The 144,179-nt window shown below is 41.8% G+C and overlaps 3 protein-coding genes and 2 long non-coding RNA genes across 21 annotated transcripts; 4 read left to right on the top strand and 1 right to left on the bottom strand.

Annotated features, from left to right (window-relative positions):
- Window positions 1–36,011: 36,011 nt before the first annotated feature.
- LOC117314516 (uncharacterized) lies at window positions 36,012–43,784 on the top strand. 4 transcript variants are annotated; one of them, XR_004529290.2, is made up of 4 exons: window positions 36,012–36,567; window positions 39,881–40,020; window positions 40,446–40,576; window positions 43,237–43,784. It is a non-coding gene; the product is annotated as an uncharacterized lncRNA (long non-coding RNA). The 4 variants fall into 4 exon arrangements; XR_004529289.2 differs by having other exon boundaries at window positions 36,013–36,567; window positions 40,481–40,576; XR_012324910.1 differs by having other exon boundaries at window positions 40,446–43,784.
- LOC101322791 (retinoic acid early transcript 1E) lies at window positions 36,962–39,229 on the top strand. Its single transcript, XM_019951875.3, is given in 2 exon segments — window positions 36,962–38,687; window positions 38,943–39,229. Coding segments are annotated over 2 exon segments (555 nt in total). The 5' UTR covers window positions 36,962–38,419.
- A 6,085-nt stretch (window positions 43,785–49,869) lies between the features above and the next one.
- On the top strand, window positions 49,870–113,424 carry LRP11 (LDL receptor related protein 11). Of its 11 annotated transcripts, none has more exons than XM_019951501.3 (8): window positions 49,878–50,813; window positions 56,468–56,625; window positions 68,473–68,614; window positions 73,064–73,189; window positions 74,044–74,250; window positions 87,720–87,815; window positions 101,274–101,368; window positions 112,972–113,424. In XM_019951501.3, exons 1-7 carry the CDS (start codon window positions 50,183–50,185, stop codon window positions 101,330–101,332), a joined length of 1,419 nt encoding a protein of 472 aa, XP_019807060.1. In that variant the 5' UTR covers window positions 49,878–50,182; the 3' UTR covers window positions 101,333–101,368; window positions 112,972–113,424. The 11 variants fall into 11 exon arrangements, with proteins under 11 accessions (XP_073645820.1, XP_073645822.1, XP_073645821.1 ...); XM_073789718.1 differs by lacking the exon at window positions 112,972–113,424 and adding an exon at window positions 110,254–110,272; XM_033867831.2 differs by lacking the exon at window positions 112,972–113,424 and adding an exon at window positions 102,037–104,936.
- On the top strand, window positions 56,633–66,838 carry LOC117314515 (uncharacterized). Its single transcript, XR_004529288.1, has 2 exons — window positions 56,633–57,217; window positions 65,640–66,838. It is a non-coding gene; the product is annotated as an uncharacterized lncRNA (long non-coding RNA).
- Window positions 96,448–142,914, bottom strand: PCMT1 (protein-L-isoaspartate (D-aspartate) O-methyltransferase). 4 transcript variants are annotated; one of them, XR_012324908.1, is made up of 10 exons: window positions 142,671–142,914; window positions 124,180–124,284; window positions 122,929–122,960; window positions 113,420–113,524; window positions 111,226–111,346; window positions 108,947–109,032; window positions 105,171–105,340; window positions 98,772–98,915; window positions 97,743–97,823; window positions 96,448–97,238 (listed from the first exon to the last, which is right to left on the bottom strand). XR_012324908.1 is itself a non-coding variant. In XM_073789722.1 (9 exons), exons 1-9 carry the CDS (start codon window positions 142,897–142,899, stop codon window positions 97,226–97,228), a joined length of 1,005 nt encoding a protein of 334 aa, XP_073645823.1. In that variant the 5' UTR covers window positions 142,900–142,914; the 3' UTR covers window positions 96,448–97,225. The 4 variants fall into 4 exon arrangements, 3 of the variants coding, with proteins under 3 accessions (XP_073645823.1, XP_004316029.1, XP_004316028.1); XM_073789722.1 differs by lacking the exon at window positions 97,743–97,823; XM_004315981.3 differs by lacking the exons at window positions 97,743–97,823; window positions 98,772–98,915 and having other exon boundaries at window positions 105,124–105,340.
- Between the last annotated feature and the right edge of the window lie 1,265 nt (window positions 142,915–144,179).

Below are 144,179 nucleotides of genomic sequence, written 5' to 3'. Positions count from 1 at the left end.
GACAGAAGGCAAAGAGCCTGTACTAGGTTGAATAGTGTCCCCACCCCCCAAATTCTCATCCTTCTTAAAACCTCGAATGTGACTTAATTTGGAAATAAGATCATTGCAGAGGTAATGGATGAAATCGTACTGAAGTAGTGTGGGCCCCTAGTCCAACATGATTGGTGTCCTTCTACGAGGAAAAGAGACACAGCAGCACAGACATACACAGAGGAAGACAGTGTGAAGAGAGCCAGAGAACGTCATGTGAGGACACAGGCAAAGATCTCAGGATTGCACCTATAAAACCAAGGAATGCCAGGAACCACCAGAAGCTAGAAGAGGCAAGGAAGCATCCTCACCCAGAGCCTTCAGAGAGAGCATGGCCCTGCCACACCTTGACGGTTGGACTTGGAGCCTCCAGAGCTGGGAGAGAATACATTTCTGTTGTTTAAGCCACCCAGTTTGTAGTACTGGGTTACCCCAATGCTAGGTACTAACACAGTGCCTTAAGTGTGTACCTGGCTGCTAAACACAGTCTCCTGCAGACTCGGGGTGAAAATAAGTTTCATCTCAAATGGAAGTTCATATTGCTTCTGGGGGGCCACTTAGTGCTCTGCTTGGATTTGGGCTGTGAGGCGGTGTCCAGGCTGTACAAGGGAGAACACCACCAGGCACTAGTGTTGTCCATACCCAGAAGAGGGAGTGACACCTCATGTCAGCCTACTGCCAGCCTTACTGGAGGGACCACCCAGGACCCAGAGCCTCGGCACCCACATTCTAGTTATCAGCTCCTACAATCCCCCACTCTCCTACCATGTTGAAACGTTATCTGTTTTTCACTTCATGGGGGAGAAAAGGGACATGAATACAAAATAACACATTTAGAACTTTTTTCAAATGTCTGTTTCAAATAAATCTGATCTTTTTCCAAAAATGGAATTATTCATTTTTATACAAATACACTGAATGTCAGTTGATTTCTTCATTAATGGAAGCTTTGTTAGTAAGCCAAAGAATGCTGAAAAAGGGTCCTGCAGGACAGGACCAGCTTATGTAAGTGTAAATATCTAAGATATAAAGTCAAAGTAGTTTCGGAAATTTTGTGAGACTGGGAAGAAATGGTTTTTAACCAACAGGATTTAGATCATAAAATCTCAGAAGAAAAACAAAGAATGATCTGGCTTACCATGCTAGCTTGGCTTCCCCAGTACCTGGCAGGGGATTAGCAAACAGTAAGTTGAATGAATAAGTACATGACTACATATGTTCATTTTTTTAAAAAAATAAAGATATTTACATACCGAATGCTATTTGGACATGAAAACATCATCTTGATATGCTGTAACGCTTCTATACTCTTCTACTGAGCTTATTAAGAGAGAAATGCTGAGAACCACTTCAACATTCTGAAAGTCAACGTTCAAGGAGAATATTCATACTTCTTCTGTAATAACAACAGCAACACTTATATAACCCTACTATGTGCCAGCTACTATCACAATCACTTCTTTTACATCTACTAACTGTTTAATCCTCACAACTCATCATTTGGCAGATGAGGCAATGGAAACAGAGAGGCTAAGTCACTTGCCGAAGTCACACAGCGAGTAAGGGGCAGAGCCAGCCAGTGTAGCCCCCTACACAGTGCAGCCTCTCATTAGGAGTCATTCCTCCAGCAAACGTTTATGAAGTAGCCACTGCATGCGGGTGCCACATCTGGCCATCACACTGAGATGAAGAAGCACCACTGAGCCGCTACCGGGAAAGCTCTTCTGGGTCACGGCCCACTCACGTTCTTCCAAACCTGTGATTCGGACACTGCACAGCCTCCTCCATAAAGCGCTGTTCAGGCTCTGGAAGCTCTCGCTTACTCAACTCTCTCTCCCCCAAGTCAGGCAGGTATAGAGAATCCTTTCAGATATAACACCCTATGACCAAGGTGTGAATCACGGTGTGTTCATTGGGTAGGACCTAGAGTTCTGGCTTGTCTTCCGAAGGAGGAACGCTAGTGTTTGTAAATAAATTCCTTTAGCTTATTTTAAAAGTTGAACTATTTGTTTGCTTAAATAGCTCTTTCTCCCGATGTCACAATTCCCCCTGGACATGGTTAGAAAAGCCAGAATTGAAATTAAATTTTCAACAGACGAGCAAGAGGACAGCAGCGATGATTCCGTCTGCAAGGTCAAGACTGATGACTTCCTTTTGCCAAACTCCTGGAGGCTTTAGTAAATTTTCTGAGTGCACGTGAGAAATTAGAATGGGAATGAGGGAGTTTTGCTGGTGAGGATCATTTACCTGATGTGGCCAAGGTGATACAGGGATCATGTTTATTTATAGACTCCTTAGACCACCCCCAGGACACGTCCCAGACTGTAGCTGGTTAGCCTGTCTTTACTAGCACTAAATGGTATCTTGAAGCGATTCAGAAAAACTTTAATCAGTGCATCACTTTCCTGGGAAATAAATACCATGCATGGATTTTGTGTGGCACTTACTTCCATCTGGCCTGTGAGCTGCACGCTCCGCTTGTGCACCTGCTTCTGTACCAGTAATGCAGAGTGTGTTCATTAGAGTAGCTCACTGCTATGGCAAAGGCCCAGAATGTGTATTGGCTCCACCACTACAGAAGTTCATTCTGTGCTCACATATTAATCCTGGATGGATGAACAGGAAGGAAGGAAGCTTTAGAGAAAGTTCAAGCTTTTATATTATACCAACCTGAGCATATTAATTACCAGGTTGGGACTGGTTAACTGAAAGTGACCAGGAAAACTGCAGATAAACAGAAAAGCTTCTAGTTCTTTCACCTTGAACAGAGACAGGACCAGGCCCACAGGGAAACTTAAGGACAAGGAGAGACAAAAATGCCGCTACCTGTGATTACATTCGAGGATTCCTGCAGATTCACTGTAATAGTTACACACTCATTCATGACAGCTACTTATTTTAATGTAATACTCATAGACTAGAATCACCTCTTAGTATTATAGTACTAAGCAGTACAGCACACACTAAAAATACCAAAGTTTACTTGTGAGGCCAACATTTGTGGAGCTTAAAATGAGATCCAGGGCTTCCCTGGTGGCGCAGTGGTTGAGAGTCTGCCTGCCAATGCAGCGGACACGGGTTCGTGCCCCGGTCTGGGAAGATCCCACATGCCACGGAGCAGCTAGGCCCGTGAGCCACAATTACTGAGCCTACGCGTCTGGAGCCTGTGCTCTGCAACAATAGAGGCCGCGATAGTGAGAGGCCCGCGCACTGTAATGAAGAGTGGACCCTGCTTGCCGCAACTAGAGAAAGCCCTGGCACAGAAAAGAAGAGCCAACACAGACATAAATATATTTTAAAAAGGCAAAATTCCTTTTAAAAAAATGAGATCCAGATATCAAAAAACATGGAGTGCCTCTTTTTTTAAAATTCTAAATCTAGATATCTAGGAAGAACTAGATTTACCCAAAAAGAAAAAATATATAATTGAAGAATACCTATATATTCTAGGTTAGTTTCCTAGGGCTGCTGTAAAAAAAATACCACAAACTGGGTGGCTTGAAACACAGAAATGTATTCTCTCACAGTTCCAGAGGAGAAGTCCAAAATCGAGAGCCACAGAGCCACAGGCCCCAGGCCATCTGCAGGGAAGCGGCGTTCCGGGCCTCTCCCCAGTGCTGGGACGGCCGCCAAGCCTTGACATTCGCCGTCCAGCAGCTGTAGCACTTCATCTCTGCCTTCCTCATTATCACACGGCTGCCTCACCTGGGTGTCTGTGTCCTCTCCTCTTCTTATAAGGACACCAGTCACATTAGATTAAGGGTCCAGCAACTCCAGTGTGACCTCATCTTAACTAATTACATCCAAAATGACCCTATTTCTAAATAAGATCACATTCGGAGGTACTGGGGGTTAGGACTTCAACAAATGCCTTGGAGAGGATACAATTCGACCCATAACAACTTAACAATTCACTTTTTTTTTTTTTTGGCCTCACCACATGGCTTGCAGGATCTTAGTTCCCCAACCAGGGATCAAACCCGGGCTGTGGAAGCACAGAGTCCCAACCACTGGACCTCCAGGGAATTCCCTCAGTTCACTTTTTAATTGCTATAAGGACCATGTATGAACTAGCATATTTAGCAAAAGACTCTAATATAATACACTTGCAGAATATTCCATTTGGGAGGTTTAAATTCTGAAATAGTTGGGTTGAGTTAATGCTGCGGTACCCTGATTTTATGTGCACTTTGTAGGAAGGAAAGTAGCAAGCCCGAGTGTGCTGCTTCAAGGACAAACGACAACCCTGCCTGAAAAAGGGTCAGCGTTACACCCCCTACCGGACTCTTACTTGCCCTCCCCACCAAGTTGCGAGGGTTATGAAATTCCTGAGCCCACCTGGGCGACGCCCTCCTGGGCGACGGGACCTGTCCCAAATAAGGAAAGGCGTCTGCCCTGTCCCACTCCCACCCTATAGAAGGAAGGTATATGTGCTTCAACCAATCAGTAAACGAAATTTTCACCTCGGACCATTCCTTTGTTTTCTGGTTATAAAAACTGATCAATAGCACATGTTTGGGCTCGACTCTCCCAGACTACTAGGAAGTTGGCCCTCTGTTCCGGCAGCAACCCTCCCCTCTAATAAATTCTGTCTCCTTTACATTCTGCCTTATATCTGGAAATTCTTTTCCAACCCGCGTTCGTACCACGACACCAAGTAGATTACTCTCCGGAGGTTTCCAAAGCATTTACTTGCACGTGAAGGCTGTGAGGCATTGCAGCTTCACACCACCATTACTCCATATGTGGTCCTAGCTGTCTTGGGTCCACCCATCCAACAGTCTGCAAAATTTCTTAAAGCAGAGAAGATGTTAACTTCACCCTCCTTGGAACAGCAGTAGTCTTCTGCTCGTTTAACAGTGTGTTAAGTTGTTCCCACGTTCTCCGGGAAGCCCTATCATCTATTGAGTAGATTCTCTATTTTCACTGATTAGCCCAGTATTACACGAAATCACTCTCTGCTCAGAACACCAGAGCTACGGGCATCCATCAACATTTCAAGTCTCTTTAAAACATCTCATCTGAAAACTATCCCCTTGGTGAAGTGGGGTTCCTGTTCCAGTAAGCTCTGCAGGGACTGGCTATGTAATTTGGGGAGATTGCTTAGTGAAAGTGAAACTGTGGGACCCTGGTTCAAATATTACCATTAATTCCAAGACAACATCCGCAGAGTATTAAACCAACCGTGCAGCCCTTCCCAGCATGGGCCCTGCGTGACTGCATAGGTCACAGTCCCTGAGGCCAGTCCTGAGCTCCAGCCCACCACCCATACCCACCCTCCACCTCCCCAGAGCTGATTTTCCCTGACCTCTGAGCATCTTCCTGAGGAATACAGCCTCTGAGTTGGTTAGAAGTGTTGACATCAGCATCATTGCGAAACCATGTTTATTCAGGTGCAAGTTTGTCACTTACCTTCTTTTGATTCCAGACACACAGGTTCTGAGCAGAGAATCCTGACGCTGAATTGCTGCAAATTCTCACCAGGCACTAATTACCCAGGACCTCGTCCCCACCAGCAAGACCTTCCCGGACCCGCAGCCCTCAGGGCCCTGGGAAGGGAGTACAGCAGCTCCATTTGCATATTAAATTCATGTACATTCTTCAGTCCCCCAAGATCTACTCAGGACCCATATGGCCACGTCTTCAATTTTTCAAAAGAATCTAGAAATACAATTTTTTAAATGTGAATTCTCCTAATTCTAAAATGTTGACAACTAAATAAAAATCTAAGAAAACTGTGCAAGCCACCTGCCCATGACCATGTCCCCTCCTTAAGGTTGCGCTTTCTCCCTGGACAGTCACCACCGCATTACAGAGGTGTGAGTGTTACACTCGTGCGCACAGGGCACCGTAGGAGGTATGTGTGCTCCCTCAAAAGCAGAGAAGGCTTTGGAAGGTGCCGTGGTCTCTGACCGGGGCATGAGAGGGCAGGACCTTATCAGGTTACAAGCCTGGAGGAGAAGGTGAGGAGGTGAAGCCTGGGGTGTCTTACAGGGCAGGGGAGGCTGGCCTGAGATGAAGCCAGCTGGCCTGGTAGTTGGGGGCCAGTGGTGAGAAGGGTGTGGCCAGCGGAACAGGGGCAATGAGAGGAGAGGACGAGGAAACTGGAGGGGATGTGGCAGAGGAGAGAGGCCCGTAGGAGGGAGACCACGACACAAGCCCAGCACCGCAGAGCTGGCCAGGCTGGTGCCCAGCCTCATCGAAGCACTGCTCACGATAATGGCCTTCTGCCCTGGTTGATGGATTGTCCTGGAGAACAGCATTCCCTTCCGGACATTTCCACACGAGACTCACGATTGTGATTTAGGGGCAGCTGGCTGGGCGGCCCCCAGCGTCTCTCCGAGGGCAAGAAGCACAAAGTGCTTTCCTGCCCTGGCAGCCCCGAAGGGAGCAAACACTTGTAGAATTTGCTCATACTTCTCTTTGTGGGTTTCTGTTTGATGAATTCCACGTTCCCAGGAAGTTTCGGTAATGCAACAGCTCTTGTTGGCTATGGGTGGGTGGGGGGAGAACCGTGTAAAGCACCTGATTGACATTGTGACTAGGAAAAGGCAATCGGACACTACTGCATCCCAGAATGTGCTGTGTTACCTGGATCCGGTCTGAGTGGGCCAGCCCTGGGCAAGGGGGCACGAGAGGGCAGGAGCTGGAGGGGCAAACAGCTGACCCTGCCCTCGTAGGCAGGCCCGGAGTTGACCGTGATGCTCAGGAAAGGCCTGAGCTTCCAAAGAGGCCTGAAAGGACCAGAAACATCTGTCGTCCCTTAGGCCCCGGGGGCTCCGCTAAATTGTCAGGATTGCCTCGGACCACCAAGCACACTGTCCATGAGCACTTAGCCAGGTTTGACCTGTTCAGAACATGAGTGTCAGTAGATTAAAACCCTAAGTGATTTGAGGTGGGCAGTGGCAGGTGTTGTGTATGTCCCTAAAGCAGGAATTTCTGAGAATATCTTTCCAAAAAATCTATCCATGAGCTATGGAGCCAATTGAAAATTTGCAGCTACAGTGTCTTGCAGATGTAATCAAAGTAGATGAAGTATATTTTCTTGCCTGAATTATCCGGTATGGTTTTGAACACTGAATACATTAACCATGTAGATTTTAACTTTCACTTCTCTCTAAATTGTGTGGATCCGCGGCAAATATTTGTTAGAGATGACTTGTGTTCTTAAACATTTTACAGGAAACATGTATACACTTAATATATATGTGCTTCAGTTTTGAGGATTCATCCTTACAGAATTTTACAAATGTCTTCCATACTCCTGGCCCGTAAAGCAATGCAGAATCTCCATTAAATAATGAAGTTCCTTAAACGCACTGTTTAGAACGGCAAAGATGGACTTTATCATTGTGCCTGTGTGGAAGAGGATAGAGAAGGAGGAGGGTAGAGGGAGGAATACGGGGAGGAGCGGGAAGTGTTCAGTGTCTCAGGCAGGCAGTGTAGATAGCCCCAGACAGCCGGAGGCCCCTTCTGAAACAGACGGGAGTGGGCAAGGCCACCTTTTTCAAGCCCATGACTGGACTCCAGTTGTGGCTGTCTCCAGGTGTCTTTGGCAAAGAGGTACGCTGTCATGTGGGTAGCTGAGGCTCCGTCTTGTGCAAGTTACCTTCGGTGGTTTTACTTGCTCATAAAGGTAAAGGGGTCACCTGTGTCTGGGGCTGGTTTGTTCTGTTGAAGTACTGAATGTCTCACGTTCTCTCCCCCAGTGAAATGCAGACTTCGCCGCCTTCAGCTCTTTCTTCCAGTTGCCAAAAGAAGATCTGGCCTCTTCTGTGATTATGCGCTTGCATCCTCATCTCAGCATGCCGTCTCTCCTTCTGGGGTTGACGGAGAAAATATTTCACAAAGTTCAAAGTCACGGCATCCCCATCAGAGCAGCGGGGATGCTGGCAGGTGGAAGCAGCGTGGAGGTCCAGGTTGCCCTGGGTGTCGGCGGATGCCTCTGAGCCCTGATGGCAGTGATAGTGCACTTGTGAGAAGGGTCAAGGGGAAAGGAGCGGGGAGCAGAGGAGCTTGGGGGGTGAAACAAGTAAGGGGAGCATGTCTCGGAGCCAATCCAGGGGTCCAGGCGCAACCGAAGCAGGAGACAGGCAATCTCCCTATGCTGAGCATTTGACCAAACCATGGTGGGTTTTCTTTATACCATTGACCTTCACTTCAACTGCAGAGTCATACTCTATATATCGCCAAAAATATTATTAGAACCGAAAACATGAGATAGTGGACTCTCAGAGAACCAGGAAAATGAAAGTCCATGTGCCACGTATGTTGTTTATTGCCGCATGACCAATTACCTCCAAGCTAGGTGGCTTAAAGCAAACATAAACCTTTATCATCTCACGTAGATTCTGTAGGTCAGGACCTGGGGAGCAGCTTGGCTGGGCTGACCCAGCTCCAGTCCCTCATGGGTTAAAGCTGGGGCTGCAAACATCGCAAGGCTTGGCTGAGGACAGAGCATCTCCTTCAAGATGATTCACTCACACGGCTGTCGTTGGCGCCGGCTGTTGGCACGAGGCCCCATTCACTGCCACACAGACCTCTCCATAGCCTCACGGCAGAAGCCACAATGTTTTTATAATTTAGTGTTGGAAGACACACCCCATCCCTTCTGCAATAGCCCACTGTTTACATAGGATTGCTCCCCTATTTAGTGTGGGAGGGGACAAGACAAAAGCATGGCTAGCAGGAGGTAAGGATCGCTGGAGGCCATCTTGGGGAATAGCCACCATACCAGGGAAGATTCATGCATCTATGTAAGAAGACGACAGACACAAATACATTCTTGGGGAAAATGAGAACTGAAATCCTCAGAAAATCCAATTGTGTTCAAGTTCCCAATCTGTCCTGCATTGGAACCAGAAATACTTGTGGCAGACGTGACTGAACTCCACTTTCCTTTCAACTTTCTGCCCATCCCTGAGAGAAGAGGACTAAGGGCTTCATGAAACGCTCAGAGGTGAAACCTGCGGGGAAGAGAAGCGGCAGGAGTACTATTCTTCTCTTTCCTTGCAGCTCACTGGAACGTATATTACCACATGCTTGAAAAGTACCACCAGGATAAAAGACCGCTCTTAATCAATAAATCAAAGCTAAGAAATAATTGAAACCCAGTGAAATTCACTTCTAATATAAAGACCAAAGGGACAATTTGCTAACATGACACAGATGAGAAGTGACAGCATCGAACTCAGAGAAAGGAGCACAGACAGGATGAAGCAAAACGTTTTGATGTTAACAAAGTCACTTCCACACAGTGTGATCGGGAATCCTAAGCCATGGTGGACAAAGTGACAAAGGGTAACATTATTATCTTTTGTTAGGTAGCAAAGCATTCAAGGAGACTTTCCTTTCTCTTAATTGCATTCAAGATTTATAACCCAGGGCTTCCCAGTGGTTAAGAATCCTCCTGCCAATGCAGGGGACATGGGTTTGAGCCCTGGTCTGAGAAGATCCCACATGCCACAGAGTAACTAAGCCTGTGAGCCACAGCTACTGAGCCTGTGCTCTAGAGCCCACGAGCCACAACTACTGAGCCCACGTGCCACAACTACTGAAGCCCATGCGCCTAGAGCCCATGCTCTGCATCAAGAGAAGCCACCGCAATGAGAAGCCCACACACCACAACAAAGAGTAGCCCCCGCTCGCCGTAACTAGAGAAAGTCCACACGCAGCAATGAAGACCCAACACAGCCAAACATAAATAAATAAAATAAATTAATTTTTAAAAAAAGTTTTATAACCCAAAGATTGTGTGTGTGTGTGTGTGTGTGTGTGTGTACTGTGCTCATTGCTTGCAGAGGAGATCTAAAGATGAAGAAAACACAGTCCCAGTGCTCAGGGAGCTTATACTTTAGAGAGAGAAATAGACACACATAAATAAGTGAAACATGAGTGCCTGCAGGGAAGTAGAGGCAAGGGATTATGGGAGTGCTGAATGAAGATGACTTAAGGAAGGCTCCCCAGAAGAGGTGGCAAACAAATGGGGCATTGCAGGATACACAAGATGTTGATAGGCAGGACAAAGGCGGAAAGAGAATGGACAATAGAGCAATTCGGATAGAAGAGCTTGAGCAATGAAACAGAGGTTGGCAAATGCAGGATTTGTTTAGAGAACAGAAATAATCTAGACTGTAACTGGAGTGAAGGGTTGGAAGTGGTCAGGAGTAGAGGGTTGTCCTTGATGGGAGAAGAGATGAAGAGGGTACGCTGGGACTAGAACTGGAAGGGTTGTTAATGCCATGACACTACTTGAAAGCAATGGAAACCATATTACCAAGCTCAAATCCCAGCTCTGCCAATGCTTACTAGCTGTGTGAACTTGAACAAGTTACTTAAACTCCTTGTATCTCAATTTCTTCCTTGGAAAAAGGGGATGACAATAGTACCTACTTCATAGGTTATGAGAATAAAGGACTTCATGTATGTAAGGCACCAGGACAGTGCCTGGAGCAGTGTTCCTCCATCATCATCATAATCATCACTGTCATCATTGTTATCGTTTGTTTAGGGAGATAACTATGGCAGCTCTGTGAATGGAAAGGAGGGGCAGGTCTGTGGAATATTGCAAGGGTAGAATGGAAAGGACTAATAATCAGTCAGATGTGAAACTATGAAATTATGAGTGCAAATATGTGGCTAAGTTTACACTTCCAGGTGAACTAAGAGATTGGGGATGGTACTGCTCACGATAAACAAAGTTAAGCTGAAGAAGCAAACTAAACCCTCCAAATCCCAGGCTTAATACAGTAATGAATTATTTCTCACCTAGGAGACATACCCTCCATTGGATGGGGGGAGGTTTTGCTCCGCTCAGTCTCCCAGGGATCTGATGGAAACCCCAGCATCTGGAACAATAGCCTCCTTGGTCACTGGGACAGGGGATAAGATTGTAGACGCCCACAGACCAGAGCTAGTGAACGGCCCCTCCTGACTGTGGGTGGGCAGGTCTTTGAGGTGGGATGACATGGATATTCAGTGAGCAGTAAATGTCTCTGCCGCAGAATGAATGGCTTTGAACAGGGAAATGATAAATTTGGCTTTGGGTGTTGCATTAGCTTGTATGAGTTTGCTAGGGCTGCCAGACCAAAGATTGGGTGGCTTACACAATAGGGATTCATTTTCTCACAGTTATAGAGGGTAGAAGTCCAAGATCAAGGTGTCAGTAGGTTTGATTTTTCCTGAGGCTTTTCTCCTTGGCTTACAGATGGCTGCCTTCTCACTGGTCCTCACATGGTCTTTCCTCTGTGCCCATCCCTGGTGTCTCTTTGTGTACCCAAATTTCCTCTTCCATCAAGGACACCAGTCAGGTTGGATAAAAGCTAAGCCTAATGGCCTCATTTTAACTTAATCACCTCTTTAAAGTCTATCTCTAGATTATCACATTTTGAACTACTGAGGATTAGGGCTTCAACATTTGAATTCGTGGGGACACAATTCAGCCCATAACAGATGTGTTGAGTTTGTCCCAACTGAAGGAATCATCTAAGGTGTGTCTTAAGAATAAATTACTTTTGTTAGTTGTTGGAAAGTTTTACCCTGAGTCAAATGAGTCCATTCAGCTTGAGAAGCAGCAATCGTAACTGTTATTTCTGTTCAGTTCAGAACAAACAAGTTAAATATCCTAAACATGAAACAAAAGGAAAAATTCCTCTTCCATAAAGAAAGAAAAAATCTGACCTCTGGAATATGCAAATATTAACAAAGAATGGAACCCATTCACAGCTGTGAAGTAAGTAATAGATTTAACCTGGCATTCATTAAAGAAATGGCGGCCACAGTGATGATCCTAATTAAAATAAAATTAATCTCCATGTCATACAGTAAACACTGACAGAAGGCAACACGTCCATGATTATTTCCTTACAGCTTTCATTAACCGTGATTAGAATCTCTTATCATTTGCCATGTTTCAGTCTACATGCTGCCAACATTTAAAAGAACAGTTTAAAATTCAATCCTACAAAGTAAGCAAAAAACAGATGATTGAATTTTTCTCTCTTTGTACTCATGTTTCATCATCACAGAAAAATAACCAGTAACTAGAATTAAAAGAAAAGGTGCCTTACAAACTTTCAGTGAAACCCCAGTCAAGTCAAATATGTTCTCACCATACTATTTTATGAAAACCAAACAAATACACCGGATATGTTGTGCGCTGCAGTTCTAAAACACAATATAAGGCCCAGGTGGTTCCATCATAGATTTTTTTCCATTCTTGACTCTTCAGGATGTTGTAAAATCTTCTCTAACAGCCTCCATCTCTGTCCCATACAATTCAGCACTTGGTTCTCTAACCTTGTACTAATGGTCCATGCATATAAGTTGCCTCCTACATTTTGAGAGGGATATATCTTACATGTTTTAAGTCTGTTACAATGCCTCTCATGAGACTGAACACAGCTGGCCCATGGGAAATCTTTATTACTACAACATTAGGGGATAGTTTATGTGTTATAAAGTACAGGGCTATTCTAGGTCAGCAGTTTTCAAACTTTCAAACAATGCTTTCCAATAGGCACTCAATTAAATTTTCCCTCTTCTCCCAGGGAGTCTGACAAAAATCATCTTTTTTTCTCCCTAACCAGCAAGTGAGACAGGAAACCAAGGCTGGGTTATGAGTCAGGAAGGCGCTGCTGGAAAGTGACTGTCTTCTTGACATGCACGTTCCTGTGGTATTTGTGTGACGATTCTGTGTTGTAGGTCCAAAGTCACCCCCAGACCTCCAACCACTGAATACATAAATGCAGCCACAGCTGCAGCATGTCATAAACACTTGCTTGTGGGAGGTTAAGAACAGTACTGAGCGTCTAAGAGCCCAGCTCCCGGAAGATTACAGGTGGGTAAACTATGGCAGGGAAGAGGAGCCACTTGCGGATGGACTTGGAGTCCAAAATGGGAAGAGCAATTTTGTTAATTGATAGAAAAGCCTCAGGTCCCACCTAGACAACTTCTTTATTCTGTAGGTTGAGAATCACCAGACCGTTGACTTCTCACGTCATCCCCTAGTCTCTGGGCAGTCAGTGAAGTCTTCTCCGAGGATTGGCAGAAGAGAAGACCAGAGGCAGAGAAACAAGTTAAGAGGTCTCTTGTGGCTGCAACCCAGGCAAGAGGAGATGAAGGCCTGAACTAAGCCACCCCAGTGAACAGGAAAGAGAGGACAGACTGGAAGATTAGAAGGAGGTAGAGTTGACAGGATTTCACAGCTGGTGGACCGTGAGGAAGAAAGGGAAGGTGAGAGGTGACTCCCGCCCAGTTTTCTGACCCTGTGGGTTACATTTGTAAGACTGAGAAGGCAAGAGGGAAAGATTTCAGTGTTGATTTCTGTCTTGGATAGGTTATATTGGAAATTCTTATTGGAAGAATTCTTAAAGGGAATAAAATAAATGGACCCTCCTCTCAGAAGAGAGGCTGAGATGGAAATATAGAGTTGGGAATCATACAGATATCCAGAGTATAGATAGGATCTCTTGGGGAGAATACATGCCTTGCAAAGCACTACTGGATGGTATTCAAAAGTGAGGCCTGCTGCTAAATCTTCATGCCACTGAAACTTTGCATTCTCTTTCCTAGCTTTGAACAGTTATATTGAGAAGACCATCCTCTACTAAGATCTCTGCTAGGAAAAATCCCAAACCAAGGCTGAGGCCAATGTCTAAATATTTTCATTCTCTATCACTCTATTGACCCCAAAAATAACCGGGTGTGGTGTCACTGCTTCATCATCTCTTATTTACCATTTTGGATCCCCTCCACCTCACTTATCTCTTATTTCAGCCTGCACAGTGGCACCAGCTCTGGGACAGCTTAGTTTGTTTCACCTACACCTCAAGGCTCTCACCACCCAAGCCAGAACCTCTTTGTTGACACTACAGAGTGGGATGCCTCAGGAACCCATGGTGCCTGCACATCTCCAATCTGGAAGATGGGAGAGTTAACAACTTACAGGACAAACCTATGATCTACAGGGAACAGAAGTTAATGGACAGTCCTTTCCCCTTTCTTCCCCTGATGAACAGTTCTGAGATGCATTTCATATGGCTCCTCAGGTGGTCCCACATGATCAAGGAGTCAATGACCACTGCTGCCAGCAACTCAATAATACAACCTTCCTCCTTTCCCTGGGATCACACTCCCCAATAAGATCCTCATACATAAATAAGACTTTTATTCAGCCTCTTCTTTCTGCAGAACCCAAGCTAAGACACAAAGGAAATGAGCAAGTAAAGAAATAAAACAATCAACCTGATTTTAAATATTCACCTAAGCGGGAAAAGCAAAGAAAATGACATACTTTGGGGAGTATGTAGTACCAGCCCATTCTGACAGTTTTTATAACCTAGGTCAAATTCCTTCCAGCAGAGTCAACAACATGGTTTGTTTTCAATTTTATATTCTAACACTCATGATTTCAGAATGTATTTATCAGGAAACCAATTCAATACATACTGCCTAATGACCCGCTTTATAGAATGTTAAGGTATCTCCAGTCATTTTCAGGAGTTCGTGCATCTAATGTTCCAATCACTATTCACTGATCCAGTAAATAGACTCCCCTTTTCCTTCACTTTGTCTTGTTCACAATAATCCTCTAAGCTTTATTTGTCTTTCTCTGTCAATTTCTTCTTTCCTCTCACTGGTCATACTAAGAGTCAGCAGCTGCCACAAAGTCTCTGGAAATGAGATCCAGGTAATCACATACTCTGGGGGCCCACCTGTGAGGCTCCAGCCACTGGCCCTTTGGGAAAGAAGCAGGTAAGGTAGGAACCCAGAAACAGGGGGACTGACCACCAACCAGCCCTGGGCTGGGCCCTGACCTGTCTGAGGATGCACAGAGAGGACTTCTGGGCAGGGGGAGACATGTCAGGACCCCTTGGTGACAGAAAGGTCACAGTCTTTCATTTGACAGATACTTCTGTGTACCCACCACGTTGCTTAGACAAAAATGACCAACATCTCCCTGTCCTGGCTAATGAGTGGAGGCTGTTTCTTTACCAGTCACAGCTCTAGCCTCCTCTGTTCTTTCTACCTTCTAGATAAGAATTATTAAGATACCCAACCATAGAATTTCCCCATTTCCTGACAGCGTCCAATGTGATGAAAAACTATCCTCCCTCAAACTCTCCCTGATAGCGCTGAACACAAGCCCAAATCCTGTCATTCCTTTCTCATACCCTCTTAATGACATGCCCTTGATTCTCCATGGTGTGCGTCCTTCCCCACTGCAATGAGTAACAAATGCAAGCCACTCAACTATAGATGAGTTTCTGATGGTCTTTGGCTAAAAAGGGACGTGTTTGTCTACTTGCCTTCCTGTGTCATTGAGAAGTAGCATAAATTTATTTATTTTTAAAAATATGAATTACTTTATTTTTTTTGGCTGCGTCGGGTCTTCGTTGCTGCGCGCGGGTTTTCTCTAGTTGTGGCGAGCAGGGGCTACTCTTCGTTGCGGTGCACGTGCTTCTCATTGTGGTGGCTTCTCTTGTTGCGGAGCACGGGCTCTAGGCACACAGGCTTCAGTAGTTACAGCACATGGGCTCAGTAGTCGTGGCTCGCAAGCTCTAGAGTGCGGGTTCAGTAGTTGTGGCGCACGGGCTTAGTTGCTGTACAGCATGTGGGATCTTCCTGAACCAGGGCTCGAACCTATGTCCCCTGCACTGGCAGACAGATTCTTAACCACTGCGTCATCAGGAAAGCCCCAAGAAGTAGCATAAATTTAGAAAACAAGATGAAACATACTTCAGAATTCACAATTCATAAGTCAATTAATCCTTCTTTAAAGACTGAGACTTCTATGTAACTAAATTATAAATCAGTGTCAAAGGGTGTTAGTGAAAAGGCAAGTGCTTTCACCTATGAACACACATTTTAATGAGCACCTATTTAAGTAGGCCCTACCTCTGGCTTCTACATTATTTAATGTTTAACATAAGATGACGGGCAAGGGGGCTGATGAAGAGTGTTCACACTTGGAGGTCAGGGCCAAGGAGGGGCATGCAGAGGGCCTGACCCAACAAATGGAAGGAAAATGTAGGTTCCCCACTGTTCCAGGTATTAACACAGCAGGAGCAGATGGACCAGTGGATTCTCACGAGGAGAGACAGATAACCAAGAAGCAAACAAATAAACAGAGACTTCCCCGGTGGTGCAGTGGTTAAGAATCTGCCCGCCAATGCAGGGGACATGGTTTCGAGCCCTGGTCCGGGAAGATTCCACATGCAGCGGAGCAACTAAGCCCGTGTGCCACAACTAAGCCCGTGTTCCATGACTACTGAGCCTGTGCTCTAGAGCCCATGAGCCACAACTACTGAGCCCATGTGCCGCAACTACTGAAGCCCACACACCTAGAGCCCGTGCTCCACAACAAGAGAAGCCACCGCAATGAGAAGCCTGTGCACTGCAACGAAGAGTAGCCCCTGCTCGCCACAACTAGAGAAAGCCTGCATGCAGCAACGAAGACCTAATGCAACCAAAAAAAACCAAAACAAAACAAAAACAAATAAACAGGATAATTTCAGGTAAGGAAAGGGAAATTAGATTAAGGAATAGTGAGAGAGAGGCTCCTTTCCATGGGGTAGGCTCATAAAAGGTCAGAAGTAAATAGCTGTAGTGTTATCAAAAAATGATGAGCGGAATCTTTTCCCTATGATGCATAGATACTGGCCAGATGCCACCAAATGTCTGGGAATTTCTATGAAGAATCAGCAATGCTTTGTAAAACTGTGGCTTGTCACATGGCTAGTTTGAGCTGGCTACCCGCTGGGAGCTCAGCTGATGCCGTCAGCCAGGGACCCTGGCTGGTTGACCACAGTCCTAATACACGTGTTGTCCACCCCTCCTCAGAATGAGTATAAGATGATAGCATGCTGAACCGCCATAAGGTACACACATATTCAGCTGCTGGATAGAATTTATTGTAGCTACAGGCCGGCTCACCGGGGATGGCGGGGGTGAGGTCGGCGGGAGGTGGGAGGGAATAACACTTCAGTACTCGGATGATTTGATCACGATGATCTGGGGTTGTATTTTTTCCACATATTACTGAAAATCTTCACTTAGTTCTTTAGACATCCTCAGTGTGGAAAGTCAGGGTGACTGGGGTGGCAAAGCTGCCATCCCAATATCAGGAACTATTTGTGTATGTTTAAAGTGTACGTGCTGCCAGGCAATTCCCTAAGCTTCATGTGCAAGCTCTCCACAAATGGGGGTGTTCCCCTTCCAAAGGAAAAGAGAGTGAAGCATGAGCTGGGGCTAGCAGGATTCAGAGTAAATCACAACTGAGAAACTGTTGATGGGAGCAGAAGAATTCTTCATTTACCATCACACAGAACTACCTTGCAACATCCTTGACTATTATAACTTCTTTCTCACTCGTCGTTCTTTTTTTTTTTTTTTTTTTTTGCGGTACGCGGGCCTCTCACTGTTGTGGCCTCTCCCGTTGCAGAGCACAGGCTCCGGACGCACAGGCTCAGCGGCCATGGCTCACGGGCCCAGCCGCTCCGCGGCATGTGGGGTCTTCCTGGACCGGGGCACAAACCCGCGTCCCCTGCATCGGCAGGCGGACTCTCAACCACTGCGCCACCAGGGAAGGCCTTCACTCGTAGTTCTTTTCCCACAGCAGCAGCCACTGCAGCCTGAAGCAGGTTAACGGTGCCTGGTTCCAGACAATGTCATCATTTTCCGTAAGCAGGAGAGGGGCTTTGCAGCCACCTTAGACCAGATCATCACCCACGGTCTACCCACCACTTCTTCCAGCCAACTACTGACAAGCCCAGGGCTGCCAATGACTTCCAACTGACCATAAAGGAATTCAAGAACCTCCACGTCTTGGCTCTGAACTTCCTCCAAACACAATTTTCTCCCAGTCCACGTCAGGCCTCCTTTAGCTCACACATTCTCCTCTTATTGAGCCCTGCACTGCCTCATTCTGTGCCCTGGTCCAAGACCAAATCCCGTCTGCCATTCTTCAAGTCCTAGCTCTCAGGCTTCCTTCTCCCCAGGCTTTTCCTGTACTGTCGCTGCTGAGCTAGATCTCACCTTCTCTGAGCCCCATGACCCCAGCTCTGGATTTCCATTTTTCACTTATTACCGTCTACCTATATTACATAATTCAGTTCCCCTAACAGACCCTGGGTTCTCCAAGTCTAGTTTGTGTATGTTTCATCCAGAGCAAACGCTGTGGTTCCTCATCATCGTAGAGTATTTAATAAATATTTATTGAATAAATGGGAGACTGTAAAGTCATTGCATGTGATAAGTCATGATATTGGAGTAATGTATCTGTGTTCTCTCTTTACTACTTCTTTTTCCTTCTTTCTTAGTTTGTTTTGCTTATTTATTTGTTGTTGCCTGCCTTCTAAATTGAAAGCTTCTGTCCCCAAAACTCCTCCTGTAAAGTCCACTTGTTCCAAGAGATCTGTTTCTTCTTCCTGCAGTTTGCTCCCTCCATATAAAATAACAACCTTTGACTAGAACAGACAAAAATACGAGGAATGAAAAAGCCACCACTCGGGAGGAGGTGTGATTTTACCAGGGCTATGCCAGGATGCCATGAACTTTACTAATAGTTTACAAATGTGTTAAAGACCCTGGTAAGATCCACATCAGTTCTAATGGGGTCTTTTTTTTTAAATTTAATTTATTTTTTTTATACAGCAGGTCGTTGTCAGCTTTTCATGTGTTTCTTGGCCATCTGTATGTCTTCTTTGGAGAAATGTCTATTTAGGTCTTCTGCCCATTTTTGGATTAGGTTGTTTGTTTTTTTAATATTGAGCTGCATGAGCTGTTTATACATTTTGGAGGACAATCCTTTGTCCGTTGATTCGTTTGCAAATATTTTCTCTAATGGGGTCTTTCTACTGCTCAATGTCACGATCCTTTCTGAGGCCCCAGATCGCTCCCCACGCTTAAATCTCTTTGCCAGTTGAGGTGGCCAAGACTCAGGCTGCATCCTCTCCTGACAGAGCAGCCCCTCCCACCCTGCCCCAGGGCTGTTCTCCCCCAGTTTCCTAAGTCAATTCAGCTATCCCCCTGCTACCTCCCTCCTCCTCTTTTTGCTGCCCAGGAAGCCTTTCTTTAAAAGTGTTCTTGAGATGGGAAAACAGGCACTAGCTAAACAAACACAGCACATTTACAGAGATTCTGGAAGTTGTACAGTCGTGGTCCCTGATCTCTAGGACTTAAGCTCCACTTCTGAGCTTGAGCATAAGGGTGGAGGGAGAAGTAAGCCTTATGCCCTTCACCCTTCACCCTTCCATGAAAGCCAGCCAGTCCTTTCCTCCACTGCAGCCCGTGTTCCTAAGACAATAAAGCAGCACAGGTGCAACCCCCCTCCATCAAGTGGGCAAGGCTTTGTCCATTTCTACCTGAGGAAACATAATTAGAAATTGAATTCCAGGTGGGGCAAATGCAATTCACTATTAGAAACATTTACCCAACTGTTACATACCAGTTACAGAGAACAGTGGAATCTCCTTCTCCAGGAAGCTTTTCAAACTACTAGAATTCCATCTGTCAGGAACAATTAGCTGTATCTTTCCAAAGCCCGGGAAACAAAGGAACCAGTTGCTTAAAGTCCTCGCACCCCACAGCAGCCACCGTCTATGCTGACGGTTTTCTCTTATTTATTTGAATATTCATTCCTTCTAGCCCAAGGAGGTGTCCTCTTCAACCACTAATTTGTCAGAACATGTGTCAAAGCAGTTGGGACTATTCCAAAGAAACACCTTTAAGAAACCAAGAGTCACAAAGCAATCAGTTCACTCTGGCAGAGGGGCCAGTGGGTGGGCTGTCAGTTACTGGGGAAACCGTTCTTTACCTGGAAGGCTTCCAGGGAAACCAGGAAACCAGGCAGAACAGCACAAAAGGGGGGCAGCCTCCACCCCTGAGAATGGGAGGCTCACCTCACCCGTGAAATGTGGATTAAGGGCTATACTTCCTGCCAGGTTGAAAGGAGAGGGGTTCTGTATGGTGAGAGTCAGTCTTCTCCCCTGTAAGCAAACATTTGGACGTTGTTTTAGAAAAATTCGTCGTAGGAACAAGACATTTTTAGAAGAAAGAGAGCTTCAATAGCATAATACCTAAGGGCAAGGGGGCTTTGGGCTCCAATAGCCTTGACCTGAATTCTGGCTCCAACTCCACTGTGCACCTTATCCCGGTGAGCTAACCTCGGTAAGTTTCCTTATCCAAGAATGAAACAGTACCCAGCTCACAGCATTGTTATGGGCCTTAGTGACAGGAGTCCATATAAAGTGCTTAGCACAGCTGCCTGCACATAGTCAGGGGTAAAGAAATGTTGGCTATTATTATTACCGTGATTGGTATGATTACGATTTTGTCATGTATGTGGTGCTCAAGTAAATGTGGACTACTGGGATTAGTATGACTGTTACGATTATTACTGTGTCATATATATGATGTTCCCAGGAAGTTCCGCCTTGTGGAGGGTGGGGAGAAAAGAAGGATTTGTCCCTGGACTAAACTGGGAAGTGGTAGTGAACTAAGAAAAATCGAAGTGGCCACGTGCGCTCATGTACAGGTCACCGGTGTCTCAGTCCATATATTCCATAGACTTCTCAGGATTCGTGGTGTTGTCATGTGGCCATAGGAAGGCCTAGACAATAGCCCCAAACCTTACAAGGGCTTTCTAAGCCTTTTCCTCTCAAGGCACTAATTCTCGAGTTTTAAAACAATAACACAGTCCTAATGGAGCACAGCATTGAAAGACATGCATTAAACTAGACTTCAAAGTCTCAATAAACAACCCAGCTTTGCCCTACCCCTTTGAGATGCTAGCAAGCCTCGGATGAAGTAGGTGTCTCTCTCTCCAGGGTAAGCACCAAACCCAGCTCTGTCTTAATAGAAAAATAAGAACATTCTCTAACACTATATAGAAAAATGAACTCAAAATGGATTAAAGACCTAAATGTGAGACCAGATACTATAAAACTCCTAGAGGAAAACATAGGCACAATACTCTTTGACATAAATTACAGCAATATATTTTTGGGTCCATCTCCTAGAATAATGGAAATAAAAGCAAAAATAAACAAATGGGACCTAATTAAACTTAAAAGCTTTTACACAGCAAAGGAAACCATAAACAACATGAAAAGACAACCTATGGAATGGGAGAAAATATTTGCAAACAATGTGACTGACAAGGGATTATTTCCAAAATATACAAATAGCTCATACAGTTCAATATAAAAAAAAAAAAACCCAATCAAAAAATGGGCAGAAGACCTAAATAGACATTTCTCCATAGAAGACATACAGGTGGCCAATAGGCACATGAAAAATGTTCAACATCACTAATTATTAGAGAAACGTAAATCAAAACTACAGTGAGGTACCAACTCACACCAGTCAGAATGGCCATGATCAAAAAGTCTACAAACAATAAATGCTGGAGAGGGTGTGAAGAGAAGGAAACCCTCCTCCACTGCTGGTGGGAGTGTAAATTGGTGCAGCCACTATGGTAAACAGTATGGAGGGTCCTTAAAATCTAAAAATAGAGTTGCTATATGATCCAGCAAGCCTACTCCTGGGCATATATCTGGAAAAGATGAAAATTCTAATTTGAAAAGACACACGCACCCCAATGTTCATAGCAGCGTTATTTTACAATAGCCAAGACATGGAAGCAATCTAAATGTTCATCGATAGATGAATGGGTAAAGCAGATATGATTGATATATATATATATATATATATATATAAAATTTTATTTTATATATAAAATTAAATATTACTTAGCCATAAAAAAGAATGCAATAATGCCATTTGCAGCAACACAGATGGACTTAGAAATTATCATACTAAGTGAAGTAAGTCAGAGAAAGACAAATACCATATATCACTTATATGTGCAATCTTAACAAAAATGATACAAATGAACTTATTTACAAAACAGAAAGAGACTCACAAACATAGAAAACAAACTTATGGTTATTAAAGGGGAGAGGGGTGAGGAAGGGATAAATTAGGAGTTTGGAATTAACAGATACACACTGCTATGTATATACGATGGAAGAAACAGGGACCTCCTCTTTAGCACAAGGGACTGTATTCAGTGTTTTGTAATAACCTATTATGGAAGAGAATCTGAAAAAAAGACATATATATAAAACTGAATCACTTTGCTGTACACCTGAGACTAACAGGACATTGTAGATCAACTATACTTCAGTAAAAAAAAATTTTTTTTTAAATAATAAAACAAACTCAAACAAAAAAACAACACAACAGTTGGCCATGTGTAGACTTTGGGGCATCTTCCTCCCTACTTCCCAGACTGAAAAGAGTTAGGGTGTCACTGGCTCCCTTCGGGACCTTGTGAGAAATATTTCCACATTCCACATCATTTTTGAAAGTTTAACTGTGAAGTGTGTGGGCAGATTGAAATGGAGACCCGAAACTAGTTGGTTTCCAAAGAAAATTACCATAAACTGGAAACCTGAATATAGCCATTCATCCTCTGGCCTTGGGATATGAATGGATCATTAATTAGAGCCAGAAAAAAAATGGTGCGGTCTCAGACAGGATGGCCAAAAGGAAAGACTCTTCCTGACCAGCGTGAGTTCCTTGCAGGCAAGGACTATGGCCAAGACGCGGATCCCCGGTGCCCAGCACCGCTCCAGGCACACGGTAGATGGTCCACAAATGCGGAATGAATGAATATAAGGCTGACGGCAAAAGATTTGGGTTTGAACCCCTGCTTTACTGTTCCCAGACAGCACAATCCTGGAAAGATTCTTTCCAAATTCCAGATTTCCATCTCTGGAAAGCAGAGATTAAAAACAACACACCTCTCTTAAAATCATTGTGAGAATTATATAAGCTAATTCACATGACAATTTGTTACAAGCCACCAAAAGAGTTTCTCTAAGAAAGGGAGAAGAGAACTTAACATTCCCTTAGTACATGTTATTTGCGAAGCAGATGGAGAAAGATGTTTTCATACATGTGACCTCCTGTAATGGAATACAATGTGGATTACTATTAGGTCTTCATTAATGAATATGATCTGATTGACTTATTTTCTAAGTGGATGTGGTTGCCATCATCACTTTGCTGGTGAAGTGGGTTGCTCTGGACTGATGTCACTCAAAACCTTCCTGTGGTTCCCACTGCACAAGGTGAGCAGCAGCCCCAGGACAAGGAACATCCCCAGGATCAGGAGCTCGGGGGGCTGCTCAGAGCTGCGGGCCTTGCCTGAGTGTTTTGTGCCCCTGAATGCCAGGAGCCCAGGAATGACATGGCTCACCCAATCCAAGGGAATTTCATCACGGTTTATCCTAAGATGCTGAGGGTCCCTGGTTTATAACAGCCTCTTTTAAGTCCAAATTTGTCTTGCCTATTATGGCAGATCAGATGAATAGGTCAAGTTAACTGTTGACTAACAGTTCAGTTATGAACCTGAAAACAGACACCCCACATGACATCTTAGGCTCAGACAGAACTTTTATAAAGAGCTGTGTGGGGGCTTCCCTCATGGTGCAGTGGTTGGGAGTCCACCTGCCGATGCAGGGGACACGGGTTCGTGCCCCGGTCCGGGAAGATCCCACATGCCGCGGAGCGGCTGCGCCCGTGAGCCATGGCCGCTGAGCCTGCGCGTCCGGAGCCTGTGCTCCGCAACGGGAGAGGCCACAACAGTGAGAGGCCCGTGTACCGCAAAAATAATAATAATAATAATAACTCCCATCGACTAAGCACTCGCCATGTGTCAAGCACTGTGTGAGGTGCCTTATTTGGGCTGCTTTGGATCTCTGTGAAATGAGTATTATTATCCCTGTTTTACAGATAAGGAAACTGAGGTCCAAAGAAGATAAATAATTTTTCCAAGGACACAAGGTATATTAAATAGTAGCCCTAGGACTGAAATCAAATCTGTCCGACTCCCAAACCTGTTCGTAACCATTACATCACTTCTGTAGCCCACTGATTACCTCTTACGCTCACCACCACCCAGTGGATGTTACCTCTGCTCCCCTCCTTTGGAAATGCCAGCATCGTAAAGCTTCAGCAATTTTTCATGAAAACTTGCCAATCAATTTAAACATGTGTGTGAATATATACGTGTGTGCGTGAATATGTGTGTGTGTGTGACCACTTATTGATCTAGTTGATCACTGCTCTACTTCTAAACCTATTTCCCAGGAAGGCTTAAACGACAAGATTTGGCAGCCACTCAGATTCCAAGCCCTATTTTGGGTATAGAAGAATAAATAATGGGTATCTCACAGACCCAGTTCTAATCCTGATTCTACCTCTTATTGGCTGCAACAGTTGGGTTTTCAATTGCAAACAACAGAAACCATCTTTAGCAGAAAGAGTCTGTTGAAAGAAAGTCTCTCAGGAGAGAGGGCAGGGCTGGAGATCCGGGCTTACAAACTGCAGGAACCAGGCCAAACGAGACGCAGCCAGGATCACGCCAGGAGTCTTCTGCTTAGGAAGCCGTTAAGGAGGCCCACTGGGCCTTGCTCCACGCAGCTGCTGTTGAGTAATCCCCGACTCTGCCTGTGTGTGGCCACGCCATCCGAGTCAGAATCCCGGGCGGAAGCATCCAGGCAGCAGGCTCAGGCCACAAGCCAGGGAGCTGGAAGAGAGACTCTGCCCTTATTGGTCCACTCCTCTCACTACGATGCTTAAGGGAGCACGGTGTTTGTGTCCCATAACTTTAACTCCCTTCTCTCTCCTCCCCTTCCGGCCCCACCACCGCTGATGACTCAGGCTCACTAAGTCTACCAGAGTCTTGCAAACAGCCCAGACACTGACCCGCCTCTGAGAAGCATAAGCTGGTTGACACATCGTGACGCTTCACCCGCTCTTTGCTAGAGTGAGTGCTTTCCTACGGCCACAAAATGTAAGATTTTCATAGTCTCTGAACGGTTCTAAACCACCAGGTCACAAAAGATGTTAACACTCTGCTGGAAGTTTAATAATGGAAAGGCAGCAAATCAGTGCAGGTTGTAGTCTGAGAATTTGCTTCAGAAGTAACAAGGAATGCAGAGAGAGCATTTCATTGGACATCAAGTGATTTGGGTTCAAATCCAAGGTCCCTTACTAACAAATATGTCCCTGGGCCCACCACTCCACCTTTCCACGTCTGTGTCCTCACCTAAGAAGTGGAGTAAACAATGTTTCCTGACCAACCTGCAACACAAGAACCGACTGGGGACCATGAGAAGAGCTGCCCAAACAGGAGTTTGGCTTTGTGAATAAGAGACATGGTTGTGGGAGGGAAGGATGGAAAGGAGAAAGGCACTGAAGCTTCCACCTCACTCTCTCTCTTCTCGGCTCAGTTCGAAGGCAGATCCTGTATAGATTTCCCCGGCCATGTGCCCTCCCTACAAACAGTGGAGCCAGGGCAGAATCTTGCCCCCTTAAACTAGACTCACTCTCTCCACGGAGCTTTCAATGGCTTGTTCTGATACATAAGCTCTATAAAAGTGTATCCTTTCGGTATTTCTTTTCCTTTTGCTCTGGATATATCATACAGGGTCTCACTGAGGACGGTTAGTGCAGCTAACACATTACAAGAGAAATTTCGCTTAATCCCAGATGACCATGTGTTCATTCTCATCTATTCGCACATGAAAAGAGGGGTCATCCTGTAAGAAGAGTGAATTTGTGCCCCCCTCCCCACCAACCTGGAATGATGTAAACACGTTCACAGTAAAAAAAAAAAAAAAAAAAAAAAGGCACAAGAATAAACTTTTTAAAAACTCACAGCATCAAGGTTTGTTTCTTTCTGAAGATGGAAAGTAGCTTGATAAAAATGAATGGCATGGGCTTCCCTGGTGGCGCAGTGGTTGAGAGTCTGCCTGCCGATGCGGGGGATGCGGGTTCATGCCCCGGTCCGGGAAGATCCCACATGCCGCAGAGCGGCTGGGCCCGTGAGCCATGGCCACTGGGCCTGCACGTCCGGAGCCTGTGCTCCGCAACGGGAGAGGCCCAGCAGTGAGAGGCCCGCGTACCACCAAAAAAAAAATAAAAATAAAAATAAAAATGAATGGCAGCTCAAATTTGAATTGGAGAAACAGCATAGTTATTCCTAAACACATATTGTAGTGGGGTAAAATATTTCTTCCCTTCTTAAGATAGTCCAGACCACTTTTTTCTCAGAAGTCCTAACTTTTAAATTTAAAAAGATAATAATTTGTATACTCATCAACATTTCTTAATTCCAAGATGCCATGTTCATGCTTACATTCTCTCCTAAGTTTTCTATTGGAAATCAAATAACGGGCCAGGTGCATATCAGAAAGGAAATGCAAAGAAAACAAAAAAATCCCAATGGTTATTGAATATCCATTGCCACTCAAGTGACTTTTTAAAAACAATTTTTAACAATATAAATCTTTTCAAAACCCAGACTTTAAAGATCAACTATGACCTATTTCTGATAATGACAATATAGAGATGAAAAAAATCACTCATTGAACAATAATTTTATAAATCATCTTCAGAGAAGCTCTACTATAAAACTTAGCTTTAGGGCTTCCCTGGTGGCAGAGTGGTTAAGAATCCACCTGCCAATGCAGGGGACACGGGTTCGAGCCCTGGTCCGGGAAGATCCCACATGCCATGGAGCAGCTAAGCCCGTGTGTGCACCACAACTACTGAGCCTGCGCTCTAGAGCCTGTGAGCCACAACTACTGAGCCTGTGTGCCACAACTACTGAAGCCCGTGCACCTAGAACCCTTGCTCCACAGCAAGAGAAGCCCCTGCAGTGAGAATCCCGGGCATCGCAACGAAGAGTAGCCCCCTGCTCGCAGCAACTAGAGAAAGCCCGCGCACAGCAACAGAGACCCAATGCAGCCAAAAATAAATAAATAAAATAAATAAATTTATATATATATTAAAAAAAGCATGTCCCAGTCTCTTCCACAGCATGTTCCCTCCTGGTCACTGCTAACAGGTAAGGTCTCAGAGGCTGTGCTCTTCTCTCCCTGGCCTGACTGCAGCCAGTGAGGGGTCACTTTACTGCCCTAACAGACCTTGCAAACCAAGTCCTGTGTGTAAGGATGTTTATCAGCCTTTCTAGAAGAGGTCCCGTTCCAGTCACAGTTATTTTATCCCGCACAAGGAGAGAACTCTTGGGGGCCATCAAAATCTTCTCTGAGACCAGCACGACCTGCAGAGTATTCGTTGTCTCTCTAAAGAGCGCAGAGAGTTAATTAGTATGAAATTAATTATGGGAAAAGGAAAGACAATTGCCAACAGATGAGCTGCTTTAAACTGGCCTGTTCCTACACAAACCGTGTGTTTCTTCACAAGACCCTGCTCCATCATGGAGCTACAAGGCTGAGCAACAACTTCAAAAGGGTTGATTGGGTTGAAGCCAGCAGGGTCAAAACAAGTTTCTAAATATTGTCTCGGTGATAGTTGTTGAACCCCTGCCAGCTGGGACGGGGCCAAAGCTGTTAATAGCTGTGAAGAGGGAGACTGGATAAGAAATTCCAGGGACACATAAGCCAGAATGAATTTCTCATCTGGGGACTCAGTATCTTAAAATATTATTTATTCATTCATGCACTGATTCACTCATTTATTCACAAATTTCACGCGTCACATAGGCACAGCTCTTAGTCTCTCAATCCATCTCAGGAGGCAGAGGCACAAATACTGGAGAGGAAAGAGAGAAAACCACATGTGCCACATGACAGGAGCGCCAGGAGGGTACCCAAACTGCAGGGCTCCTGGAGAAGGTGACACAGAGCTGGGCGGTAAGGGAGGGGCAGGAGTTCACTAGCCAGAAGTGGGGGAGGCATTGCAGATTGAAGGACACACGAATAAGACACTTAACTTCTGTACTCCTCAATGTCTTTATCTATAAAATGAGAGAAGGCACAGCCGAACCTAATGAAGTTTCTGAGAGCATTAAGAGCAAGGCGGAGCACGGGGCCTGACAGCATCCCACACTCCCAGGGCTTACACGCCAGCAGATCTGGGTTCCCAGCCGTCGGGGGAAGGACTGATGGAGACTCCGTCTTGCTCTTACTGTTCCTAGGGCCCTGGGTGTGAATTTCTAGCTTCTATGGACCAGAATTAGGAGAAAGTCTGTACCCAAGGAACAAAACAAAACTTAGCAGTGGAGGCAAATTGATGAGTCACGAACCACAGACCTTGCAGACAAAACAGCATTCAAGTACACTTGCCTGAAATTAGAATGACTCATGGTAAGCCCACTTTCAACCCTTTTTTTTAAATTTAATTTTATTTATTTTCTTATACAGCAGGTTCTTATTAGTCAACCATTTTATACACATCAGTGTATACATGTCATTCCCAATCGTCCAATTCATCCCACCACCATCCCCACCCCCCCACCCCCAGCTGCTTTCCCCCCTTGGTGTCCATACGTTTGTTCTCTACATCTGTGTCTCTATTTCTGCCCTGCAAACCAGTTCACCTGTACCATTTTTCTAGGTTCCACATATATGCTTTAATATACGATATTTCTTTTTCTCTTTCTGACTTACTTCACTCTGTATGACAGTCTCTAGATCCATCCACGTCTCAACAAATGACTCAATTTCGTTCCCTTTTATGGCTGAGTAATATTCTATTGTATATATGTACCACAACTTCTTTATCCATTTGTTTGTCGATGGGCATTTAGGTTGCTTCCATGACCTGGCTATTGTAAATAGTACTGCAGTGATCACTGGGGTGCATGTGTCTTTTTGAATTATGGTTTTCTCTGGGTATATGCCCAGTATTGGGATTGCTGGGTCGTATGGTAATTCTATGTTTAGTTTTTTAAGGAACCTCCATACTGTTCTCCATAGTGGCTGTATCAATTTACATTCCCACCAACAGTGCGAGAGGGCTCCCTTTTCTCCACACCCTCTCCAGCATTTGTTGTTTTTAGATTTTCTGATGATGCCCATTCTAACTGGAGTGAGGTGATACCTCATTGTAACTTTGATTTGCATTTCTCTAATAATTAGTGATGTTGAGCAGCTTTTCATGTGTTTCTTGGCCATCTGTATGTCTTCTTTGGAGAAATGTCTATTTAGGTCTTCTGCCCATTTTTGGATTGGGTTGTTTGTTTCTTTAATATTGAGCTGCATGAGCTGTTTATATAATTTGGAGATTAATCCTTTGTCCGTTGATTCGTTTGCAAATATTTTCTCCCATTCTGAGGGTTGTCTTTTTGTCTTGTTTATGGTTTCCTTTGCTGTGCAAAAGCTTTGAAGTTTCATTAGGTCCCATTGGTTTATTTTGTTTTTATTTCCATTACTCTAGGAGGTGGATCAAAAAAGATCTTGCTGAGATTTATGTCAAACAGTGTTCTTCCTATGTTTTCCTCTAACAGTTTTATAGTGTCCGGTCTTACATTTAGGTCTCGAATCCATTTTGAGTTTATTTTTGTGTATGGTGTTAGGGAGTATTCTAATTCTTTTTACATGTTACTGTGAATTTCCTCTTTTACAGCTGTTAGCATTTGCCTTATGTATTGAGGTGTTCCTATGTTGGGTGCATATATATTTATAATTGTTATATCTTCTTCTTGGATTGATCCCTTGATCATTATGTAGTGTCCTTCCTTGCCTCTTGTAACATTCTTTATTTTAAAGTCTATTTTATCTGATACGAGTATTGTTACTCCAGCCTTCTTTTGATTTCCATTTGCATGGAATATCTTTTTCCATCCCCACTTTCAGTCTGTATGTGTCCCTAGGTCTGAAGTGGGTCTCTTGTAGACAGCATATGTATGGGTCTTGTTTTTGTATCCATTCAGCGAGCCTGTGTCTTTTGGTTGGAGCATTTAATCCACTCACATTTAAGGTAATTATCAATATGTATGTTCCTATTACTATTTTCTTAATTGTTTTGGGTTTGTTTTTGTAGGTTCTTTTCTTCTCTTGTGTTTCCCACTTAGAGAAGTTCCTTTAGCGTTTGTCTGTCGTAGAGCTGGTTTGGTGGTGCTGAATTCTCTTAGCTTTTGCTTGTCTGTAAGGCTTTTGATTTCTCCATCGAATTTGAATGAGATCCTTGCTGGATAGAGTAATCTTGGTTGGAGGTTTTTCCCTTTCATCATTTTAAATATATCGTCCCACTCCCTTCTGGCTTGTAGAGTTTCTGCTGAGAAATCAGCTGTTGACCTTATGAGAGTTCTCTTGTATGTTTTTTGTCATTTTTCCCTTGTTGCTTTTAATAATTTGTCTTTAATTTTTGTCAGTTTGATTACTATGTGTCTCGGCATGTTTCTCCTGGGGTTTATCCTGCCTGGGACTCTCTGTGCTTCCTGGACTTGGGTGGCTATTTCCTTTCCCATGTTAGGGAAGTTTTTGACTATAATCTCTTCAAATATTTTCTTGGGTCCTTTTTCTCTCTCTTCTCCTTCTGGCACCCCCATAATGCGAATGTTGTTGTGCTTAATGTTGTCCCAGAGGTGTCTTAGGCTGTCTTCATTTCATTTCATTCTTTTTTGTTTATTCTGTTCCATGGCAGTGAATTCCACCATTCTTTCAGGTCACTTATCTATTCTTCTGCCTCAGGAGTTATTCTGCTATTGATTCCTTCTAGTGTATTTTTCATTTCAGTTATTGTATTGTTCATCTCTCTTTGTTCTTTCATTCTTCTAGGTCTTTGTTAAACATTTCTTGCAACTTCTCGATCTTTGGAGATTCTTTTTCCAAGGTCCTGGATCATCTTCACTATCATTATTCTGGATTCTTTTTCTGGAAGGTTGCCTATCTCCACTTCATTTAGTTGCTTTTCTGGGGTTTTATCTTGTTCATTCATCTGTTACATAGTCCTCTGCCTTTTCATTTTGTCGGTCTTTCTGCGAATATCGTTTTTCATTCCACAGGCTGCAGGATCGTAGTTCTTCCTGCTTCTGCTGTCTGCTCTCTGGTGGATGAGGCTATCTATGAAGTGTTTTGTCTTTGTTATTTGTTTTTTGTTTTTTTTTTTAACATCTTTATTGGGGTATAATTACTTTACAATGGTGTGTTAGTTTCTGCTTTATAACAAAGTGAATCAGTTATACATATACATATGTTCCCATATCTCTTCCCTCTTGCGTCTCCCTCCCTCCCACTGTTTTTGTTTTATTATTGTGACCCTTTAAGCTTTATATCAACAATCCAGATGAGGGTAAAAAAACTATACAACCACTCTCCCACGTCATGCACATCCAGAGCTAAAGATGAAATTAGGTATCATTTTTCACTTGGTTTTCATGAAAGACTAACATCCTACTACTTTCACCGCAGGCCTCTTGCTCTCACTTTTTTCTCACCCCCTGAAAAGACTGTCAACATTTAGCTTTGCTTTCTTCCACCTCACTCTTTAACTCAAGCGCCCTCTGGTGTTATTCTTGATTTTAGCAACTAAAATCATTGGCCTCCGAGTCCTGTTTAAATGTGCTTCATGGTGGTAGTTTTATCATCATGTTTCTCTTAAGTAGCACCTAGCACTAAGGTGTAACTATAAGACTTTGTGGGGAAAAAAAAGAAATTAAAAATTAGAATGTCTAGGTGCCAAATTCTGCAACCTACTTGATTAGTATGCCAAGTAATAACTTTTTTCAGTGCCTCACTTTCTCCAGTCATGGACTTAGAGACTGTTAGCTCAGAAACTCACTTTACAGAGCATGAAAGACAACGTCCTCATCTGAAAGACAAAGAAATCAAGACTCAGAGAAATTAAGAGACTTGCCAAGGTGACATAATGAGGCTTAGCCCCTAGATCTTTCACCACCATATGATGAAAAGAGTTAAAATTTTCTAAGTTCTTATCATGAGGTCTATTGCAGGCTTTATCTTATGAGCCCCGCAGCATTGTTTTGAAGTAGATACTATCGGTATACCTATTTTACAGACAGAGAAATAGAAGTTTGAGAGAGAGAGTGTGGAAATGGGTGTATTCCATGTCACACAAATACAGGTTTTTAAACCAGGCAGCATGATTCCAGAAACCGTGCTTGAAGTCACAACTGATCTTAGTGCCTTTATAGAAATTGTATACATAGATGCAGATACAGAGGTATATAGATGGATATGTGTGTACTTACAGATATATGATATATCAGTAAGCAAAATACAGAATTATTTTGAATATCTTAAAATTTTAAATAAATAGCATCATATTTTAGAATGAAAAAAAGGAGGGAGAGAAACAAGTGAAGGGGAAACCTATGGATTGAAATGGATTTGGAAGACATGGTTTTTTTTTAAGGAGTGACTCTAAACTATAATGTCTAAGAACGTTTGCACTTGGGCGCCAACAAGGTGGTGGTTACTGTGGGAGGGGACACTGATGGAACTGTTGAGGTGGCTACAAAATTCTGCTTCGTAACCTGGATGGTGGGTACATGGGTCTTTGCCTTATAACCGCTCATTGAACTCATTAAGCAATACCCCCCCCCCAAAAAAAGCATCATAGATTTATCTACCTGGGGTGTATAGAGGAAAGAGGCATCTAACATTCACGCCATCCTCTTTCAAGCGTACCTTTCTGTACTAAGGAGACATAGCAACTAAAAACTACATTTCTCAGACTCCTTCCCAGCCAGAGTCCTGGATGTGATTTAGCTTCTGTCAATCCAATCCGGCAGGATTGGAGCACAATGCCAGGCTTCTGCTGCTCTCGCTGGCAAGCCCAGTTGCGAAGACAGTTGGTTTTCCTGCAGCAGCATTAGCAGAGGTTCTGGGCTCTGTTCACTGGCCTTGGAGTGTTGAGAGCAGGGCCTGTGGCATGTGGCATCCATTTGCGTGGACCACAGCCTGCACAGTCTGGTTCTAAGAGCCCACAGTACCAGCTGTAGCTTCTGATTGTGGTGACTTCCTGAGCATGGTAGCTTCCTGTTCTCGGTGGCTTTCAAATTGTGGCTGTAGTGATATTATAATGGAATCAGCGGCTTTTTGATGCTAGAAGCGACCTTTCTGTCTTGGTGCCTTATACAGGCTTTGGACAGCTTCATGGGGTGAAGCAAACACATACTGAAGTCCAGGGCCTATGAAGGGTGGGGGGCTTGGTAAGCTCCCTGCTCTTTGGGTAGAGGTCCTGAGGGACTGCACCCTAGAGGCAAAGGTCAGCTACAGGTAACGGGTCCTCAAACAGACTGCAGTCCCCCTTCAAAGCTTCTGCACGGCCCAAAGTATCTAACTCCTGCAGTGTAACGGAAGCGATTCTTGATTGATAGTTACCAAGTGCCTGACACAAGCAAATGGAAGTTATTTCTGGAGGAAAGAATTATCATCTTAGACTTCTAATTCTTTCAACAGCCATTTTAAAAATGTAATACCCAGCACACAGACAAACAAAGCAAGCATTAGACAGCAAGAATGAGAAATATACAGTAGAAGCAGAAAAGCACAGAGAAGGTCTAGACCAGTGCTCTAGAAGAGCTATAATGGAAGCCACAAGTGGGAGTCACATTTTTAAAAATTTATTTATTTATGTATTTTATTTTTGGCTGCATTGGATCTTCGTTGCCGCGTGCAGGCTTTCTCTAGTTGCGGTGAGCAGGGACTACTCTTTGTTGAGGTGCACGGTCTTCTCACTGCGGTGGCTTCTCTTGTTGTGGAGCACAGGCTCTAGGCACGTGGGCTTCAGTAGTTGTGGCACACGGGCTCAGTAGTAAACCATAACAAGGTTTATGGCCTGTTGATACTTAAAAGGATTTTGCAAAATCAGGCCTGAGGCAAGCCAGCTTCTCCCTTTGGGAGGCGCCCACGTTGGGGTGGTGTGGGGACAGCGGAACACAAGGCATGAGCAACAGGCACATTTGGGTGAGAGCTGCACTGCTTGCAGCAGCCTAGACATGGAGCAGCCTAATGTCCACTGACAGATGAATGGTGAACGGAAGTGATATATATATTCACATAACAGAATATTATTCCTCCATAAAAGAGAAGGAAACCTTGTCATTTGTGACAACATGGAAGGAACTTGAGGGCATTAGGCCAAGTGAAAGAAACCAGAAAGAGAAAGACACATATCGTATTACCGTGATTATGGAACCCAAAAAATTTTTTTTTAAAAACTCAGAGGGCTTCCCTGGTGGCGCAGTGGTTGAGAGTCCGCCTGCCGATGCCAGGGACACAGGTTCGTACCCCGGTCCGGGAGGATCCTACATGTCGCGGAGCGGCTGGGCCCGTGAGCCATGGCCGCTGGGCCTGCGTGTCCGGAGCCTGTGCCCCACAATGGGAGAGGCCACAACAGTGAGAGGCCCACGTACTGCAAAATAAATAAATAAAACTCATAGATAGAACATAGTGGTGGTGATTGTCAGAGGTGAGGATTGGGGAGGATGGGAGAAAGGGCTGAAGACAGTAAAAAGTACAGACTTCCAGCTATAAAATAAATAAGACCTGTGGATGTAATGTACAGCATGGTGAGTATAGTTAATCAGACTGTACAGTTGACCCCTGAACAACACAGGTTTGAACTTTGTGGGACCACTTTATTTTTTATTTATTATTTTTTTAAATTATTTTTTAACATCTTTATTGGAGTATAATTGCTTTACAACGGTGTGTTAGTTTCTGCTTTATAACAAAGTGGATCAGTTATACATATACATATGTTCCCATATCTCTTCCCTCTTGAGTCTCCCTCCCTCCCACCCTCCCTATCCCACCCCTCTAGATGGTCACAAACCACCGAGCTGATCTCCCTGTGCTATGCGGCTGCTTCCCGCTAGCTATCTAGTTTACGTTTGGTAGTGTATATATGTCCATGCCACTCTCTCACTTTGTCCCAGCTTACCCTTCCCCCTCCCCATATCCTCAAGTCCATGCTCTAGTAGGTCTATGTCTTTATTCCCGTCTTACCCCTAGGTTCTTCATGACATTTTTTTTCTTAGATTCCATATATATGTATTAGCATACGGTATTTGTTTTTCTCCTTCTGACTTACTTCACTCTGACTCGGATTGTTTTCAATAAATACAGTACTACTCGATCTGCCGTTGGTTGGGGCCGGGGTTGGTTGAATCCTCCAATGAGGAATCGCGCATACGGAGAGCTGCCTATGGGACCTGAGCACCAGAGAATTTTGGTATCCCGGGTGGGTCCTGGAACCAGTCCCCAGTGGATACCGAGGGACAACTGGATTGTATCAATATATTTGAAAAGTGCTAAGAGGGTAGATCTCAGAAGTTTTCACCAAAAGGAAAAAAATTTTTAACTACGTGTGGTGATGGTTGTTACCTAAACGGTTATGGTTTTCATTTCACAGTAGATACAAATATCAAAACATTACATAACATGGAGGAAGAGTGAAAGCAGAACCACTGATTCTGCTAGATTTCTCATGGAAACAGACAATTTAAGGGAAAGCCAAGTCACCAAAGGGTAGCTTTTGCCCAGACTGGAACTCTGGGATACTCCTCGCAAATTCTCGGTATTTATAGTCTAACTGTCCCTTTGCTGTGGTGGCTTCTCCACATGTTCTTATGACAAGCCACCAGCGGAGCCCCACGGCAGATGACCTAAATTTGCTGATGAACCACAGCCGGTGAGACGACACTCTGACACATCTCACTTCATTCTTGCATCAAACCAATACACAGCGGCAGTATGAAGTGAGGGGTGCGTGTGTGCTGGAGAAGACCCGTGCGCCTGGGACCCTGGAGGTTCAAGATGAATGTGGGGACCACTGTGGATGATGAGCAGGGAGGGAATGTTGCTAGAGAGAGTGGGTGGTGCCCTGCCCCCTGCCCCCTCTGACTTGTCCTGGCCTTGATCACAGACGACCTAGAAGGGCGGTGAGATTCATGGAACCGAAAGCGGGGAGGGGCAGTCGGAAGAATAAGTTAGATGTCCGGTGCCATGCACTTTTATTTATTTATTGTATCTATTTATTTAGCTGGACTTGCAATGAACACCACCCAAGAACGACTGCCCTGTGGCCGCTGCCAGGTAGGTGGGGAGGAGGGGCGGGGAGTAGTAGAGTAGGCGTGGGGGGCGGGGCCAGAGTCCTAGGAAATAGGGTGGAGCCGACCCGGAAGTCAGCTGGCTTCCGTGGGAAACGCGCAGTGCAGTTGTGACCTGTTATCGCTGAGCTGCTCGTGGAGAGTAATTGGCAAGAAGTAGCTCTCGGTCTCCAGTCCCGGGTCCCAAAATCCCGCCCAGGTTGGCAAGAGGAAGGAAGCTCGTGGTCGCCCCGCATCCCCTTCCCTTCTCGGCGCAGAGACCTCACTCACCCGGCTCCGCGGCCCGGGTCCTCCCACGTCTCCCAGAGGCTGTTTGTTCCCGGCCCCGCGAGCCTCCCCGGAGCGCGGGACCTCGGCCCGGGCTCCTCTTTGTAGCCGCGGCGGGTCCCGCTCCCCGCGACGCCGCTCGGGACGCAGCCGGCCGAGCTCTGGCCGAGCCGGGGCGGCGGGACGTCGGGGAGACAGACATTCGAGAGAAGACTGAGGGATTCAAACTGAAAACCCCGAGGAGAGAGTTTTCGGAGTCTTCTCTTGTGCTTGCAAACAGCGACAGTCTCAAGCTGGGAAAGCAACGTTGGGTAGACCGGGCAGGCGAGAACCGCGCCCCACCGATCGCAGGCGCTCGGCCCGGGAGACGGGTGAGAAGGGAAGGAGTGCGCGGCGAGTAGACCCCACGGCGGGTCCCCCAAGGGTTCAGTCCTATCCCGCCATCCCCAAGCCACCACCCCTGAGACCGCTGTGTTTAGCCAACTGCGCGGGGGATGGCTGGGGCAAAGAGGGTGGGGTGAGGGGAGAGATGTGCAGGACGAGGGGAACTGCCAGGCAGGAGAGGCTGGGGACTGATGGTTGATAAGAAAGGAATGAAATTCCTACACCCTTGCTCTGAGCTTGTTCCTCCAGTGGCCTTGGAGGAGTTTGCAAGGTGCAAAGAACAGAAGCTACTGATAACGTCCCAACTTTTCTTGAGTCTCGGCTCCAACAGGACGGTTGGACTCTATTGCGCATCCGCCTTCGGTGATAGACCAGGTGCGCTCTGCCTGCAGCTAGCTTGATTAACACTGGGGTGCACTTGGTGAGAGTGAATCTTAATCATTAAAGAGAAAGTTGGAGAGGTTAGGATGCAGACTGGCGGTGGGAGAAAATATGGGAAGAGGGAGGGAGAGATGGGAAAGGGAGGCAAAAGAGGCAGCGGGGAGAAGGGGGAGAGGAATTTCGTTGGAAGGTTAGAGGAGGAAGTGGTTGGTGGAATGAGGGAAGAGGAGACATAACCCCAGCAGTTTTGCTCACGCCACAAAAGGGTTTTTGGGGGGAGTGAAGGGGGGGAGGTTATTTAAAGTGAATTTTTATTTATTTATTTATTTTATTTACTTTTGGCTGCGTTGGGTCGTCTTTGCTGGGCGCGGGCTTTCTCCAGTTACGGCGAGCGGGGGCTACTCCTCGTTGCGGTGCGCAGGCTTCTCATTGCGGTGGCTTCTCTTGTTGCGGAGCACGGGCTCTAGGCGCACGGGCTTCAGTAGTTGTGGCGCTGGGGCTTAGTTGCTCTGTGGCATGTGGGATCTTCCCGGACCAGGGCTCGAACCCGTGTCCCCTGCATTGGCAGGCGGATTCTTCTTTCTTTTTTCTTTTTTTTTTTTTGTGGTACGCGGGCCTCTCACTGTTGTGGCCTCTCCCGTTGCGGAGCACAGGCTCCGGACGCGCAGGCTCAGCGGCCATGGCTCACGGCCCCAGCCGCTCCGCGGCATGTGGGATCTTCCCGGACCGGGGCACAAACCCGTGTCCCCTGCATCGGCAGGCGGACTCTCAACCACTGCGCCACCAGGGAAGCCCTACAGGCCTTCTTTTGCTGATACTGCTGCTGATAGAACCCAGGAAGACTCTGGGCATTGAGCGTCCTGCGATCTGGGGACCTGGCTGGGGAGGGGGAGGATGGAAGGTGGGCAGGAATGGAAAGGGCTCCACAGTGGTAGGCACCTGTCCACAGTGCTCTTAGGATGGTGAGGGTGTGGTTTAGCTGGACTGGCTGCCCCGGAGGTGTGGGGACCCCAGCCTAAGGCAGGGTGCCTGACCTGTGCTCGTGTGGCAGCTCTCCCTCTCCTGCCAAGTCCCACCTCCTACTCCAGGAAGCCTTTCCTGATGACCCGGGACCCATCATGAATGTGGCATGTGTCGTCCTATGGTGTCTTTTTTCCCTTTTTTTTAAAAGTCCTGTCTGTTCAGATAGATTTTAAGTCCCTGGAGTACAGACACTGTCTTGTATTTCTGGTACCTCAACAGTTGGTACATGACGCTAAAAAGATTCGTCAGGTAGATCCTCCTGTGTGCACCCAAGGGGTCCATGGTGGCCTCAAAGTGTTTCATTAAACCTCAGACAGTTAAAGGTGAGGCAGGACTAAGGACGCGGCAGATGGAGGGGGTCTGGATGGAGACCCCTCCCTCTGCAGCCAGGCCCCTCGTGGGGAATCTCCGGGGACACACCTGTGTTTTTCTCTCATGGATGCTCACTCTCTCTGCCTCGACCTCACTGTCAGAGCTCAGTCCAGACCTGGACAGCCCTGGTGTGAAGTCCAGGGCTCAGTGGACACAAAGCCTTTCCTCCAGTATGACAGTGACAGAAACAAGGTCAAACCTTTGGGTCTCCTGGCGGGGGAGGTAAATGCCACCAAAGCATAGACAGAATTGAGCCAAATGCTGGGAGAAGTGGGACGAGAGCTCAGGATGGTCCTGCCTGTCATCACACCGGCCAAAAGGGAGACCAGGGGTAGGTATGCGAAGGGGGTGGGTAGCTGGAGACAGTCAGCAGGAGAGGGGAAGGAGCAGAGCACGTGCAGGGAAGGAGCTTCGTGTGAAAGAACGGAACACGGTCCAACCTGAGAGACCTGGTGGACCTGATGGGCAGGAGAGGGCAAGTCATGGACAGAAGAGCACAGGCCTCTAGATGTGCAGAGACACACTTGAGCTACGGGGGAGGACGGACTGTGGACAGTCCAGGATGCTTCTTCGTTTAGGGGCACAGATCCGCCCACGCTGCAGGTCACGCTGTGTTGTCAGCACGAAGCAGAGCGATGCACTGGTGCATCCTTGCACTTCAGCATCAACAGACACACAGCCCTCCTTGACGCGATGAACGTGAACCGGACAGTCATCACTCCCGGAGCCACAGGGGTCAAAGAGGAGTGGGAGAACAGCCAGGAACTGGCAGAGTGTTTTAGGAAGATCTCAGCGGGAGACTGCAGTCACTGGTTTAGAGAATTCCTAGGACACTGGGAGAACATGCTGGAACCAGAGCCCACGGGTAACTGAGCAGGGTGTGGAGGAGATGGTAGCTCTCTTCAAAGGTCTAGTGCCTTCCCTGTGTGGATGTGAGCACATATGTGTGTGCGATTGAAAATATGGTGGATGGATGGAGTGATTGATCTCTTGGTGGACTTCCTGTCTGGAGAATCAGTGACGGGCATAGCATAGGATTTCCCAGCATCCTCCTTTCCTAGCCCACCTCCCTCAGCAGAGGAAGGAGCCCCCTTCCCCATTAACCAATGACCCAGTCCCCCGACACTGCTAGGTGGTCCCCAGATCTATATACGTATTGTGCTTCCAGGCCTTCTCTCCTTCCTGTTGTAGCGATCCTTTAACCAGCTCAGATGTCACTTAATGAAGCCCTCACCCCTCCCCAGACAGAATTCAGCACCCCCAGATGTGTCCTCCTCAAAAGGACTCCCCACAGTAAACAGGGCCACCTGCATGATAATCAGATGGACACTGGCTGTCTCCCTCAGCAGTAATATGAGCTCCATGAGGACAGGGCACAACCCCTGTTCATCTTTCTACCCCAGTGGTTTCACATAATGGGTCAGTAACTTTGTGCGGGGGGACATGTGCTGTCTGGGGACACTAGCTGCTGAGGAAGGTGTATTCTTAGGTTTCACACGGCTTTTGCTTTATTGTTTGTTTTAGAACCACCATTAAACGCCCCAAATAATGACCAGTCTGCATCTATCCATTAATTGAATGGATCATCCCATTGATTTTCACCTGCTTCGTCCTAATTGGCTTCATCGTCGTGAAACTTATGAAGAAATCAGGGACCACAGCAGGTGAGAATCAGGCTGGCCTCTGGCTCCTGGGCCTATCATGTTCTGGTAAGGACTTGGGAGAGGTGAGCCACGGGTCTCACCTGAGCACCTGTCCACTGATCCATCTCTACCTAGAAATGCTGCACTTTCTCAGTCTTGGGCCCCCACACTTCCCAGTAGGGCTGGGGATTACTCTGCTGTTGGGGTAGAAGAGGCTGGTATGGGCAGCAGGACAGTGCAGTGAGGGGAGGGGAAACCAGGCATCCACTCCTGTGGGGGGGAGGGGGCGGGCCGGGTCTAAGATCTCAAAAGGCTGCGGCGGGGGCAGGGGGGGGTGTTGTCTCACTGAGATGGTACCCAGGGTTCCCCCATCCTCTGATGAAAACATTTTTTGTTCTCTGATGATAGAGTGATTTAGTTCAACAATTTACCTGATGTTCTAACAGCCGTTCCATCATCTGATGTTTCTTCCCTGGACCAGGAGGAGGTGGAAATGTTAGACCAACCTTTGGTGGAAAAAACTGACCCTTGATGACAGTCTGGCTGCTGATCTAATAATATTATCTTCTACTCAGAGGTGGGTTTACCGAGAAGGTAAAGAGCCCCTTGCTTCCCACGGCTGTTGATGAGCTCTTACGGCCGCAGTTAAGCGGAAAGGAAACGTGTCCAACCACCTTCCTGTACCTTTGGGAGGAGCCTCTCCACTGTGTCTCATAGGCCTTCCCGTCAAAGGGAGGGTCAGCACCTGAAATAAAAGAGAGCTCTGTGTGCCCAGTTGTACCGGGCCGTTACCTAACACAGTGCACAAAAATGCACTCAGAATGGACAAAAGACTTAAATATAAGACCTAAAACTGTAAAATCTTAGAAGAAAACACAGGACAAAAGCTTCACGACATTCGATCTCACTATGATTTCTTGGACGTGACACCGAAGACACAGGCAACAAAAGAAGAAAATAAACAAATTGAACTTCATGAAATTTAAACATTTTGCACATGGAAAGACAGTATCAAAAGAGTTAAAAGGCAGCCCACTGAAAGGGAGGAAGTGTTTGCGAATCATATGTCTGATAAGGGATTAATATCCAGAATATATAGAAGACTCCTAAAACTCAACAACAAAAACGCAAACAACCTGATTGAAAAATGGGCAAAAGACTTGAACAGATATTTCTCCAAAGAAGATATACCGTAGGCACATGAAAACTGCTCAACATCACTAATCATTAGGGAAATAGAAATCAAAACTACAGTGAGATTTCCCCTCACACCCATTAGGATGGCTTCCATTAAAAAAAGAGAAAATAGCAAAGAACATAACGAGGTTGTGGAGAAATTGGAAACTTTGTGCATTTTTTGATGAGGATGTAAAATGATACAGCTGCTGTGGAAAACAATATGGCCATTCTTCAAAAAATTAAAACTAGAATCGCCATATGATCCAGCGATTCCACTTCTGGGTATGTACCCAAAAGAATTGAAAGCAGGGTCTCAAAGAGATACCTGTACACCTATGTTCATAGCAGCATTATTCACAATAGGTAAAATGTGGCAGCAACCCAAGTGTCCACTGATGGATGAATGAATAAGAATAATGTGTTATGTAGACACAATGGAATATTTTTCAGCCCTAAAAAGAAGAAGATTCTAAAAAAAAAAGAAAAGAAGAAGAAAATTCTGACATGCTACAACAGGGATGAACCTTGAGGATATTCTGCTAAGTGAAATAAGTCACAAAAAGACAAATACTGTGTGATTCCACTTACCTGAGATACTTAGAGTAGACAAAATCATAAGATAGATTTTATGAAAATAGAAAGGTTGTTGCCAGGGGTTAAGGGGAGGGGGAAATGGGAGTTAATGTTTAATGGGTACAGAGTTACAATTTTACAGTGATAAGATCTATGGAGAAGGATGGGGGTAATGATTGCACAGCAGTGTGAACGTGTTTAATATCACTGAACTGTATACTTAAAAATAGCTAAGATGGTAAATGTTACAAACATTTGGTACGTAACAAATGTACCAATATGTTACGCATATTTTATCACACATAGAAAAACGTTAAGGGTGTCCACAGTTCCTGGCTCATCCCTGGTGCTGCATTCCTGGCAGCGAGCCTCTTTCCTGACCCCTCCTACAGGGCTCTGAGTGAACCAGTTTACAGCAGGACTGGCTCCGTAGAGAGGTGACGCTAAGATGATGATGAAGTGGGTGTCCACGGCTGAGCTGGGTTGCTAGGGTAGGGGAGGGTGGAGACAGCTCAAGAGTACCTACAACAGGGAACTGAAAATGTGAGCCTGGGACCTTACCTGAAGCTGGAAGATCCCTGTTCCTGGTGTGGGTTCCCCGATACGTCTCCCTGGTCTTCAGAGCCTGAGAAAGGGGAGGAGATTGTGTGACTGATACTTTGCCTGAACTCCCAAAACTTTTGGCAGCCGGGACTTCCATGGTGGTCCGGTGGTTAAGACTGCGCGCTGCCAATTCAGGGGGCCCAGGTTCGATCCCTGGTCAGGGAACTAGATCCCGCATGCCGCAACTAAGGGCCCGCGTGCAGCAACAAAGATCCCATGGGCCGCAACTAAGACCCAGCGCAGCCAAATAAATAAATAAATAATATTTTAAAAAAAGAACTTTTGGCAGGGACTGGAATTAACTCTTGGTGGAATGGAAGAGAAAGATGGTACAAGTCAGTGAACAGAGAGGTGATGGGAAAACAAAAGAAGTGACTCTCTCTCTGAAGAGGTGAGGAGGCCGGCTCTGGGCTGAAAACCTCTGTGATCTCTCTGGCCGGCCTCACAGCCTCACGTGGAGAGCTGCCCTCCCCACCCCAGACTGATGACAGCAAGGCACTGCAGTCTCTCTCTTCAAATATTCATACTCCCAGCCCCAGAGCCCTCCTTCCTAGCTCTTATTTTCTCAGGCCCTGGGCCAAGGTTCTCTTCTGGTGCTTCTGCCGAGGCCTCCTTAAATGAAGAGGACGGAGAAACCTGGAAGACCCTTGTCCCCCCTCTGACTCAGACCCAGGTCTCTCCCCTCCGAGTCCTTCCCCTGCCTCCACCTCAGGGTTCATAAAGCTGCTGGAGGCTTTCACTCCGGTCTCTGAACAGTGAGGCCACCCTACACAGGCCATTCCATTGGGGAAAATGGAATAGGGGAGTTGGCACAGCCTCTGGGTTCAGACTCTGGCTGTGCTCTCACAGTAAATGATCAAAGGCTTAACTCTATCATTTTAGGCTTGTCGCTTTAATCAGCTGGAACGTCTCCCAGCAGAGCTGAGCTCCTTACAAGGAGCTGTGGGGTGTGGTCTGAGATCTGGAGAGACTTGGAACAGGCCAACCATGTCATGATGTGACCCAGGTCGCCTCAGCTTGGAGACACCAACAGGAAGCAACACACAACTGGTGTGAGTCACTTGTGTCCCTAATAGCTGAGGGCCTTGGCTTCTAGCCATTGCTCTCTCCCCTAAGACTAAGAGGAGCTGCGCACCCCAAGCCAACGTCAGAGGGCGCCATCGGCCAGGCTGCGGCTTGACCTGTCACAGCTGCTCCACTGGGCCCATCCGGAGCTTCCAGGATGTCCAGAGAGATTTCCCCCCGAATTATCCCCAACTTCACCCTCTCTGCTGATTCTCATCCACACTCATCCGCAGCGGTGCTTCACTTCCTACCGACATTACATGTCATACTGTCTTCCAGAGCTGCAAAGTAAATAACCATTTTACTGAAATAAAAATCGAGCCACCTGTGCTTTGTGACCGCCTGGAGGGGTGGGACAGGGAGGGTGGGAGGGAGGGAGACGCAAGAGGGAAGAGATATGGGAACATATGTATATGTATAACTGATTCACTTTGTTATAAAGCAGAAACTAACACACCATTGTAAAGCAATTATACCCCAATAAAGATGTTAAAAAAAAAAATCGAGCCAAAGTCAGAGGTGCCCATCCCTCCCCTCACCACTCCTTTCTGACTGTGACCTGGGTAGGTTGGCAGCCTCACTTAACCTCAGTTTCCTCGTCAGTCGCTCAGGGAGAGAAGCAGGACACTCTCACTAAGCAGTGAGGAAAATGATCACATTTGCAAAGCACTTGGTACCCAGAAGATGCTCAACAAATATCAGTTCTCTTCATTGATTGGGGAAGGCTTCAGTTACTTTTAAAATCTCCATGAACGCCCAGAGAGAAGCCCTCTACTCCTCTTCTGACTAGAGAACCCCAAAGCTCTCCCTTTACAGAAATTCTGATTTCCTTTCCTTCACTATTTTTTCTTTATTCACCTTGGTGCTTTTTCTTCTTGGACTTGAAATACATTATTGTAAATATCATATTTTAAAATACTAAATATGCACATGGTAACACAATGCACTGTTTCTTTGTGCTAATAGTAGCTTATATTTTTTTTTAATTTAAAAGTTTTATTGAAGTATAGTTGATTTACAATGTTTTGTTAGTTTCAGGTGAATCACTGAGTAAGTGATTCAGTTATGTATTGTATATATATGTACATATACCATATACCGATCTATATACCATATAGATTATATGTATATATACCATATGCCAATCTATATACCATATAGATTATTACAAAATATTGAGTAGAGTTCCCTGTACTGTACAGTAGGTCCTTGTTTTATCTATTTTATATATAGTAGCATGTATATGTAGTAGCTTACATTTTAAATGGAAACTCTGAGCTCAACATAAAAGAGACATAGGAATTTTTTTTTTATTTGTTGTGCCACATGGCTTGTGGGATCTCAGTTAATGACCAGGGTTTGGACACGGGCCACGGCAGTGAAAGCACGGGATCCTAACCACTAGGCCACCAGGGAACTCAGGAAATTTTTTTTTAAATTGAAGTAGAGTTGATTTATAATATTGTGTTAGTTTCAGATGTACAGCAAAGTAATTCAGTTAAATATATATATTTATATAACATACAATAACGTAATGGAAAATCTGAAAAGCTATATATACATTATAGATATATATAATGTATATATAGTTAATATATAATGCATTTATATTTAGTTTTTTATATATATGGTTTTTCAGATTACTTTCTGTTATAGGTTATTACAAGATATTGAATATAGTTCCTGTGCTACAGAGTAAATTCCTGTTGCTTATTTATTTTATATATAGTAGTTTATATCTGTTAATCCCATACTTCTAATTTACCCCTCCCCTGGAAATGTTTTTTCTGGTCACCTTTTCTCTCATCCCTAAGCTAGATAGGAAAAAATTTTTAATATCTTTTAAAAATTAGCAAGTAGGGCTTCCCTGGTGGCGCAGTGGTTGGGAGTCCGCCTGCCAATGCAGGGGACGCGGGTTTGTGCCCCAGGCCGGGAAGATCCCACATGCCGCGGAGCGGCTGGGCCCGTGAGCCATGGCCGCTGAGCCTGTGCGTCCGGAGCCTGTGCTCCACAACGGGAGAGGCCACAACAGTGAGAGGCCCACGTACAGCAAAAAAAAAAAAAAATTAGCAAGTAAATAACACTTAAAATTTCTTTAGTTGTTAAACACAATTGGTTGTATTTTACATTCTCCATTACCTTACTACACTGTCCATCTTTGCCAGAACTCTTTTCACTGTTTCCTTAGCAATCCCTGTTTGCCTATGTATAATAGTTTCTAAAAATAGGGGTACCTGCAAAACAGTCTTTCCTTCCATTGCGGTTTTCAAACATATGTATTTCCCACCATAAACAGAGAAACAAACTTAATATAGGTTATAGAAATGCAATTTTCCCTTTAAAAAAGGAAGGAGAGTATGTATATTTTTAACAAATGGGATTCCACTGTGCACACATTGCTGCCTCTTCCGTGTGTCACTTAATGATGTATCTAGGAGATACGCAATGCAAAGTATTCCACAGCATGATTATACCAAAATGTATTTAACCAGCTCTCACTTGTGTAGATTCAGGGTGCTTCCAGCTATTGCTTTTGCAAAAAAAATCCTGCAATAACCATCTATACATACATCTTTCCAAACTTGTGTGAGTATATTTGCAGAATAAATTCCTGGAGATAGAATTACTGGGAAAATGAGTGTGTTTTTAATTTTAACAATTTCAAAATTGACCAAATATTATAAAATGTGAATCCTTAGTTTGGCAGAGTATGGAGGAGCTTTAGTCAGCAGGAGTAAAAACTGGTCCTGGAGGATATTTTGGCAAGGCATGTGAAAAACCTTAAAAATGTCCAACCCTAACCTACAGACTGTAAGTTAATAAATTTCTGTTATTTTGAGCCACTACATTTGTGGTAATTTGTTACAACAGCAATAGAAAACTAGGCAGACATTATCAAAGGTGCTCAGACAACAGAAATGGACAAAAGCCAATCTAACTTTCAAAAGGTAGATTTTGCAAAACTTGTACCTAAGAACAATCCTGGACAAGATTCTACAAATAGCTTTTAAGGGCCTATTTGGAGAACTCTGACAGGAAAACCGTGCTCATCAGGATGGTAAGGTAAGCCACTTACTACATTTTCCAAGCAGTAGTACCCATCTGTTTAACTTGGTGTTGTAAACTGGGAAGTATGAGAATACGATGTACAGCAGCTCCAAGCTACTTGACAAGCTCTCATGATATGTTTGCAGAAAAGATGGAGAAATCCAGCTGAGAAAGAGCACCTGGGTGGATTGATAACCTAATAATCATAGTCAAAGTGTTCAAGTTAATGAATCCATGTTAACCTTGGGGTAAGTCTTTAAAATGGGGTGCCTCAACACTCCCTCCTTGGCCTTCCCAGAGTCCATAATTTAAATCAGTTTCTTGGACAAAGACATAAGACAGGCTCGTCACTTAACAAATGATACAAAGCCAGATGGAATAGAAAGTGTTAGGTTTCAGGATCAAGATCTAAAGGCTTCACGATAGGATGGATGGATCCGTGGACGGAGAGCAGGGCAAATAGCCAGCAGTTGTGGACCCTCTACCTCGTGCTTGCCATTGTGGCAGGTGCTTTCACTTAATCCTCATGACAACCATGGGAAGTAAGGTTATGCAATTGTTTCTGTATTATAGATGAGTAATCTGGGGCTTGAAGAGAGTAGGTGGCTTGCCCCAGGGTCACAGTGCTTTTAACACTGTTGAATTTCGCAGGCAGTTTTTAAATATATGAAGGACCATCGCTTGAGAGAAAGTATAGAATGCTCAAAGAGACCTCAAGAAAATGAACTACAAAAAATGCTTGGAAGCTACAAAACAGATTGTAACTGAATGTAAGGAACAGAGTGCTAGTCAAGAGTTAAGAGTTGCCCAAAGATGGAATCGCTTGGATGTGTGGAGTCTTGCATTCCCAGCCAGGATAACACGGGGACTGTACTGGTACACAGTGTGTGAGGGTGTGGTAACTCAATGATCAGTGTTTGTGTAGAACTCAGAACATTTACTGGCATCCAAGCACAGCCCTTTTTAAAGTGTCTCTTAAATTTGCAATAAAAGTGAATAGAAGTGTTTAGGCAAACGCTAGGCATTGCCTTAGTCAAGTAGAAGATAACTTCTGGGGCCTCCCCCCAGCTCCCCATCACTGCGTTTCTCTCATTCTGCCCTCCATGGGGGAGGGAAGGGAGGCCGCGCTCACAGCCATGCTTGTATCTCATGACCTCTGCACCTTAGTAACAGCACCTGGGGGACACAGGACCCAGCTGGACTCATCAGAACCTCTCCCGAGCCTGACAGTCCATGGGCTCAGTTTCTGTGCGTTGCCGGAAATTGAGGTGAGGTAATCTCAGGCTTTGCACATGGAGGGCAGAAAACGCCAGACCCTGAGAGAATCCTGTGACCAGAGGGGTGGAGATGCAAGACCACCTGGCTCTGAAGGAAGAAGTAGCACCTGGGGACCAGCTGCTCTGGGCTGAGGGCCTCCACCCTTGGGTCCAGGCCCTCCTTCTGGCCCAGCTGCTCTTCCTGCCCTGCCCGTGAGTGACACGTCTCACATGCCAAAGCACTGTGGCCCTTATTCCTCATGCCACAGTGAAATGGGTTTCTGTTGTTTGCAATGCACAGAGATTTTACCAGGACAACCCTCCATCACTCAGCTGCAAAAAATTCAAGCCCGTGCAGAGCATCCAAGGAAGAGGCCAGGGAGGCGCCCAGGGGAGCCGCTGGGCCTAGAAGGTCAGGCAGCCCCTGCCTTCACTTGCTCGCTCTCTTGGCACCGCGTGTAACCCGTGCTCTACGGGCCCCTCCTGCCTGCTCCCCGTGCCCCCTCTGCTGAGCGGCTTCTCTGCTCCATTGCCCCTCACAGGACTGTGTGGCTCCCACCTGGCTTCCCAGCTCCACTTCCCTCACTGATTCCACTGTTCCTCGATTCTATGTTCTGTGTTCCTGGGAGACAGGGTCGATGGCTGGGCTTGGGCCAGGTGTTATTACAGTTCCATCAGCGGTGGACAGGCTGGGTCACCTGGAAGCTGGGGCTGCCCCTCCAGGGATGCGGGCAGAGCAGATGCCGTGAAGGGGGTGAGGACGGGAAGGAATCTTAGTGTAATGACTGCTGGACTCGCAGGTTGTAGGAGACTTAGGCTTCAGCTGGTTGCACATCTTCTAATCTTGTGGAAACTCCCTTATTTCTGTGGGGCCTGGTTTTTTTCTGTAAAGTTAAAAGGTGGAACAAGAAATAATAATTATCATTTATTGAGCATCTCCACGTGTCAGATGACCTTGTAAGGATTTTACACGCACTAGTTTAACTTACTGCCTGTAAAGCATTTAAGACAGTCACTAGGATGATGATCTCGTTCCAACCTTCAGTAAATTGACATATAATGTGCAAATCTCAATTTGCTGAACTTGTACCCTTAATGATCTTATGAAACAGAGACACATCTCCACCTATTCAGATCACAGTCCTGACATTTGTATCCTCACATAAAAAGTCTTCTGTCCATTCATAAGGTTTTGACGTTTAGGCTTTCAAATCAAAGATATTCTATTTCCAAAAAACTGAAAGGAGAAAGAATTAGCATTTAGAGACACAATGTCCTACAAATTACAGACATTTTTAAATGTAAAATTCACAATGTTCAAGTTTCTAAAAAAAAAATTCTGGATGTGCTAAAAAGAAGGAAATGTGATTCATAATCGTGAGAAAAATAAGTCAATAGAAACGGACTCAGAAACAAAAATAAGTCAATAGAAACGGACTCAGAAACTCGAGCTCACGGGTAGCTAGAACTCTCAGGTGCAGCCTTCCCTGGATTGGACGTTTTCGTATACCTTATTAAGTCACGTAAAACACGAGTCCTCTAGATCTTACACGACCTCAGCTGAAGGCCTCTGCTCACGCTGTAGAGTGAACTCATCAGGTCCCCATAAGCGACTGTGTTCAGATTTCTAGTTAAGTTTGTGGAAAACTGAGTGAATGGGACTACTAGTTGTGTCTTTTCCCACAGCACTGCCCGCCTTCTGTTACCCAAGTGCATTTTGGGGACCTAAGATGGAAACGATCAGGGGCGCCGGAGGTGAAGGACTGCACGTGGTGCCTGGTAGTTCCCCAGGTGAGCATGTCCCTTCGCTAGAGCCGGCCCTGAGGTCACACGGATTTGTGGAGACCCCTCCTCCCCTTCTCCCCAGGTGTCCGTACCCCTTTGAGCTGACAACTGAGCAGGTCTGGCTGGTTAATAAAGCCTGGCGCGCTTAGACACGAGCCCCGCGCAGATGCGGACGGCCCCGGGCGCAGAGCCCAGCTCAGGGGCCACTACCCGCCTACCAGGCTACTTTCCGGGTCTGCAAAACAGGCGGGTGTGGGCGGGGTCCCTGCGAGCGAAGGGAGGGCCGGGCGGGGGGGCCTGGGCGGGGCTTGACGCGCCCCGCCCCCCGCGGCCGCTTTTCATCACCGGCTGGTTATCCTTGTCTAGGCTGCCTCATCCTCGCGGAGCTCGCGACGGCTTGGGGCAGAGAGTCGCCGGGGCGCCCAGAAGCCCCGGGAAAGGACGAGGAGCGGGGCCGGGCCGGGCCGGCAATGCCTCCAGCTGCTGCGGTGCCCGCCGGTGACCGAGCGCCCGCGGCCTCGGGGGCGCAGCTGGACCCCGGGGAGGCCAGGCTTTGAGGCGCTGGGGCCTAGTGCCCGCTGCGGCGGCTCAGAAGGGCCACAGGGCCCGCGCTCCCCCGCTTCCCTCGCTCTCTGCGGCCCCGCCTCGGCTCGCTTCCTCCGCCGCCGACCGCTATGGCCTCCGCCGCCCGGGAGAGCGCGGGCTCCGGGCTCAGGCGGTCGCCACGGCTCCCGGCGCTGCGCGGGCTGCTGCTGCTGTGCGTGTGGCTGCCCAGCGGCCGCGCGGTGGGGTCGCCCTCCGCGCCGCTGTCCGACCTGCACGCGCAGCTCTCGGGAGTGGAGCAGCTGCTGGAGGAGTTCCGCCGGCAGCTGCAGCAGGAACGGCCGCAGGAGGCGCTGGAGCTGGAACTGCGCGCGGGCGGCGGCCCCCAGGAAGGCTGCCCAGGCGGCGGCGGCGGCTACAGTGCCATGCCGGACGCCATCATCCGCACCAAGGACTCCATCGCGGCCGGCGCCAGCTTCCTGAGCGCACCGGCTGCCGTGCGGGACTGGCGGCAGTGCCTGGAGGCCTGCTGCCTCGAGCCGCGCTGTTCCGTGGCCGTGGTGGAGCTGCCCCGCCGGCCCGCGCCCCGGGCCGCCGCGCTCGGCTGCTACCTCTTCAACTGCACGGCGCGCGGCCGCAGCGTCTGCAAGTTCGCACTGCACCGCGGCTACAGCAGCTACAGCCTCAGCCGCGCCCCGGAGGGCGAGCAGGAAGGCCTGGAAGCTGGCGCCCCGGCCACCGCCCGGGCCTCGCCGCGGCCGGGTAAGCACCCCCCTGGAGGCCGGGGCCGGGCCGCTTGGGTCCTGCTGTCGCTGCCCTTGCACCTGTTGGTGGCTGCATCTGGGAGACTCGCCCAGGCAGGGCCGCTGGGCCCTTCTCAGTCAAGTCAGAAATGAAACACCCTAGATCCAAGTTAACGTAACTTAGTTGCGGGCATCCAGAAGAGTGGCTTTGATTTCCCATCCTAGGGATGGTTTCTGAGAAAGCCCAGTAGATTGAGCAGAAGCGGGCACGATGGGCTGCTTGTGGAATTTTTCTAAGCTTAGGGAGGTATGCTTATCTGAAAGGATTCGCAGAAATTCGATTTAATGGAGGAGAAAAGTTCAGGGGGAAAAAGTCTATTTGAATCTCAGAGGTTCTTATGAGGAAGGCATGGTTTGTGTCAGGTAATTACAAGAGCAAAATCTAATTAGCTGCCGGATTGCTCATAGCGCACCCTTATTTCCTGGCTTGGCTCTCAGGATTCATGATTCCAGCTAACGTTGCTTTCATCAGATAAAAATAGGAAGAGAAATGTGTCAGGTTATTTTGAAGTGGGTCCAGCTGATTCCCATGAACTATATGGTTCTCTTTTTTAAAGAGGTAAAAGAAGGGACTTGATTTGTTGAAAACAAAGTTTAAGGCACCTCTCTTTTGAAAAGGAGCTAAAAATGATGCTTTTCATTGGATGGTTTTACTTTATGGGGATGCTCAGAATGAGAAGACCAAAACGGGGGAAAAAAAAAAAAGTAGCAGTTGGAGATTAAGGTCCCTGAGGGAATAAAACCTTGACTGGGCCCACCTGTGGTCGGCTCCGAGTGTTTGACTGCACTCTGTTGCTGTTTGCTTTATGATAACACAAGACTGAAACCATAGCAAGATTAGAGGGGCGTAGCCTCTGGAGTCTTCATGACCTTTAGGTCCAAAGAGAAGGGTCTGGAAATCTGTGTCCACAGTGGCCCACCTCCCTTCCCACCTCCAGGGGAATAAACATCAAAGGTCACCCTGCAACTGCTCAGCCTTGAGGCAGACGCTGGGAAGGACCCCAAAGCTTTCTCCCTGAAGTGGAGGCAGGAGGTACTTTCACCTGGACCCTCACCAGCATCTCAGCCCGCCCATGGGTGTTACACGCACATCCGTCCTCTGCCCAAGCAGGGACTCAAAGATCCCAGCACCAAAGAAACAAAATCCCTTTCCCTTTTTCTCACTGCACATCTGGAAGAGACCAACATTGCCAAGGAGAGCTTTCTTATAAGCCCGGGGAAACCAAAAGGAAATTAAACAAGGAAAGAATATGCCCATGGGAGAAAGAAACTTTAGTTTACTATAGAAATTTCTGAATCATTTTTTGTTCTACATTGTTTTTTTGGCCTTCCCTTCCCTGGGGCAAGTTTATCTAGGAATTCAGTTTTGTAGATGTTCAGAGGTACACACAGATGACCACTGGACTTGGTCCTTATTCTGGAAGAGAACTGCCTTGCTCACAGTTCTTTGGCTCTCCAGTAGTATGGACACATGGAAGGGTGCTTCTTAGCCCAGTGCGCCAAGAAACGGTCTGCAGGTAGGGCAAACGTTACCCTACCCAAATGTCCTGTGTTTTCCCCGCCCAGATTCTTTAACCTCCTGAAGTTCTCTGTGCTTCTGAGACGAAGTTTTTCCTTCTTGAGTGTTTTTTATTTTTCTGAATCTTGTGAGCATGTGTAGTTTAAGGCCAAAGGAGCATGAAAATGGTTTAGGGAAGCTCTTGCAGAGAATTTGTTAGGGGTGCATTTGAGGTGAATAAGATCGTGAGAAAATGGTGGCGGGCCAGGTGGGATGGGACAGCACACATTTATAGTGGACCCCATCAGCCCTGTTTGTTGCTGATGTTCATTGTTTGATGGGAAGCACTATTAACAAGCTCCTTAGACAAGTGAACTCACTCTGTCCTCACAGCACCCCAAATCTAGGTTCTTCCATAATCCTCAGCATACTGGAAGGCTTGGTGAGAGAAAGTAACCTGCCCGAGGGTCTCATGGCACCTAAGTTGTGGAGCTGTGCGTTGTGAGCTGTGTTCTGGGCCAGCTGGAATGTTTTTCTCCAGCAGCATCGGGCCACCTGGAAGCAGAGATGCCCTTGGTTGGGTTTCGAGGGTGGCACTGACGAGGTGGCTGCAGGGGATGATGGAAGAATGTGCGAAGGAGTGGAGGATGCTTAGAGAGGTGTGTTGAAATGACAGAATCTGCCTGCGGTTGCATGCCAAGGTCAGGGCTGGGGACTTGAGGTCCTGAAACCTGGGTTTGAGAGGCAGCTCTTCTACATGAGGGTCCCTGTTCATCCTCTTAGGACTTGAGTGCTTGCCTTGCCTTCCAGCCGGGCTGTCATGATGATCAAGGCTGGACATGCTTTGTGAATTATAAAGGTGGCATTTTTTTAGGAAAATGATCCATGCTAAAGAAAAAGTATGAGCAAAAAAGTTTATTATAGCATTATTTATGATGGTGAAAAAAATTGGTAACAAAATATCCAGTAGTAGAGGTTAGGGAATCAAAATGACAACTGTGAAGTTTATGTAGTGACACAGGCAATGGTAGGATATATGAATAAATATCAAAAATAGAAAATAGTAGGTTAAATTCAGGATGTAACTTTATATTTACTGTAACCAGAATACACATCCAGTGCCCCCAAAGTGTAGTGGGAAGGACAGAGCCTTTCAGTTTGACAGATCTGGGCTGACATCTGAACTGACAAATTTATCACTTGTGTGGTCTTAGGCAACTAAGTTGGCCAGTCTGACCCTAGTTTCCTCATGAGTGTGATGCAGATGACAACACTACCTCAGAGACTTGTGAAAGTTCAGTGACTTCACGGCTCAAAACACTAAGCATGGTGCCTGGTACAAAGAAATCACCCAACAAATGGTAACTATTAATTATTATTATCAGCAGCTCAGATGGAGAAGACAAAGAGTACACACCAGAAATGATAATCATGTTGGGGTTGTGAATCATTTTTTCCTAACGTGTTGCAATTAAGAAAAACACACAATGGAAGTAAAAAGACCACAAAAGCCAACAGAAAACTCAAGATGGATTTTAACCTGTAGTATCTAAGCCTCTTCCCTTAGTCTGGCCCTTCTTCCATATCCTCAGCCTCGCCTGTATCATTTGTACCCATGCAACAAGACCCAGATGCCAGACCTCTTCCTTGCCATTAAGGCGTTGGTCAGAGCAGCGTGTTGTAAATCAGCGTAGCTAACGGTATACTTCTCTGCATAAAATGCCGCCTTGATATGCTCCATCAAAATTGGTATGAGTTTTATTTCGCCTCTGTGGATCTTACCAAGTGTGCTTAGTCTTCAAAAGAAATCAGTGTTTCCATAGTACTTAACATTGGCTTGTTCCATTTTTCTAACAAAAATTCCAAGTTACATTTAATCTTGTTCTTCATCGGCAAGTCAAATTTTTTGAATGATAGCACACTCCTTTCCTCCTCTCCTCATTTGTTTATTTTTAAGACCTGTTTCTGGCTTAAGCCAGCTTTGCCTGGACTTGAACTGAGGAGGAAATATAGCTCTATTATTTCAAATACAATGACCAATTTAGAGGGTATGAGGATTTCAACTGTGTTCATAAATCATATCTTTAAGCTTACCTAAAGAAAAGTATCAATAAATGACTAACACGATTATTTTTTTCTTCCAGGAGGGCCAGGATTAGTTTTATAATATGTGGGATATTTCAGGGCTTACCTGATTTTTCCATCTTAAATCTTTCTTGGTTAAATCTTTAAGGGCCTAGGACTTCACTGGCGGTCCAGTGGTCAGGATTCCGCACTCCCACTGCAGGGGTGCAGGTTCAGTCCCTGGTCGGGGAACTAAGATCCTGCATGCTGCGCGGCGCAGCCAAAAAAATTTTTTTGATTAAAAAATTAAGAGAAGAGAGTGTGAAACCTTAGTGGAAGGTCAAGAAAAAAAAGAAAAATTAAAAGCAACATTTAAAAAAAAATCTTTGAGGGCCTAAAAATATATTATTAGTATCACTGCTGTTTATATCATATAGGTGTATTTTTGTTTACTTAAAAAGGTATTTTAACATAAATTTTAAAGCAAATAGCTGCTAATTATAATGTATTACTGCTGAATTATAGGATTCGAGAATTATGGGACTCCTCTGGCTCTCCAGTGGTTAAGACTCTGTGCTTTTGCCGCAGAGGCCATGGGTTCAATCCCTGGTCAGGGAACTAAGATCTACAAGCCACACAGCGCAGCCAAAAAAAAAAAGGTTCCGGAATTATAAAGTGGTAAAACATTGTGTGGAAAGTGATGAACCTTCCAGAAGCAAAGGAAATTCTCTATAAAACTATAAAAGGGCCTATTAGTAATGCAGTTGTCATCTCTCTCTCCTTACCTGGGAGGAGCAGAATAAAGTCAACAGGCACTGGATCTTTGCTCAGGTGGAAAAAAGCAGATCAAATGTCTTCTAAGGCAGGGGTCGCTTATGTGGCTGATTTAATTCAGTTACTAGTCCTCATTCTTTTAAATGACTGTAAAAATGGGACTCACCTTCTCAGTGGACACATGTACCCTTTGGCAATAGCAAGTGTGCTTATTCCTTGTAAACTAGCTCATGAAAAAAAGAAAGTCATCTCTCTTGGAGGCTCACAGCAGCATTCTCATTCAGAAGAGCCACAGCTCTAAGACCTGCAAGCCCCTCATGTCCTCTGTTGCTGGGCGTTGAGAGGAGCGATAGATGAGAAGATAGAGCTGCACAGGTAGGTCAGGTAGGTCTCTGAACATCCCCTGAAGCAAGGAAATGACCCAATCAGGTTAGCATTCCGGAAGAGTCCTTCCAGCTGCAGTAACCACCCTTTGTTGCCTAATAAGAAGCTAATACGATTGCTGCTAGCCCCAAACCTCAGGCACTGGACGTCTAGATTGGCCCTTAGAAGTTTACTTGGCAGGCAACTTCGGCTGCGCAGAAAGAGACCAATGTCTTAGCAACATCATTCAGAATAAGCTAAGGAAGTCCAGGCCAGAATTCGGACCAAGTTTTGGAGCTGGAGGAGGGAGGAAATAGCGGATGCCAAAAAAGATGTATTACAAAAACCTGTAGGGTTTTTTTTCCCAGCTAAATTACTAAGTTTCTTTAAAATATATGTGCATTTGCGTAAGCTTACTAATAAGATGCTTAAATCTGTTAAAATATTCACAATTCTGCTCTTAGAAATATTTTCTATATCTAGTGGCTTCTATCAGTCACCACTGGAGCAGCTGTCAGTCACGTATTAATATTTAGTGAACACCGTGAGCCTTAAATTTAGTACCATGAAGAACAAAAGGTAAATACATACTCGTTCGCTATTTCAGGATATCTCAAACTCTGTGCCGGCTTCTCTTATAAAAACTAGTTAGAAACTGTGAACCTCTTGTGGTTTCCTAGATGAAAAATTGGATTCCAGAAAATTTCTATGTGAGTTTTATGTGAATCCAAGAACTTGCCTTAACTTTCCAAATTTAATGTATTACGTTACAATGAAAATAACTTTCAGTTACTATACATCCTCTTGGCAGTTCTTTGCTGGACTACATCTATTCTAGCAAACAAGTTACCTCTCAATAAATTAGAAAAAAATAGGGAACATATGTCTTGTGAATTATTTATTTTCTTTCACAGAAAAGGACGAGCCTCCACTTAGCAAGGCCGGGCAAGATGTTGTTTTGCATCTGCCCACAGATGGAGTGATTCTGGATGGCCGTGAGAGCACAGACGACCACGCCATCGTCCAGTATGAGTGGACACTGCTGCAGGGTGACCCGTCAGTGGACATGAAGGTAATTCATGTCGTAATTGTAATGAAAACTAATGTTTCAGTGCAGTGGTCTTTCTACTTACGTTCCCCAAATGTCTGTAAGTTGGCAGAAGTGCAAAATGGAGAAAGCATAAAAATGATTGTTGAAAAAATGTTATATGAATTTACTTTTCTACTGAGTTAACAGTGATCCTGACCATGTGTTTTGTTTTTATTTATTTATTTATATTTTGGCTGAGCCTCGTGGCTTGTGGGGTCTTAGTTCCCCAACCAGGGATCGAACCTGGGCTCTCAGCAGTGAGTGCATGGATTCCTAACCACTGGACCACCAGGGAATTCCCTGACCATGTGGTTTGAAGCTTCCCCTCGTTCTTACTGCTTTTTTTTTTTTTTTTTCGGTACCAATAAGTCTTTATTCATTGTATTTTCCCAAGGAAAAGAAGGGGAAGGGAAAAGGGTCAGCATGTGTGTTACAAAATGATAGCAAATGGGAAAGGAAGTACCTGGCACAGCAAAATCAACCAACGAATAAACACTGCCCAGATGGGGTCGCCAAAGCCCAAGGGGGCTCAGTCTCCTGCAGTTCAGTAATGAGGGGAAGGGATGAAGAACAGGTACATGCTTTTCTACCCTCCCTCCCTCCCCATAAATTCAAGATTTCACACAAAGCTTTGGTTTCTAGCAGTAAACATGGAGTTACGTTCGTCTCCTGTTAAACAATTTTGTGGCCACTTTGACATAAGTTTCTCGCACCTGCATAAAAGTTCCTGAGTGACTTGGCTATACATTCATCTTTCCTTTCGTGGTCTCCCAACCCCACTTTCTACATGGAAGACCCCCTCGTTGCTCCTCTCTACCCTAGGATTAGAGATTAAAGTAGGTTTTAATCCATCCAAAGACAGCAGTTTTTTGGCATGAATCAAATCAAGGAATGGTCATGACTCAGGAGATTGAGAACAAGGGATGGTGAGCTCTTAGCTTCTTCAGGATTTTTGCACAAATCATTTAATCACAGACACCCCACAAATTAAACGTATAGGTGTATGGACTATTTTTGGGGAGGGCACGAAGGGGGAAAGAAGATGGGATAGGAATACAGTTCTTGCTGCTTTTTTGTTGACTTCTCCAGAACACAAAAATGCTTCAAGGAAAAAGACTCATGCTTTGTTTTGTTGACTCAGATTACTTTAAAAAAAATTTTATGTCTTCTTTTTTCAGTTCAAATCCAAGTAGAAAATTTGAACAATACAAAGGAGCATAAAGAGGAAAATAACAGTAGAATGAACTTATTCTTCACATGATCCAGAAAGCAACCATCTTACCTCGCGTTAGGCCTGCCTGAGATAGTTGAGTTAATTAAGTGAGGTGGGGTTTGGAGTCAAGGGCTCCTGTTCAAGCTCTCCTCACTGATTTTCATCAGGCATATCTGGGCTGGAATTGCTGCCGATGGGAATGTGCCACTTACCCAGTGGCTGCCTGTACACAATTAAGATACAGTTGACATGTAACATTGTATGAGTTTCAGGTGCATAGCACAGTGACTTGATATATGTATATCTGGTGAAATGGTCACCACAGTAAGTCTAGTCAACATCTGTCACCACACATAGTTACAGTTTTTTTTCTTGTGATGAGAGCTGTTAAGATCTACTGTCTTAGCAACTTTTAAATATACAAAAGTGTTATTAACTGTAATCACCATGCTTGCTGTACATCATATCCCATGACTTATTTATTTTATAACTGGAAATTTGTAACTTTTGACCTCTTTCACCTGTCCCTTACCCCATGCCTCTGACAACCACCAATCTGTTCTCTGTACCTGTGAGCTTGTTTTTTGGGGTATTTTTGTTTTCTTAGATTCCATAATAAGCATAAGGTCATACAGTATTTGTCTTTCTCCATCTGGCTTATCTCACTTAGCCTGATGCTGTCATGGTCCATCCATGCTGTTGCAAATGGCAAGATTTCCTTCTCTTTCTTTACACACCATATCTTCTTTATCCATTTATCCGTTGATAGACATTTAGGTTGTTGCCATATCTTGGCTATTGTAAATAAGGCTGCACTGAACATGGGAGTGCATATATCTTTTCGAATTAGTGTTTTTGTTTCCTTTGGATAAATACCCGGAAGTGGAATTGCTGTATCAACACAGGGAGTCTTGAGTCGTGAGGACAGTGGCTTTTTATTAACCCTGCCAGGACCCTTTGTAGTATTTCCTGGCTTAGGCAGATAAACTTCATCCAAATCACTGCAGTCAGAGGAGGTGGGGAAAATCTGTGTTGGTTTGCCAGGGCTGCCATAACAAAGCACCACAGACTGGGTGGCTTAAACAACAGAAATTTCTCACAGTTCAGGAGGCTAGAAGTCCAAGATCAAGGTGGCTGCAGGGTTGGTTTCTTCTAAGGCCTCCCTCCTTGGCTTGTAGTTGTCTGTCTTCTCCTGCCTGTGTCTTCACAGGCTCTTCCCTCTGTGCGGAAGCACTGACTTCTGTTTTCTTGGGACAAAGACAAGAACAATAGTCAGCTAGTCCCTCAAGACTAATTTAAACACACTGCCTTACCCAATGATTAGGCAGTCTTAGAACTGGACCAGACCCTCGACCAGCATCTTACCCAGCCTCCTATCCATACAAGAGCACCTGCCTTCACATCCCTTCCAGTGGTCATCCAGTCTCTGCCTGGTATTTCCAGAGATGAAAGCTCATTGTTTCACATCACGTCGCATGACATCTTCAATCAGCTCTACTTGTTGGGCCAGTGGGGTGTTACTTCTATGCACTGGTGTTGAATCTTCTTTTTGGAAAAGCGCTGAACACATCTTTTTTTCTGTGTATCAGCTGTTAAAGTTTTTTTTTTTTTTAAATGAGTGTCACCACTTGGGATGGTCTTCTCAGAACTAAACACTCTCAATTCTTTCAGATGTTCCTCACATGAATTGAGTTTTAGACTGTCCACCATCCAGCCTTTTTTGGATTATCTCAGATTCATCCGTGCCCTTCTTAAAATCGGACACCCCTAATTGAAACCCATACATAAACCGTGGTTCTTCCTGACACAGACTATTACATCCTGTGATCCAGACATTGTCTCACTTCTATTAATGAAGATTCATTTACATAAACTACCTTAGTAGCTGTTTCACACCATAGGTTCATGTTGAGTTTTCCATTAGCAGGATCACCTAAAACCTGCTTCATCTTTCTACATGAACTGCTGTCCTGATGGCCTCCCCCATCCTGTGTTTGTATAATTGATTTACTGAACCTGAGTGCAAGACTTTATGGTTACCCTTTTTATATCTCAGTGTTTGGGTTTTCAGCTACAACAGAAATAATTTTGAACTTTGACGGTCATCCATCATATTTATTATTCTTCTGTGCATGTGTCAGCTGCAAAATGAATGTATCTTTACTGAAATCTCTGAGAACTAAGATTGATCAGGAAAGGTGCCCGGGCAAGCCATGGATCAGCCTGCAATGAGAGTTCTCTTGAGATGGACGCCGACAATTAATTAATTGGCACTCGTGGGATATATTTGTTCAAGCAGCTGCAAATCTCTCTATTATCATCTAGCTTTTCATAGTTGCTAGTAAAGGCTCTACTCTGTAAACAATGAATTATATATATAAATGCTGAATAAAAATGCTGATGATTCAGTATTTAATTTATTGAAGATATTTATAAAGAAGTAACAAGATTAGGCATTTCTTATAGACTTTTAGGGCTGACTGTGATGCCATCAAGAGGAAAATGTGTGGGACTTCCCTGGTGGTCCAGTGGTTAAGACTCTGCACTTCCACTTCAGGGGACACGAGTTCGATCCTTGGTCGGAGGAACTAAGATCCTGCATGCCGACCGGCAGGGCCGAGGGAAAAAAAAGAAAAATAGAGGAAAGTGTAGACTAATTCCCCAGCCAAGTGTATAACGGCGATGGCAGATAGACCTAAAGCTATAAAGCCAACATCTAAGTGACAAAGTCTGCAATAGAGGAGTCATTTGCTATCAAACTGCAACTGTCTTATAATGGTGTACATTCATGAATGCCCCCAAAGTTAACTCAACTCTCATTGGTCAGGCTTTCCGCGGAGTGCCTCTCCCAACCCTTTCTTGAGCCGTCCCCTCTCCTCTCCCCTTTTCTCCACTGTCTGCAGGGTCCTCACCCCCTTCTCTCATCTTTGGTGGTAGAACAGTCAGCCCTCCCTTTGTTTTGGGATACTTTAAGACCAGGTTGTAGGACTATCCTTTCACATCCAAATGACCCATTCAGGTATTCAGAAAACAAAAATCAATGAGGTTCTCACCCTAAGAGGAATTATGCTGCCAGCTTAATGATGATCAAATTAATTGCTAACCTTTTCTAGCATTCTAGTGTGTGTCCAGTACTGTACTAAGCACTTTTTTTTTTTTTTTTTTTTTTTTTTTGCGGTATGCGGGCCTTTCACTGTTGCGGTCTCTCCCATTGCGGAGCACAGGCTCCGGACGCGCAGGCTCAGCGGCCATAGCTCACGGGCCCAGCCGCTCCGCGGTATGTGGGATCTTCCCGGACCGGGGCACGAACCCGCGTCCCCTGCATCGGCAGGCGGACTCCCAACCACTGCGCCACCAGGGAAGCCCCTAAGCACTTTTTAAAAAAAATTTTTTTGGCCACGTGGCATGTGGGATCTTAGTTCCCAGAGCAGGGATCTAACCTGCACCCCCTGCATTGGCAGCGCAGAGCCTTAACCACTGGACCGCCAGGGAAGTCCCAGTACCAAGCACTTTAAATCGACTAAACATATGGGAAAGCTCATGTTCTGACTTGGTTTCCTCATTTATGAAGAAAATGAATAAGAGAGATGATTGGTCAGAACCAAGAGGTTCTGATTTTTTTTTTCTTTTTGGCCACACCCAGCAGCTTGCTCTATCTTAGCTCCCCAACCAGAGATTGAACCCGGGTTCTGCAGCGAAAGCGCCAAGTCCTAACTACTGGACCACCAGGGAATTCCCAAGAGGTTCTGATTTTAAAGTCATATCTTTTCTGCCCTCTAACAGGATATTCTACATCTATTTAACTGGGTATTATTAATCTATAATACATTCTTAAGTGTAAGAAGACACATTTTTCAGGTAGTCCATTAGATGTCACTGAGTTTCATAACATAATACATGTAGATCTGAAGTCAGAATGTAAAATATGACATTTAGGAACATGATAACAGAGTATGAGGACGTTCAGGGAGATTTGAAATTCATAAATCTGTAGATTGATTTCCATTCACCAGATGTGGAAAATTAAACTGTCTTAGAATACCATGTGTCATGGGAGCTTACTAAAGGATGGGTACTGTTTACACCAGTAACTTCATTATTAACTGAAAACCAGTTGCACGTCGGTGTGCGTGCTGTACACACTTAATTTTTAAAAACAGATAGGTGTATTATCATCCACACTGAAACATGTTTGGGAATGAAAGGAGGTGGTATTAATAATTACACCAGGACCACAGAGATAAACTGAGACTGTCTTGAGCAAACAGAAACATGGGTCCTTCTTGATAAAACCCAAGTTCCATGAGACTGGATGGTCTATATTTCATCTCCCAATTAGTCTCCTTTTTAGACCACCCTCAACACATTAACGTAGTATTTTAAAACTGAGCCTTAGAGAAAAGGTTTTCTGGGCACGGAATATAAATAGAAGAATACTGGCTTTTCGTCATAGGGAAAGAGAACGCAAAATAAATGTTGAATTTCACACTGCCTTCTGTCTCACGTAGGAGATGTTTTGTCATTTACTCCTCCTCAGTCAGTTTCCCTGGATATAATTTGGGTCAATACTGAAAATGCTCACAAAATGAAAGAATCATATACGTTAAGGAGATGATTAAAAAACGTATTGAAAGACTTTATAAAAATTTAGTAAGCAGGATTTTCAAGGCAGCCTGGTTGTTTAACCAATACACAAAGTACCAGAGAACCTACGGTGATCTTTGAAGATTAAAGGCTAACTGCATCTGTCTCCTGTTTTTCACCTATGATTGTTGATAACAGGTCAAAGATATATGTAAAATCTATAATATCACAGCAGAATTTATAAGGATTATGAAGGATTTCTTTAGAATTCTTTTCAGTGGGGGACTGAGTGATGGGTGGAAAAGGGATTTCAATTGTCTGGGATGCTGTCAGGATTTCTCCCCCCGCCTCTTTCCCTCCTCTCGTTCCTCTCTTCCTTCTTTCCTTCCTCCTCCCTCTCTTTCTTTCTTCCTTCCTTTCTTGATATTTTTTCCCTTTCTCTCCTAAAGTCTAGAACTATACTTTGTACTCACTAGGTTTCTAATAGTACTTGCTAAGTTGATTGGTTCCTTTTTTAAAAGTGATTGACTCTTTTGCTAACCTTTCAAAAAGTGCCCTTTTAAGCCTCAAATTTTTATCATCCTTCCTAGCAAGGTGGGCAGGACAACATCTTTCCGCACTCTGGCCTCATACTGATGAAGAGCTGCTAAGTGTTGTCTAACAATTACTTTGCATCTCATCAAGGGAGATCCTAGACACATATCACCTGTTATTTTTTCTGGGCTATTGGACAGTATCTAGTCTTCATGAAAACAAAATGTAAATCCCTTCAATAAAATTTATCCTAGATATTCGAGGCCATGGGGTGGGGTGGAGGAGAGAGGGTGTAGACTGTTTGTAAATTTTAAAAAGAAAGAAAAATGATAAGTAAGTAACTGAGAAAGCTTCGTATCACATTTCAACTATTTCCTTCCTCCCTCAGTGAGTCAGTTTAACAGTGAATGAAAGAGATCAAATAGGTAATACTTCTAGCACAGCTTCTACTTTGCTTTGTTTTTTTTTAATTTATTTATTTTATTATTTTATTTAATTTAGTTATTGTTTCTGGCTGCATTGGGTCTTCGTTGCTGCGCACAGGCTTTTCCCTGGTTGTGGCTAGTGGAAGCTACTCTTCATTGCGGTGCGTGGGCTTCTCATTGTGGTGGCTTCTCTTGTTGTGGACTACAGGCTCTAGGCACACAGGCTTCAGTAGTTGTGGCACGTGGGCTTCAGTAGTTGTGGCTCGCAGGCTCTAGAGCGCAGGCTCAGTAGTTGTGGTGCATGGGCTTAGTTGCTCCGCGGCATGTGGGATCTTCCCGGACCAGGGCTTGAACCCGTGTCCCCTGCATTGGCAGGCAGATTCTGAACCACTGCGCCACCAGGGAAGCCCTGCTTTGGTTTTTGAATCCTCTTTTCACCACTTCCTCTGTGCAAGATGGGAATAACCAAAGCCCTCCTCTCAAGGTGTTATTACTGGGATAAAAGGAGGTAATGCAAATAAGACCCCTGGAACAGTGAGCAGCACATAGTAAACAGTAAAAAAAGTACATTATCATTCAATTTATTCTGAGATCATCTTTCCTTTGATGGTGTCCATGACGTCCCTGGTAGCCTTGTCTTGCACCCAGGCGGGCTGTGTTGGTGCCTGGGTAATGTTCTCTTAAAGATTCTCCCAAGGAACCCCAAACTCCAAATACTTATTCCATGTGCTCACCAGTGCCCAGAAGGCCTTTACTAGGGAACAAAACCTCACTCCTCCAGTGCCTACAGAGGAAACCCTTCAGAGTCTGGTCTGAGTCAAAAAAGGACTTTTTAAAAAAATGTATTTTTTTGACACTGAAAAACCAGAGGGTCTAGTTGTTTGCTGGAGGTGAGAGCAGAAGGAGAGAGGGAGAAGCAAAACAGCACCACACCCCAGGGCACCAAAACGGATCGGAACCTCTGCAAACTTTCACCTACGTCACTGCCCGTCAGTTATTTTATTCACCTGAAGCTTTGAATAAAGGACAAAAAGTTATGGCAGCCCACAGAACATTTTTGAGACACAGAAGATTATCAAGGCTGCAAATTTCCTGAATAATATCTGGGGATAAGTTGGTGCATATGGGGCTTCCTTGGTGGCGCAGTGGTTAAGAATCTGCCTGCCAATGCAGGGGATGTGGGTTCGAGCCCTGGTCCGGGAAGATACCACATGCCACGGAGCAACTAAGCCCGTGCGCCACAACTACTGAAGCCAGCACGCCTAGAGACCATGCTCCGAAACAAGAGAAGCCACCACAATGAGAAGCCCGCACGCCGCAACGAAGACCCAGTGCAGCCAAAAATAAATAAATTTACTTTGGGAAAAAAAAAAAAGTTGTTGCATACGATTGAATATTCCGTTGTGGCCTTAAGTATTTCTTTGTGTCTTGCTTCAAGAATTAAGGGTGTGGACTTCCCTGGTGGTGCAGTGGTTAAGAATCCGCCTACCAGTGCAGGGGACATGGGTTCAAGCTGTGGTCTGGTAAGATCCCACATGCTGCGGAGCAGCTAAGCCCGTGCGCCACAACTACTGAAGACCGTGAGCCACAACTACTGAAGCCCGCGTGCCTAGACCCCGTGCTCCGCAACAAGAGAAGCCACCACAATGAGAAGCCCATGCACCGCAACAAAGAATAGCCCCTGCTCGCTGCAACTAGAGAAAGCCCGTACGCAGCAACGAAGACTCAACTCAGCCAAAAATAATAAAAAAATAAATTTATTTAAAAAAGAAATGCATAATAAGAAAAAAAAGAATAACACAGAAGTAAAACATGGTTGGGTTGTAACAGGAAGAATAGGTTCCCTTTTCCTCTCTGTACTTCTAGAGGCTTCTAATCATGGCTAGTTTTATAAGTGGAGTGTTATTTACATCCCACATTTTGAGAGAATTTGAAAAGTAGGAGAAAAGCCCCAGTCCAAAAATATTTCTCCCTTTGATTCCTGAAACCTCAAGATAAGCAATGTAATTCTGTCTTAATTACTGCCTTTTTGGTTCTGTTCTTTTGAGAATGATCCTCCTCTGGTGAGGATAAGAGAAATCCCCAACTCCTGAGGAAACGCTCTTAAAATCACCTTCCTGCACAATTGGGAAAGATGGGTACATCAGAGTTTTTTGTGACTATGATCTAACTCCATTCATTTGAGCATATATAACTAGGAAAGTACAAACAGTTGAATTCATTTTGCTTCTTTTTTACAGAACTTTGGGTCATATTCATGATGAAAAGTAAATAGAAAAAGGAACATGTAACTGAAGAACAGAACCTAAGCATGTTCACCTGAAGTATCTCGACAGCTGTGGTGCCAGTTTATGTTCTGGCCTGTCCTGATCAGGACAGCTGCCCTGAGTGTCTCCTTCACTCTCTGTATGTGTGCAGGGAAATGGCGTTGGATTATAACAAGGATCGTAAAGGCCTTCAAACCGCTATAGAGCTCTCCTCCAGTTTTGCAAGTTGGATTAGTTGACACAAGGCAGAAGGCTAGAATGCGTTTGGGTTCATTGGCTCAATGGAGTTTCTTACTGAAATATTTTGTACCACGTTATCTTGTCACTACTTTGTAACTGACATATGCCCAATGCCTTATATACTTTAGAAGCAATTATGGGGGTAGGGGAATAGACAGGTAGTACTCATTTTGTAACTCAGTATATATAATAATCATGTATGTATGTGTGTGTGTGTGGTATATAAATAAACCCAAACGTGTATTCCTCGCCACTAAATTACTATTTTAGGGAGGTGCAGTTGAGCCAGAATAGCAGTGAATCATACATTGATTTAGCCAGAGGCCAGCCATCAAAGGCTCTGTTACTGCTGAACAGGAGATCTTGGGCAGAGATTAGAAGCTCTTTGTTTTATTAAAGGTAATATCTCTCTCCAAGTTACAAATTGGGTATGTTGCATATACATTTATGTGTGTGTGTGTGTGTGTGTGTGTGTGTGTGTGTGTGTATTTTTTATCCTGACACTTGGGAAATGTTTGTAAAATACTTTAAATCCTTTCCAGTGCCATGTAAGTGTGAGGAGATGTCCAAAAAGATGACCTGGTGCTTGAAGGGAAAATGTCCGTCTTACAGTTCTATATATTCTAATATCTGATTTTGAGGAAAGATAGCATTTGTTAGCCAAATAACTAAACTGAAAAGGGCCAGGGAATTAAAAGTACAAATTACTATGTTTGAAATAAGTAAGCTACAAGGATATATGGTACAGCACAGGGAATATACCCAACATTTTATAATAACTATAAATGGAGTATAACCTTTAAAAATTGTTTGAGTCACTGTGTTGTACACCTGAAACTTAACCTGAAATTGTAAATCAACTATACCTCAATTTAAAAAAAAAAAAGACATGCCAAGCTGTGTTATGAAAGGGATTAAAAAATCAAATCAGATTAATGTTTTATCTCTTATGGCTTCAAAACCTGAAAGTTTTCTGCATCCAGGAAATAAAAACACAGAGGGAAAAAAATCTTGAAATGATGAAATCCAAAAATCAAAGTGTTTACTTCCGTTTCTCACTGGCTCTGGGAGACTTAAGGTGAAACAGCAAAAGCTTTAAACAAATTACTGCAGAAGAAGGGGAGGGGAGCCTTTTGTAGAAGAAATTTCACAGGAGATTAATAGGACCTTATTGACTTTCTCAGTTATCAAAATAAGCCTCAAACAAAGACCTTGGTATTAAGTTACTGTACTTAGTTTCTGCTCATAGAGGCAGGGCCTGCAGATGTGGACTGGTGCCGAACGCAAAGCCCTCTTCGGAGGCCCTTCGGGCAAGATCCATTCTCTGTCAGCAGCTGTCAGCATCTCCCTTTTCTGTTGGTGTCCAAATCCAGCAGCTCTCAGAGCTTTCCCGTAGAGACAGTTGATCGTCATTACACCCATGGATAGCCGAGCCGCAAAGTCTGACAGAGCTATCCTTCCCCTATAAGCAGATTTTTCAAAAAAAAAGGCGCCAGGGAGGGGATACTTAATTTGAAAAGACCTAAATTTGAGTGCACCCAAGATGTTGAAGGTGCTTACCATGGTCTGGATCTGGATACGGTGTTTCCTGCATCAGAGAAGAGGTGCCTAGGAAGGCTAGAGGGAGACATCCACAGCCCAGGTGGCGGGACTGGCCCCTTAGACGAGGGATGCTGTGTCCTTCCAGCCCCAGCGTTGGAAAGAGGCTTCCCAGGGAAGGCACGGCCCGCAGAGGTTTAGTTTGACACAGGCATGCTGAGTGTTGACACCCAGGAGCCTTCCCAGAGATATGACCGGGGCCTGGGTGAGGATGTCTTGCATGGATGGCCCCCACAGCCTCCAGCCTCAAGGCTTCCCTGGTCTCTTAAAATCTCCATTAACTTCATCTCAGCCTCACTCCTGTGGCCACACTCAGCATCCCCCTGTCGCACCCACCTTAAATCCCTACTCTGACTCAGTCCTACTATCTACCCTCTCCTCTCATACACCCAGGTCAGCACACCCCAAGGCTGCTGGCCTTCGGCAGTCTTAGGTCTACGTTCTGGCAGACAAGCTGGGACAGAAGACAGAGCTTCTCTCTCACACCACCCTGCTCAAGGCTGCAGGGCTTCACGTCAGCATGCTCCAGTGTGGTCATCATCTGCTCCCATGTTTCCAGGCATTCCTGTCTAAGTCCCAAGAAACGATAAACAGTGGTGTCACCTGTCGCATAGCTGCCACCTCGCACAGCCTGCCTGACTCTGAGCCAGAGGCTCCCCTCAGCCTGGCACCCCTGTGGCCATAGGAGAGGTCATAACTGACCCTTCCAATGCAACCATGTGGATGGGCGTGGGAGGGGAAGTTTCCAGGAGAAAGGGAGTGTCAGGCCCCAATCCCACTGGAGCTCAAGTCTTCTGATCAATCTGCCAGAATTGTGTGTGATTAGTGTTCTGCAACCTTGGACCAGGAGTGGAGAAGTGGGTCATGGGACTGCTTCAAGGATGACATTGATTTCCAGTTCAGGATGATGCTGGACTCTGTGCCTCAGGTTCTTAACTAAATATGATGTTTCCTGTTTGGGTATCAGGTGCCACAGTCTGGAACCCTGAAGCTGTCCCACCTACAGGAAGGGACATACACCTTTCAGCTGACGGTGATGGACACTGCTGGGCAGAGGAGCTCTGACAGCGTCTCGGTGACCGTGCTTCCCGTGGCCTTCTCCACAGGAGGTGAGAAGAAAGCCCTTCCCTCACATTCACAGTGGCCAACAGAAACCAGGTTATCAATGGAAGGATGGTATTAAATTGGCATTTTATATTCTGACTGTGCATTACAGGGGCCCTTTCATTTTATTTTTGCCGTTGTTGAATGGGAAAATCTTTACTAAAAATATGATTGCAATAATAGGCTGCATTGTATGTTGGGCTAAGTGACACTGCTGAATTGGGGCGGGGGAGCGCTCCACACTCCAGGGGATGAGAGTAGGCTGTGTGAGCCACGGGACCTGAGAGATGCTCCATCTTTCCGTGACTCAGTTTCGTGAAAGACATCTGGCTTTTCCAGGAGAGGATTTAAAGGAGGGTGGTCTATTTGATATGTATGTTCAAAGTATGCAGCCAAGGAGTACATTGAAAACAAATTAAAATATATACATGCATGTGTCAGTTTAAAAGGACTATTTAAAAACTGTCATGGACGCTTTACACAGATGCACAGATACGTTAATAACATAGCTCGACATATATATAATGCTTCTCACGTTCTGCTGCCCAATGTAAACTCATTTCTCTCATTTACCTGTTTCTTACTTTCCCAAACATCTGCATTTCTAAGATTAGCTCATCAAGTTAAAAAAAAAATTTATATGGAACTCAGCAGCACTAAAGATATGGGGGTATGGCAGAGGGAAGCCCTCCCCCCAATTCACTCTGGAGAAGTGCTGAGATAGTGTATGTGTGAGGGTCCTGTCACTCGGTCAGCGGATGCCTTCCCAGCATCTGCGGTGAACGGGAACTGTGTGCAAAGCAGTGGGCGTGGCTACTGCGCTCCACAGACCTGATCTCTGCTAGTGTGGTGACCCTTCACTAGCCATGGCTCTAGCAAACTTGTAGCCTGTCTCCTACATCCTTGATTCCTCAGTATTTAGATGGTAATCGAGCCAGCAGTTGGGAGAATAAGAATAAAAAAACTGGATTTACTTGTACTTTGACTGATCTTCCATCAAAGACATGGGTCAGTGTGCATATTGGACATGAGGAAGGAGACTTTAGAATCCTAAGAACTCTGCCACCTTGATAATTTGCCTTCCACAAGGATACAGCGTGTTAGGAACATTCACAATTAGGTTGGCTGACTCCTGTCCAGCCAAGGTTTAAGCTGACCATGAGAAAGGAGGTGTGACCGCCAATGGACAGGCCAGACCCCAAACTCCAGTGCACTCACCGCAGCACCGTGAGTCAGCCACAGGGAGTGAGCCAGCCTGCAGCCCGGCCCACATTCAAGCAGTCCTTACTTGTTGATTTATTGCAGCTGCACCGAAGAGCCAGTTACCTAGAACACACCTTGGAAAGCTGGCCATGTGCCAGGGCCGCTGCAAACAGCTGAAATCATCAGCAGTGGAAAACTCCTGGGCCCCGAGGGCTGTGCTCCCAGGAACAGGGCTCCCTGGGCAAGGAGCCAAGTCAACTGCTGGTTCTGGGAGAAAAGTGCTCCTGGGAAGCTGTCATCCCCTGCAGAAATTAGAAAAGGGTTGTTTTTATACAACTGAGGTGCATGGGAGGGAGAAACGGCTTGAGCTCATGGAGGCAAAGGGCTGACACCTCACCAGCTGCCTGTTGCTCTGGTTTACTTACTCAGGCCAGTTTTCTGGGGCTCCCAAGGCCAGTTGCCAGTTATACATTTCCGGCCTTTCTCAAGATGACGATAAAGTGTATTTGAAGCTGCAGAGAGTGAGTGATGTGATTCACCTTTGGTTACTGAAAGGCCAGTTGGGTATAGGTCTTACGTATGTAACTTTATACAGAAAATAAAAAGAATGCTATTGTATTAACTGCTGTCTGGAATCACTCACTGGTTAGACTGGAATAACAAACTATGAATTAAAGTTAATAAGATACTACATCGACACATTGAAAACAAGAGGTGGGGATTGAGAGAGTTTCTGTTCCCTCTATTATATATATGCATCTTATGGTTAATGACTAGCTTTCATGATAACCAAGGGTGACACTTTCTGGGGTAAACAGACAAGCACATACCCCTGCTTCTGTGATAAGTTGGTTCAGTTTTGGATATAGAGGCTGCATGTTTTCCAGCTCTGCAAAAAATAATCTATTCACAGAGCAAGCCAACAAACACCTCTAAGGTGATCCAGATATGTGGTCTCCATAGAGAATCCCCAACAGACAGTCAAGACATTTTTAAGACGGAAAAGAAAATACCAGAACTTATCTATTTTTATTATTTAATTAATTATGGCTGCATTGGGTCTCTGTTGCTGCACGCGGGCTTTCTCTAGTTGCGGCGAGCAGGGGCTACTCCTCGTTGTGGTGCGCAGGCTTCTCATTGCGGTGGCTTCTCTTGTTGTGGAGCACGGGCTCTAGGTGCATAGGCTCCAGTAGTTGTGGCACGTAGGCTCAATAGTTGCGGCTCACAGGCCTAGTTCCTCCGCGGCATGTGCGATCTTCCCGGACCGGGGCTCGAACCTGTGTCCCCTGCATTGGCAGGCAGATTCTTAACCACTGCGCCACCAGGGAAGCCCCAGAACTTATATTTTTATTAATTTTTATTTTGTACGATGTGTAATATGCTAATATGGTGGCACATGCTTAGGATTTATAGGTTGGAGATAGGTATAGTCAGACAGGTTTGGAGACCACTAATCTAGAAATAGATGGGTAGGTTGGAGATAGGTATAGTCAAACAGGTTTGGAGACCACTAATCTAGAAATAGATGGGTAAATTACTAATATGGATCTAGCTCCAAAACTACCAAGGAGTCAGGAAAGCCTCGAGATAGTTAGGATTTTCATGTCATGAGTTTAAGAAATGTAAGCAGACGCTGCATCCTGCTTGGTGTCCACAGAGTTTTCCTTTACTTTTCCTCCCAACCCCTTCCCTGTGTCCGAAGCAGATTCTCCTTTCTAGGCCCAAGTTCTCAGCCATAACTGCTGGTTTCCTGCGTCCTCTTCTTTCTGCCACCATTTCTTTTCTTTACCTCTTCTTTCTCCATAATCAAGGTATCTTCGAATTGCCTTCCACCCAGATGGACTCCTCTCCCAGCATTTTAATTGAACTTCTTTCCAGTAGAACGTTTCCAAGACTCTCTTGGGCGTGTATACTGTGCTCAGCCATTTGTCTCAGAAATACCATCATGTACCACTCTCCCATGAACTGAGATAATAGTCTAGTCCATCTGTCCCTGGAGAATTACAGAATCCTTAAGACCTACTTTTAGCCTGGTACCTTTAGTCCGCATCACTCGTGTCAGCAGTTGTTATGTAACTAACAACTACAAAGTAAAGTTGGCTTAATCTGGAGTTGGGGGGGTGCAGGGAATGCCTTTCAAGAAAATACATGTAGCTCTGAGGGTTAAAAACTCTTAAGAGCTCCAAAATGAAGGGAATTTCATTATTTGTAGAAAATAAATTCTCACCAGCTAGTAGCTAAAGATTCTGTTTATTCTTTACAGCACCATGGATCTATGGTGGCCAGCAAACAGGGTTCAATAGTAGAAAGTTGATCTCAGTAAAAATTATTTCTTAGGGAATGTGAATGCAAGAATAGCACATAGAAAGTGGTGTCTATACAGCTGATCACAGACATATGAAGGAAGGAGCCCAGCTGAGCTCAGCCTAAATCACCATGAGAAAAATAAATGGCCAGCTGATACAAAAAAAAAAAAAAAAAAGCAAGTGGTGTCTCTGCTAAAACACAGCCAGCCAAGTACTGTGCAAGGGGTGAACCGGTGTGAAGTGGCCTGCTGGGGAGCTGACGGACGAACGGATGAATGCAGAGTGGGTCACCTGAGGGAGGAAACCCAGGGCAGGATGGGGAAGACCAGAGCTGCTGCTTCTTTGTTCTCACCTCTAAAGTATCATTGCCTTAGAGAAGGGCCCTAAGACGAAGAGCCGGGGAGGGTGAAGGGTGAGCTGGGACAAAGTGAGAGAGAGGCATGGACATATAGACACTACCAAATGTAAAACAGATAGCTAGTGGGAAGCAGCCACATAGCACAGGGACATCAGCTCGGTGCTTTGTGACCACCTAGAGGGGTGGGATAGGGAGGGTGAGAGGGAGACGCAAGAGGGAAGAGATATGGGGTTGTATGTATATGTATAGCTGATTCACTTTGTGATACAGCAGCAACTAACACACCATTGTAAAGCAATTATACTCCAATAAAGATGTTAAAAAATAATAATAATAAATAAGCTGGAAAAAGAAAAAAAAGACGAAGAGCCCATGGTGATTCCTAAGAATTAAGTCAGGAAGGTCAAGAAGAAACCCCCTAACCTTCCCAGAATCTATTGCTCGAGCACAGACTGTTAGGTGTTCCCTCATTATCTGCATCTCTTTATCCAAATGCATTTCACTATATGTATAGTCTCTGTTAATCTTGACACAGTAGAAGTCTTTTTTTCCTGCACTCCTGTGACTTGAGACTTGTTTATGAACAGGATGCGCGAATGTTTGCTCACGCTACCACTTCTTTTGTGATGATGGCTGTTGCATTGACATCACGCTGGCTTGCGATGGAGTGGAGCAGTGTCCTGATGGGTCTGATGAAGGTTTCTGTCAAAATCGTGAGTTGACTGCATCACATTTTGGGGTAGAAAGGATGTCTGTATTGTCACAATAAATGCAAACTCAGTAGTGCTCTTTTTCTGCCTTGTTTCAGGTATAACTTCATGTGAATGAGCTATGCCTTAAATTAAATGAGTATTTACTATGTCTTTAATGCGAGTTACAAATGTCAAATTTTGATATCACTTACGTTTTTAAGAGATTGTTTTCAATTTTCTACAAGATTCTTCCTCATCCTAAAAATGCTGTTTAGCATATGCTTTTTTAAAAACTGAAATGAGGGACTCCCCTGGTGGTCCAGTGGTTAGGATGCCATGCTTCCCATGCAGGGGGTGTGGGTTCAAACCCTGGTTAGGGAACTAAGATCCCACATGCTGCACAGCCAAAACAAAACAAAACAAAACCAAAAAAAAAAAAAAACTGAAATGAGCTAACGTTTTCTGTTGATAGATTTTTTAGAAAATTTATGACATGAGGGTGTGGTTAGTCCAAGCTGTAAATCAGTCTTATAATGCCACGTGTATAAACGCTCACCGCAATAAAGGAAGAAGAGCTGTGGAAAGTTTAATGAAGTACTGGTTTGAGCAAGGATGACGAATCTCAAAACCTTAGGTTTAAGTTGTGTCTTTGTCTCTTTCTTTATGTGAACTTTCAGAAAGCGAATTATTAGAAGAGAACTGATTACTCATTTGAAAACAAGAACAAATAGTTTTTTATGGGGCTCTGATATATCTTAGATGAATAAGTTATCATTCCCAAATGTCCATGACTTTAAATCTACTGCAAATTTAGTGGTTTTAGCTAAAGTTCAGAAAAGAAACCCAACAACTGATAGTAGCTCTTTCACCCTCAGTGAGCCTTGACCGCAAGATGGTGACCCACACGGCTGTGGCACAGCCTAGACCCACCGGACCAAGCAAAGATGCAGGCAGGGGCTCCTTGCGGGAAAAGTCCCAGAAAGCCACTGCCCCAAAACAGCCACCTGCGTCATCAGCCATGGAAAAGAGGAATCATTCTGCCTTTTGGGGACCAGAGAGTCTCATTGATCCTGGGATGCCAGGTAAGGGCTTGAGGCAGATTTTCACAAAGAGTCTCATTTTCTATAATGACACTTGGCTCAAAATAAGGTTCTATTTGAAGAGTGTTAAGGAAATATCTTAAAAGAAAGGATGGAGTTAAAATGAAGAATTGGGCCAAAAAGAAAAAAAACTTGACATTTTCTCTGATTATTTATAGTAAGGAACACCTACCAAATACGTTCATGCATACGTACATATATACATACTCCAGAGGTAGCAATACATTTATTTGTAAATAAGTTAGAGTTTAAAAGTTTCAACACCTATGTTAAGGAAACTAATGCCCTAAGTGTTAAATTTTAGGTTATTTTGAGGTGAAGCAGCATAACCCCTACCTATTTATGTAAATCCTGTTCACACCAAACAAGTGAATGTGAAGAAAATATTGTATTATGTTGAAATGGTTGCATGTGCTAATATCTCAGTATTATGCCTCCAGTTTAACTAAATCTGTCATCTTTTGCTTTTCTAAAAATATGGCTAATAATATTTTAAAATTCATGCATACTCCTAGAGCATTACAGGATTCTGCTGTTTGACAACTGTTTACACATTTATATTTGCATGATTGTATGACATAGGAGACAGAATATAGGTTATCACATTTCTGTATGCTTTTGTGAGTGTCTTTCAGTACTCAAACTCTGCATACATTTTACTGAAATAATCTGTCACTATTTCAATAACTACTTTATGAAACTTTTTTGTTCATTATAGAAGATACAGAAGTTGCAAATAATAAAAAAGAAAATGACTTAAAATACCACCCCTTTATTGATAACAACTTTTAATATTTTGGTATATTTCCTTCCAATCTTTTATCTACTTTGTAGATTTTATTTTTTTATTTTTTTTCACACTTTACAAAGAGCATCCTTTATTGTGCATAAAAGTCACTGAGAAAAATAAGAATCAGAGTCACTGGGATTTTCAAAGAGATGAAATGCACATAAACATAAAAAGGAAGAAAAGCCATCAAATATGGTCTAATATTTCTGTTCTTTAGGAACTATTCTGTTTCTGTCCAAATCAAGAAAGCTACTCTAAAAACACTTAAGGAGGGCTTCCCTGGTGGTGCAGCGGTTGAGAGTCCGCCTGCCGATGCAGGGGACACGGGTTCGTGCCGCAGTCTGGGAAGATCCCACATGCCACGGAGCAGCTGGGCCCGTGAGCCATGGCCGCTGAGCCTGCGCGTCCGGAGCCTGTGCTCCGCAACGGGAGAGGCCACAACAGTGAGAGGCCCGCGTACCGCAAAAAAGTAAATAAATAAATAAAATAAAAATAAAAACACTTAAGTAGTAGACATTTTCGTTCCTATATATATTATGTTCTCAAGGCATTTTGTCTTGTTTGATTTAAATTACATATCATGATGTGGTCAAAAACAGACATATTTCTATTTTGAATTTTGAAAGTTAGAAAGGTCAAATAATTTTCAAAAAGAAACAGGTCAATACCAGAGTCAGGGCTCATAATTAACATTTTACTAATTCTCTGTCTCAAAATTTGACCATGAATGTTATCCATTATAAAATTTGAAAAAAATACAATTGCCTTAGGTTGTCCTATTTAAAAGTTAGATCACAAAAATGACTTGTAAAAATTGAGCATTGAGGATGAAATGTAAGATAATTTTATTTCTTCACATTTCTGCTCTTATAAGAGTCATCTAAAGTGAGTATTTCTACAAGTCTCCATTCTGACCAGGGCACGTATTCTGGATAATGTCTCTATACATATATCCACTGTATGGTTGTATAACTTACTATTGATTTAGCATTTATTTAAATGTAAGCAATAAAGTACTTTAAATTGTTATAGTCAAAAGAAAATCAATAAGTAATCACCAAAGAAGAATATCTGTTCTACCCCCTGAAACAATATATTGTCTATAAAATGTATTTATGTTAGAAATCGAAAACTTGAGATGCTCTGTCTCTTCAAAGCTTCCTGTAAAACAAATGTATTAAATTCTTACTTATATTTCCCAACACATGTGCATGCTCACATATAGATGCACATACAACATACAGATGCACATACAAACATTCAATAAGTAAAGGGAAAAATCACCTAAATAATCACATAAGAAAGATCTTTTTAAAGCCCTCAGAATGTGTACTATCACTATACAGGTTTGTGATTTGTTAAAAATAGATCTAAATTCACCAAGTATGCAAGATAACTTCATGATCAGTCTTCAGAATAGTTCTTAGAATTTAAAATTTCCTATAAATAAAATGACTTACAGATCTCTTTGTTACTCACATCACTCTGTTATTGGTCAAATCAGTCATACAGTCAACTGGGTCATTCCATCATTGGATGACTTAAATAATTTTTTTTTTTTTTTTATACAGCAGGTTCTTATTAGTCATCCATTTTATACACATCAGTGTATACATGTCAATCCCAATCGCCCAATTCAGCACACCACCACAACCACCACCCCGGACTTTGTAGATTTTAAAGTGCTTCAATACAAATATGTCTACAAAATATCCTACAAAAGGCTTTTCTTTCAGACAGTTTAGGTTAAGCGCCCTACAGATGCCTGCTTTTGTTTATTCCTTGCTCGTACTGCCACCTAATGGGAGAATTTTGCCACTCCTTCCAAACCTTGGGATTTGTTTGACTCCATTTTCTCCATATGGAAGGTTTGTATGGAGAAGACAGTCACCTAAGAAACAGAGTAAGGGGAGACCAGGTGTTTTGGGCAGCAGGGATGAAGTTGACAGAGAGAACAGAGTTCTCGGAGGCCACAACGGGTGAACTCTTGCTCCGTCACCGTGGACGAGAGGCACACATGAACTTGAATGAATTAGCTGAAGGCAGAGTGAAGACCAAAGGCCAATCTCCTTCGTTAGGTTCTAGTCATGGCTCTGCCTTTTGAACCCTGAGTAATCGCTTCATGTCTCTGGACCTCAGTTTCCTCATCAGTTAATAAGAGCTTCAACCAGATGACCCCTAAGGCCCTTCTAGCCAGGTATCTGTTTGGGGGAATATGAAACGCCTGACGCTCGCGCAGGATTCCATCAGCCCTTGTCCGTGCTAGATATTGCTCTGTGATCCCAGCTTTATCTCCTGGGGGTTGAGGACTCAGCCTCAGAACCCTTTTGCAAATAATGCTCCAGGCTGCCACCACCGGTTAATGATAGTTGACACCCAATCTGAAATATTTTTGCATCTCTATTTTTTTTTTTCATTTTTGGCCTTGCTGCATGGTGCAGCAGCATGTGGGATCTTAGTTCCCCGACCAGGGATCAAACCCGTGCCCCCTGCAGTGGAAGTGCAAAGTCCTAACCACTGGACCGCCAGGGAAGTCCCTGCATCTCTATTTTTGTTCTTTTTGATAATAAGCCTTTGACTTGGGCTATGAAGATGTAAAGAATGGAGTTTCACAGATGCAGAGAGATTAATATCCAGTTATTATTTATTCTATGTATTATTTTTCCTAATCACTAAAGTAATATGTATTTACTGTAGAAAATTTGGAAAATATAGAAAACTATAAGGAAGAAAATTTAAATCATCCAGCAAAACTCACCATTAACATTTTGTTGCATTTTCTTCCAGTTACTTTTACTTATATACATACACACATACATTTATTCACTTTTAACAAAATTAGGATATTTTTACAAAACTTTTATTTTTCTCACTTATGAGTATTTTCATACGTTATTAAATGTCCATCAAAAACACAAATTTTGAAAGTCCAGGGTGGGAATTCCCTGCCGGTCCAGTGATTAGGCCTCTGTGCTTCCACTGCAGGGGGCACAGGTTTGATCCCTGGTTGGGGAACTAAGATCCCGCATGCTGCGCGGCACAGCTAAAATATTACCAAAAAAAAAAAGTCCAGGGTAAAGAAAGTGGGAAAGAAAGAATAGACCCTTGAAAGTGTTAGAAAGGGCTCCCACAACACATGGTTTCTGTTTGGACAACATCCCCCTTCTCCCTCCTCTTCTGTTATCCCTGAGACCACCAGACTGGAATCCCCAGCCTCCAATTTCATGTGATTTGAAATTATGTTGTATTCAGCATAACATAGTAGACTTAAAAATGCATTATTGTTTGTGACCTGTGCCTGAGTTTTACAAGGATTATCAGCTAGTACAGTAAATATGAACAAGTTAATTTTTCTGCTGCTTCCTTCCCCCGCAGACTTGTGAGGATAAATAACACTTAACTCATTGAAGAGACGCTAAAGAGATACTAAGATTAATACTAATAATGTGTACAGAAAGTAATGAGATGCAGTTTTTCATGTATCACATTGGCAAAGGTGAAAACATAATAATAATGCTTATAAGAGTACAGAGAGGGAGATACTGGTGGTCCAGTGGTTAAGAATCCATCTTGCAATGCAGGGGATGCCGGTTCGATCCCTGGTCAGAGAACTAAGGTCCCACATGCCGCGGGGCTGCTGAGCCCGTGAGCCACAACTAGAGAGAAGCCCGTGCACTGCAATGAAGAGCCCATGTGCTGCAATGAAGAGCCCATGCGCTGCAATAAAAGATCCCACGTGTGCAACTAAGACCGGATGCAGCCAATAAATATTAAAAGAAAAAGAGAGAGAGTATGGGACTTCCCTGGTGGCGCAGTGGTTAAGAATCTTCCTGCCAATGCAGGGGACACGGGTTCGAGCCCTGGTCCGGGAGGATCCCACACACTGTAGAGCAACTGGGCCCGTGCGCCACAACTGCTGAGCCCGTGCGCCACAGCTGCTGAGGCCCGCACGCCTAGATCCCATGCTGTGCAACAAGAGAAGCCACCGCAATGAGAGGCCCACCCACTGCAGCGAAGAGTGGACCCCACTCACTGCAACTAGAGAAGGCCCGCGCACAGCAACAAAGACCCAACGCGGCCATAAATAAATAAATAAGACTTGACCTTTAAAAACAAATCTTTAAAAGAAAGAGTACAGAGAAACAAGTCTCACATACTTTTGGTGGGATTCAAATTAGTACAGTCTTCCAGAGGGCAGTTTCTGAAGCTTTGTGTGTATGCCTTGACCCAGTTATCCTGCCCTTGGGAATTTATGCCAAGCATGTCACTAAGGATGAAGTTAAGGGTGTGTGCGAATATGCAGTTCCACCAGTGAACCCACACTGCGTCCTCTTAGAACCGTTGGAGCGGATCACAGCGTCGCAGCGGGGCTTGCGCTTCCTTGGGATGCAATAGCACAGTGGCTGCGCTGTTGAAGATGGTTGCAGTTGCAGGTCCTGTTGCGTGCGTGGCCCAAGTCATCCATTCCCAAGGCTGTCTGTCCCCTTGTGTATGACCCAGCCGAAGGAAAGAATCTGGTTTCCAGCTCTGCAGAGTGCTAGAAAAGTGGCGGCGTATCCACCTTCACACTGAATCTGCTTTTTTGTTTGTTTGGTTTTGTTTTCGAAATGAGAATTCACGTTCAGCCCAGCAGGTTAGCCAGATTCTGTAAGGATCCGGATTAAGGCATGGAGTTAGTAGAACGCACAACCTTCTGTGTGGAGGTGAGGGTTTCTGCCTGCACGTTCCCGGATTCCCATGCCAAATACGCCAAAGCCTCGCTGTTCGCCTTATCTCTGGAGGTAATGAGCAAGCAACTCCTACCTTTGCCTTACTATGGAAAGTATTTTATTCAGAGAGGACATTCTCACAAAGGATATTTAAAGGGATTTTTTCACATGCCCCGTATTTCATATTTTCATTCCGTTGAACTATCTTTATTCTAACTGAGAAACCATTTTGAAACTATATAGCAACACCTCTGGGAAGGTGGTTTGAATGTGTTGAAGTCTATTAAGCTGAATAGTCTATTATGTTCCAACATGGTGGCAGGAATCAACTGGATTCTCAAATGAATGGAAATCCAGCTAAAGGAAATGTACTTATCACAAATGAAGATAATCAGATGGTTATTTCCACAAACTTATTTTGAAGGGAGTCGTCCTCTTTTGTTGACCTACTCACTTGTTTGGACAATGTCATCTAATGAGCTATAATCAGCAGATGCCTTTAAGCATACGCAAGTATTCTGGGGCACTGAGAGAAACGTTGGTCTTGGAAGAGGCACCTCCTACCTTCTATGAGGTATCAGTCTAAAAGCTTTGGTCACTGTAGTGAGGACTACATAATTTTATTATTTGAAATCTATAGATGGTTTATATAGTAAATTCTGTTTTGTGACATCTGACCCACTTGGGTCAGTCCCAAGGAACCACCTGGTTTTAAACAAAATGACATGGTTTATTTTATCTAGAAGTTAGTTGAATACCTCCAGCATTCTGCTAGGATTAAAATATTAACCTCCAGCCAAATACAAAGATGGTCGTAAACACTGATAGTTTTCTTAGCCTGCCTCCAAGAATGAACTTGGAGCTCCTTTTAACTAATTTTTGACAAGCTGTAGAGGCTTTTTCAAGGCTGCCTAGTACAAACAATATGAAAACAAGCAAAGAGAATGCCAATGAGTTTTATGACTGTAATGAGGCCTAAATAACATTTCCAGCATGAGCAGACCAACTGTCACTGGTTAGCTGTGCTCTCGTCCTAGGACAATGCAGAGCATTTCCTGAAGAGAGCTTCCTCTTACCTGTTTTGCAGACATGCAGTGTGGTCTACCAGTGAATAGTGAGAAAGGACAATTCTGTGGTCTGTGTTAGTTGGCAGGGGTCACAGGAAGCTATAGAACATTCTGGAAGGGAGACCCATATAGTAGCCACTTTCCCTGCTGGTTTTCCAACTTCCCTTTGGAACATGCCTGCCTGTTCTATGGTGACTGAAAATGAAATTAAAATAGCTTCCATCCGGCTTCCAACTCTCTCTGTGAATGCATAGCTATGCGTGATAAACATAACACAATAGATCATTCAGAAGAGGGGAAAAATAATTTCCTAACCCTTCTAAAAGGATCATTACCAAAATGAATTATTTGCATAAGTAAATGATGGCATTTTCTTGTTTTGTTCTGACTGCTGTGTTGGTTAGAGCCTATGATAGGATGTATGGAGGTGAGGCATTTTTCTGTGCCATTCCATATGCTGATGTCTAGGAAGAGTGAATCAGGCAGTCTGGAAAATTATGGTCAGTTCCTTCAAAAATATGGAAAACAGAAATTCACATTTCAAATACCAAGATGGCAGGGCAAGTCCCCTAGGAAATTCTAGAGTCCATGACAGTTGTGTCTTCTGAAGTCTCCTGTGTACACTGCCCTCTCCCTAATACCCGATCTCTCCCAGATCCTGTATCACTGGCTTTCTCTCCCCAGGATATGAAGGCATTTAAGAAAATACTTTTCAAATGTGACAACTGAAGATTCAAAATGAATTGTATAGTTTTTTAAATGAACCCATCTCCAAGGCAAGGTCTCCTTTCCAAGAAAAATTAACCTGTTTCTCTACTGCATCCCTAGTAGAGCCTTGTCCCAGACCTTCCTAAGGAAATGTAAATTTGTGATTTTGCCTAGATTTGAGTATTAATTTGCTAAGATATGAGTAAATAAATATGGTATCGACTATAAGTTCTCAGAGCTGTGACTTTGAGAGCAGTATGGTTCAGTGGAAAAGCTCCTGCTTTGGATCAGTCCTGGGTTCTAATTCCAGTACCACTGATTACTAGCAACCAGGTAATAAACATCACTGAACTTCATTTCCTTACCTGTAAGAGGATAATATCTTCTCACAGTGTCACTACAATGAGATATTATGTGTAAATATAATTTATGTCTCTCAGTAACTGCTAGCACTATATGAATTTTTGCTAGAACATTCAAGTCCAGTGGCAAGAGAGCTACAAGCCTATAAGATCGTTAATTCAAATCAAAAATGGAAACAGTGTAGGGGTGGTCCCAGTCCTGAGTTCCTCTCCAGAATTAAGATGAACAATCTCTCATCTTCATTGGAAAGAGACAGAGGGGGGAAATTGTGAATGCAGTTATAGGCATACCTCGTTTTGTTGGACTTTGCAGATACAGCATTTTGTACAGATTGATGGTTCATGGCAACTTTGCGTTGAGTAAGTCTATTGGTACCATTTTTCCAACAGCATTTGCTTACTTCGTGTCTCTGTGTCACATTCTGGTAACTCTTGCAATATTTCAAACTTTTTTTGTCATTATTATTATATTTATGGTGATCTGTGACCAGTGATCCTTTTTTTTTTTTTAGTTTATTGGGTTTTTTTTTAAAAATATAAATTTATTTATTTTTGGCTGCAGTGGGTCTTTGCTGCCGAGCATGGGCTTTCTTCTAGTTGCTGCGAGCGGGGGCTGCTCTTCATTGTGGTGGGCAGGCTTCTCATTGCAGTGGCTTCTCGTTGTGGAGCACGTGCTGTAGGCGCACGGGCTTCAGTAGCTGTGGCACATGGGCTCAGTAGTTGTGGCGCACGGGGTTAGTTGCTCTGCAGCATGTGGGATCTTCCCGGACCAGGGCTCGAACCCTTGTCCCCTGCATTGGCAGGCGGATTCTTCACCACTGCGCCACCAGGGAAGTCCGATCCTTTTTTTTAGTTGAAGTACAATTGATTTACAATGTTGTGTTAACTTCTGCTGTATAGCAAAGTGACTCAGTTATGTATATATATATATACATTCTTTTTTTAATATTTTTTTCCATTATGGTTTATCATAGGATATTGAATATTGTTCTCTGTGCTATACAGTAGGACCTTGTTGTTTATCCATTCTATCAATATATATAAAAGCTTACATGTGCTCACCCCAACCTCCCACTCTATCCTTCCCCCAACCCCTCCCCCTCGTCAACCACCAGTCTGTTCTCTATGTCCGTGATTCTGTTTCTGTTTCATAGACAAGTTCATTTGTGTCATATTTTAGATTCCATATATAACTAATATCATGTGGTATTTGTCTTTCTCTTTCTGATTACTTCACTTAGTGTGATAATCTCTAGTTGCATCCATGTTGCTGCAAATGGCATTATTTTGTTCTTTTTTATGGCTGAGTAGTATTCCATTGTATATATGTACTACATCTTCTTTATCCATTCATCTGTCGATGGACATATAGGTTGCTTCCATGTCTTGGCTACTGTGAATAGTGCTGCTTTGAACATAGGGGTGTGTGTATCTTTTTGAATTGTAGTTTTGTCTGGATATATGCCCAGGAGGGGGATTGCTGGATCATATGATAATTCTATTTTTTGTTTTCTGAGGATCCTCCATAGTGTTTTCCATAGTGGCTGCACCAACTTACATTCCCACCAACAGTGTAGGAGGGTTCCCTTTTCTCCATACTCTCTCCAGCATTTGTTATTTGTTGGCTATTCTGACTGGTGTGAGTTGGTACCTCATTGTGGTTTTGATTTGCATTTCTCTAATAATTAACGATGTTGAGCATCTTTTCATGTGCCTCTCGGCCATCTGTATGTATGGCCAGTGATCTTGATGTTACTATCGCAAAAAGATTTCGACTCACTGAAGGCTCAGGTGATGATTAGCATTTTTTAGCAATAAACTATTTTTTATTAAGGTATGTACATTGATTTTTTAGACATGTGCTTTCGTACACTTAATAGACTACAGTATAGTGTAAAAACAACTTTTATATGCACTAGGAAACCAAAAAATTCATGTGACTCAGTTTATTGCAGTAGTCTGGAACTGAACCCATAATATATTTGGGGTATGATTGTATTTTATATTTTTCCACTGGATGAAAGACAAGCCAGTTAATCTTCTGAAAAGAATTGGAGACTGGTAAATTTTGGTGTTGTTATTTCTGGCTCATTATTTTTAAAAAATTAGACATGAGTTCTCAGCCATGTGATCTTTCCACTTTCAAATTTATTACTGGTGACAGTACTCACTGAGTGCCCGTCATTGTGCACTCCTGTGGTCATTACAGCAACCTAATGATGTGTTCAGATCATTACCCACAGTTTTAGATGCAGACAATGAGGCACAGAGGGTTTAAGACTTCAGACAAGGTCACACAGCTAGTAAATGATGAAGCCAGGATTTAACTTAACAGTCTTATACCAGCCCCAGCGGGAGGACAGCTTGTGCAGCAAGCCTTGCTGTGTGCTCGAGGACCTTCTGTCTTAGCTACAGAGCCAGGAAGCAGCTACAGCTCCATTGAGCCCTGCTTGTATGTACTTTCTGTTAGGGCATTAGAAACAAAGAAGGAGGAGATCCATGAGCACTGGAGTAGTTGGATTGGCTACTTGTAGGGCTGTACTATGACTTTCTGGGCCCTAGGCACTTCATGGGCCCCTTCCTCCATTAAAAAAATAATAATAATAATAAATATATATATACACACACACATATATGTGTGTGTGTGTGTGTAAAATTACTGTGTTGGTATGGAGATGAATATGACATGGGCTGGATTCACTATTATATATTTATTATTATTATATTCCTGTTTTTTGTGATTTTCTTTTTTTTTTTTGGCCACACTGCCCTTGGCAGTGAAAATGCAGAGTCCTAACCACTGGACTACCAGGGAACTTTCCTGGTTTCTGTGATTTTAAAAGAAATTAAAGGGAATTCCCTGGCGATCCAATGGTTAGGACTCAGTGCTTTCACTGCCGTAGCCTGGGGTCAATACCTGGTCAGGGAACTAAGATCCTGCAAGCCTCTCCTTGTGGCCAAAAAAAAAAAAAAAAAAAGAAAAGAAATTAAAACCTTTTTGTGGGCCCCTAAAAGTAAAAGTGCCGTGGGCCCTGAGCTCTGTGCCCGTCGTGCCTAGGGGACAGGTCAGCCCTGGCTTTGCGATGGCTGTAGGCGTTCAGTCATGCTCCAAGGTATGGGTAGAAAGAATCTGAATAAATGGAAAGCCAAGATTTCAATTAATGGCGTGAGCAAATGGAACTGGGAATGAAAATGGCTTAAGCAGGGCACCCCAGCTGCCCACACTGGTGAGTGCTTGTCCGGGAGAGAAGGCAACATGGAGAGCCTTGAAGGTTTGACCAAGGGATCTTGCACGGGCTGAGTCAAAAAGGATAATAACAGAATTTAGCGACTTCCGTACCCAAAGCTAGTTGAGAAGGAACAGTACCGTCCATGCTAAAGCTTTCATCCACCCGTGACAAAATGAGGAAAGTAAGCACAGTGTAGTGAGTTTTTTATAAGGCTAAATTTATTCGGTTTAAAGAACTATCCTTTTTATGTATTAAATCCTTCATGATTTGGGCTTTTAGACATAGCCTTACTTTACAATGAAGTGAAGGTGATAGCCTTAGTAAATGGTCATTTCTTTTAATATCTTTACTTGGCAAAATTAAAAATTGACAACCCTAAATTGGCCCCTAAAATTATTTTGAATTTTCATTGGTCCACAAAATCGAAGGTGTTGAAGTCACCTCGCCATGTGGACAAGAGCCTAACTTTACTATGGCCCCAGTGCTACGCCAGCCCTATCATCTAGATTCAATATTCCCTGTCCCCATCTTACTGGGACACAGGTGTCCACAGCCTCAGGGGACAGTCACTTTCGTCCATGGACTGAGGAGCTCAGCCACAGTAATAGCAGTTCCCTGGCTGGCTCTTTCCCCTTCGGCTCCTCCATGGTCACTGTCTTCTTTTACAGTCTCACCCCGGATGTTCCTCTTCTTTTTCCTCCCCTCCCTATTTGGGAGGGAGTGGGGTTTCCACCACTACAGTAAAGTAGACAAGGGTAGAAATCAATTTGAAAGATACATCTGGTTCTCTAGCCTGCAGGAAATTGCTTATGCCTTACGCATCCCTCTCCTCGTTGGGCTCGAGTTTACGAAGGAAGCCCAAATTATTGGCTGTATTTAGGCTGGCACGCGTGGTCTTGTAGAGGCACAGTAGAATGCAGTGAACCTGCCGTGGCCTTGGCCGCGAGAAGCGAACATGGGCTGATCTAACTGCACTGATGCTGAGGGAGTGGGATGAGTGGCCTCTGCAGACACACTCCAGTAGGAATGTCTGAAAGCAGAAAGGCCAGGGACGACGCTCTTGCTGTTCCCGAGGCATAGGTGATGGAGACCTAAGGCTGCGTGTGGCCGAGAGGCAGAAAAGAGGTCTGCCTGACGTGGTGACCGATGGGATGAAGGGCTGGGTGAAAAGGAGCGTTAAGGATGCCGTAATGAAATAACTGTATCGACAGCCCCTTCTGATTAACAGCACTAACACGTGACTACAATGGTCATTTTAAACCATTGCTTTTTCTGGCTCTAGTAGGTATCTGGAATAACTCTGCAATTTTCCATTTTGCAGTTGATTTTGTGATCCTTAGTGAATTCATGTATACTTCTTATTACAAATTACCAAGGCATTTTAGGTGCTACTTTTGGTGGGGTTTTTTTTGTTTGTTTTTTGTTTTTTGCGGTACGCAGACCTCTCACTGTTGTGGCCTCTCCCGTTGTGGGGCACAGGCTCCGGACGCTCAGGTGCAGCGGCCATGGCTCACGGGCCCAGCCGCTCCGCAGCATGTGGGATCTTCCCAGACCGGGGCACGAACTCGCGTCCCCTGCATCGGCAGGCAGACTGTCAACCACTGCGCCACCAGGGAAGCCCTAGGTGCTACTTTTGAATAGTCTTATTTTAGTTGCAGGTGTTAGGAACATTTCTGTTGATGCCATATGAGTAAAGAAACTTTAATTTTTTTTGTTTGTTTCTTCATAAAATTCCTCATGTCAGCAGATCATTTCCAGTTCCTTTCATTAAGCACTATATTTTGCAAAAATCTCACTTGAAATTACACTACAGCCCGAGGGTAACTCCTTCATTACCATACTGTCAATATAATAAGCCCACAAATGCTATGAATTCCTAGATGGCAAATAGTAGAATGACACAGCCATGGCTCATCAGAACCTGAGATAAAAATCCTGAGATTTGATCTTTCTGTATATTTGCTCTCAGTAGTATAACTGAATAAAACAGGTAAACAGTTAACAACCTGTCATTAAATCAGAAGTGCTGGTTTCCACCAACAAGCAGTTAGACACACCTGAGTTTAAATCTCAGCCCTATGACCCACTGACTACTTGAATGAACCCAGGTAAGCGCTGAACCTCTCTGAGTCTGACCAGAAAAAAATGCAGCTGTTAATGCCTGCCAAGCAGCATTGAGGTAAGAAAGTGAAGTAGCATGTCTGAGTGCCTTATGTATGCTCACTGTTCACTTTCTAAAGGAAGACGTGTCTGGACTGCATGGTATAAAGTCCAAGTACCGTTGACTTCTCTAGCTGAAGTCTTTCCCTCCTTCTCTGGGTCGGGGAGGAAGTGCTGGGACAGTGTGCTTTTTCCCCCATCTCTGTCCAGTGGTTTTTCACTAGCCTCACACTCTGCTTTATTAAGTTGGTCACATTACTTATCTCGAGTTTTAGTATCAAACATAGGCCTGTGTTTATTGGAGAAATAAAGCCCGTAAGTCCTTTCTTTAAGTCCGTCCTTAAAAAATAAATAAGGATCTGTTTTCATGTCTGTTCCCTGAAGTTTCTGATGTACCTTCAATATGTTTTATTTATTTTCCACAGATAGTGGTTCCTCAGGGAAGCACAGAAAAGAGGAAAATTATATTTTTGAGTCAAAGAGCAATCGACGAGGAGGGGAACACCCAGCCCCAGAAGCAGGTAAACATTTACCTTGGAAATTCATTGCAGAGCAGAAACATTTACGGAGCCACATATCCTGTAGCTGAGGTTATTAGATGAATCTGCAAGAGTCCATGATAAGAACAGGGATCTGTGGGTCAGAAGAACTAGTATATTCTCATCTCCTATATCATACTTCATCTTGGGACTCTTGAACTAGTATCTTCACATCTTTGGACCTCAGCTTCCTGGATAATCACTACAGTCCCGTCCAGGTGTAACATTGTGTGGAACGAGTGATGCTCAGGACATAGTGGTTAAGAACCAGATGCCAAGGTTCAAATCCTTCGTCCATCACTAACTCGATGACCTTGGGCAAGTTATCTTCTCTCTCTGGATCTCAATTTCCTCATTGGTCGATGAACATAGTAACTATACCTGCCTCACAGAGCTGTTAGGGAGAATAAACGGAACGGTCATTATAGAGCATGTAGCATATCGCTTGGCTCATGCAATAAGCCATATAAATGATGGCTATTGTGATTGTTATTTGTGATCAACAAGGGCAGAGGTCTTAGAGTACCCAGTTCTCTCTCCAAGTGCTCCAGTGACAAAGACGGAAGACAACAGGAATGGTGAAAGGGTGTAGGTGGTACAGGGGATATTTAGTAAGTGGAAGAAGAATACTGTAATTTCATAATTTGGGTTATTTTTAACTAGAAAGAAAATACTTTCAAGATAGTCCTGTAGAAAGGTAAGTTTTAATCCTAAATCTCATAAACTAATTAGTAAAAGAAAATTTAGGAGAACAAAATATGATTATTAAGCTATGGACCTAAACATTGAGAAAACTTTCTTTTTACACTAGAAGTAGTCTTTGTAATATCTGAACAATAGTCAAGTATCATTTTTAAATAATAGATGGGTAAAATAACCCAGGTATCAAGTACCTAGGTGCTGTCCAGGCTGCTGGCCTGCTGGACTTAGCCTGTCCCAGGATGTTTGAATAAAAACACCCATCGCCTTTCGACATACAGAGAGAACCGGGCCTGCCCCTTACCCCCATGCCCAGATGTATCCAGAGAGCCTCAGTTCTGATTGCCCGGTGCCTGTCCTAATTGTTACATATTTGAGTGTCACTCCCAGTCTTAGGAACAGAATACCCAATTCATCCCCTTAGCTGGTTTCTAAGAAAACTATGGTGATGTGTTTTAGAAGGGGTTGGGAAATTTTAAATCTCAAATTACCTAAACTAAAGAACACTGAAGAAACTATGCCAACTGAGTATTTAAAAGTCAAGAATAATTTTCAGTATCCTAGCAAGCATTTTTTGGGAGACTTCATGTTCTTTGTCATCAAAGCATTAATCAGGAATCAGATTTGACAGTTCAGCAACCTCATATCTGACTTTGGCAAACAGAAAATTCCCCTAGATTGTATGCGGTTTTATTGTTGCCATAGCTGCCTCTGAGCCCCAGACTTGGGATTGGGGTCTTCAGCCACAACAGCTCCCTTCCCCTGCAGCCTAAACGCTGGTGTTTTCAACAAGTTGAACTCACTTAGAAGGGCAGCCTCTAATCATTCTCCTACCCTGAACAAGCAGAACTGGGTCTGGGTATTGGGTTCCAGTTGGTAAGAAATGGTTTGGGGTTCCCAGGGTTTCTTTGGGGGTTGACCAAAGTCTCTTTTTTTGTCCAATTCCTTTGTAACATATCCCTCTTCTGTGGCTAGTGCAGGAAGATGCAGGGGGAACTGGCACCCTCAGGTCCAAACTTAGCCCTTTCAAAACTTCTTTCCTCAAAGTCGCCATTAGGAAACTGGAATGTATGTGCCAGCTCTAGAATCAAATTATAGACTGTTGGTTTATCGCAGATTTTTATCTTTCATAATTCTCTACGGGAATACTGGCCTCGCCCAAAAGACTGTCTTGTAGCAAGAGTCGCTAATGCAACTTCCTCATCCCACCCTCCTGAACCCAGACTGAACTCTCAGACTGTTCCTGAGAATCTTCTTCAGGAGTTTCACCTAGGATTCCACAAAGAAACCAGAGGTTGAAATGCCGTTAGTATGTACTCAGCTCCAGGCCCTCTTGTCTTGGAGAGGAGGCCAGCTATACCTGGGACTGGTTTTAAGCTCAGAAAATCAAAGCTATCAGGAGTGAACTTCCTCAGTTACTTACCCCCAAATGTAAACACGTGTCGGTACCCACCCTCTCTTCTTTTCCTCCAGCACTGAAGGAAAAGGTGTCCCCTCTTTCCAAGGTCAGTCTCTCCCCCTGACCTTGATGCAGCTCCTTATCTCCTCAAGTCTGTTTCTCCATCATTTATTAACTCCCAGTGTTTATAATCTCTACTGGTTCATCCCCCTAGATACATTCAGATCTCTAAAAACATATAAAAAACAAAACAGCATCCCTCAGCCTTCAATCTCCCTGTAAATGAATTCCCAGTTGCTAAGTGCAGCGGCCTCTCCAGGCTTCACCTCACTTGACCTCTCCTTAGGATTTGATTCCGCTGACCACTTGCGTCTTGAAATAGCCTCGTCCCTCTGCTTCCAGGACTCCCTTCTCCGTTGGTCGCCGACCATTTCTCTGACCTGTCTCTTCCTGTGCTCCTTGGTCCTCCTCTTTGTCCGCCCTCCGAAATGTTGCTGCTCCCTGGGGCCTTGTCCCTGGCCCCCTTCTCCCTTCCTCTCTGGCGGTCTCACCCACTTTCGTCCCTGCAACCATCACCTTAACGCTGAAGGTCCCCACATGTTCAGGCCCAAATCATCGAAGAGCCTAGAGAAAATTCCACCTGGGTTGGCTGTTGGCATCTCAATTTGAAACTGTGGAAAACTAATCATCTCCCTCACTCACCCCAAGGAAGCTCCATCACGCATCTAAGTCACTCGAGCAAAGACCCTGGGGACCAGGTACACGGCCCACTCCTCTTTATAGCTGTACTTCATGTATATTCTGTCATAGCAACTGTAATACTTTATTGTATCTCTGCATGTAAATGTCTATCTACCCAGAACTGAAGTCATTAAAAAACAATCTCATTGAACTTTTGGAGAAGTGGTATACCACAGTAGTTCTGGAACAGTACTGTCTGGGGCCATATCCTGACTCTCCCATACTGAGAGAAGTCAAGTCACTTAATTCTCAATGCCTTAGTTCCCTCATTTGTGAAATGGGGATAATGAAAGTACGAACTCATATGGTGGTTGTGAGAATTAAATTACTTAATCTATAAAGCGCTCTTTATTATCTTTGATTACCAGTGTCAGGCACATGACCGTTAATTTATGCAAAATGAATAAATAAATGAAAGAAAATGTTATGAAATCAGCTTATGCAATGGAGGTTTTTGCTCCTCTCGTTCCACCAGTTGGCAAGACCCCTGTAGCTAAAAATAGTTCCACCATATCATCTCCAAGCCTGGCCTGACTCCAGAGCAGATCAGACTAAGAATAGACCCTGCTGAGCTTGATAAGAAAGACTGATCTGGGGTACACACTGTTCCTTCCAGACTCCTGAAAGGCTCTAAAAGCTGCTTCTAGTCTCGGTGTCTAGGATCAATCCCACAGGGAAGAAAACCTATGAAGGAGAACTAGAGATTTTTTTTCCTCAAGTTTTCAATAATGGCTCTACTGGCTGAGAGTAGGTTCTCTGGATTTAGGAAACAAAAATTTCTTAAAGCCCTAACCAGAGCAAGAAATCAGGAGTTAGTCCATACTTATTTTAATGGTGAATGATCATGTATGAATCCATAGATGTAAGCTATGACTGCAATGAAGATATTTCCTGTGGTCACAATGTCTTTACAGTTGGATATAAGGGTAATCTGACTGCAACGTTTGTACCCACTGATGGCCTATAAATTTTATAGGAACCTGGTACACAGTTTGGTTTTAAGGAACTCTTGGTTTGAGACCTAGACCTGCAGCTTACAAGCTATGTGCTCTTGGGCCAATTACTCAATCTTTCTGCACCTCAGTTAATCTGCAAGATGGAGGTACTATAAGTACCTACTTGAGTTGTTCATTAAATACAACAGTGCATGCACAGTGCTTATCATATAATGGATTGTGGCTGTTATTGGTATTAACCACTGACCTACCCTGTTCATTTCCGACCTTTGCACAGGTGCAGTGCTACCCCTGGCCCTGGGTTTGGCTATCACTGCTTTGCTGCTTCTCATGGTTGCTTGTCGACTACGGCTGGTGAAACAGAAACTTAAAAAAGCTCGTCCCATTACATCTGAGGAGTCTGACTACCTCATAAATGGGATGTATCTATAATAAGTGTAATTTAAATAGCTGAGGGCAAGAACATGTTTCACTTATAATTTGTATATATTTTGGGTTCTGATATTTATAACCTCTTCTTTTTTTTGTTTTGATTTGTTTTTAACCTCTTCTGTTTAACTAAGAAAACTACTGAAAACCCTGAAGATTCTGCAAATACTAAACCTTTGTTTTTAGTTATTGATTTTCCTTGGGAAGTATGTGAAATATTTTGAAATTTAGAGAGGAGTCCATATGACTACAGACTTTTACAAATCTAACTCTGATTTACATAAGCTGCCCCTAAAAACAGAAATTTGCAGTTAGCCAAGGCAGAAAATTCCGAGTCTCTAGAGGTTCCTGGGAAAGGCAGTGTTAACTCTTTCTAGAAGCCAGCCATTGGCACTTCATACCACCCCACTTCCCTCGCCCTGTGGCCCTCCCATTTCTCACTTTAAGCTTCCAGTGTTCTCCTTTCTCTTCTCTTCAAAACCTATTTCTGAGGATGGAGCTCAAGTGAGTGTACACCTTCAATGAGATGTTATCCACGGCAGGAATATCTAAGTTATAAACCTAATGAACAGGTCAGTAAGGCCTAGGGAAGGTGAATATGAGTTCTTCCCAATGCCTGACATCGTGTCATGTATGTGGCTGCTTCATTCTCCCAAAGGAGAATGACTCAGACTTTGAATTACAAATAGCTCTAACATGGTCATGGAAGCAGAGAACCTGGCAGGTCAAAAATTTTAACAGAAACCTAGCTGAGGGAAAAATGAGCAAGGAGGATGATTAGTTCTTGTATCTGCTCAACACTGCTCATTTATATAGTCGCTGGTTTTCAGCATTAGTATGTGTTGATGGAAGAAAAAAACTGCTTCAAATTGAAAAACAGAACACTGAATGGATTTCTGGGTACAGCTTTTGTAAAAATGTCACGTGTTTAAGTATCAGCGGTTCTTCCATTCAGTGGAGTGATGCCGTTTTTCCGTTATTTATTTAATGCTCTAAAATGTTACAATGTGCACACAGCTAGTGCCAGGCTTATGTACTCCCAGAGCATAAGGGAGTTTTGCACAAATTCATCTTTACAGAAAACCAGCATCTAGCTTAGCATCTTTTACCTTTTAATCTGTAGGATTTTAAAGGCATATTATTTCCACCATTGCTTAATGCTGGGACTATGCACATTCTAGAAATTATTCTACTGAGAGGAATGTATAATGTGATGTTCCTAGTCACATGTTTTTTTTTTTTTTACCATAAGTGGCAAATCTTTTAAAATACTTGAAAACCCTCTAGAAAACTATTTTTAGACTGAACCTGATGTAAGTTATTCCTTTAGCAAAGACTTAATTTGGGTCAGAGATATACATTAACAAATGGATAGTTACTTAGTTCCAGGAAAACAAAGAAATTGGTTATTTTTATTTCGTAAGAAACTCAAGCATGAATTTTAGAATTGAGCAAAGATTTAAATTTCTCCTTAAGGAGTTTAGAGAAATGACTGTGTGAATGAACCTAAGATGTCTGTACTCTGTATGTGATGCTGTGCAGTTTGTTTTTCTATAGAAGGATGTCACCTATAGCCATATCCAATAAAATAAAAACTGATGAGGCATGCATCTTTCAGCACATCTTTTATACATGAAGAAACTAAACACAATTTAGTATTGCCATGGTGTTGAAACACTTGATAAAAGATGTCCCATATCTATATGTACAGTATTCTTTAATAAATTTTATTATATTCCTAAGCCTTTTTTTACACCTTTTAATATAATCATAGCTGCTAGTACAGATGGTCCCTGACTTACGTTGCTTCGACTTACATTTTTTTTTTACTTTATGATGGTGCAAAAGTGACACATCAGTAGAAACCACACTTGGAATTTTGAATTTGGATTTCTTCCTGGGCTACTGATACACTTACTGTACATCCTCTCTCGTGATGCTGAACGGTGGCAGCATAGGTCTTTTTCCCTAGAAAATAATCCTTTTTACTATTGATTTAAAACTGATACAGTAGTGTTAACAGGGAAATTCTGCAGGCTCTTTGATCCATAAGGTAATTTCTAGGCAAAATCCTGACAGGATAATCACCTAAAAATTAAAATAAACAAATAATGCTGGCAAAACAGATTACTCAGTGTGAGGCAGTCCTTTAAAGGGCACAGTAAAAAGTGTTCAGGGCATGGAATTCAAATACAAATGTCCTCAGCTGCCCTAGGCCGTTGGACTGCTGCCTCTTATGCTTAAGGTGCCCTCAGTATTGCCATCACCTGCCCTTTGACCAAAAGTGTTATTCTGTGATGCCCATCCTACTGGGACACTCCACCCAAGTGAGAAAGAGTTCTTGAGACCCAGCAGCCATAGAACTTCATCTAACGTTAGGAAAGAAAAAGGAAAGGCAAGAAGGGAAAAGGAAGAGAAGAACAGGAAGAGGGGGAAAGAGAGAATGAGGAAGAGGGGAGGGTTTCACCGGCCCAGCACAGCACTCTGGAGGCACTAAGGTGAGGGAGCACTTCTCAGAGTCCTGGCCCCAGCAACACAAAGTCAGTTAAAAAGATAAAGCCTCGGGCTTCCGTGGTGGCACAGTGGCTGAGAATTCGCCTGCCGGTGTAGGGGACACGGTGAGAGGCCCGCGTACCGCAAAAAAAAAAAGTGTAATCAACTTTTTTTTTTGAACAACGCAGATTTCAAAAATTAGGGCAATGGGATCTAAAGTATTTGTACAATGCTAATGTATACTTTTAACCCAAATGTCATTTTTAAATACTACTTGGGAAAGGGTTGAAACCCTCGTTAGAAAATAGAATTCTTAATTTAATTCTTAATTGAGAGCTAGATTTGGCTTTAATAAAATCAAATCTGTAAAAATCACCTTGTTTCAACAGGACCTCGCTAGACTGGAACTTTTAAAAATGTTTTTATTGTTGTCCTTCATATTATGTAAAGAAGTCCTTCTAATAAGGAAAAATGAAATGCTAAAATATTTTAGAAATTATGAATACTAAAGATTAAAGAGACGTTTCTTCTCTGACCAAAACATATATTAATTCAATTCTTTTCAAGAGAAAAGTTCATAGATAGAATTAAGATTCATTATTTCCATCTTTACACATTTATTGATGCTCCCCTAAAATCCATTCCTCTTTATTCAACATTTAAAATTTTTTTTTTTTTTTTTTTTTTTTTTTTTTTCCATGCCACACAGCATGCAGGATCTTAGTTCCCTGACCAGGGGTCAAACCCGTGCCCCCTGCAGTGGAAGCATGGAGTCTCAACCACTAGACCGCCAGGGAAGTCCCTAAAAATTTTAACTCAAAAGTTTAAAGTCCAAGAGCAATGCTTGGCATAGCATTTGTCTGTACCAATCAGATGCCACTTGGTTTGTCTTACCAGATTTATAAACTGTCCCCTCAACCAGACTGCAAACTTCTTGAGAGTAAGGGCCTTTTTCTATCCCCAAGACCTAACAAAGGGACTTACATAGAGTAAAATGTTGATAATAGCTAGGAAGGATACAGACTAGTGAATAAGTTGAAGAATTAAAGTCCTAAAGAATACTTGATGTTTGAAACTACCGCCCGCAAATGACAGAGTCCTGGATCAAAAGCGTTCATGGCCTGAGTCCAGAAGCAACACTAACAACAGCAAACTGAAGCCAGCAATGAATTCACAAGTTTTGGCCACCAACTAATGCAAGTTTCCTGTGCCTAAGACCCTGCCCAAGAAGAGACACTGGTAAAAACATGCATGCGTAATTTTTTTAAAGCCATTTTCAAAGAAGTAATGTTTAAGACTTTAACTTAAGATGTGGGGGGAGGTGCCTCATCCCCTCACGAAGGATCTATTTGCCAGAATCATACACACTTGCACACAGCAGAGGGAAGGGCTTTGCTGGGAGTGCTAGTTCTGCTAGCTCTAGAGCTTATATCTCTTCAAGTTCTAGAACCCTTAGAAAAACTAAGATCCTAATATAAAGGTATAAAATTACAACATTTAAGCAAGATCCCAACGTGTTACTGCCTTCTTAGAAACTCATTTTACAGTCGTTATATTAATAAATCTATTTATAGGTAATGGATGGGTTTTGGTAAATTTATCCTCAACCCTGTTCTTTCTTGACATTAAGTCAGTGCATTCATTCACCCTTTCATTCATTCAGCATTTATTGTACATCTACAAGAGGCCCCGTGTTAAGCAAAGAAAAATAGTAAATGAGGTGTAGTTCTTGTCCTTGAGAAACGTAGTCACATTCCACAAATGTACAGTTAGATTAATGCTCTTAACCTGCTCAGATTTCACAAAATGGAGCATCAGAGAAACCACCTTTTTCTCTGTGATCTTGGCATTGTGTACCTGGTGGACACGCGATTCTTCTATGTTCAAACACCGCCAATGCCTTTCACTTTTAACTTTATTTGGCAAAGCAGCACTGCATCAACTGTTCAGTGACTAGGACGCAGCTTACACAGCATGTTAAATCCATATACATTATGAGCAGCAAATCAGAAACAAAAACAATACTGAGCTCCTAGAATTTTTAAAGAGAGAAAGGAAGAACTATGTCAGTTATGTCCAATCTGAACAGCTGAGTGTTTTAAGGGACATCACCTGTCATCTTCTTAAGTTTTAATATTTACAAATGCTTAGCTTTAAGGTAACAAAGCAGCCGATTGTATCTACAACATGCTATTCTATGACACCACATCAAAAGCTTTAAAAAGGAAGCTCATCTCTATTTTCTTAGTAGCATCTAACATACACCCAAAAACCAAGAATCTTAACTTATGAATGGTGGTGTTACCTGATGCACAAAAGCAATCTGATAAATTAACATCTGAACAGAATTAAGTGTCTAAGAAAAGAAAAGCCACTCCTCAAAATCAATTCACAAACTATGTTTTCCATTTTGCAGAACCCTTCCTTTTAACATTTAAAGTAAAACGTGGGCATGTTAAAGTAATAATACACAAATTTATATTTGCATCCTTCTACCAATTTGGCTTCTGTGCCTCTTTGAAGAATTAGAAACCCCACAAAACCACACATTTTCATGCTGAAAATAGTGTAAGAAAGTCCAACACAAGCTGTGATGCTGTTGATTTTCAAAAGCTTTGAGGACTGAGATGAGCAATCCACTGTAATATTATATACTGGTCAAGCTGATGTTGCTTTTACAGTTCGTCCCTGGTGGGGGAAAAGGAGAGAAATATATAAGTAGGAGTTACATATTACAAAACTTGGCTTTCTAATAGTTTAGATACAACTAATAAATCAGTAAAAATACACTGATCCCCAAGCATTATTAAAAACAAAAACAAAACTGAGCAAATGATCCAAGTCAAAGCAAAAATGGAAATCAGCCATTTCAGACATCCTTTGTGCTACTCCAGAATGAAGAATGAAAACTAAAGGACCTGAATTCTTTATTTTTTAATTCAAAAGTAACTTTCTTCCTTCAAGACCAAATATTCAGAGAAATGGTAACTTTTAGATCCAGGATCTTGCTAATACTATTTATTGTAAAATAATAACGAGTAGTTAGAGTTCAGATAATTCTTTACAGCTACATTCACAAAATTGGACAAAAATTTAGTCTTTTGTTTAGGGTATCTGTTAGCAATTGTCGAGTGCGTCAATCTCAACCCAAACTCTTTGTGAGAAAACGCATCATCTGTAGGTATAATATACCTGTCAGCTGATTTCATAAGACAGCTTTATCAGCTCCAAAAGAAACCATTCGCTCAGCCAGGTGCAGCACTGTACCAGCAACTGCCAGTGAGAGGAAGGAAGGAAGAAAAATGCAGTCTAAAATAAATTGTATGGTATATAAATTATACCTCAATAAAGCTCTTAAAAGTGAAAAAATAAAGCTACCAGAAAAGCCTAAAAGCTTCTTCTTTGAGGGTAATCTGAGTAACAAAAAACATTGTTAAAGACTCAAGTACTTTAGGAGTAAATAAGTATGATGTTTGCAACTAAATCTCAAATGACTCAGGAAAAAATGTTACATATATGTATATATAGAGAGAAAGAGGGAGTGAAAAGGAATGTGGAAAAACGTTAATAATCGATAACTCTGGATGAAGAGATTCAGGAGCTCTTTGTACTATTCTTGCAACTTGTCTATAATAAAAATTTTAAAGTTTTTTTAAAAGCTGTTAAAATAAATTTGAAGGGAAGGTAAATAAAGAGCTAAAATTTCCCAGGTAAGTGGTGAATTAAGGGATTATTGGCCAGTACAGTATTTTTTATAAAATATGAATTTTATAAATTGTGCAAGAAAATATTTTTAAAATGACTTCTCCCATCAGCTGTCTTTGTCATACAGCACTGGATTATCTGTTAAATGATAAGTTATCAGTTCTTGTTCCTCTTAATATATTCTTCCAAATAATTTAAGTACTGTAATTCTCATAAAACAGATTTTACTTAAATTCATGCAAGCATTAAAGTACTTAATCTTCAAAGAGTTCACTTGCAGAGTGCTCTATTCATAAATTAAATTCACTTGTGCTTTTTAAAATATAGATTAAAGATACTATTGTTGTTTTTTTAAATAATTTTACATTTTATTTACCTGTTGCAAAGCATTAAGGATTCTGTCAATAAATATCCTTATTGCCCAGCAATACAGTATATATCCTCTCCATTTAAAAAATTTTTTGAAAAGGGAAAAGGATAAAAACTCTCAACAAACTGGGTATAGAGGGAACGTACCTCAACATAATAAAGGCCACATATGACAAGCTCACAGCTAACATCATATTCAACGGTGAAAAGCTGAAAGCTTTTCCTCTAAAATCAGGAACAAGACAAGGATGCCCACTCTCGCCACTTTTATTCAACATAGTACTGGAAATCCTAGCCAGAGCAATTAGGCAAGAAAAAGAAATAAAAGGCATCAAAATCAGAAAGAAAGAGGTAAAACTGTCTCTTTTTGCAGACGACAACTAAAATTAGTTGTTTCTATATACTAATAATAAACTATCAAAAGAAAAATTAAGAAAACCATCTTATTTACAATTATATCAAAAAGAATAAAATATCTAGAAATAAATTTAACCAAAGAGGTGAAAGGGTTGTACACTGAAAACTATAGAAAGTTAATGAAAGACACTGAAGATGATACAAATAAATGTAAATATATTCCGTACTCATGGATTGGAAGAATTAATGTTGTTGAAATATCCATTCTACCCAAAGCAATCTACTGATTCAATATAATTCCTATCAAAATTCCAATGTCATTTTTCACAGAAATAGAACAATCCTAAAACATGTATAGAACCACAAAAGACTCCAAATAGCCAAAGCAAACTTTAGAAAGGACAACAAGACTGGAGGCATCACACTTCCTGATTTCCAACTATATTACAAAGCTATAGTAATCAAAACAGTATGGTATTTGGCATAAAACAGACACAGAGACCAATGGAACAAAGAAATAAACCCATGCATATATGGTCCATTAATTAAGGAGCCAAGAATATACAACGGAGAAACAGTCTCTTCAATAAATGGTGTTGGGAAAACTGGAGAGCCACGTGAAAAAGAATGAAACTGGACCCCTATCTTACACCACACACACAAAAATTAAGTCAAAATGGATTAAAGACTTGGATGTAAGATCTAAACTTATTGTGGTGATCATTTTGCAATATATACATCTATCAAATCACTATGTTGTACACCTAAAACTAATGCAATGCTATATGTCAATTATATCTCAATAAAACTGGAAAAGATCATATTGTTAAAAAGTGTTTAATGATACGGGACAATGTTGATGACATTTTATTAAATAAAAAGAGATTACAAAATAATGCTACCATATGATCTCAGGATTACAAAAGAGATTTATATAGATCTATGGATAAAAGAAGAAAAAATCTACAAAATGTTAATAAGAGGTTACCTCTAGATTCTGGGATTATGGGTGACTTTTATTCTTTGTATTTTTTTCCTATTTTTACAATGCATATACATTACTTTGGTAGTCAGGAACAGTATTGTTGAAAACAAATAGAAGGCAATTTATAGCACCCCCTCCAAAAAAAAAGGAAAAGAAATTAAGTTTACAGACCAGAGTTTGTAACATTTAGGGTGCCAAAGAAAACCAAAAATTTGCTGCCATGGCAAGTATAACCTTGTCACATCCTAAGACTCCAAAATCCATTAACCTTATTAATTTTTCCTAATATTTAAAATTCTACATAACCATATTTTTCTTTATCTGACTTACATGCATAGATCATTTACAATAAAAGAGTACATCCTAAATTTCTAAAAAGGCTCTTTAAAATATATGTGTTAATATTTCATTAGATTAATAACTAAATATTTGTTACTTTATTGTATAATAAGTAATTATACATAATTTATTAGGTTAATAACTCGAAGTTACTAACATTTAGTATTATGTATTCTTTATCAAGAACAACTGAAAATATGTACTACCAGGAAATAACAATCAAAATCCATGAACATTTTCTAATCAATGGGCTTTCTGAGGTAATAAAAGCTTTGTACAATTAACTTTGTACAAAGCATTATGAGAGACATAAAAAGAATTCCAAAAGCAACAGAATACATTCTTGCCTTTAAGGATGTAAAATATGTCATAATGCTGTAACATATGTAAAGAAATTTTAAAAGGACAGTATAGAACAATATGGAACACAGGATCAGCTGGATATCCTAGGACCTAAACTGTCAATCCTAGAAATGCCAGTCAATTCATAACATTTTTTTCATGTGTACATGGCACTTTTAAGAAGACATCGATAGACGAAGTACTTATGGAATGAGAACCCTGAAACATTCCTCAGTTTCACAAACCAGAAATGGACTTATTCCTTTGACTCTTGTGGCTATTAAAAACAAAAATAAAATAAAACTTACCAGAAGATTAACAAAATGTTGATTTCTAGATATATAAAATAAACATACTTGTATAAAATAAAATACAAATTTAGAAATCATTAAGTTTACAAGCAACTAATACAACTATTAAATATCTATAGTCTTGAACATCATACCACAGATTCTAAGTCTATAGCCTATCTCTCTGACATTCTCTCCCCTTTTATTAATCCACCAAAATTGCAAGGAACATTTTTCCAAGTATAAGGGGACAAAAGTCTACATTCAAGTTTGGGGCTTTATTTGGCACTAGAAGTCAGCAGGCCCACTAAGTTCTCTCTCTTTTTTTCCATCTAGTTTCTATCACACCTTCCGAGATAAGACTGGATCTCACTCTCACAGAGCACTCCAACTAGCTCTGGATGCCTCAGTCAGAGAAGGATGGAAAGCTGGTGAGAAACAAGAGAATGTTCGTAAGAAAGCACTAGGATGAGTTCTTGAATTAATCCTGAAGAAATTCTGAAAGAACAGAAATCATCTAGCCTGGCAAGAAACTGACTAGGGAGCTTTTTACATAATTCTCATGTGAGATGAGAAAATGTAGGCAACCCTTTTTAACCACATTCTATCCTTACCACCACTGCCTTAATTCAGGCCACCATCACTGTACCCCTGACTTGCTACAGGTACCTCCTATTTCTGTCCCTAGTTTTGTCCCTTTCCAATCTACTCTCTACCCCACTGCCAGAATTATCTTTCTGAAATGGAATTCTGATTGCTTCACTGCCTGGCTTAAACAATCCCTCCCTACCGCCCTCAAGGCAGAGCCAACACACCACACTCTTAATTGCCTGTTTGTCTTGTCTCTACTTGACTATGAGTTCCACGAAAATGGTCAGTTTCAAATTCACAGCTGTGTATTCCTGGCCCTAAAGCAGTGCCTACATAGTGGGCACGCAAACACTTGTTGAATTAATGATGTATTAAGAAGGTCCTCACACTGAAAAATATTTAACAAATTTAACAACAGAACAAATTGCCAAAGAAAAGTATTAGATGTTGCTTTTCCAAAGGCAATTTAAAATAAAGGCTTTTTTCTTTTCTTTCCTGTCTAGGACAGTTTACGCATAGATTAGCCTGACGGGGATAGAAATAGGGCACACAAAAACTAGATGTCCTCTCAAATCTATTCCACACCTAAATTTAAAAAGCAGCAGACGGGGCCTTCCATGGTGGTGCAGTGGTTAAGAATCCGCCTGCCAATGCAGGGGACACAGGTTTGATTCCTGGTCCGGGAAGATCCCACATGCCGCAGAACAACTAAGCCCGTGCACCACAACTACTGAGCCTGCGCTCTAGAGCCCACGAGCCACAACTACTGAGCCCACGTGCCCCAACTACTGAAGCCCTTGTGCCTAGAGCCAGTGCACTGCAACAAGAGAAGCCGCCGCAATGAGAAGCTCACGCACCGCAATGAAGAGTAGCCCCCGCTCACCGCAACTGGAGAAAGCCCGCATGCAGCAACGAAGACCCAACGCAGCCAAAAATTAATTAATTAATTATTTTAAAATAAAAAGCAGCAGAGGTATTTGCTGTATGGGAGGAAAGGGGAAGGAAAGAGGTGGTGAGAGCTGACTTCAGACTACATCTGGCACAGGGCCTCTTCCTCTCTGACTTCCAGTTAATTCTGCCCCATACGATGCCCTGGCAGAGAGAAGAGGGCGGGAGGAGAGAAAACTGAGGTGATTCATAGATGTGGGAGTAGCTGCTTCCCTCTATCACTACAGCTCCTGTCAGGGACCACACCCCACCCCCGCTTCTGCTGTCCCTGCTCTCAGTGGGTTCTAGTAAAATTGTTTCCTTACCTTTAGGTCTAGAGTGGTAACAGCTTCCTACTATCACCCTGGGAACCCCTGGTCCCTGGGTATGTCACATTCTTTACTGGTTCCCATAACCTTTCCCATATTTCTTTGAATAGTCCCTTCATTAAAGTCACTTCAAAATCCTAGCTGAGCACACTTTCTGTTTCCTGCCTGTGACCTTGACTGATAGTTTATGAACACAAACAGAAATAGCAACTTAGGGTCTCTTAATATTTTAAGTTGACCGTTGATGTTTTACCCTTTCAAACATCCTATTTTCTAGTAATTTCTTTCAGTACAAATTTTTTTTTAATGCGGCAGTTGTTTTTTTCCGATTTCATTTCCAGATTTTGTTTTACCTTTATATTCTTTAAACTTCATGATTTACAACTAAGTAACTGATTATCTCTGTAATTAGAACTACATCTTTGGATATAGGAAAATGTGTTTGAACAGAAAATTTGCAATAGAAAAAATTAGAAAGTCATCCTAGTACAACTAAAGAAAAGTTTCCAATGATGCATACATGTAAAATTGCTCAATGTTTTAAAAAGTTGAAGGCCCAAAAGAAAACCAAGTGTATATATATATTTAAATATTTGGTAAATGATTGAACAACTGTCCATAGATTTAAAAATTATTCTAAATTTAATACAAATAGTTTAGTCTTATCAAGGGTAAAATACAGGTGTGTGGAAGCCTGAAGCTTATATAATTGGGTAAGGGGGGAACCTCTTTATGAAGGAAAACAAAAAGGTAGGCTAAAAATAAGACTGTGCATATAAAATTTGGTATAAGGCCATGAAGGACCCAAAGCAAGTGAGGGCCCTGAAGCTTAAGTTTCATTAGCTTCAAGCTGAGTCCGCCTCTGGTTATAAAAACTAAAATCCTTTTTATAATTCCTTCATCATTAAATTATGGTACTAATAATGTGTATAAAAGGAGAAATTTTAAACTTATTAATGAAAATCTGAACTCTTACTTGATACCAAATTTCAGTAATTTCAATGATATGTCTGCCCCTTTTATACAGCAATCATACAATTATGTAGTTATGTAACCAGACTAGAAGCAAAAGGAACTTCGTAACTATATCTGATTCTAACTGACAAGACTGATAGCTTTTTAAAACTTTTTTTAAAGAAGTGGCTGTGCTCCAGTTAGAATTCAAAGAAAATAGCTATAACTACATTAGGTGAAGAATTAAAATGCAATTCCTAGTAAGGTATCCCAGCAATGGCCAATCAAAATTAGTCAAAAGTAAAACTCATTTTTGAACAAACTGAGTTAGATTCATTACCATTTTTGCCATTACCATTCATTCAAAAGGTGCCTTTCCTCTTTCCAGAAAACAAAACTGAGAGGTCTATTAAACCTATAATCACCAGTTTACTTATTAAGAAATCATCTTAAAATAAGCACCTCTGTCAAATAAAAGTAGATTCTAAAACAAGGAAGCAGTAAGGCCTTTCTTATTCTGGCATTTAATTTCAAGTAGACTTGGCTAATGTCACTCTTACTTACTGATCTCACTCCCTCCCACTGGAGAGAGTGGGAAGGGAAAGAAGGAAGAGAGGAAAAAGAGAAATCTTGGCTTCAAACGAAATATCCAGATTATGCTGAGACACAGAAACAAAAGTGGGTGTTAAGATGAGCCATGCTGTACTGAAGATTACGCTACATGCTGTTGGCCCTTTGGGAAGGTGTGTGAGACCTGGGCACTCACTCACAGAATCCCCTCCCCTCCCCGGGAACTTAGAGTAGCTTAAAAATTGGCCAGCCTGTTCTATAAAATGGTGGGTTTCTTCCTTATAGTGGTTCTGAAATAAGAGTGGAATGTAAAACAGGCACAGGTTGTCAGACGTCTATGAACCTGATTGAAAGAGAGAAATCAAGCTGAGAGGGAGAATGTCCTCTCTGGGATTCTGACACCTTCGAAAACTGGGACAAGAGTATCTTTTCCCTTCTTTCTCTTTACAACAATGGTATAATAGAGATGAACTGGGGCAGGAAATGATGACCCCTTCTCTTCAGATGACAGCCTTTGTTTCCATGACCGTACAACAGCTATAAAAATGAGTTGCAAATATAGAAACAGAGTGGCTGATACTAAAATAATCTTAGAAAGTGTGGCTGAAAGCCTCTTTAAAAAGAAAAACACCTTTGTGCCAACCAAGTCTCACCCCCCTTTCCCAAAGATGAGTTAAATCAAAAGGACAGACCATGCAAAACTTTTCTACATTTTTAATGTAGTGAATTTCTGATGTTAAAATGGAGCAGCACAAAGGTGACAACCGAAAAAGCAGCTCTTGTAGTCTAATCTCTTAAAATCCACACCCTTTCACCTTGCATGTGTGGAAGAAGAAAGAGCAGAAGATAAAATCACTTCCACCTGGACCACTGCTTTTCTTTATCTGTTAAAGGCACGTATATCACTCCCATCAGAGGCTTCATTTTGACACTGCCATCCTGGAGCTTGTCATACTGCTCCAGCATCTGGTTTCCACCTGCAGGACCAACTGGCAATATCAATCTTCCACCAGGCTTTAACTGGTCTATTAGCTAAAAGAAAAAGAAGAGCACATGTACACCAAGCTATAGATTTTATGTTAATAGTCATTTTACATCACTATACACAACTTTCAGTGTCCATGGGCAGAAAGCAGAAATGTACTTTATTTAGTACATACATACTTCCACTGTTAAACTTGTTACTCAATTACCCACTCACTCATTTACCTACCGACCTTCCCTACTACAGTACAAATGTTCTGACGACAGGGACTGTGTCTTATTCATCTTTGTGCCCTTAGCATCTAACACAGTAGCTGGTACAACTGCAATGCTCAAAATGTTTGAGTTGAACCACATAATGTAGGACTATCCTCTTGGGAAGGCCAAAGGCAGAACAGGAAATTTCAATTCCTGTATGCCTATTTTGAATCTTCATAGTTTGCAGGGGAGGAGGGGAACTGTAGAAAATCAGCAAGGAATCCCTATCCTATCTAAGAATTTAAGGCATCACTGAACCAAAAATAAGGGAACCTTGGTTTTATGACTGAATTTAGGATTACTGGCACCATGACATGACGAAGGAAGGTAGGGCTGGAGTCTCTGCAGCATTAGAACGAGGACGCCCTGTCAATGAAGAACCAAAACTACTCAGTGAAAGCCCCTCTGGTCAGAAAATTTTTAAGTCGTATGTCACAATTTGAATGTAGCCTGACAGATGACCACTGATCAAAAACAGTAAGGAAGAAACCTTACTTTGGATAGTATTATCCCAAGGAAGGGTGTCCTTAAATAAAATTTTTGTTGTCAGCAAGTCTACCTTATTTTTTCGCTTTTAATTTTCTAAATGTCAAGGTTTTTAATGAAAAAATAGCAGGCTTCTTCCCACTACTCCAGTCTTGCTCCCTAAATCCACTCATTTTAAATCCTTTCAGCTGTCTTCTTTTGTAGTGCTTACTTCTAAAGCATGTCTTTTTTTTTTTAACTGAAATATAATTGGCATATAAATAGTGTATTAGTTTTAGGTGTACAATATAAAGATTTGATATATGTATATAATGTGAAATGATCACCACAGTAAGTTTAATTAACATCCATTACCACACATAGTTACAGTTCTTTTTTCTTGTGATGAGAACTTTTAAGGTCTACTCTCTTAGCAACTTTCAATTATATGGTATAGTACTAGTGACTATAGTTACCATGCTGTATAATATTTCCTCTTTTATTTCAAATTATGTGCTAGATGAGGACTAAGCTCTCATACATAAACAGCTGTCCCTCGGTATCCAAGGGGGATTGGTTCCAGGACCTTACCTCTGATACCCAAATCCGCAGATACTCAAGTTCCTTATATAAAATGGTATATTTGCATATAACCTATATATCCCATATACTTTAAATCATCTCTAGATTACTTATTATACCTAATACAATGTGAATACCATGTACATAGTTACCAGGTGTGACAAATTCAAGTTTTGCTTTTTGGAACTTTGTGGAATTTTTTTTTCTGAGTATTTTCGATCCATGATTGGTTGAATCCTTGAATGTGGAACCCTCAGATACAGAGGGCCAACTGTATTCTTCTCCTTTCCCCCAATCCAACCAATATCATAATTTTTTATTAAAACCATTTTCAGTTATGACTGTGTAAATGTAATTTGCAGCTGAGCCAAGAGGTACCCAATGATTGTTTCCTTTCTTATGTAATAGCTGTTTTCCCTACAGTTAAAAACTGAAGGTTTTTCTTTTTTCATTCCCTTAATTTTCTTTGTAACTGTTTCTAAATCTTGGTACCCTCCCAGCTTCTTAATGAAATTTTCACGCAGTCAAATCTATCTAATTAGTGCCTTCCTTTTTTTAAATTTTTTTTTAACTGCTCTTTTTTCTTTTTTGGTAGGCTCGCTTCTAGTACCTTCCTCCTCTGCTCTAAATCTGGACTGGTTATTCTCCAGGCCTGCTGCATAGCGTTCATACTGGGACTTCCTTTGCAATAATCCTGGAATCCTGGGAACTCTTACCACCTCTCTCTTGAACAAAATTTCCTACCTTCCTAGATACCATGGCTGCTTCTTTTCAGTTTTTCCTACTCTCTCTCTACTCCCTCATTTTTTGATGATATAATTAAAGCAATTCCTCCAGAAGTATTCTGTGAAACAGTATGTGGAATATTTTTAAAGACAGAGATTGAGATCGGCAAATCTAAAATTATCTTTATTCTATGTATTTAGTGACGTGTGTGGGTATAGAATTCAAGATTGGAAATCATTTTCAATTCAGAATTGTGATGGTTTGCCTCTGACTTGTTCATTCTGATGTTGGTTTTCTATAGTCTGATGCCTTTCTGATTACTGACCCTTCAACGGATTATCTATTTTGCTTTTCTGGAAACTTCTGGAATATTCTCTTTATCTGTAACATTCTGAAATTTCATGGTGATATTGTGGCTCTTTTTTTTTTTTAAATTCATGGTACTAGGCACTCAAAAGATCTTTTCAAACTATAGAATTATGTCTTTCAGTTCTCAGAAATTTTCTTAGGGCTTAGGGCTAACTGTTCCTCATAAAGACTTCCAAGTAGCAGCCCCGTTATTCATTTATGACTTGTACACCTTTCTACATCATGCTAATACTTCAATTAAAATATGTTAAAACCACTGGTTTGGTCTTTTTTTCAAACAGATAACAGGGCCAGAGAAAATAGCTGATTTTCCTAAGGTCATTCAGCCAGTGAATAAAAAGTCAGTGACCAGAACAAATCCCCTAACTTTCAGCTTCTCATAACTGTCTAAACACAAAAAAAACCACTTGCAGGTTGGGGAGTAGATGAGACTGGGCAGAAGAGACAGTGTCACTTTTAGCCCCTTGCCATCTAATCAAGAACCATGAAAAAATCACAGGTAATAGAAACCTAAGCCAAGGAGTATTCGGGCTGACGTAAGTTTATCAGAGGCTTACTAAAACGAAAACTCAATTTTGTACTTAAATATTTCCTTGACTATGTAACATATACTACTGGAATATCCTTCCCTCTCACTGCAACTATGCAAATCCTACTATTCTTTAAGATTCAGTTCAAATTCTATTCCTATAAGAAGTCTCCTTGACTATTCTATGCATCATACTCTCCCTCCCTTGAACTCCTACAGTACATATTTTGTTTTCCCTTCAGTATCTATCATATGCTGATACATGTATGACACAGCTCTTCTAGAACATAAGGTTTGTGAGGATAAATGTATGACAAATACTTCCTGGTCTTACCCATGCACCTAACACAGTCTTGCACATTCTGGTAGTTAACAATACACCAAGTGATTATCAGATCATCAACTCCAGAGGGACTGTCCCAGTTCTATTGGTGTACTAGTTCTTAGCCGAATCAAATAGTGCTTTAAATAAGACAGCCATGAGCTGGGGCTTAGCAATTTTCATGTTATTTATACAACTGTCTGCATATGAAAAAACTGCCTACTAACTGCAACTAAAATGCACAGCGTTTCTATTTTTAAAAAGTTGAGCATAATTATCAACCAAAAAGAAAAAGCACAACGTAACATAGATGATATTTTGAACATCAATAGAAGTCATTTCCTATAAATTTTTAAGAGCTTTATTTGAATAAAGCAACAAACACAGAAGAAAACCAACTCACTGCCTGGGGCACAACTGGGGCTGCAGCTCCTACATGAATAGCATCATAAGGGGCTTCTTCGGCATATCCCATTCTTCCATCCCCCACTGAAAGAAAAAAAAAAAGCTTTAAAAATCTGTTCAGATAGAACTACCCAGTGTGAAGAATTATAGGAGATTTAAAGCAGGGAAAGGATAGATTTTTAGATAAAAGATGCTGTGACAACTGGATATTCAAAGAAAAATTAGATACTTGGACCCCTACCTCACACATACACAAAAATGAACGTCACAAAGATCAAAGGTCTAAATGTGAAAAGTTAAAATGATAGTGCTTCTGAGAACTAATATAAGGACATATCTTCATGATTTCAGAGTGCCTTAAACAGGATACAAAAAGCACTAGAAAAAAATTGGTAAGTCTGACTACATTAAAATTAAGAATTTCTATTTATCAAAAAAGTACAGTATGAGAGTGAAAAGGCAATTCACAGAGTGGGAGAAGAGATTGATAATATGTACAACTAGACACAGGGCTAGTCTATAGAAGTCCTACAAATCAAAGAAAAATATAAGTAACTCAATATCTGAATAGGCATTTCACAAAAGAGGAAATCCAAATGGCCAAACATATGGAATAGTGTTCAACCTCACTGATTAATAGGAAAATACAAAATTAAAATCACAGAGATACTGCCATACATTAAGTGGGCAAAAAGAAAAATCTAATAATACCAAGTACTGGTAGAGATGTGAAGCAATAGGAACCCTGATACATTACTGTTGGGAATGTAAGTTGTTTCAGTCACTTCAAAAAACAGTTTTTGCAGTATCTTTGGTCACCCTATGAACTGTAACAACACGCCTAAAGAAATGAGTGCTTGTATGATGAGTGTATATAAGCACCTGGACTTACGTACATTGTGAATATATCTCCAAATCAGAAACAGCCCAAAATATCCATCTACAGTAGCATTAATAAACAAATTCTGGTAATGTTCCTACAATAGAATGCTATACAGCAATAAAAATGAACTATATGCAAAAAGAAGGATGAATCTTACAGACACAATAATGAATAAAAGAAGTCATTCATCATAGAATATATACTGTATGGTTCCATTTAGCTGAAGTTCAAGATTAAATTAAACATCATTTATGGAAATGCAATTAGGTAGTAAATGCATAAAGGTAATAATACCACTAGGGAAAAGGGAGGTAGTCATGATGAGGAAAAAGCAAGCAGAGAACTTTCCAGGTACTAATAATGTTCCATTTCTTTGTTTTGTTTTGTTTTGTTTGCGGTACGCGGGCCTCCCACCGCTGCAGCCCCTCCCGCTGCGGAGCACAGGCTCCGTATGCGCAGGCCCAGCGGCCACGGCTCACGGGCCCAGCCGCTCCGCGGCATGTGGGATCTTCCCGGACCGGGGCACGAACCCACATCCCCCGCATCGGCAGGCGGACTCCCAACCACTGCGCCACCAGGGAAGCCCCAACAATGTTCCATTTCTTGATCAGTGTGGTGATTAAACAGGTGTTTGTTAAGCTTCACATTTCTGTTTTATGCATATTTTGATGTCTGTTATTTTTCACAATATAAAATGTACTCACATGGAAATGTGTCCATGCATACTGCTGAATGGAAAAAAGCAACCTAAAGGACAATATGTAGAGGATGAGTCAATTTAAAAACCATGTGTGTGTGCAGTTTATTCATATGTACATTTATATGTCTAAAAAACTTCAGGAGGAAAAAGAGGGGCTTTCTTTTTTATCTTACACATCTCTGCACTGTTTAAATTTTTTATATTCGACAACTGTTACTTTGATACTACTTCTTAAAAAGCAATGAAGAAAGAACTCAACATGGCATTTTCTGAAATAGTTAAGTCATATCACCCATGGTCAAGGTAGAACCAGTGTAACATTTTAGAGTAATTGCTTTTTCTTGCTTAGTACTTAAAAGTGAATGTAAAGGGGCTTCCCTGGTGGCGCAGTGGTTGAGAGTCCGCCTGCCGATGCAGGGGACACGGGTTTGTGCCCCGGTCCGCGAGGATCCCACGTGCCGCGGAGCGGCTGGGCCTGTGGGCCGTGGCCGCTGGGCCTGCGTGTCCGGAGCCTGTGCTCCGCAATGGGAGAGGCCACAACGGTGAGAGGCCCGCGTACCGCAAAAAAAAAAAAAAAAAAAGTGAATTTAAAAAAATGCAATAACTAGCTCTGAGTATTATTTAGCTTGCATGGGATTTTTCTGAAAATAAAAATTCTCCAGAGAGGAAATTTTTGAAGTTTTCTGATACTTACCAACCAGTTGCACTCTCCCTGAAGACAAAAGCATTGGATCATCCTTTCTGACATTATTTACTGAGTCGTCTACTAGCTCTTTAATGTGGTCAATTCCTATGACTTTTCCACTAGGTCCAACCTGGAAGTGAAAGAATAATTCAATAGTTCACTGGTCTAAGTTTATTTTTCTAAAGCGTCATTAAAGTATTTCTTTATCCAAAGTCATATTCTGCAATGAGAAATCAGGACAAATAAACAGCTTAAGCCTCCAATTAGATTGTTAAACACTCAGTTTATTATAAATTATTTGGCAAACACAACTTTCTCAACTATAACCCTTAAATGAATAATGATACTTCAGTAATTAAGAAGCTAGAATAAATTACAAAAACTTGTAATACTAAGAAAAATGATAGCTTTCTTCAATTTCTAGTTTTTAAATCCAGGATCTTGAAGTGGGACTCAGCTGCCAATATTAAATTGTACTTATTAGTGCAACCATTTTTTATTTAAATTCTATTTAAAAGTGTGACTTTAAATATTAAAATGTTACATAAAAAAATTTTTGTATAGGGATTTCTATACCTGATTCTACTGCCACATGTGGGAAATATAAAAATACATAAGGCCCCAAGGATAAATATTAATTGTAAAATAAATTTAACACAATAAAGACTCTGAAGTCAGACCGCCTGTGTTCACATCTAGGTTTCACCACTTACTTACAACTCTATAACCTTGAAAAGTTATTCCATCAATCAGGTTCCTCAACTGAAAAATGAGGAGGAAGGGGGTACACACCTCATAAATCATGTGAGGAGTAAATAAGAGAATACAGGAAAAGCACTGAGAACACAGACTAACACATGGTAAATGTGTGAAAAACACTGATTAGTATCAGTTCCAAAAAGATAACTCAGAAATCTAATGATATTTTAAAAAATGATTATGCCTCTGAAACCATAAACATGTCAAGTATAGAGAAGAAGTCATTAATTAAATACCATTTCTAGTATTTAGTTACATCCCATTAGTGAGGGTTTAACTTGTACAAAACAAGTCAAACAACTGAAAACAAGTATCTGAATCCTTATTGTGTGCCTGGCACTGCTCTGGATGCCTAGGATACATCAATGAAAAAAAATCAGACAAAATTCCCACCTCTCTGGAGCTTACATTCCAGTAGTCTGCCAATTATATATGCACAGCAAATTAAACGGATTCTAGTCCTAAAGGATCCATAAATCCTAACTTAACTAAACCATACCCTTCCAAGCTGGCCTACAGGTACAAGATTTTTCATAATCAACCTGATTTGATTATCTGAACACAGATAAACCTTTACTTCAAGGTGCCTGAGTGGGCCTCCAGACTTATACTGTGGATAGTCATTTACCAGATAAGCCTCTGATGATAAAAATCTGAAGTATAACAAACAACGCTTTTTTTTTTTTTTTTTTTTTTGCGGCACACGGGCCTCTCACTGTTGTGGCCTCTCCCATTGCGGAGCACAGGCTCCGGACGCGCAGGCTCAGCGGCCATGGCTCACGGGCCCAGCCGCTCCGCGGCACGTGGGATCTTCCCGGACCGGGGCACGAACCCGTGTCCCCTGCATCGGCAGGCGGACTCTCAACCACTGCGCCACCAGGGAAGCCCACAACGCATTTTTATAAGAGCATTTTTCTTAATGTAAAAAAAGCTCTCCTTCAATTCCAATAAACCTGTAGGAGTGTTTGGAAATCAGGCTGTATTCTGTTCTGCCAGGAGAGTACTTGGAAGATTGAAGTTTGGGAGCTACTGGTTGCTTTGTGATCACAGAGAAGAGCATATCGGAAAACGAAGTCAACATGTGGAGGAAAGCAAAGTCAAACCAAAAACCAGAGAGAAACCCATTGTCCATAACAACATTTGATCTTCTTCTGAATCCAGCCATACAAGAAGTCAGATATACCTCTAGACTCTTCCATTAAATTCCCTTCAAGTTCTGCCACTTTGACTGAATGTTCTGTCACTTCAACAACAACAAAAAGAAATCCTAGGTGATACATATTCTAACTGCTATCTTAATAGAATTTAAAAAGGAACATTTCTTCCAAACATATTCACTTTATGCATATATAGAAAACCTTCAAAAACTGCTAGAGAAAAAAATACACAGCCAAATCATATAATATGCTTCTGTTGGGGCCAGAATGGTAAATAAAGCTCTTACCATACGTGCAAAACATGCAGTAAGGATTCCACTTCCCGATCCTACATCAAGAGCTTTAGCTCCTTCATGCAATTGATCAAATAGAAGTTCTAGTGCATATGCATGCTGCCAAAAGAAAACAAAGCAAGTATTCATTTTTTTTCAAGACTCTATAAAGCATATACACCATGGCATACAAATAAAGTTGCTAACTTGTCACCAAGTTTTCTACTATTGTCATCTACCAAAACAATGAAAACATAACATATTATATACTTATATCTACACAGGAATTACGTATAAGAAAATTCTTGTTTGATTAAAATTCTTGTGTTTTAGATAAAGTGTTCAGTAATTTTAGATCTCCAGTGTGCAAATTTTTTAAATTTAATTAATTCAAAGTCAAAAGCTACAAAAAGATTTACAGTGAAAAGTCTGCATCTCACCCCTGTCCCCAAACAGTCTCACTCCCTAAAAGCAACCAGTGTTACCAGTTTCTAGTGATTTCTTCCAAACATATTCACTTTATGCATATATAAGCAAATACATATGCATTTATAAATTTATTATATCTTGAAGGAGGTTCCTTATCACTATTTAAACAGTGTGTTCACTCTTTCTTAAGGCTGAAGAGTATATTTTTGTATGAATGTATTTTAGTAATAAATATACCTGATGAGAGATATTTAAGTTAGCTTCAATCTTCTATAACGAGATAAAATAATCTTAAAATGTGTACCTGTAAGATAATGTAGTAACCTTTTTAATAATCTTATAAAGTATATCTACAGGACAAATTCCTACAAGTGGAATTAAGGGGGCCAAACGATATATATTTTTATGTTTACAGTATATATAAATGACAAATCAAATAAAATCATGTTGGTTATGCTTTGGACCAAACCAAGAAATAAAGGCTTCTCTACTCCATCCTCTTTATAAACTTACATTTTAGTGCTCTTCCAAAATATGAGGTTAGAATTAATAAATGTTATCTCAACAGCTGCCCTTAAATGCCTGGTATATTCATTATTAAAAATCATTAGATCCAGTAGCAATAAGCACATTCACTCTCAGATCTTGGTTGACAAAAATACATATCCATGAATCCATAGTGACAGTAAGTAAATACATCCTTCTATACATACATAAATGGAGAACAAGGAGAAAATGTTCTCAACTGTTTTTAAATATAGATGAAAAGATGAACTTAGAAAACTGCCATTTGGCAACCATTTCAGTAATAACTGATTGAGGCAAAAATCACAAATGGATGCTAAAACTAGTGTATTATCATTTGATGAGTAACAAGATATTTACATACTCTCAAAGTGTTTGCCCCAGACACTTATTAATTACAAAACGTTAAAGTAGTAACTTTACAATGGAGTTCAGAAGTTTCTTGGTGGAGAAACCTGATTGACACGACCTCAGTCAGATGATTAGAGTTAACATCACCAATAATGGGACACTCTGACATCACATGACATCTGCTAAAATACATCACTTCTGGGATTTTCCAGGCAAATATGCATAACTCATATCTAATCAAGAAGAAACATCAGACAAACCTAAATTGAGAGGCATTCTATAAAATAACTGGCCTATAACGTTCATAAACATTTTCAAGACCATAAAAGAAAAGACTGAGGGATTGTTCCAGATTAAAAAGACAAGGCAATTGAATGAAACTCCTGACCTGCAACTTTCTTTTCCTATAAAGGACATTACTAGAACAACTGATGAAATCTAAATAAGGTCTGTAAATTGGCTAAGTGTTTAATCAATGTTAATTTCCTGATTTGGACAACTGCACTATGGTTATTTAAGTGAATGTCCTATTTTTAAAGGTAAAAAGTATTCTGCCTACAAATTACTCCTAAAGAGTTCATAAAAAAGGAACTATATATATATATATATATATATATATATATATATATAGGGAAAGGGGGGGAGAGAGAAAGAACAAATGATAAAACAAATGAAGTAAAATGATAACATTTGGTGAGTATGGGTAAAAAGTATATGGGAATCATTTGTACTATTCTTAGAACATTTCTGTAAGTCTGAAATTATGCCAAAATTTAAAAAAAAATTTTTTTTTAATCATCAGAAACAGGTAACATTCAAAATGGAGGATAGAATGGAAACTCCCTATTGTGGAAAACTAACTTAGGTGATAAAAGCTAGAATACTGGTTACCTTGAGGATAGAGGTTGACTAGGAAAAGAGGCCTTTCTGACAGAGGGAGCCTTTTGGGGTGCAGGAAATATTCTGTATCTTGATCTGGGTAGTGGTTACATATATGTACACACGTAAACGTTCATCAAGCTGTACACTTAAGATGTGTGCACTTTATTGTGTGTATATTATAATTTAATAAAAATTTTTTGAAAATACTGTTTATTCCAATCACTAAAAGTGGAGAATCAGACATTTATGTACCTCCTGATGTGATGAACAGAAGAACCATTAAGGAGTTTTCTTGAAAAGAAAAAAAAAGGAACAAGTTAAACACCGCTAGGAAACATTTAACCAAGTTCAGAATATGGGAAATTCTATAGGATAAATGAACAAATTTTGTCAATTAATAAATGGCATTTTAAAAAGGGGGACTGTTAAAATTAAAAGAGACTAAAAAGACTAAAAAAGACTAAAAAGGTACAATGTAAGGCTCTTGTTTGGATCCTGATTTAAACAAATCAACTGTAAAAGAATTTTTTGAAACACCTGGCCAAGTTTGAACATGGACTAAATATAAGATAATACTAAGGAACATTGTTAGTCATGATATGGTATTGTAGTTGTGCTTTTAAGTCTTTCAGATATATACTATCTGGGGGTAAAATAATATTAGGTTTTTGGATTGCTTTAAAATATTTCAGCAAAAGAGAAACAATTATATAAGACAAGATTAGCAAATTTTTGGTAATTACTGAAGTTGGGTGATGGCTACTTGAGGGTTCATTATATTATTCTATTTGCACGTGTGGTGCTGAAAATTTTCCATATTAAAAAGTTAAAAAGAAAAGATGTTAAGGCTATCTTTTCTCACAATTAACATAAAAAGGGGAGACGGCCATTAATAGATGTAGCCTCATATAATCCAAGGATTTTCAAACCATGTTCCAGAAAGTCATAAAGGTTCCACAGAACCCTTTAGGAGTAACACACAAATGTAGACCGGTGGTTGGTGTGTTTGGTAAAAGGGTAACAGAGAAATAACTAAAATTTTCAATTTTTCATATAGATTCTTTTGCAAAGAGCTTCTTGCCTGATGAATGGAAACCACTAGTACTATGAAAAAGAATCCTGGATTAAGTGTTCAAAGTACTGGATTCTACTGGTTCTGCATTTATTACCCCTTGACTCTGGAACTTATTTTTAGCTCATTGTTCCTCAGTTTCCACATCATTAAAATGGAGAGAAAAAAGTTGTTCCTATTCTGCCTTCTCCATAGCAGTACCACTGTGAGCAAAAGTGATGAAGTATGTTAAGTACTTTATAAATTCTAAAGGATTTACGAATAAAAGGTATAATGTTCACATTAATGAAAATTCAACCATTACAGCTCAGTGACCTGATGCTGCTATTCTTTAAGGTACTTCGAAGTCATTTGTAAAGGTAAAATTAACAGTTAATTGATCTTTTACTTCCATTTAGTGTATTTTTGGAAAAACTCTCTCTTAGGAATCTTGTATATAACTGTCAAATAATCAGTGGCTTCCCTCTTTTGCTTGGTTAGAGAACAAAATGACTTGGTTAATCAAAAAAATCTGGTTACTACCCTCCTTTCCCTTTTCTCCTGGTATCCTGTCCCATCCATTCCCTTTCTGAACAAGTCGATCCTAAAGCCATGAAGTTGGGCTGAGTAAGGTAGTTGCCCATACCCAGGTGGCAGAGAGAGTAGCTGCAGTGTCCAGTTAGAAGTGTCAGAGCCCAAGCAGGATGAGGAGGGCATCTGTGTTCACATAGGGAAGCAGATCCAAACAGGAGTCAGAATCCAAGCTAGACAAGGAGGATTTCTGCACAACACAGTGGACCAGTGCCAGGTGTCAGACATAAATGATGGAGGATGGGGTGGTATAAGAAGGGTGGGGGGAGAAAGTGACAGCAGCGGGAAATGGGCTATATACAGTCGGATTGATCAAATAAATAAATATATCAGGGAAAAAGGAACCATGTTTTTCACTGTTAGAAGTTAAATATGGAAAGGGAAAAGACAGGAAACCATGCATACTGATATAAATAAATAAATAAATAGGGAAAAGACACATAATCTCAAAGGACCCCCTCACAAAATAATTATTAATTACAAGAGCCAAAAACAGTAACTCTACAGCGGAGAAGGCTGGCAGACACCACCTTAATCAAGTGAACAACATCAGTAATGGGACAAATCAAAATTGTATTGTGATACCATGTAATGAAAACCCAGCATCACTTCTGTGATCTTCCCACCAAAGAGGCATAACCTGAATGGAATCATGAGGAAACGCTAGACAGCCCAAACTGAAGGACATCAACAAAATAACTGGCCTGACTTCTTCAAAAGAGTCAAGGCCATGAAAGTCAAAGAAAGGCTGAGGATCTGGTTCAGATCGAAGGAGACTAAAAGAGCAGTGATTCAGCACTGGATCCTTCTGCTATCAAGGACATCATAGGGACAACTGGAAAAACTGAAAACGAGTTTGAAGATTAGATGGTAGTAATGTGTCAATGTTCATGTCCTGGTTTTGATGGTTATGTTGTGGTTGCATAGCAGAATGTCCTTTGTAGGAAATAAACTACACCCTGAAGTATTCAAGAGTGATGGGGCATCATTTCAGCAACTTACTCTCAAAAGGAGTAAAGAAAGGTTCTTGACAGTGTACTCGCAACTTTCCCATAAGTTTGAGATTGTTTCAAAAATTTAAAAAATATCTGACTAACCTTATCTTTCTTTGATGCTTCAAAATGATACAATGGAATACTATCTCTGAATCATCATTATGACCATCAACCAGTGGAACAAGAAAGTGTTAGTTAATGAGGTTTCTATGAGACACATTGGATTAACTTTTACTGAGGAAACTACTGGGGACATTTTATTTAGTCAAAGCTATTGTTCTTAGACAAGAGGCTTAGCCCGAAGAATGGAGTCTCTAAGAGAGAGTTCGTGAACTTTTTTCAGGAAGAAGCTTTTATCGGATTTTTCAAAATGATCAGTATCCCCTGAAAGTTTAATAATTTCCATTAATACAATAACAAGTATCATATTTGTATGAAGTAATCAAAGAAACAAAATAACTCCTTTAACACCTGGGCTTTCCTGAGTCCAAAACTGAAAGGACTAGAAGGGACTTCTTTAAGGTGCCAATCCCTAATCTATAGGCAGTACTGTCCCAACTTAATTCCAAAAGAAACTCAGGAATTTTTTTTCAGTACTACATTTGCATAAGATTTGTTTTTTTAAAGAGGGGTATGCTAAGTTATTATTAAAGTCCCATTCAGATTTAAAATGTCAAGGCCTTCAATCACAATTATTAGCTTTTCACATGCTTTTATCACTATAGCTAATATTCTTCTGGATAATCCAGGCTCATTTCTAAATCTAAAAATTAATTTTTTTAAAGTTCATTTTTATAATTATGAAAAATTTCAAACCCACAGAAAATACAATGAACATCCTTTTCTCCTCATATAGTCACCAACTATTTATATTGTGCCATACTATTTTACCAAACCACCTGAAAATATGCTGTGGACATAATACTACACTCCTAAATACTTCAGCATGTATCTGCCAAAAAAACCAAACTAGGACATCTTCCTTTGCAACCACATCACCATTACCACACTCAAGAAACTCATTAATTTAGTATCATCCAACATAAACACCACGCTCAAATTTCCTCAGTTGTCTCCCAAATCTCCTTTACAGCTGTTCCCCCCACCAATCCATTCAAAGTTCATGCACTGCATGTGCCAATCTAGAATATTCTCCCCCAACTCTGTTCCATCCACCACTTTCCTTTGTCTATCAGAACACTGACTCCTTTTAAAAGACCTGTCCAGTTGTCCTACATAATACCACAAACATTCTAGATGTGTCAATTTCCTCACGGTTAGATTTAGATCAAAGAACTCGAGCAAGAACAGCACACAGGGCTTGCAGGGTACCTCCTACTGCATCACATCAGGATGCACATAACATTGGACCATCTCACTACTGGACTTGCCAAGCTCAACCACTCAGTAAATGTGGTAACCACTAGATCACTCTATTTTCAAGGCATATTTTTCTCTTTGTAATTAACAAGTAATATGTTGAATAATAATCTGAGACTACATGGATATTTCTGTTCCCCAACAACTTTCCTCTTAATGGTTTTAGATTAACTGATGATCTTTGCCTAATTCAATTATTACACTGATAATTACAAAGAACTGATTTTTAAAATTCTATTATTCTTTCCACACATAAGTGGTATTCTTCTGTTTTTCATTTTTTTCCCCATCTTGCTATTTTATTTTTAAATCCCTACGGACTCAGAGATTTTTGTTTCTGAATTCACTGTGCTATAATCCATTGTCTTCACTATCTACCATTTTTTGATTCTCAAATTGTCTCCAATTTGGCTTCTGGGAGTCTCTTTAAACCTACTCCTATGTCCTCCTGACATTACCCCATTAGCCTCTGAGTACTTCTTCACTTTCTGGAATTTAGTCACTTTTCCATGAAGCTCTAGTCTCTTTTAGCAAGAAATAGAATTTGGGGTTCAATATCTGGATGCTAAATATGTTCACTGCTACCAGGATGCCATTTCATGTTTTTCTGTAAGTAAGACTTTGGAAAATATTCCAGGGTTGTAGTTGCTTCCAAACCTGTGACTTTGAGGTTCATTAAATGCAGATACAGAAATGGTCAATAAGCACGTGAAAAGATGCTCAACATCATTATCACTGGGGAAATGCAAATCAAAACCACAATGAGATATCCCTTCATAGCTACCAGGATGGATGAAATAAATAAAACATACAATAACAAGTGTTGAGAAGGAAGTGGAGAAATTGGAAACCTCATACATTGCTGGCAGGGTTGTACAATGGTGCAGCCACTTTGGAAAATAGTTTGGCGGTTCCTCAGAATGTTAAACACAGAATTACCATATGACCCAGCAGATTCCACTCCCAAGTATATACCCAAGAGAACTGCAAACATTTGCACACAAAAACCTGTAAACTAATGTTCATAGTAGCATTATTCACAGTAGCTAGAAAGTGGAAGGAACCCAGATGTCCATCAACTGATGAATGAGTAAACAAAATGTGGTATATCCATACAAGGTAATATTATTTGGCAATAAAAAGAAATGACATACTGAAGCATGCTACAACATAGATAAACCTGGAAAATATTGTGCAGAATATAAAAAGCAGTGATAAAAGGCCACATATTGTATTATTCCATTTATGTGAAATGTCCAGAATGACATAGAAACAAAAAGCAGGTTAGTAGTTGCCAGGACCTGAAGAATCAGGGATGGGAACTGACTGCTAAACAGGTATAGGGGTCCTTTCTGAGGTGATGAAAATGTTCTGAATTGAGATAGTAGTAATGTTTGTACAACTCTAAACAGACTAAAAACCACAGAACTGTATACTAAAAAGGGATAAATTATATCTTAATAAAGCTATTATTTTTCTTTAAAAATGCACCATTTGCCGTGGAGTTAGTGCCACGTTTCATTTGGTAGTGAACTGGACACTCAGCACCACACTTCAGAGAAAAGAAAAATTTCATGCAGTATTTCCCATTTATCTGAAAAATACCCCTCCAGGCAATTTCCCAAACATGTTGAGTACCAATTCTCTAAAATAACTTTTATTATTAAACGAATACTTCTATATAAATTTTTCTTTTTAAGTAGCACTTCAAAGCGTATTCAGGGATCTTAAGACTACAATTTTTTTGTTAATCATTAATTTCTTTGAATAGGTAATGCGTACAAAAACCATTCCTACTCCATAACTAAAAGAAAAACTCTAAATACTCTTCTGCACTCTACTTTTGTGATGTTTCTTGAAGATCTTGCCACATTCGTATTTACATAACTTTATTCATTTCACTTCACAGTATTTCACTGTATGGATCTACTATAATTTATTAACCATCCACTATTAGTGGACTATTAGTGATTACTGTTATTTTTTTGTTATTATAAATAATGTGTTAATAAATATCCTCAGTTATTTTGTACTTGTGCAAATATTTTATGGAATATCTTGAAATAAAACTGGAGAGTCTAAGGTATATTCATCTCACATGTTTTAGCTATTGCCAAACTGCCTTCCAAAAACACTACCAATTTACTTTCCCAACCAAAAAAAAATTTGTCAGTTTTCCTTTTCTAATACAAAGTAATAAACTTTTGATTTCTGATGATAGGAGAAAAATGGTACTTTATTGTAGTGCTAATTTGCAATTCATTAAATATAAGTGAAGATGACATCGTTTCATTTGGTTAAATGCCAATGTCATTTGTATTTCTTTTTCTATGAACTACGTTCTTGTACTTTACCCACTTCCTTTTGGGCTTAGTAGTATTTTACTTCTTAATATATAGGATACACACATACACATGTGTATATATGTATTCCATATATGTAAATATATGGATACTTGCCCTATACTGTCATATGTATTTCAAATATTTCTCTCAGTTTTTCCTCTTTTGATTTTGTTTATATTTTCCATCTACAGAAATCCAAGATTTTAATGTTTCAAAATATTGAATATATCAGGATTTTTAATGGCTTCTAGGTCTTCTGTTATATTTAAAAAGTCATTTTTATTAAATATTTATAAATACATTGCCTATTTTTTTCTTCTAGTAAAATTATTAGTTCACTATGAATATACGTGTAGAATTTATTTTGGTATAAAGAAGGCTTTAAGTTTAAATAAGAGTTTCTCCAACCCCAAATACTTGCAGAGAATCAGAAAAGCTATTGTTCTTTTCACCAAAAACCAACAGAGTACTGATTCAAATAACTGACATTTAAAACCCAAGAAAATTCGCAACAGATTAAAAGTGCTAAGTAACTTAAAACAGGTCCTTCTCAGAGTTATACAGCTTCATAACTGCTATACGTGACCAGTCCCTAATGAATTATCCAAATAAAATATGAAACATTATTCAACTTGAGATTTCTTTAATATGTCTATTATATTTTTAAAATATTCTCTCCCTTAATTAACACACCTCTAAGTAAATAACCTTTTATATACAATTTTTACATGATTAGATACTAATGACAACCACCAAAAACTTTAATGAGTTTCTACCAAAAAGAGTTCCTTCTACACATCTTGTATTAAGAATAAGATTATTCTTATTAATTAATTACGAATTTACATAACTCATAGATGACAAAACTGATATAATTAAAAGTTAAAAATGTTCTTTAAACCATTTTTACTGAAGAAAGCACTCTTAGAGGAAAAATGTGATCCATTGGTACCCAAATGACCAAAGTTAACTTACCATGTGTGGAGCACTGATTGTTGCTTGGAACCCTGCAAAAGAAGAAGAGAACTACTGATACATTCAACTGTAAAAACACATGAAATACTCCATGTAATTCCTTTTCTAACATCCGTAAGTTGTTTTTCATAATAATTATTTTCACTTTTATGGTCTCAAGAAATAAAACTTTTATTTTGTACTTTACAGTACTGTCATGCACCGTTAAAATTAGAAAATATAATCATGCCAAAGGCTAGCATGCTCAGTGCAACAGTCCCACTATTTCCAAAAATTTCTTCTCCCATATAGTTAGTTAAGGAAGAATTTCATTAAGTTGAGTTGATAAATTTATGATGTTTTTTCTTTAGATTTATAAAAAGAAAATAAGCTTCCATATATCACAGAGTATGCAACACCCTTGCAAAATTAAATTGCTTCATATTTTTGGCACCTTAAAAAAAACTAGAACTGGCAATCAGAGTAGCTTAAGAGACTAATAAGCTCCTTCAATTTACTCTTTACACTATCAACTAATGTTAATTAAAACAATCTTTTCTCCATTTTTAGCTTTTAGTTTTTTCTTCCAGTGTTGCTTTCTCAAAACTTATTTACCTGCTTCTGCGTCTGAAGCAATTTTCACTGAGCGGTGGTAGCAGGTGCCTTCGGGGTTCAGAAGCTCCCCAGGATCTTCTCTGCTGACTGTTAGAGTGCTTCAAAAGAAGGCAGCACGGCAGCTGGCCCACAAAATCCTGAGGCACTTCTAAGCCTCAAAGGCGCCCACTGCCAAGGCTCAGCAGTTCAGCAAAACCTGCTTCAGGAGAAGGAGTTAAATATGGAACTTTCTAAAAACAAGCACAAACCAAAAAATTCAGGGCAAGTGAAGCAGAGAAGTCAGCAGTAACTTAGTTACCCATTCCCTTTAATACTGATTTTTAAGATTGATGCTAATGCAAAACCAACCTTAGTCAACACTGAAGACCCTAAAGAAAACTCAGCACATAGCTTAAACTGTAAGTTTTCATTTAAAGTATGTTTTAAGAATATTTTTATAGAATTCTTATATGTATTGTTTAAAAAATAGAAAAGACACTTCATATATTACATCATTTTATTAAACTGGGTAAGTTTGGGATTATGAAACTTACTAAGGCATAAAACTCAAATTAGCGAGGTACTAGATACACATCTGGGTCCCAGCCTATTTTTACTTACATAGATTACAGAGTAAATGAGTAAAATTTGTGATGTTTTCAGAAATCCAAAGCTTACCTATTGATTGTGGAGAATCCATATAAGGGTTACACTTTGCATAGTGAGAGCGGTCTGTGGCCAGCATTACTTCAAATACTTTATCTGTCTTGATGATTCCATTTTCTGAAATGAATGAAGCAATATTTTAAGCTGGAAGTGGCATAATCAGAGATATTTTAGAATAATTATTCTGGCTACACTGTAGAGACTAGATTGGAAGAGAGCAAAATTGAAAGTTGTTGCAATGGCTCAGGTAATCACAACCTGGTCTTTAATAATGAAAGTAAGGATGAAGAAAAGTAGAAGGATTTGAGTTATATTTAGTAGGTAATGTATACCTGACTGACTAGATTTGGAGGTGGGAGGGGGGTAATGGTTGAAATGTTGATGTCATATACTGATTTGCAAAATCCTAGACAAGGATCAGAGCTAAGGAAAAAAAGGACAAGTTATTTATTCAGTTAGGAGCTCCTGACCACACGCATAGAGATATATAGCGGTCAGTTGGATAAATGGATCTGGGGCGCAGGAGAAAAACCTACAACAGAGATATAAATTACTAGTTGTATAGATGGCAACTAAACCAATGGCAGTGAACTAAAGTGGCCAGGTAAGAATACACAAAAGTGTACATTTAGGAGAAATGCAAAGGAAGTAGAGCCTTCAAAGATTATGACAAGGAGCAGACACAGAGGTAGATGAAAATCAAGCAGATATACTGTTACAGAGCCCAAGAGAAACAAATTTTTCAAGAAGGAAAGCAAGGTTAATATGCTCTTCCCTCAGTGTCCATAGGGAGCTGGTTCCAGAACCCCAGCAGATACCAAAATTTGTGGATGCTCAAGCATCTTATATAAAATTGCATAGTTTTTGCATATAACCTACGCATCTCCTCCCATATACTTTAAATCATGGTTAGACTACTTGTAACACCTAATACAAGGTAAATGCTATGTAAATAGTTGCCAAACATGTGGCAAATTCAAATTTTGCTTTTTGAAATGTTATGGAACTTTTTTCTTCTTCAAATATTTTCAATACACAGTGGGTTGAATCCATGGAGATAGAATCCATGGGTATAGAAGGCTGACTGTATATATTTGCTCCCCCAACTATCAGTTCTTTAAGATTAAATATAATGTTAAACTTCAATAACCCTTATTAACCATGCACACAGTAATTATTCAATAAAGGCGTTATTAACTCACTCAGTAAGTTTACTGTCTAATACATACCAGACACAGTGCTACATACTTAGGGTGATAATAAACAAAATAGCATAGTTCTTGTCCTTACAGCTCTAAAATCTGTAAGATTAAATGTATCAACTTGACTTTAACAATCCAGAAATAAATTTTTTAATCAAAACATGCTTTGCTTTATTTGGCTACACTATGAACAACTTTTTTTTTCAGATTTCTTTTTTTTTAATTGAGGTATAATTGACACACAACATTATATTAGTTTCAGATATACAACATAATGATTCAATATTTGTATATGTTAGAAAATGATCTCCACAATAAGTTAACATCTATTACCATACAGTTACAGAATATTTTTTCTTGTGCTGAGAATTTTTAAGATGTACTCTCTCAGTAACCTTCACATATGCAACAGAGTATCATTAACTACAGTCACCATACTGTACATCCCCATGACATTTATTTTACAACTAGAAGTTTGTATCTTTTGACCACCTTCACCCATTTTGCACCCCACCTGCCTCTAGCAGCCACTAATCTGTTCTCTGTATCTATGAGCTTGGTTTTTTGTTTATTTTTTTAGATTCCACATGTAAGTCAGATCATACAGGATTTGTCTTTCTCTAACTTATTTCCTTTCACATAATAGCCTCAAGGTCCATCCATGTTACAAATGACAAGATGTCATTCTTTCTTATGGATGAATAATACTCCATTGTATATATACATCACAGCATCCATATCTATTCATCCATGGATGGACATTTAGGTTGTTTCCATATCTTAGCTATGGTAAATGATACTGCAATGAACATGGGGGTGCATATATCTTTTCAAATCAGTGTTTTTGTTTTCTTTGGATAAATATGCAGAAATGGAATTGCTGGATCATATGGTAGCTGTATTTTTAATTTTTTGAGGAACCTCCATACACAGTTTTCTGTAGTGGCTGCAACAATTTATACTCCCACCAGTAGTGCACCAGGGTTCCCTTTTCTTCATAATCTTGTAAACACTTGTTATTTCTTGTCTTTTTGAGAACAGCCATTTTAACAGGTATGAGCTGACAGTACCTCACTATGGTTTATGATTTGCATTTCCCTGATGATTAATGATGTTGAGCATCTTTTCATGTACCTGTTGGCATTCTGTATGTCTTCTTTGGAAAAATGTCTGTTTAGATCCTCTTCCCATTTATTTAATGGGGATTGATTTTTTTTGCTATTGAGTTGTATATACTTGGGATATTAACCCTTTATCAAATATATGATTTGCAAATATCTTCTCCCATTCAGTAGGTTGCCACAGCTATTTTAAAATGAGACTTAAGCATCATGAGAAGTTTAAAATATTTATGCAAATGAATTTAATGTATTCATCAACTGTGGAGCCTCCAGGTTCTAGAGGGTAATGGTGCCCACCAGAATCTGAATTTCTCCACATAGCCATTCAAAAACCACCTAAACCTAAGATCAAGAAGGGGCAGAAACAAAACCACACATGACCCATGCCTTCACATTACTAGGACATAGAGAATATCCAGACTTCATATTACTTACCAGTAGAAAAATAAACAACACATTCCAACAAAGCTTCTGCTATTGCTGCAAGCCTGTGGGTATAGAAAGCAAAGGTAGGGACTGAAGTTTAAAAGACTAAGTAGAAGGAAGTAGGGAATGCAGATGAAGCACAGACAAAACTATTCCCAGAAAGAGAAACTACAACACTAAGTACTAAAATAGTGAACACAGGTCTGGGACTTAGAAGTTCACTGTACTGGCTACAAGGAAGGAACTTAAACATCAGTAGGCTAACAAAGGTCCCAATACCATTCAATGGCGAAAAAACAGTCTTTTTCAACAAATGGTGCTGGGACAACTGGATAGCCACATGAAAAGAATAAAGTTCAATCTTTACCTCATATCAAATACAAAAATTAACTCAAAATGGATCAAAGATCTAAACAAAGAACTAAAATAATAAAAATCTTAGAAGAAAACACTGGGGTGAGTCTTCATGACCTTGGATTTGGCAGTGGATTCTTAGATATGACACCAAAAGCATGAGCAATAAGAGAAAAAAAATGGATAAACTGGATTTCATCAAAATTAAACACTTTTGTGCTTCAAAGGACATTATCAAGAAAAAGGTAGGGCTTCCCTGGTGGCGCAGTGGTTGAGAGTCCACCTGCCAATGCATGGGACACGGGTTCGTGCCCCGATCTGGGAAGATTCCACATGCCGCGGAGCGGCTGGGCCCGTGAGCCATGGCCGCTGAGCCTGCGCGTCCGGAGCCTGTGTTCCGCAACGGGAGAGGCCACAACAGTGAGAGGCCCGCGTACCGCAAAAAAAAAAAAAAAAGAAAAGAAAAATGTAACTCACAGAACGAGAGAAAAATAATTTGTAAATCATACAACTGAAAAAGAACTTTTATCTAGAATATATAAAGAATTCTTATATTTCAATGTAAAAGGACAAATAACTCAATTTTAAAATGTGCAAACGATCTGAACAGACATTTCTCCAAAGAAGATATACAAATAGCCAATAAGCACATAAAAAGATGCTGGACATCATTAGTCATCAGGGAAATGCAAATTAAAACCACAGTGAGATACCATTTCATACCCACTAGGATGGCTATAATCAAACTGTCAGATAATAACAAGTATTGCAAAAATGTGAAGAAATCAGACCCTTATGCACTGCAAGTAGGAATGTGAAATGGTGCAGCCACTTTGAAAAACAGCCTGGCAGTTCCTCAAATGGTTAAACAGAGAATTACCATAGGACCTAGCAATTCTACTCATATGTGTATACCCAAGAGAAGTGAAAACGTATGTCTATACGAAAACTTGTACACAAATGTTCACAGCAGCATTATTCATAATACCCAAAAAGTGGAAACAACCCAAATGTCCATCAACTGATGAACAGATAAACAAAATGTGGTATATATCCATACAATGGAATATTATTATGTCATAAAAAAGAATGAAGTACTGATTCATTCATCCTATTATGTAGATGAACCTTGAAAACATTATGCTAATTGAAAAACTCAGTCACAAAAGCTCGCATATTGTATGATTCTATTCAATGAAATTTCCAGAATAGGCAAATCTATAGAGAAAGAAAATAGATTATTGGTTGCTTATGGTTGGGGGAATAGGAGGGCAAAACAGGGTATCGTTCTGAGGTGATGAAAACATTAGATGACCATGGTAGCGGTTGCACATATCTGTAAATATATCCAAAACCACCGAATTTTACAATCTAAATTAGTGAATTATATAGTATGGAACTGTACTTTAAATTTAAAAAAAAAATTTAGTGGGACCAGGGATGGCAAACACAAGAAGCAATGCTTCTGGGGGAGAATCATACAGGCAGGGAAAGGATGGTGCCTCTTGATATGGCAATGTAGGGAAAGAAGGAAGAAAATTAAGGATCCTACAGAATCAGAAGAGCAACAAGATATGCCAACTCCCCCCCTTTTCTCACCACTATTACCAATATCATTATCCATTAAAGAAACTGCAAGTCACTATACTGACAGAAGTGCTCTTGAACTGTGTCCACAAAATGCCTAAAAATAGGAAAAACAAACAAACAAAAACTCCAGTCAAAGCTACTATAAAAAGTGTAAAAAGAAAACAATACGCAGGGCTTCCTGGTGGCACAGTGGTTAGAAATCCACCTGCCGACAGGAATAAAGACACAGATGTAGAGAATGGACTTCAGGACACATCAGGGGTGGGAAGGGTAAACTGGGACGAAGTGAGAGAGTAACACTGACAGGTATACACTACCAAATGTAAAATAGATAGCTAGTGGGAAGCAGCTGCATAGCACAGGGAGATCAGCTCGGTGCTTTGAGACCACCTAGAGGGGTGGGATAAAGAGGGTGGGAGGGAGACGCAAAAGGGAGGGAATATTGGGATATACGTATGCATACAGCTGATTCACTTCGTTATACAGCAGAAACAAACAGAACATTGTAAACCAATTATACTCCAATAAAGATGTTAAAGGAAAAAAAAAAAAAAACGTGAACTACCTTTGGAGGCTAGAGATTAAAGCAAAATGACCGTTTAAAAAAAAAAAAAAAAGAGAATCCACCTGCCAACGCAGGAGACACAGGTTCCAGCCCTGGTCTGGGAAGATCCCACATGCCGCAGAGCAACTAAACCTGTGCGCCACAACTACTGAGCCTGCGCTTTAGAGCCTGCGAGCCACAACTACTGAAGCCCACAAGCCACAGCTACTGAAGCCTACGCGCACCACAACTACCAAAGTCCGCACATCCTAGAGCCTGTGCTCCGCAACGAGAAGCCACCACAGTGAGAAGCCCGCGCACCACAACGAAGAGTAGCCCCTGCTCCCTGCAACTAGAGAGAGCCCGCGCACAGCAACGAAGACCCAACGCCACCAAAAATAAACAAATAAATTAGTTAATTAATTCAAAAAAAAAGAACACTGTGAGAAAGGGAATAAACTTAAAAAAAAAAAAGAAACCAATATGCAAATCAAAACATTTCAGCTGGGGGGGTCCAGTGGTTAGGACTTGGCGCTTTCACTGCAGGGGGCCTGGGTTCGATCCCTGATCGGGGAACTAAGATCCCACAAGCCGTGAGGCATGGCCAAAAATAAAAAAATAGAAAACTATCAGACTAAGTCTCAAGGCCAAAAAAATCAAATTATCTAATAAGAGTTTAAAAAAAAGGCAACCATTAGCTTTCTTAAGAGTAACGTTCAAAGCAAAGCAAGAATGAAGCAACAGCGTTTTCAAGAAATTCAAAGAAAGAAAGGGCAAGCTAACAATTAAAAAGGAGCAAACTGGGCTTCCCTGGTGGCGCAGTGGTTGAGAGTCCGCCTGCTGAGGCAAGGGACACGGGTTCGTGCCCCGGTCCGGGAAGATCCCACATGCCGCGGAGCGGCTGGGCCCGTGAGCCATGGCCGCTGAGCCTGCGTGTCCGGAGCCTGTGTTCCGCAACGGGAGAGGCCACAGCAGTGAGAGGCCCGTGTACTGCAAAAAAAAAAAAAAAAAAAAAAAAACAAAAAAAAAAAAGGAGCAAACTATTGATATTCCCAACAACATGAACAAATCTCAAGAGCACTAATCTCAGTGAAAGAAGCCAGGAGATTTTACACTATATGAGTCCATCTAATATTAAATTCCCGAAAAGTCAAAACCATAGTGTCAGAGGGCCAATCTGCAGTTGCTAGGAGTCAGGGGTTAAAGGAGGAGATTAATTGCAAAGGGCACGAGAAAACTTTGTGGGTGAAAGGAATGTTCTATATCAGAGATCAGCAAACTTCTCTTAAGATCCAAACAGTAAGTATTTTAGGCTTTGCAGGCCGTATAGTCTCTGTTGCAACTATGCGACTCTGCCATTGAAGTCCAAGAACAGCCACACACAAGACATAAATGAATGGGTGTGGCTATGTTCAAATAAATCTTTATTTCTAAAAACAGGCAGCAGGCCAGATTTGGCCTGTGGGATGTAGTTTGCTCACCCCTGTTTTACCTCATTAGGGTGGTGGTTACACACCTGTATTTGTCAAAAGTTTCAAATCATACTCTTAAAATTGGTGCGTTTTTACATAAATTATATCTCAATAAAGCTGATTTTTTAAAAGTATAAGCCAAGGATTTTATATGCAGCCAAAACTGTTCTTCAAATATCAAGGTTATAGGAAAAAAAGTCTTGAATGTGCAAGAACTCAGGGAATGCTGTACACACAAGCCCTTCCTAAGGAATCTTGTAGAAGATGTGCTTCATCTAAACAAGGGATTACTAGGGATACATCAGAAAAGGACACATATCCAATTTTAGAGCAAAGACTAAAATTAAAAGGGTGGATTGGTCTGCCTTCAGCAAGAATCCTGTCAAGTTATTTTAGCCAGAACCCCCCATTACCCCGGATGTTTCCTCTTAGTAATTTTCCACCCACTGATGCCCACCCTGCTCCTAGGCTATAAATCCCCACTTGCTCATGCTGTATTGGGAACTGAGCCCAGTTTTATACTGAGGTCTCTTTTCCCCTATTGCAATAGTTTCTGAATAACATGTTTTTAACTCTTTTTAAATTATTTTATACTATTTTTTAAATAGGTAATAGTTTTTTAAACTATTTTTTTAAAAAAACTAAAAGGGTAAAGACAGTGATGGAATAATAATACTTAAACGTTATTTGTTCTGACAAAATAGAAAGAAGGCAACTAAAAACAATGGGAAGAGGAAAAAAAGGGGAAAGTAGAATTAGATCATTGAGTCATATAGGTGACAGGAGGAATCAAAGGATACCACTTAATACTGACTGACCAGACAGTAAATAGTTAAGAAAAGGTGGTTTAAGGACACTATAAAAGGTATAAATACAGACTCTCCAAATAACAAAAGAATATTTTAAGAAATCAGCAAACAAGGCACACCAACTAGAGAAACACTTAAATACTCACAGACTAGGTTATATTAATAAATCATCCGTCCATTTGAAAATATTATAAACTTTGGATTAATTAACCCAAATAGAAAGTACTGTTTCTACACAAATAAGCTTAGGCAAGCTACCTGTAAAGGTCATTAAAATAAAACAGTGAAAGCATTTTTTTAAAAGTTTTAAAAGCAGCGTAATAAGAGAGATATTGGACTTCCCTGGTGGCGCAGTGGTTAAGAATCTGCCTGCCAATGCAGGGGACACGGGTTCGATCCCTGGTCCAGGAGGATCCCACATGCCACGGAGCAACTAAGCCCGTGCACCACAACTACTGAGCTTGTGCTCTAGAGCCGGTGAGCCACAACTACTGAGCCCACGTGCCACAACTACTGAAGCCCGCCTAGAGCCCGTGCTCCACAACAAGAGAAGCCACCGCAATGAGAAGCCTGCGCCCCACAACGAAGAGCAGCCCCCACTCGCTGCAACTAGAGAAAGCCCGTGTGCAGCAACGAAGACCCAACACAGCCAAAAAATAAATAAATAAAGAAGTAAATTAAAAAAAAAAAAGATATCATTTACTAAATATTTGTCATGTGCCAGACAAAATCCTAAGCACATTACATACACTATCTTTTGAGGCAAGAACTTAGAAATTATGAAACAATCTTATGCTGTCTCTAACAATCCTATAAAGTAAGCACTATTATTACTCCATCTTACAGATAAAATTGAGTTCAGAAAGACTAAGTTGTTCCAGATCACAGAGCAAATAAGGGGTAGGGCCATTCAAATTGAGATGTTAGATTCCTGTTGACCAGTTCACTGTACTGCTACTACCATATTCAAATAGCTTAGTGACTTCTACTAATTCATTTCTCAAAATACTTCTTGAGTGGGTCATTTGCCCTGAATTCAATTCAAATTCCAGAGGGGTGATTCATAGACTCTCAAGGTCAGAAGGGTCATCAAGTCTAACTTCTTCATAAATTGGTACCACGATCTCTACTTGAAGAGCTGCACTGATGTGGAACAGTTCTTTGCACATTCAGATCACACTAATTATCAGAACACTTCCGTGTATTAAGAGGAAATCTCCCTCTTTATAACTCACTTATATAAACCTTTAGTGCTACGCTCTGCAGTCACAAAGAATATGCTGAATTTTCTATCCAACCAACACTTTTTACACACCTGAACATATCATGACCATTTCAAGCCTTATCTTTTTCGGGTTAAGCAGCCTCACTCAATACATCCAATTACCATCATATTCACTTACTCATTCTTCTCTAGATGAATATTTGTGACATCTAAAATCAAACACATTGCTATAGGCACATTCTAAAAATCAAGTAAATTAAAGAGATTACTTCCCTTAAGCTAGATAATATACATCTACCAAACTGATTTCTTACTCTACAGAGGGACACAGAATTTACTAAAAAACCCTAAATAGTTTTAAAAGCATGTCACCAGTCATTTATTAAGAAGCTGAACACATAAGGCTCAGGATAAAGCTTCCTTAGACCATTATTGGGTGGTTTCCAAAATTTTCACTACAAGGTTCTTATTATTTGCTTTTTCCCAGGATTCCATATTTTGAAAGATGCCTAAAGCAAGCTATATTTACTAAGTTATTAAATCATTTTCCCGTTTTTGACAATCTGACATATACAATTGCCAGTGCCCTGAAATATTTCTAGCAAACAGCAAAGTAATTTAACATTTCACTTTGCATGTATAGCCTAATTATGAGTAAACATGCAATTACCATTAGGCTTTCTAAATTAGTGAACAGTTTTAAAACTACCCATGCCCAATTTTCCTGCACCCTAAGGACCAAAGATCCTAATTAAATAATTATAATAATGGCTAATGTTGATCCAAATATGCAATGGATCCAAATGAGAAGTTAGCAGAATTCAAAAAGGAGAATGCAATAGAATCCAAGCTATAAACCAAATAATTAAAAAAACTTGAAAAAATTAGAGCCACGTTAAGAAGGTATCTGTTCCTCTTCTCAACCTGAGAAGTGGGAAGGGTGAAGAGGGAGATAAATTCCAGGAAAAAGACAAAAATACTACACAAGAGTCATGATTTAGGTAAGAAGAAACTGTGACATGATTTCAAGCAACTGATAAAGTGTAAAAAAAGGAAAAACAAGGAATTCCCTGGTGGTCCAGTAGTTAGGACTTGATGCTTTCACTGCTTTCAATCCCTGGTCAGGGAATCAAGATTCACAAGCCATGCGGCCAAAAAACAAAAAGGAAAAACATTTGACTATTCCTCCTCAATACTAGAGGAGTCTGTGATATTAGAAACAAAGAGCAGGGAATAAACTCTTGCATGCTACATAGCTCAGCAAAGTATTGACCCAGTCATTAATGTTTGTGATGATGGTTATTAATTTTCAACACAAAAATCAACAAAATGAAGATTTATTTATTGCTCAGAACAAAATGAAATGCTATCAACTCTGACAATATAAAAGAGCCCCTAGGGGCTTCCCTGGTGGCGCAGTGGTTCAGAGTCCGCCTGCCGATGTAGGGGACGCGGGTTCATGTGCTATGGAGCGGCTGGGCCCATGAGCCATGGCCACTGAGCCTGCGCGTCCGGAGCCTGTGCTCTGCAACGGGAGAGGCCACAGCAGTGAGCGGCCCGTGTACCGCAAAAAAAAAAAGCCCCTAATAAGTTGGAAAATGAGTACCCTTTCTTACGAAGTGGAAGGGTTAAGGGATAGTGTCAGTTTATAAATTATGGAACAAAAAATTGAGGTTAAAGTATATTACTCAAAGTTACAAAGGTAACCACAATAGAGGAAGCAAAAATTACGGTATAATTGTATGTGGGGAAGGGAGTAAGTTTAGAGGGTGTAAATACTCCTCCATCTTGGCAAGAAGTCAGTAGATGATGTCTAAAGTTGATAAAGAAATAGCAGTTTAAGCATATGCTTTAGAGACTGAAGACAATCACCAGAAGACCCAAATATGTAGTTAAAAGTGTTCACTCGAGGCAGTCTGGGAGCGGGGAGGAGCAGGGCAAGCAATTGTTATTTTTCATTATAAACCCTTCTGTATTATTTTATCTTTAAACATGTACACATGGTCACTCGACTGAAAATTCATCTTAATTGTCCTAACCTTGTTATCACAGATGGATAGTACCTATAGAGATGTATACACAATGTGTATTTGCTCTAGTGAGCAAGATGTAAGATGTGGCAGGGACTCCTTTTCTTTTCTTTTAATTTATTTCATTTACTTATTTTTGGCTGCATTGGGTCTTCGTTGCTGCGTGCAGGATTTCTCTAGTTGCGGGGAGCAGGGACTACTCTTCGTTGCGGTGCACCGGCTTCTCATTGCAGTGGCTTCTCTTGTTGCGGAGCACGGGCTCTAGACGCGTGGACTTCAGAAGTAGTGGCTTGCAGGCCCTAGAGTGTAGGCTCAGTAGTTGTGGCGCACAGGCTTAGTTGCTGTGTGGCATCTTCCCAGACTAGGGCTCGAACCTGTGTCCCCTGCATTGGCAGGTGGATTCTTTTTTTTTTTTTTTTTTTTTTTTGCGGTACGCGGGCCTCTCACTGCTGTGGCCTCTCCCGTTGCGGAGCACAGACTCCGGACGCGCAGGCTCAGCGGCCATGGCTCACGGGCCCAGCCACTCCGCGGCATGTGGGATCTTCCCAGACCGGGGCACGAACCCATGTCCCCTGCATCCGCAGGCGGATTCTTAACCACTGCACCACCAGGGAAGCCCCAGGTACTCCTTTTCTTTCACAGTGGTAGAACTGGGTGCCTTATCTAGCCTCTCTGTAGTTACGTGTAGCCTTATGGTTAAGTTCTTGTCAATGAGAACACAGGCAGAAATTATGTATGCAACTTCAGATAATGCCCTTAAAAAGAATGTGCGTTTTCTCCTTTCCCCATTTTTCTCCCCACCAGCTGGAATATGGAAAGGATGGAGGTAAACTATCTTCAACTTTGTAGATGAGGGAAAGACTTTAGGAAGCACAACAAGAAAGAAGGAGCCCAGGTCCTCAAGACCATGGAACCACCATATTAGTTCTGAACTGCTTATACTTGGATTGTTACAGGAAACAGAAACTTTCATTTTGTTTAAGCCATTGTTATTTTGGTCTTTATTACAGCAGACGAACAGGTACCCTAAAACACAAGGTATCTGTAAAATGAGATCAGTCTGAAGAACAGGATTGGGTTGGAGCGTGGCAACAGGTTGTAGAAGACCCTTAAAAGGCCTGAAAGCTAAGCAAGAGGTGTTTACAATTGATACAGTAAGCAATAGAAGTCTAGGCAGAAAAGAGACATAACAGAGAGCAGTACACTAGGACAATCAGTATAATGTGTAGAATGAACCTGAGAGGAGAGAAATTGAAAGTGTGATGACCAATCAGACACTTGAAGGCATATCACTCCAAGTGACAACTAAGAACCCAGGCTAGGATAGTATCAGTGAAAATACAGTGAAAGGGATGACTATGAAAGGTATTTGTAATGACTGTTGAGTTAATTTGGGGACAGTCTGAAAGAATCAATAACTATTCCAAGACTTTTGATCTGGGAGAATAGAAGACTAGAAGCAATCCTGGCAGAGATGGAGAAAGAAGAGATCCTGTGCTGGTATGAAGCACTGAAAACACAGGTAAGAAAATAAGCTGCAGATGGATTTCAAGTCATGTAAAAACGTTCTCTAAATTTCTGTAAGTAACTTGTTACAAAGTTACATCTCAATAAAAGAAATATTACATAATTATATTAGTTTTATGACTTGAGTGGTTGTTAATCATCTACTCTCTATTTCTTCTCCACTAACAAAATGCCAGGGGAAACAATAAGAAATGAACAAAATGGTCCCCTTTTATTTCCCATCTAGAATGATTAGGTGTGATAAGAGGTTAAGTGGAGCCTGAGACACTCTCCATACAGAAAATCTGAAAGGGATTAGTTTTAAATTCACACTATAATCAAAGAAGAATTTTAAGTGATGTCAAGTTATGATAAAGCATATCATCTAAGACCAGAGATTATTCAAAAATACATCTTTCTCGGGGGGGGAGGGTGATGAATTGGGAGATTGGGATTGACATACATACACTATTGATACTATGTATAAAATAGATAACTATGGGCTTCCCTGGTGGCTCAGTGGTTAAGAATCCTCCTGCCAATGCAGGGGACACGGGTTTGAGCCCTGGTCCAGGAAGATAGCACATGTTGCAGAGCAACTAAGCCTGTGCGCCACAACTACTGAGCCTGTGCTCTAGAGCCTGCGAGCCACAACTACTGAAGCCCGTGAGCCACAACTACTGAAGCCCGCACACCTAGAGCCCGTGCTCCACAACAAGAGGAGCCACTGCAATGAGAAGCCTGCGCACCGCAACGAAGAGTAGTCCCCGCTCGCCGCATCTAGAGAAAGCCCACGCACAGCAATGAAGACCCAACACAGCCAAAACTAATATATAAATAAAATAAAGTAGGTAACTAATGAGAACCTACTGTATAGATCAGGGAACTCTACTCAATGCTCTGTGGTGACTTAAATAGGAAGGAAATCTAAAAAAGAGGGGATACATGTATACGTATAGCCAATTCACTCTGCTGTACAGTAGAAACTAACACAACATTGGTAAAGCAACTATACACCAATAAGAATTAATTAAAAAAATACATCTTTCTCTAAACCATTATCATTCTTAATAAATACATGTAATTAACTATCTTGACACTATTTCTCAAAGGAGGATGTTCCCTGCACTCCTCACATCTCTGACAAACTAAAACGTTATGCAAAACTCTAAAATATAGGTAACCAAAAGTTAACTTCTGTGGCTCTCTCCTAAAACACACCCACCCACCCACCCCAACATATATATCCCACAGGTGATTTCATGCAAACCATGATGTGATTAAATTGACAGAATCTTGGATTTGGAAGGGTCCTGAGAGGTCTAGTATACAGTATACAGGATAGCTTTGTGAATACTTCCTTATAATGAGCCAAAATGTGCCTCCCATTTGTCCTGGTTTTACCCTCTACTACATGATTTCCCTCAAATATTTAAACACTACTGCTCTCTGTAACTTTCTCATTGCTAAATCAAACCACCTCCATCTCATCAAATCATCATATAAAATGCTGATGCTCTTGTCATCTTGACCACTCTTGTCTGATAATCTTCGGTTTTTCACTGTTATGCTTAAAGCATGTTGGCCAGAACTAAGTGCAACACTAATAAAAATATGCGGAACAGCACAATGGAACTAAGATCACATTGAATAGAATGTAATACAACCTATTATGTGGATTTAGTGCTGCCCAATAGAACTTCTTATGATAATGGAAATGTTCTACATCTGCACTGTCCAGCAGGTCAGCCACTAGCCTCGTGTGCCTACTGAGCTCTTGAAATGTGGTTGGTATGACTGAGGAACTGAATTTTTAATTTTAGTTAAATTTAAGTAGACACATTGATATTAAAATTCTCCCTCAAAATCTTACCTATTAAATCTTATTCAATGCACTGTAAGTTTACTTACTAGTATATACCCATAAGACTGACTTGATATAAGTTAAAATGAGGAAGTATTTTCTGCATTCTAAATGAAGCCCAAATTTCTGAAAAAAAGTCACTTAGGATCTTATTACCTGGCTATCTTTGGCCCATGAATGCACATGATAAAACTAATAGAATATTCTCTTTTCCAGTATTTATGCTACTAGTTGATAAGAACTGACACTCTAAATAGAATAAGAATAATTTCAATTTATTTGCAGAGATAAATAAGGATACAAAAACTATAAATTATCATAATGCTTACAAATTTAAGTGCCTACTGAAGAAGGTCTCCACTTTAATGTCTTATAAGGAACTCAAACCAAACATCTCCCCAAATAAACCCCTGCTCTCCCACACTTCCTTGCATCCCCCCACCCCCCCAAAATCCCTGCTGCTCACTCGTTTCCAACTCAGAAAATGGCAAATCATTCCCATTGCCCAGGTCTAAAACCTTAGTGTCATATCCTCGACTGCAGTCTTTCTCCTACACCGCAAATCCAAATCTAGCACGTTCTATTTTCTCTGTCTAGAATGCCTGTTCCCCAGCTCTACCTGCATGGCTTGAATTTCTTCCCCGTCACCAAATCTTTACTCAAATGACACCTTAGTGAGGCCTTCTTGCCTACAACTGCAAACCTACTACGCCATATGCCCTATCCTCCTTCCTTACTTTGCCACTTATCATGTGAACATATATTTTATTTGTCTGCTCCCACAAGAAGTAAGCTACAAGAGAGAATAGATGTTTGTTTCTCATTGCTGTATCCCCAGCGTCTTGCATATAGAAGATAGTCAAATATCAGTTGACTGATTTGACAAATTCTATATACATTATACATGCAAAATGACACAATCAAGGATGCAAAGGAAATATAAGTAGAAATAACTGATGGATTAGGGTAGTGGACTGAATTTTTTTTACAAAAATAAAATAGGTAAAAGAACAATTGTTAGCTTTGTTTTAAGTGGCCAGTACAGCATTTGAAGTCTGTTAAGAGTTCACCTTCCACAAACACTCTGGCTTGGACATCCCTGCTCTAGGAGACCACCTCTGTCAAGCTCATCCGCTCCTGCCCCCTTCTTTTCCTTTTACCATGGCGTGAAATTATCCCAACAAAAGTAGAAAATAAACTCTAATATAAACATTACTTGAATTGTCCCATTCCCTGGAATAAGTAGGCTCACAGTTGTTTTGAATTAAGTTAATTTGTTTCATGAGTACCTTATCAGCCTATAATTATAAAATAATACTTTTCATTTCTAAAGACCTGTAATGTCCAACATGTGGCTAGTAGTTAAATTTAATTTAAATAATACAAAAATCCAGTTCCTCAGTTGTGCTAACCACATTTCAAATGCTCAATGCCTCATGTAGCTGGCGGCTATGGTACTGAACAGCACAGATACAGACATTACAAGCAGCTCTGTTGGGCAGGACTGCTACAGACTTTTTTCCTAAAATTTTATTTTAAAGCATAAAACTGATTCAACTACAACACTGGCAGGGTTTAATCTTGTAATTTTCAGTTCTCTATGTCAGTGATTCTCAAGTGTGGTCCCCAGACCAGCAGGAGCATATTACTTAGGAACTTGTTAGAAATACAAATTACCAAGAGCCCCAGCAATCTGTCTTAATTTGTTTTAACAAGCTCTCCAGATGATCCTGGAGATTTTGAAGCATGCTCAAGTTTTAGACCACTGTTCTCAGTCACTTAAGAGCATTTATCATCACAACATAAGCTATGAGACATTATGAGATGTACCATTAGAGTCTAAAGTACTCTGTAAATGATATATCAAGTATGAAATCATAAACAATCATTTCTATTATGCTTCATAAAAGAAAAGCCTCAGTAGGTATTTTCAATAAAATAATTATAATAATATTAAAATGAAACCAATCGTGAACTTTATTTCGTTAAAAAAAATTAAAACTAATTTGCTTCCTCTTCCAATTTGCAGACCCTTTTTCACTTCAATATCAGCATAATCACATTTTAATCTTTTTCTAAAGATTTAGTTAGAAGTCTTAGGAAGAATACACAAGGGTGGAATAACCTGTAAAGAGTGAGAAATTTTCAATTTGTGCCAACTGAAATTCTCCCTTGAACAAATATTACTGTTGTAACAAACTAATAAATAAAAATGAAATCTGGGGCTTCCCTGGTGGCGCAGTGGTTGAGAGTCCGCCTGCCGATGCAGGGGACACGGTTCGTGCCCTGGTCTGGGAAGATCCCACATGCCCGCGGAGCGGCTGGGCCCGTGAGCTATGGCCGCTGAGCCTCCGCGTCCGGAGCCTGTGCTCAGCAACGGGAGAGGCCACAACAGTGAGAGGCCCGCGTACCAAAAAAAAAAGGAATCTATTGGCTAGAACCAATTCAGCAAGAAGTTGAAACTAAAGTTGCACAAGTGTTACAAAAGAAGCTAAACAATTTGAGCACTCTTATTTCCTCTTACCAATCATAGCTCTAGTATAAAATGAAACATCCACAATATCAACATCCATGTATGTTAAATATTTCTCATTAAATTTTCTGATAGGAAAACATCCTTAGAAATTTCAGCTAAGAATAGTAATGCAATACATTAAAGTAACTACAAAACCACTGGGAAAAGATCTAGTTTTGGCTGACTACAAATTTGGCCCAGAAAGGAGAGACTTTAAGAGCCTGATTGATTACAATTTCTGCCACAGCCAAGTGTCTACTGCGATAACCTACCGGTGGAAAATTACTTAATCACAATTCAAGTACAGAATGTTTCAGGTGTGTATGCTGTACTAGCAGGCACTAGATCATTTGAAGAAATTTTATTAAAATATTTACAACATATTGAGCTGCTGTTCGATCCATGGGAACCTAAATCACACTTAATATTGTCTCAGCACATAAATTTCCACTTCCAATCAAATATCCTTCCATAAAGTGAATACTGGCAATGCTTGACAGGATTTTTTAAATCTAAACATTCATTACTAAACGCTAAGGAAACAAGTTTTAAATACTGGTTAAAAAAAAAGTCAAATGACTAATATTAAGTATTAATACTAACCATGTGCCAGCCAATACTACTTATTTCTCTCACTAATCTTGGTATTCCTAGTATAGATCCAAGCATATAATATATATTTAATTGGCATTTATGAAAAAAGGAATGATTATTAAATTAAATTGTTTGAGGATTCAAAGATACAAAAAAAAAAAGCCCCAGCCATCAAGGAGGTTACAAATCGAATTAAGAAACATGACAAACACATGAAAAGCTAAATAATCCATAACAATTAAAAATACCACGTGGCAGGATTGTGATTATTTGCAAAGTCAGTGCAAAGAAGAGTGCTATAAATTCTGACCAGAGTGAGAGTATGATGGACTGCCGTCCTTCTGGTATCCCGACCAGACGGCGACACTACATTTCGATTAAAATAAGAAAGTGACACAGCACTGGTCCCACCCTAAAATCATCATCAGAGGAAGGAATACAATTACTAAAGATAATGGTGTAAAGAAACTTCCATACAAGGCTTTTAAAGCATATGGTAGCCCTGAAAAAAGTTTGAACATTCCACATACACAATCGTTTGCTGGATCCCAGGACCTCTAAAGGCTCCTGAAATACGCTGTCCCTCAGGAAGAGCATCTCCTAGTTATCTCTTCCTCCGCCCCCCACGAAGCTTTCCACTGGACAGCCGCCCCAAAAATTTCTCCCAGCATCCGCAATGACATTACTTTCATCTCCCTCTCCCTCCCCTCGCCAGTATCAGACGGTGGCATCTCCCGCCAGAGGAAAAAACGAAGGGCGGGGGAGGCAGAACCGGGGAGAAAGCTTGCAGCTAGGTCGACTGATATGACAGAGGAGGAAGTGAGAAGACGCGGGGGTCGAGGGCGGGGTCCCCTTAGTTCCAGCCCAGTCTCTACGAGCCCTGGCCAACAGCCCACTCCCCAAGGCACGCCCCTCGCCCGCCGGACCCGGACAGGGAGGTGGCGGACTCGAGTGACAGCCCCACCACCTGTGCCGCGCCCCCTTCCCCAGGCCCGCGGGGAGACGCCTGCCCCTGCCCCACTAGCAGCGGCCCCTGGCTCTTTCTCTCTAGTTCCCGTGCACGTCGCCGATGAGTGACAGGTCCCGGGGGAGGCAATCGCCAGCGCTTGCCGTTCGGGACCGCTGGTGCAACCGCGCGCCGAAGCCCTCCAGCAGGCACAGGGGTATACGGAACGTTCCGTACGGCCCAGGGGATCCGATTCAGGCCTGGCCTTCCCCAGTTGCCCCACACCGGGCGGGGGTGGCACTTACTGCGGAGGTTGTGGATTAGCTCCGAGTGGCTGGCGCCGCCGGATTTCCAGGCCATCGCTAAGCACACCCGGAGCAGGTACAGAACCACCTTCAGCGCGGCGACAGTGCCCAGCAGCTTCCCCAAGAGTGAGACCACCTCCCACACGGTCACCGCCCCGCTTGCGTCCCCGCTGTAGCCGCCGCTGCTACTGTCGTCGCCGCCGCTGCCGCCACTGCGCGCTCCCGGCATCCCCCGCGGCACGCATGCGCTTTGTGACGCCGCGCGGACTCGGGTGCGGCCGGGTGGGGCAGGAGGCGGGGGTGGCCTCACGCGCTGCCGCCCGCGTGAGGGGCCGCTGCGGCCGCCCGGGAGTGGCGGGTTGGTCCCGCTGAGTCAGCGCCACCAACACCGCCACCTCTGAGTGGCCTTTCTGAGGCCTCGGGCTGCGCAACGCCTCCTTGCTGAGTTTGTCCTGTGGTCAGGCGGGGTGGGCCCTGGCGCGGTCGGTGGTGAGCCTCACTGCGGCTCTGGTCACCGAGCGCGGTGGCGGGATGGCAGGGCGGACCTCATTCCGCTGCTGCCGGTGGCTTCGCAGTCGCAGCTAGATCAGCTGTTGAGAGCGGCGGGTCTGCTCCTATATCTGTCCAGATTGTTAGACGGTGGGCTTCCTTCGTCCTGCCTCACCCAACCCAATGAATGACTTAATATTTAGGTTGGTTGGAGACAGAGCTCCCTATGGTGGAACCTCGATAATCTTAATAGAACTGGAGGGCAAAGGTCTTCTCTAACCCGAGTACTCCAGCCTCTGGCTTGTGACAAGTACGTTAGTGTTTCGTTAGCAGAGACTTTGGGACCCTGATTTGCTCTCAACTCTAAAGCACAAATTCAGAGAGTGGAAGAATACCGAGACCTGGGGTGGGGGGGTGGAGCGTGGGGAATCCTTTGCTCCTTAGGACAGCGCACTTGGTTAAAAATACTACAGTATCCTATGGCGAATGTGTTATTCGCCCAACACAAGTGTGCGTTTTCAGCTATTTAAGCCTCACAAATTCCACCGTTAGACTGGACACCAGGTTTGTTGCTATCAGCTGTGCAAGACATTGAGTGAGAAGCTGACAAGGAACATTGCCTGTAGCATCCAACTTGCTGACTCCTGATCAGAACTGAGACTGGAAGAATCCAGTCACATTTAGTCCAATACACTTTTAAGGAAGGAAACAAAGCTATGTCAAGACATCGATGCTATGCGTCAGCAACAATTTTCGTATTCTAACCAGACCTTAGCAAATGTGGTATCTAGTCTACTTCCAATCCTAAATATACTTATATATTATTTCCCTGTGTTCTGCGATAATAAATGAAACAGTATTCTTTACTTCAATATTGGGAATAAAATTGTCAGTTTGGGACTAATAATTTTCTATTTCATCTCTCTGCTGTTCCCTAATAGTCTTCCAGTTAAAAACAAAACAAAACGACACCAGTCAGCTTTAATAAGAACCTGAAAACTCTCTAAAGCTGACCTAGAT

The sequence above is a fragment of the Tursiops truncatus genome, chromosome 12 (assembly GCF_011762595.2).
Source record: "Tursiops truncatus isolate mTurTru1 chromosome 12, mTurTru1.mat.Y, whole genome shotgun sequence".
Taxonomy (NCBI): Eukaryota; Metazoa; Chordata; class Mammalia; order Artiodactyla; family Delphinidae; genus Tursiops; species Tursiops truncatus.
Note: the sequence above shows the minus strand (reverse complement) of the source record. Positions and strands in the feature narration are given on the sequence as shown.

Excerpts from the sequence above, each read along its gene's own strand:
- LRP11 (XM_073789717.1), top strand. The coding sequence starts at position 50,183 with ATGGCCTCCGCCGCCCGGGAGAGCGCGGGCTCCGGGCTCAGGCGGTCG. Across the intron at positions 56,626-68,472 it reads ACCCGTCAGTGGACATGAAG|GTGCCACAGTCTGGAACCCT; the intron begins GTAATTCATGTC and ends TTTGGGTATCAG. Across the intron at positions 74,251-87,719 it reads CATTGATCCTGGGATGCCAG|ATAGTGGTTCCTCAGGGAAG; the intron begins GTAAGGGCTTGA and ends TATTTTCCACAG.
- PCMT1 (XM_073789722.1), bottom strand. The coding sequence starts at position 142,899 with ATGCCGGGAGCGCGCAGTGGCGGCAGCGGCGGCGACGACAGTAGCAGC. Across the intron at positions 113,525-122,928 it reads CAATCAGTGCTCCACACATG|CATGCATATGCACTAGAACT; the intron begins GTAAGTTAACTT and ends TTCTTTTGGCAG. Across the intron at positions 98,916-105,170 it reads AAAGAAAAGCAGTGGTCCAG|GATTTCCAGTACTATGTTGA; the intron begins GTGGAAGTGATT and ends TGCTCTGGCTAG.